Consider the following 144,179-nt stretch of genomic DNA (forward strand, 5'->3'; position numbering starts at 1 on the left):
TGGTTTAAATGTAGGGGTTTATAAAGATGGCGGGGGGGGAGGCAGAGGTTACAGAAAAAGTCATTGTATACACGTTAATAAACTTCTATTTGTTTTTCTTTTGTTAATCTGTCTTTTTATATTGAGGCCCCAGCTGAGAATTTACAAGGGTAGAGGAAAAATTATTTTTTCTGTCTCTGTAATGGGCACATGAAGAAATACCATGAAAAAGAAACTTACTAATTCATATATTTATGTATATATGTATGTGTGTATATATATATGTGTATATATGTATATATATGTATATATGTATATATATGTGTGTGTGTGTATATATATATATATATATATATATATATATATATATATATATACCAAGCCTTATCTCAAATCCCTAGAATAAGATAGGTTTGGAAAGCTAGAATTTTGGAGAACTTTCCAAAAGATAATATGGTACACATTATGTGTGCAGGGAAGCTTAAACTTCTCTTCTGAAGGTTTGATAATTGAGTCTGCTGAATAAACTGATAATAGACAGATTAACAGGAGAAAAGGCATACAAATGTATTAACATAAAAGTGCACAGGAGTCACAAAAAGTATGAAAACTCAAAGATAGTTCAGATGATTGAAGCTTAAATCCCCTCTTATAAACCAAAAATAAAATCCTAAGCCCCCTCATCTAACTAAACATGTAATCGCCTGGTGGATTCTTCCTGCCCATTACATGGACAAAATTCACTGAGATTGTGGTATTGCAGTAAAGAAATAGTTTAACTGACATGAGGCAGACCACACAGGAGAACTGCAGTTGTCACTCATATCAGCCTCCCTAAAGGCTCAGAGGTTAGTTTTTCAAAGATAGTTTGGTGGACAGGGGACTAATGAATGGGTGCTGCTGATTAGCTGGGGATGCAATCACAGGGGCATGGAAAATAGTCCTTGTGTGCTGGAGTGCCACTCTGGGTGAAGGGCCACAGGACCAGTTGAGTCCTGAGTCTGGGTGGGGTAGTGGTTGCCAGAATACAAAAGTCTAAAAAACATCTCAAAAGGCCAATTTAGTTTCTACAATAGTGATGCTATCTAAAGGAGCAATAAGTCACAAATCTTGTGACATCCAGCCATGTGACTCCTGAGCAGTAGTGGACTACAGAAAGTAGATCTTAGCAGAATTCAGTCCCCTTTCATGGTTAGCTTGACCTATAGCCAAGAATGGGTAAAAACAGCCAGCATGTGAGGCTAGAAGCAAGTTGGAATCAGCCATGCTAGATTTGTCTCACTGTCATAATCTTTGCAAATGCAGCTTTAATCAGACCCTCTCTAGTTCAGGGAGAACCCAGAGAAACCTGAAAAACTGAATTCCCAGCTATGATGGGAATGGAGGTCTGCTATGCCTCATCATACTGCCACCCTTTGCAGTTTAGGCACGACTGACCAGCATTAACATTAAAATCAAGATCATAAGACTGAGTGAACAGACTATGGCAAGAAGACACCAATTCCAACCTGACTGGTATAGCATGTCATGGCACATGACAGATAGCAGACCCTGAAGGAAATAAACAGATTTTACTTTATTTTTCTTTCACATATTTTGAAATGGCCCTGCAAAGCCATCTTTTGTGGGGGAAATTTGCATCTGTAGAGAATCTCCATTAATGGAGTCAGGCCTTCTCTTTCTAGGCTTTTCTTGGATCTAGGAGAGATTAACTGAGAGTCTGATACCTTTGAAGTCTGAAAAGAGACATTTCCCTTCTATTCTCTCTGAAGACTGTGATCTATGAAGCTTCATCTACATACCAAAAACCTTGGCCCTCACAACCCCCCTTATCTTTACTCAAGCATTTTTGTTTCTACTGACTTCAAGTCTTTAGACAAAACTTAACTCTTTCAACCAATTGCCAATCAGAAAATCTTTGAATTTACCTATGATCTGTAAGCATCCCCTCAACCCTGCCTTCAAGATATCCCACCCCTTTAGGCTGAACCAATGTGTACCTTCTATATATAGATTTATGATTTTACCTACAATTCCTGTCTCCCTAGAATGTATAAAACCAAATTGCAACCTGATAAGCTCAGTCACACTGTTGAAGGAGCTCTTGAGACGGTTCTCAGGCCATGGTCACTCATACTGGCTCAGAATAAGCCTCAACACTTTTCATGGGGGAAAGGGAAGTGGAAGATAATAGACAATTTTTGAGGAAGAATACATGATTTTTAGGGGAGGTGAATGGGCTTGAAGAACAGACAATAGCCTGGGAAAAAGTTTGTATGGGCTCCAAGTGTGGAGTCAGCTTCAATCTTCTTTCCTATGAGTTAGTCTCATCTGTTTGATGAAATTATGGGGGTGAAGGGTGGGGTGGGGCAAGACAATTTAATGCCTTCTGAAGGAAATTCTCTTAGTCAAATAAGGAACTCAGCATTTGCTGCTCCTCAGGTCCTCTCAGTTGGAAGTTCAAAGCAGTATATTTCAGGGTATCATTTTCTGAGCCCCAACATGTGATACCCTGCAGCAGAAAATAGGTAACACTCCCATAATCAATCATACTAATATTTCTGGTATATAACATAAAAATATGTACCCTAAGTGTGGTAAATAAAGACTTAAAAGTAGCCTCACATTAGTTCAGGTCAGGTTTAGAAGCCAAATGAACTACAAGTTATTTCGATTTTTCTGAGCTTTTGAATATGAAACAGCACATAGGGATTATGAACCTGTATTATCTTATCCCAACAATAAACACTAAGTCTGCCATTTTGCTGTTTCTTTGGCATTTCTTCAGTGTCATCAGCCATGAAAGAGGCTGTTCTCCTGTTAGACCCAGAAGATTTAGGAAGCAGTTAAACACAGACTCAAAAAACTATCTCATGGAAGTGTGATTCCCTTTATATATTGGAGAATACGCAATGCATATAAATTAGCCTGATGTATTCTTTTGTAGCAGGATGTGAACATTCACTCTTATTGTGGAAAAATAGTCATTTGGTTCTTCTTTTCTCTGAAGCGGTAGAAAGATGGAATGCAAATATTTCCTTCTCCAGGGAAAGTTTCAGGATGAAGTGAAGCAGTTATTTGGTTGGTAATGATTTTGGTAGGCTATCAGAAACTATTGAGAAAGGAGCAGGAATAGAGCCTGGGTAAGGCAAAAGGCAGAGGATATGGAATCTGCAGGACCTGAGGGAGAAAGAGTTGTGGGGATCTCCGGAGCAGAGGGCGCCTGCCTACTGTTCCAAGGCAGGACCCTGAGGATGTGGAGGATATAAGGAAATTGCTTGTGGTGCACCAGAAAGCAAGTCTAGACCTGAGACACTCTGTTTCCTGGAGAATAATAACAAACTCCCTGCAAGGCAAGGAACCATAAGAGAGACAGACCTGAACAAGCCCAGCAAATAAGGATAATGGGCATTTCAGAGTGAATTCGGTTTCATGGATAATTGAGAACCAAAACCCTTCAGCCCCCTCCCCTTTGTTCCAACTGTGTGAGACCTGGATGAATTATATAACCTCAGGAGTTAGTGGGGAAGGTTGTCTCAAAAATGAAGGGCTATATTTCCCACCAGCTCAGTAGGACAGGGGTTCAGAATCAAAATTAAAACAGATTTATTGTAAAATAAGACATCTGTGGCCCACCTGAGTTTGTAATCTGAGGTCAACAACCACTACAATTTAATTGGGATATTAAATGTTACTGTTTTATAGTATGTTTAATTATAATGGCAACTGATGGTCTTTAAAAACAAACTGTCAGGATGTCTTCCTGGCTTGTTTAATTCTGAGAAAAGATGCCAAAATGATGTACTGGTAGGTTCACCACACTCACACACACAGACACACAAGCACCACAAACAAACACACAGAAAACAACTCTAAATATGTAAATACATAAAGATTTAGGCATTGAAACTGAGCCTGTTTTTCTATTTTTAAAAATTCTATGTACTACAGTTATTTTATGATAGAAAAGAATTGGAATACAAATATTAATGTAAGTATCTATAAATTAAGATTATTAAAGGAAAGTGCTCCATAGATTTTAAGCCCTAGAGGAGTCGTAGAGACAATGTAGTCCCATTTTATAGAGGAGAGCAAGACTCATATAGTATAAAGTACCGGTGGTGGTTTTAAAATATTGCTCCCAAATTCTTTGTCACATCTCCCATTTAGAGGTGGGGAGCTACATCCCATTGCTTTGAATTTGGGTGACTTGCAACTGCTTGGCTCAATCGAGTATGGGAGAAGTGATCTTATATGATTTCCAAGGCTATGTCATAAATACCCATGTAGTTTCCGCAGGTTCTACACTCACCCTAGAGGAAGCCAGATGTCATATTAAAACTATTGTCTTAACACTGCCACTTGAAAAAGCCATGTGCCGGTGTCCTAGATGATAGCCCCAACTGAGAGCCCAGTCAACTACCAGTACTAACCACCAGAGTGAGGCATCTTGGATATCTAGCCTAGCTGAGCTATCAGACGATTTCAGTCCCAGTTGACATATGACTGCAATGGTAGAAGAAACTCCAAGTGAAAACTATCCAGCCTAAGCCTTTGCCAAATTTCTGACCCATAAAATTTAAGCAAAATAAAAAGATTACTTTAAGCCACTAAGTTTTGTAGTAATAATAACTAGAATATCCAAGGGTCATGGAGCTAAGAGACTTAGTAACAGGACTTGGGCTAGAACCCAACTTTCCCTTCTCACCTAGGGTATTCCTGTGGCCCAAGGTAATCAGATGAGACACTGGATCAAGACAAATATATATACTTGTTGTTAAATTCCATAATATTCTTTGAGTACCATGGATTGTTCCTACATTGTATCAGGGGCTGTTAAACACAGGGTGGCATTAAAAGAGGATACAATGGGTCGGGGGAAAAGTTGTCAATTTCACCTCATTCCCATATTCCTGGGAAGAAAAAATCATAACTGCTGGAAAAATGATAGACGTCCAAAAAGTATGTGCAAACATTTAGATAAAGAGTAATCTTTACGTGATGTTTTAATTATCATACAGTATAAACATTATCATTTTTTTCATTAAGATAGGAAATTATCATTGTTTTCATTAAGATAGGAAATGAAACCAAATAAAATTTGTGAAGCTGTCAGTCACCTTTGGGAAGGCCTCAAATGAACAAGGGAGAGTCTTGAGCTTGGTATCCTTTCATCTTGGAAGAATTCATAGCTGGGAATTGGCTAAAGCTTTGGAGTGGGTTGAATGATGGCTTCCAATGAGATCTGTCCATGCCTTAGTCTTCAGAACTTGTGAATATGACCTTATTTGGAAAAATGGATTTTACAGGTGTAATTAAGTTAGGAATCTTGAGATAATATCATCCTGGATTACCCAGGTGGGCTCTAAATCAGATGAAAAATGTTCTCATAAAAAATTTCAGAGAGAGTGAAGCCTGCAGACACCTTGATTTCAGGCTTCTAGCCTCCAGAACTATGAGATAATAAATTTCTGTTGGTTTAAGTCACCAAGTTTGGGGCAATGCATTACAGCAGCTCTAGGGATCTAATACAAGCTCCTTAAAAGAGAGTTGTAAGAGACCTGGAGGAACAAGGCTGTCCTCTTAGGGTAACAACAGTGACTACAGCACTACGACCACATAGGTAGATATGGGACAGCAGTCAAACTCATATTAGGAGTTTCTCTGCAAAAGTCAGATATTTTTTGCTGCCAGCTGTTTTATTCCAGAGACATTACCAACTAGAACATGCTGATCATATGCTGTTGGTTAGTATGTCTGTCTCCTCAGCTGATTTGTGAATTTCTAAAGACCAAGAGCCTTCATTTCTTTCTTCAACAAAACTTAATTGAAAGACTGTTATATTCTCCACTCTTTGCTAGGTGCTAAGATGCTGAGTAACACATAGTTATTGCTTTCAAGACGCCAGCCGACCTTGGGTGATATACCACATTGCGTTCAACTAATGTTTGATGGAGGAAATAAATATGGATAAATAAAATGGTTTAGAAGGGTAGACAGTTTTTTACTGACAGAGACCTGGGTTCAAGTTGTGTAAACTTGGATAATTTCCTTAACGGTAAAATGGAAAAAAGTAACACCTACCTTGTAGGGCTTCTAGGATGATTAGCATATATTTAAAATATAGGTCCCACATAAAGTACATATTTTCAAATGCCTGTAATGTTACTAATAAATGAGGAACTAATGTTCCAGCAAAGATTATACCTTGCATCCTTTCATTAATATTTTAGTACGTTTTCCATGTGTTTTTACTTATTTCATTTTTCTCCAGCTTTCTAAAGTAGGCAGGGCAGGGATGATTCTCACATGAAACAAAAGAACAAGACACTGAATCCATAAAAGAAGAGGATGGTAATGGAGCTAGACAACCCCCTAGATTTCCTGTCTCACAGGGCCCTGTATTTCCCACTACAGCCATGCCATTCACCTGGTTGAGAAAGCCCTTCAAGGAAAAAGGGTGGCCTGCTCACAATTACAGTTTAAACATGACTCATCTTCTTTAACAGTCAATTTTACCCAAAGATTTGGGGAACAATATATCCTTAAAATACTGTAACAACACAGCTTCATTTTAAAGAATGCAAAAACTGAATCATAATAATGAATACTTAGGTGCATCAGTCTCTGTTCTAAACATTTAAAAAACCAGTATTTCATTTAACTCTTACAACTTTCCCAAGTAGATCTTATCATTATCCTCATTCTACACATTAAGGAACCAGGAAATAAAAACAGTTAAAAGACGTACACAAAGTTACAGTTAGTGGCAGAGCTGGGATTTGAACCAAGGAGATTTGGCTCTAGAGGTTCCAATTTTAACCACTTTGTTATGAATGTTTAGATAATTTATTATGAATATTTCAATGGACCTAGGGTACCAGGGCCACAGTTATTTTATTCTATTGTCTATCATTGTGGGCACAGGGGAAGACAGAGGAGAATTTCAGAAGCACTGTGCTACACAGGCTGTTTACAGAAATGATTTTTAAGGATCAATTGTGTGTGTGTGTGTGTGTAGAGACAGAGAGCACAAGAGAGTAAGAGAGCAAGCATTTCACAGTGTGTGCAATTTTAGCTTAATTAGAATAGGAAGACTATTAACAAGTTATTTTTAAATGCACCAAAGATCAGGAGGCATATTAGAATTAAATTACACCATGTGAGGCTGATTGGCAGCCCATGTAATGTGGACAAATTCACAATCTTGTCTTTTATCAGCACAGTTTACAAAGTAGGCCTGAAAGGCATGGCCCCAAACCCACAGAGTGTGGAGCTATAGTTATTCAAGTAAAAAAAAAGAAACTAATTGGAAATGTGATAAGCAATGATTAGCTAACCTATTTCAGGAGGAAAACGAACAAAATGAGCAGATGCCAACTGTAGTGGCTTTAGTGAAAAAGGATAGATACACTTGTTTAAATGAAAAGTTCTCTGTCACTTGAAGACAGAATTTCCCTTAGGACCAGACCATTAGTGTGTCATTTGCATAGAGAGCTTAAAACAAAAACAGCCACCACAAACAGATAACTCCTGGGCACAAATATAGACTGCATTCAAAGGATGCTGACTGGTGCAAGGGACTGAGTCCGTGCTGAGGGCACTTGGAGACCAATTGCCATTTGGGAATGTTCCTGACCTTGCAGTAGCAAGAACTAAAATAACCCCAGCAAAACAGAGCGTGGAAGAAGGGAGAGGGGTTAGAAGACCTTAGCTCCTGTTTTGGCTGAAGCTCTTGGGTTGGAGCCCAGAGCCCATGTGCATTTGAGGAACAACTTTTCCTCCCTGGGTTCCCTCATGGGTAACTCCCTCCTCTCCAGTGCTGACTGCATCTGCCTCCTCCTTATTTTGGACTGTTGAATCGGACCCTTGAGCTCTCCAGAGGCTCCACGTTGTTACCCCCTAACTCCAGCTTTATCTTGTGTTCAAGGTGGGGGTTTGATCTCTGGAGTCCAACTGCTTCAGTTCAAATTCTCATGCTAATGATTGCGACCCTTAGCTAGACCTTGTTCTCTGCCTCAGTTTCCTCCTCTATAAGATGGAGGTAAGATACTTCACAGGGTTGTTGAGAGGATTTAAGCAGATAAAGAAGATAAAACAGAGAATAGTGCTTGGCGCTTACCAAGTACTCAATAAATGTTAGGAATTAATATGAATTTGCCTCCTTGGGTACAGCTCCCTAACTTCAATTATTCCTATTAACACCTCCTGTAGTTGTCATGAATAAGTATCGTCTACTTAATGTATTTTAATAATCAATTCAAGTTTTTAAACTCAGCCATATTTCAAGCAATATTATTTGTGAAAGCCCAGGCTGTGTTAATGATTTTTTTCTAATACATGTTAATGATCCACTAAAATAAAGGTGGATCTATTTTTATAAAGGTGGCACAATCTTAAATCATCTCAGTTACCAGTACACATTTCACACATTAGGAAACACAGTCTACACACATTCACTCATCTTCCAGTTGTTCTCTCAGCAAGCATCTAGACACTTACCATGTGAATGGAGAGGAAGTCAGGCAATAGAAATGGAAAAGCATCTTTTCTGCCTCCACTGAGCAGAGACGCAGAGAGAGATGAGAACAATGATCCAGTAGCAGAGCTTTTCTTCATGGGGTAGCCTTTTGGTCCTGCTTGGGCAGGTCAGTTCCCTCAGGAAACAGCAGGAAGTAAAGAACCAAGCATGTCAGGTGTTCCAAATTTCAGTTCCAAGACAACTTGGCCCTGCATCCAGATTCTACACGGTGAGACCCTGGGCTTCTTATCTGAGCTCTCTGACCATCTGTTTCCTTATCTGTTAAATGGGCATAATATGTACCTCACCGAGCTAGTGGAGGATTCAATCCGATGACATAGCGAGTACTTAGTGAATGAGCGTTCTCCTCCGATTATGTGTTCACACAGGACCCACATTTCCTGTCCTGCAGACCTGGGGAATGTACCCATTTTCCTCTGTTGTAAATGCTCTCTAGGTTTGTACCTAAAAATCTGCTTCTTTGCCTAAGCAGCCCTTGGCATACTAAACCAACTTAACGTTGGCCAGCATGTAGTGAAGACTTTCCAAAAAGTTCAAGACCCATCTTCAAAAGCCTAATGCGTCTTCTTACCACAATTTTATCTTGTATAGGATGAGGCTTGTAAAATCTCATTTCACACATGATGAAACTGAGGCATGGAGAGGTTAAGTAATTTGCCCAGGTCACAAAGCTGGCAAATGGAGGAGCAGGTAACCTCTACAATTAGTAACCGTTAAAATTGCTACTAATAAAGACAAGACTATAACTAAGCCCCACCGTAGGACCACATCATCTAGCTCAGTGATTCTCCACTGAGAGGGACTTTGTCTTTCAGGGGACATTTGGCAATGTCTGGAGAAATTTTTGGTTGTCACAGCTGTGGGGTGGGTGCTACTGGCATCTAGTGGGTGGAGGCCAGGGATGCTGCTAAACATCCCACAGTGCACAGGACGGCTTCCCTGCCTCCCAACACACGATTATCCAATGCAAAAATAAGTCAGCAGTGCTAGGTTGAAATACCCTGATGCAGGCACTATGACATTAACTATTTAGAACCCAGTTGATAACTAAGAAGAAGCTACAGAATCTCTCAGATTCCAAAACAGGTAGCATGAAGTTCAGGCAGAAAATCTCATGCACTTTGTCACAAGAAATGACCAGGAGACTATTTCCTAAGGCATATTCATCTCACCATTCATGTAAATCAATTAAAAGCACCAAATGGATATGGTATCTGGGTAGAAAAGGGAAGCATGGAATATCACAAGAGTCAAGAAGAGAGCCAACAGCTTGCTAGTATGAGGAATGGAGAAAATAGAAGAAGCAGTAGAAACATTGGCTGTGAAAATCCCCTGCAAGAAACAGCCATGTGGATAGAGGCAGCTCCTGAGACTGTGGGAAGAGATCTTCTGGGCATTCAGAGGGACATCATGCCAGGACACCAGCACGGCAGGCAGGCCATGAGCAGCATCTGCTTCATCTCATATTACTGAGCTTCTGTGACTTTTTTTTTTTTTTTAAGGAGTGTGAGACTGTCAGTTGCAGAAGACAGTATGAAAAAGTTGGAGATTAATTACTTGGTGACGTTTTCTGCATAAATTGCAAAATAACCAAATGAGGCAAATGGATTTAGCTACTAGGAATGGGAACAGGAGGCAGGATGCTCACCTGAGTATTTTGCTTTATTCAATCTAATAAACATTTTATTTATATAAAAGACAAACAATGCATAGAATGAAAATAAGTGCTTGAGACTTTTGATATAAAAAGAGTATATAGCATTCACATTCCTATTTTAATACATGAGTACAGCTGAAGTGTTCCATAAAAGAATAAAACTTTCCCTTTATGTATAGTAGTGAAAAAAGTCAGTATTTTTAGGAACTACAGAATGTTATTCCTTGGTCTTTTTTCTTGAATAAGAAAAAAAAACATAAACAAAACAAGCCACAGTATCCTCTGACACTACATTCCAGTTTATGCTGATAACCCAGAAGTGAGAATACTCTTGAATCTTGAATATCTCATGAATGGACCAGTATTCTAGAAACTCACCGCTAGAGGTCAATGAGCAACAGCTATTGGGATGGTATCAGCATGCCCTACGGTGCAAGTGGAATTTCTAGGCGCCTCTATGCTACTGCAGCCACACTGTCTTTAACTCTCAGCCCACCCACACTGAGGAGGGTGCCCAGAGGTTCTGCCTATTTCCAAACCTTTGCATGTATTCTAAAAATCTCAATAAAATGAGACCTTCCAACATCCAAACAGAGCTGATATTCTCACTACCAGTCCCTCTCTAATATTCCTATTTGGCTGAAAATAAGTAGCTTCAAAAAGTTTTAAAAAAGAGATTACTTGCAGCATTAACACTTCCTTGTTGATTGACAAGTTTCCTATGGAGTTTTAAAGCTCATACTTTGTTCTTGTCCTTGTGGACACAAATTTCCTAACTGCAAATGGGACTTTTGTGTCCCACATTCAAGTCCTCTCTAGTAATTTCTGCAAAGGTTGGGAAGGCTGGCATGATGGAGAGAATGGTAACCATGAGGAAAGCTTCTTGGAGTAAAGCACTCCTCTCTCCAATGCACTGGGTAAAACTATTAACATATAGGCAAAAGAAACTTGGGCTAACTGAGACCCTTAAAGGAGTTCCCCTTTAGTCCAACAAAAGGCCAACTTCAAATCTTAACACCAGATAAGGTAGTCAAAATCATATTATATACCCAGAGAATGACTGCTTGAATGGACATTTCTTACAAGGGACCTTGGTTAGGTGCAGATTTAATTCCTAGACTGGGGTCCAGGTAGGCAGTGGAAAGAGCTAATGTTTACAGTGAGAAGTGAGGCAGCTTTGTAAGTGTCTCCACACTTTCACATTTTGTGAACGTGGACTGGAGATAACTGAAAACCATCTGCTATCCTTACCTGGGGATCCAGATTTTCCTGCAAAATCTCCAAATATTTATAAAGTGGCTTCACTTTTTGGAACGCTGTGCTGACCAAACAAAACATATGTTTACAGTGCCTGAGGTCATAGTCCTGATAATGATAGTATTGTGTAGTTGAAATCCTCTTCATTAGGCCAAACTGTGCTTGAGCAATCAGGAGCCCAGAAAGATGGAACCCATTGGTGTTTGTATAGAAAACTAGAGAATCAAGTCAAGTGTAATGAAAAAGTAAACACGATAAAGCCTAGAGTGAGAATGTGCTCCTTTTTAGAAAAGGATGAAGGCTGGGAGCAGAGAATAGTAACAGAAGTGCAGGGGAAAGATGAAAAAAAGAACAATTTTTCGTTAGTAGATGGTGGGGCAATTGCATGGATGGGCACATCTGTTCTGATTTTTCTGCAACCCATGAAGGTAAAAAGTGGGGTTCAAAACATTCAAGGTATTAAAGATGGGGTAGAGTTTCTAAACTAGGTTGAGGGAGAGTTTCTAAACTAGCCGCCCAGATTTGGGGCTTGGAGCTTAAATGAAAAGTCCAGGAGAAATAAGGGCACACAGGAACCCCGGGAGCACTGGTCCCCAAACAGTGCCACTGTACTTAGTTCCATGGCCAGAAGAGAAGTGCTAGGCAGGGAATGATTATTTTGCAAAAGCAAGTGCAATGTGGTCATAGCTGGCTGTGAGACATGGAGCCTCTTTCCTCATGCAAAGTTCCCTGTTTTACAGTCAGAGAACCACTTCATGTGTGATTGTCAAATGCTAATGCTGTCATGGGTCCCTTCCTTCTCTGCTTGGTTCTGGAGTTCTCCAATAAAACCAATTTCCTGGGAATATTTGATCTTTTTCCTTGTCTCTTTTCAAGGTATGGCTATATATATAGAGATATAGACATATATAGATATATATATATAAAAAACATAGCTATTCATATTTATATACAGGCATTAATAAAGTGCAAATGTTATTGGCTATTGTAAAAATCAATCTCATTTCCTGAGGAAGTGCTAACACAGCTTATCCTATGACAATGTCAAAGGCATAGAATGCTCTATGTCACCCACTCCCTGCTGCTGTTGTTTCTGCTTATCCCCACAGCTTACAGGGAGGGGAGTGACCCCCTTGGTTTTCCAGGAAGCATCAGTTCAGGGGCAGCTTCCTGCTGCCTCTGTTCTTTGGTGAGAGGGGCAGCCTCTTTGGACATGGCCCAGCCTGCCCCAGAAGAGCTACTTGGTAGTGTTTAGGGAGCCGTCTTCAGGAATCTTCTCCTCCGAGCAGCTCCTCCCCGAGAGCCTGTCCAGATGCTCCAGCTCACTGAAGCGTTCTGCCACACACTGGGCTGTGAGACGGGCCTCTGGGTCGTGGTCCCAGCACTCAGTCAACGTCTCACACACCATCTGGATGCCCTGTAGCGGGAAAGAGATCCAAAGGGCACCATGAGTTGGTGGGCTCCGCGGAAGGCAAGGTGGCCTGCTGACCTTGTTGCTATAGTGAGTGCAAGCAGGGTCCAAAAGTGCCTGTGCATTTAACATGTGCTAACTGAGTGCCTGCTGCTGGAGGCCAGCCAGTTCCATGTGGAAAGGGTGGGGGGGGGGGTTGGGCTGGTGGCAGCTGTGCTCGAAACCTACCATACTTTTTGGCTCTGGTGCTATCTGATCACAATAGGTCCTGACAGCACAATGATCCTCTGCTGGGCTTCTGGGGTACACTAACACTCCCAACACCTGAAAATTCCCCATGTAGTGGCCCTTAATATCATTTTAACACCTTTCTATTTAGAGAAATTCTTGGTTCACAGCAAAATTGAGTGGAAAGTACGGCTAGTTTTCACAAAACCCCTTCCCCATATAGGCATAGCCTTCTCTACCTTGACATCATGCATCTATGTGGTACATTTGTTATAACTGATGAACTAACACTGACATATCATTATCAATCAAATTCATAGTTTACATTAGGGTTCACTCTTGGTGTTGCATATTCTAGGGGTTTTGACAAATGTATAATGACATGTATCTACCATTATAGTATCATGCAGAATAGTTTCTCTGCCCCTCAAATTCCCTGCATTCCACTTATTCATCCCTCCCTCCATTCCCCTAAATTTCTGGCAGCCACTGATTTTTTACTGTTTCTGTAGTTTTTGCCTTTTCCAGAGTGTCATACAGTTGGGTCATATACACTGTTCTATTTTAACAGGGCTGATTACCCCAGTCAGAATTGTATGCAGGCATTAGCATGGTTTCATTTTCTGTAGGCCACACATTTTGTAGAGTGATTCAGTAGCAGCTTCTACGAGCTGCCAAGGATGACCTCTGGGATGCTCCATTCCTCTCCAACAAAATTAGGCTGAACCCTGTGAAACAGCTGCCTTTGTGGGTCAGGCATGCTTAACTCTATGCCATTTCCTAGGGTTCACCCTAACCGAATCAAGCTCCCATCCAAGGAGACCATCCGGGAGATCCTGCCCAGGAAGGTGGCAAGAGTTTTCTCTCACTGGCTTAATTTTTATTTTGCATTGCAAATATTTTTGTTATCATTTCAAATCCTTTTTGGAAATAAAGCAGGCAGGAGTTAAGTAAATGGTCTGATAGGTGGAAATAGAGTGTGCTCCTCCCAATTATAAGATCAACATTGCTAATGGGGATTCCTCACACAGGTGGCTGGGAGGGGGATGGATCAATCTCGAAACTACCTGGGAGAGCTGGCACTTTTTCTACTTGTTTTCTAATACCAACAACTTTCCAAACACACCTAGGAGCCTATCTCTCCCTCCTCACCCGATGAGTTCATGATGTTAAATTAATTGCATAATTCACCTAATTGACAGTATTGACAGATGGCCCTGTTAAGAGTAGAGTGCTATTGTTGGTACACAAGTAACATTTATTTTATTCTGGCACTGTAATTACAAGCAGTAAATTAAATTAAATATTAAGCATTAACTTGAAATCAATAGGGCAACAAATCTCATTATGAGAAAAAAATGTATTATGCAGATTCTTTTCAGAATTTTATCATCATGAATAATGGCTTCATTACGAGAACTATACAGCAGAGGAGGCAACAGAGTTTCAAAGAAACATAACACTCCAGCACATTCTGATTTCAGAATTTATGCAAAACATTCTTACAGTTTTAGTGTCAAAGAGGATTTGCCCAAAACTCCAGAGAAGCCTGTGACCCACCACAGCCTGGTTCACCCCCGCCCCCTCCTCGGACTTTATTAAGGTCTGTCTGCTGAAGTGGCTCCGGGCCAGGACTGGCACAGACCAGGCTTCCTGCTCCATTTGTCTTCCCGATTGTGCCTGATTTGTTGTTTCTCTTTCTTATCTGAATTTGCCTTGCCCTTAGGGAAACCTACAACTTAGCCTCGGCCTTCATGGTTGAGGGAATTCATCCAAAAGAGGCAATAAAAGGTTTTAGTCAGTAGAAAGAACAGTTTTCTCAGTGAGATAGGGCCACACTGTTCTCTCTCATTCTTCACTAAGGGCTCTTTCCTGGGTGTGTCAGATATATAGCTGGTTCTGACTCACTCACAACCTATCGTTTTCTTTTTTCTCTGACCATTGCCCTCATCAAAGTGCCCCCAAACAAACAATTTGGATCAGCCTCTTTATGAGTCCAGAATGACTGCCCTGCTATGGACAGCCTTAGCTACCATTTCTTAACAAGAAAAAATAAGAGGCCATTAGGATGTTCCCAACAGACAGATTTCTCGTTCCTTCCTGGGCATTCTCCTCTTCTTTGCTTTCCTTAATTCCAGAGTGAGGAGTCGGTCTCCTCTTTCCCACGCGTGCTCACTCAGGCCTCTCCCAAGTCTGTAAGCACAGCCTGCAAACACCTGTACACGGCCTTCTGCATGCCACAGTCACTTCTCACTACAGCTGCCTGACAAACCCTGCTTGTTTTGCATCTGCTAAGTATTTCCTTATGGAGCTGAAGATTCCCAGAAGAAAACATTTGGAATCCAGAGGGAATGAAATGTAAACTCCTGATGTGAAGGCCCAGGAGTACGTAGCAGAGGCTGCAAACAAAATGTTTTAACCCAGGACCAAGGGGGCTTGGAAAATGTGACAAATGCCCTCCGAATGGCTATTTGTGAGCTCTCAGAGTACATATCAGCTGGTTGGAACCTATAATAATTGAGTTATCCACTGTATTGAAATTTTCTTTATAAACAAAATTTAACAGGGCCATAGAACACAATGGGACCTTCCCTCAGATTTAAGCTCAATATTCCAGAATTCTCTGCCACCTAAGAGGCAACTTGGTTGAATCTTACTGGCCTTTGTAAACACTCACTCCTTACCTGGTGGTTGAGCCAGAAGCTGGGAATTTCTGGTCGCCCTCGATCTCTCAACACGTTGTCCTTCATGCTTTCCACACAGGGGTGCTCCCGCACCTTGGAACCAAATGGAGGCTCATAATCTTTTACTTCTGTGAAGAAAGCCAGCAAACACAGGGTCACTGAGAATGGCATGTGCAGCCAAAGGAAATGAGCATGGTGAGATGCCTGGCTGGGAAGCATGAAGCACTAAGTAACAAATACATACGTAATTACTCTAAGAGCAAATTTTAATAATAATGGTTAAGATAAGAAGGAAGGAGTGGTTGGGGGAAGGGCTAGAGAAGTATTCAATAAATGATTGTTGAGTACTTAAAATGTGCTAGGTGTTATGCTGGCGGACACAGTGGACAACAAGATAGAGAGGGTCACGGAGCTTAGGTTTTAACACAGGCATTTTCTACAGGGTGATATTGCACCAAAAGGGTGAAACTGGTTCTTAGGAAGTGGAAAAATCTTATGTATTACAATGGTTTGTGAGCCTCCAAAGGTCCAGAGTATACAAAGAGATTTAAAATGTGGTACTAAATTTCATGTAGGTATTGAGGCATAAAAAGGAATGAAACTCTGGCACATGCTACAACATGGATGAACCTTGAAGACATTATGCTAAGTGAAATAAGCCAGACACAAAAGGACAAATATTCTATCATTCCACTTGTATGAAGTACCTTGAACAGGTATATTCAGAGACAGTATAATGCTGGTTGTCCAGGGGGCAACCTGGGAGGAAGGGGTATGAGAAGTTATCCTTTAAAGGGTAAAGAATTTCAGTTGAGCAAATTTCAGTACAGAAAAATGAATAATGGTGATGGTTGTAGAGCACTGTGAATGTACTTAATGCCAGTAAACTGTACACTCAAAAATGGTTAAGATGGTAAATTTTATATTATGTCTATTTTGTTACAGAAAAACATCATGGAGAGTAGTGTTTAGAAAAAAAGTTGTCTATAGGCCAGGTGCTGTGGCTCATGTGTGTAAATCCCAGCACTTTAGGAGGCTGAAGGAGGATTTCTTGAGTCCAGGAGTTTGAGACCAACCTGGACAACATAGTGAGATCCTCTATCTATACAAAATAAAAAACAAAACAAGCAAACAAAAAAAGTTGTTTAAAAAGTCTCCTTATGATATCACTGATTTTAAAAAAGGTTGAGAAGTGCTGTTTTAGTGGGAAGACAGAGGGGACAGATTAACAACATCAACAAAATTTTAAAAAGATAATTTTCCTCTGATGGTATATTCAATAAAGAAAATGAAAAAGGAGGAGGTAACCCTTCACCAGGGCTTCAGGCTTCAACTAAGGTCAAATTCTTTATAAAAACTTCCTTGAACATCCTTAGGGTCAATCTTGGTTAGATATCCTGGGCAGGGCTCTATTCTTGCATGTAACATATTTTATTTAATATATTCACCTGCTTATTTTTCTCACCTAACTGGACTGTGAGCATTTGGGTGCAAGTTGAGTCCCTTCCTCATTCTTGTATTCTCGGTGCCAATTGCAAGGGTCTCCCATGCCAACAGCTGTCAACAAATGCTTTGTTGGGTGAGTGAATGAATGAATGAATGAATGAATCTTAGATTCTCTCCAAAGTGGCAGTGCATAAACTCTGGCCGAACATTAAAACAAAACATCAATTTAAATGAGCAGATTAATATAGTGTAAACAGAGCACAGGACAGTTAAAAAGATAGAAAACATCCCAGTACTAAAACATGCCTGGGCTGAAAGGAGAGATTGGGCTGGATTCAACACTTTTCTCCAAAGTAAGTAGGATCTTTGGCCTTTAGCTTCAAAATAATCTTATTTAATGAGTAAAACTTTCAATAAATTTGCACTTCTAGGTAACGAATTGAAGAAGCTTTCATGGCAAGATGACATTTTGAAAAGGGATGGCTCGTTTTTGTTCTTTGTTCATTTGCTTTTTTCCCCTTTTCCAGAACTCTACTTGAATATTTATCTTTTTCAGCTTCACCCAAATAGTAGAGCTGCCAGGATATTTTCTTTTTTATAGTTTTAAATACAGGGGAATTTGGGATGAAGGCCTCCCATCACATTAAGACAAACCACAAACTATCCTCTTGTGTGTCATGCTTTTGCCTTAAAGGACCCAAGCATTTAATCCACACTGCTCTTGGGTGAGATCTGAATTGTGATTTGCATAGTATTTATACTCTTATTTTTTTCCTTCATTCCCTATCTTCAACCAGACTGTAAATGCCTAAGGCACAATGCAGTGACTGAATTTGGTGTCTTTCACATATCTGCTCAGTGCCTAAAACCGTGCCTTATATGTAGTAAGAATTTAATAAATATGAGTTGGGTTGAATTCAAGCAAAAGAGAAAACTGAGAATCAGATCTGGTTCCCAGTAAGTGTTTACTCTCACGTACTTCTTCTCTTCTATAAAATGAATATACTGAACTGAGCTACCTCCATGTTCCTCTTCAGATTTATCTTGTAATCCAATCTAATCAAATATGATGCCCCCTCGGTACCATACCTTGAGATATATGTACTACCATATAATAGTAAAGGATAGGATTTGTATGTGATATAAATTGTTCCTTAGATAAGGTACAGTCCACAGACCTTCCATCTTCAATTGTTTTGGGTTATGTCACAGTTGCAGTTGGTGCCTGCCAAGGTCCCCTTGACCAAGCTAGAGCCAGCAGCCTACAGCTGCCACAGGTGTTGACTCATAAGGGCTCACACCTTCACCCTTTTCTGGGGGATTGTCCAATGGGAGTTGCCTATCCTAGAGATTCCTGGACATGACCGCCTTACTCTCAGAGGCAGCGTATAGCCAATGACAAATTAATGTTGAAGTTTAACAGTCCAATTCTCTTGGCTCTTGGTGGGTAACTATGGTGCAATTCACACTCTCCAGAGCTTCCTGTGAGATCAAGCTGAGGTTAGACCTCTCTTGAAATACAAGTTCACTTAACTCCTTCCATGCCTCTTCCTGCTTCTCTTACTTCCTTCTCATGAGAGCTTATCCTCAATAAATCATTGCACAAAAGTGTGTCAGACTCCACTTCTAGTAAAGCTGGCCCAATACAGCCGCCAAGGAAGTGCTTTCTCCTCTCTCCCTAGGCCTTTGTCTCAGTGAATCTGCACAATCTGACTGTAGCTGCAAAGCTACCCTGGGGAAGCCTTGATGTAGCCCCTTCTTGTGAAGGTGAAATTACTAAACCAGGAAGAACATTCTGAATCTCACATTTTATTACCGTTACTCTGATGAAACTCCTTTGCCTTTCTAGAAAGCTTTCATGCTTTTTCCTTTCTACCAAGCATTTCAGAGAGTTCTTTCTCCTCTGACTATCAACAACAATCCCTATACTCATGGTCAGAAGTGACAGAGGAGGACATGACCAACATCAGAGGAGGGAAATGTTGGGATCAGAATAAACCCCAGCTGTCAATCTCATGGCTGATAGTCCTTGAGAACAAAGAAAAAGTCTTTGTCCTTGAGACTATAAACCCAGAGCCAATTCATTTCAAGTCCTAATCTTCCTAGTTACAAACACTACAGAATTTATTGTAATTTTTTTATAGGTACTCTGTGGATCAAAGCAAGTTTCCATGGGGAATGAGAGGAGATGGCACTGGGCATATTTTTACTTAAAGAAAAATTAATGAATGCTATTTTAGAAAGGAAGACAAAGGCAATAATCCCTTCCCAGAACAAAGAGACTTATAAATAGGTTACTTCCTACTTTTCCTAAAATCTTGGAACGTTGTGAGATTCCCTAATATTCTCAAGGGATACAAGGCCTGCTTCTCATCTTTGACTTATGGATAATTTCACAAGGAAGGGAGGTCATGGGTAGTCTGAAAGGTGCTGGCAAAACGACTGGCTCCTTGTGCCCCACTGGGAGAATTTATGGCTCTTCTGCCTCCCCCTAAGCTTAAAATAGACAAGTCTGGGGAGGGAGGATCATCATTTGACCCAAACTGTCATACTCTAATCCTTTAATATTAGTTTTTCAGATTAGGAGTACGGATGGGGATCTGCAGTGTGTGCATAATTTAGGCTGACCTTTCTTTAACTTCTGAAAAATGTCCTATTTATGTAACATAGATTTTCCAAAACAGCTAAATGCATATTTGCTTTTTTCTTTCTAATTATGGATTTTTGCAATTCTTCTTTCTTTACCCTTCTCTCTCATTTTGGACATCCTACTCCCAACCTCCATTTTTTTTTTCTCATGCCCTGCAATGTGGAGGAAGATGGTTTAATGTTTGGCAGTGTGTATACATGTGCCTCTCAGTTAACATCTTTGATATTCAATTGCAGTGGTCAGGCAACGTTGCTTGTTTTTCCTACTATGGCCATTAAGGCAATGCCATTCTCAGGGCCTCCATTAGGACTTGTAGGATGACCATGTAACATGGAGGCCATTCCCTCCTGGAGGGCATTTCTTAATTGCTCCTCAGTTCTAAGTGTCCCTCAGAATGCCTCGGATATCTGCTTTGACTCAGCAGAAGAAGGGAAGAGCGTGGCCAGAGATAGCCTGAACCCTGTGAGAGGAGGTTAGAAAGCAGAAAGCCCTCTGCCAGCCAAGTGGGTACCAATGGTCCTTCCTAGGATGAGACCTCATGTAACAGAACCCAGGCAGTCCTGGGGAACTGGACAGAGCTGGTGATTGGCAACAAGTTGATGGCCTGAGACCTTTGACATTCCAACCTTTTCCCCAGGGTTTCAGGCAGCTGGAGACTGGGATGTTTAATCCACTTTGGCAAAATCATTGGGTCCAAACTGTGTATCTTATTTATTTTTCATGACGGTGCTAAAAATATTTTTATTTTGGAAAATGCATGTGATTAAAACTATGAAATGATTAAACAAATATGTATAAAGAAATGCAAATCTCTCCCCAACTCCTAACCACTGTTTCTTTCACAAAAGTGGCTTAGGTGGAATAGTGAGATTAAAAGTGATTAAAATTTTTCCCTTATTACTTACAAATGAGCACTTCTCAATCAATTTTTTATAAAGCCCAGATGTTTTGCCCTCAATCCATTGGGAATAAAGGCTTTGGTAAAATACAATAGAAATGAATTACAAGAAAAATGAATCCCACTTGAGTGTTGTGGCAACATCAAACTGCTATTAAAGGTACAAAACACATCTTGGTTTCTGTCCTTATATTGCAAATCTGAAACAGAGAGTTTGAGGACCAGCACCTTCCAAAGACCACACTTGGAGCAACATTGCCCTAAATGCTTCCTAAGGAATGTGAGATGCATTTTGACACAGGAAAAAAGAACACAAGTTATTAAACATATTTTAAGGGTTTCAAATGAGTCAGACAAAGAATATTGAAAAAGTCTTCAGAGACGGGATCAAACATCCTCATTTCACAGTTGAGAAAACTGAGGCCCGAAGAGTACACTGGATTCCAGGAAGAGCATTTAGAATTGCGCACTGTATTACTGTTACTCTGAAGAAATTTGCCTTTGCCTTTTTAGGAAGCTTTCATGCTTGCTCATCTCTGCCAAGCATTGCAGAGATTTCTCCCCTAACCAGAGCAAATACGGCTGGGGCAGTCCCTGGTATGAACACGCCCTTCCCAAATGTGACAAGTGTGTCCCTCCCTGCCTTGATGGGGCCCTCCTCAGCATACAACCTTGAGAAGGGGAACCTTATGGGATCTGCTGGGTGGTTGTTATTTGTAATTTCTAAGCCAGCTATGCAAAAAAACAATTACAAAGAGCAGCCCTCTCCTTAGCTGGTATTATTTACCCACATTAAACCCAAACACTTGTTCTTTCTGGGTTTAGGGAAGTAGATGTGACTGGTGGTGGAGGTGAGGTAAGATGAGAATCTCATTTTAACTACAGGCATCAGATCAGGGCATAGTTGGCAACAGAATTAATGCAGTTCCTCTTTGCACATCTGATCAAATGATGCTTGACCTTGGGCCTCTCTCTTGTGAAGAACTGCATAGAAAGCAAGTTCAGGAGTGTGTGGGCTGAGTCCAGAGAAAATGTTACACCTGGCTAACCTATAATAAGAACCACCTTTAAAAAAAAAATTGGAATCGCCTCTAAGAAAAAAAGCGAAGGCTTAGAGAGTATGACTGAGTTTAGCACTTCAAAAGTGGAAGAGCTAACAATATGCATTGTAAGTATTATTTGTTGTTTTTGCCCTGACTCTTTTAAAAAGTAGATATGAGGACTTAGAAAAGAGATGTCAAGAGTTTGTGCCTCACTTCCTATATCCACAAAATAAGAATAGTCACATATTCCCCCTACAATTATTCAGTGTGATGCTGCAGGGCCAGCTGCACCACCACCTCCCAACTCCATTGCACTGGCTCTTCCGGTTAGGCTGGCCCAGCTCCAGGAGGAACAGGCAGGAGGGCTGGGGAGTGAACCCTTCCAGCTCGGCCTGGAGCAGCCCTCCAGCAAAGACTGATGGGAGTTGGAAAGATAAACACCCAGCCTCCTTTGAGTCAGGTGGTATGACACTGAGGTGTGTGTTCTGCCCGTAGTTATACTCCAGTTGCCCATGGTGGTAACTCACTTGATAAGATATCCTTTACTGGTTTCCCTCCCTTTCCTGACTCATTTCCTCATTCTCTTACTGGCATTTCCTGCAATCTCTTCCCAAATAAACTACTTGCACTCAAATTCTTGTTCCAGGGTCGGAGGCGCTCCACCCAAGACATATGCCGACACAGCAGAATTAGTTCATCAAACCAAGTCTTTGTCTCACCCTCAGACTGTTTCTGAAGCCAGACGGACGGGGCTGAACACCTCAGAATTTCCCTGAGTGCCTCAAACAGCATCTTTTCTAAAAAACCTCTTTATTTCACTGCTTGAGAACGACTTTCTCTTACTTCCATCTCCCTCCCGCCACCTCTCTCTGCAGTCTTTTCACTGATGGAAGCCACCCACAGCTGCCCGGCCCTCGCAGGTTCTTTTAATTTGTTTCAAAAGGCTCTTAAGAGAAAACTACGCTTGCCTGTCTCTTCCCAGTTCCGCAACACTCAGAGGGCAGGTCTCTGGGACAGCAATGGTATTCCTCGGAAAGTCAGCATCTGGTGCACAGCTGCTGTTTTGACTGTAGTCCCAATGTAACAGGGCAGCAAAGTTGCTGATGGTTTTCCCCAAAGCAGTACCCCTGAGTTTTCATATCTGCCTTCCAAACTGTGCTCCCTTGAAATCCAGGAAAATGAAGTGTTCCAATCCTGGTGTCTCCTCAGCCCTCTCTCCAACGCCTCCTTTTTTTCTCTCTCTTTCTTCCCCCACCCCCTTCCCTTTCTTTTTGGTTCATCTGCACTTTTTTTTTTTTTTTTTCCCATCTCACAAGGCTGCAGCAACTTGACAATACACTAAGGAGCCCTTCTTGGAGTTGTGTTGCTCCTCATTAAATACTTGTTCAGCTGGCTGCTACGTGTCAGCTTCTATTCAAAGGCCTAAATGCTAGGGATGTGGAAGTCAGTGTGCTTGTGGGCCAGTTTGGCTGGGGATGACGAGAGTATTTTGCCTGCTGTGTTCACCAAAGGGGACCCTGAACAGGACCGCCTTCACCCGCCTTCCACACAACACACAAACACTTGTATGAACACCAAACAGACTGAAAGCCTGGGACAGAGATTTCTTTGTAAAAGAGAACCCATCTCCAGTTCTGTCCTTGCTGAATGGCGATTTCATGAAGCTTTTTCTCCTTTTTCATAAAACAGTAACACACCAATCACCTCTTCCTGTCTTGTTCTTACTTCAAACAATTCTGAAAGATTTGTTTTCTTTTTTTTCTTTTGTATTCTTTCAGAGGATTAAAATGTCTGAAATGACAGCCTCTTTCATTATCTATCCCCCAAGTCTATTTTTCTTTCTAAAATCATCCCATCCACCCCACCCAACTCCAACATTATATTACATAATCTCTTTGTTCATTACCTGTCCCTAAAATACTGGCTCTTCACTAGACTTCCTGTCTCTCAAAGAAAGACACTGCTTTTTAAACTGCTGTATCCCTGGCATTTTAAATAATGCCTGGGACACAATAGGTACTCAATAAATACTTTTTGAGTGAATGAATGAATAAATATATCTTTAGGGAAATAAAGATAAAACAGTTATCTCAAATTTTAAGGCATCAATACTGTGACATGCTATACAAATTAACAGCCTTGGATTCTGTTAACAGGGATTCACCCAGAGAAGTGAGGACATCACTGAATGTTCCTCAAACATGTGATTGTCTCCTCAGCTTCTGCTGGAAGGGATCATATCAACTGCCAGGATGCACAGAGTAGCTCTGGCTATCCTATCCATACTGATCATAGCAATCATAGCTACTATTTTTTGGGGGGGGCAGGGGGGATAGAGTCTCGCTCTGTCGCCCAGGCTAGAGTGCAGTGGCGTGATCTCAGCTCACTGCAACCTCCGCCTCCCGGGTTCAAGCAATTCTCTGCCTCAGCCTCTTGAGTAGCTGCGATTACAGGCGCCCGCCACCATGCCTGGCTAATATTTGTATTTTTAGTAGAGATGGCATTTCACCATCTTGGCCAGGCTGGTCTTAAACTTCTGACCTCATGATCTGCCTTCCTAGGCATCCCAAAGTGCTGGGATTATAGGCGTGAGCCACCGTACCTGGCCATAGCTACTATTTTAAATACATTCTCCATTGGCCAGGCTACCAGTATACCAGGAATACTAAGGCCCGTGAGCTACAGAGTCAGACAACAGGGCTTTGATTCCTGGCTCCACAACTTTCGCACTTCCTGAGCCCTCAGTTCTCTTGTTGTAAAATGGGATTAATAACAGTACACGCCTCAAAGAGTTTTGGTAGATTAAATGAGTTGATGTCTGGAGCAAGTGCTTAAGAAGTGGTAATTATTCCTTTATGGCTTTCTTTATCTGGACCAAATGTACTTTCAATAAGAAGCCTTTCTCTCTGACACTCTCTTCACCTAACTGCAACACATCTCCCGAGGCCCCTGGTGGAATTTTGTGCTAAATGAAGCTGTACCACCTGGCTTTTGAAGAGCTCTATTATCATCTGTTTATGTTTTCTCACCTGATAAAAGTGAGGCTTCTCCAGTGTAGTGCTGTTCTTTCTCTGTTTTCCCTGTGCTCCCTTGCATTCAGGGGAGACTGGCTGATAAAGACTCAGAAGGACGTCCCAGAGTCTTCCTCTTCCTTTAAGAGCTGACCCAAGTCTCATTCCCCGACCCTAACACTGCACTCCCTGTAGCCAAACTGGGCATTCAGTCCTTTGAGCTCACTGCCTTCCCCTCCTAAGCATTTATCACAACTGAACCACACTTGCCTGTTAAAAACAGACTAGTTAAGTGTTCCAGTGCCAGTAAATAGCATGAGACAAAGCCTGGAGGTAAGACCTAAAAGACATTCATCATGATGAACTGATGAACACAGAATGAGAATGTGGCGTGGAGGTGAGCTTGGAGCCTTAATATCCATGTTTATGAGTCACTTAAAGGCAGGCTAGGTGGGACTTCACATTTTTCTGTGAAATCTTCTGTCCCTAATCCTTGTATCGTACTTCATTCAGTTAGATCTTCTGCTGCTTAGAACATTTTTCTTCAAGTAGTGAGTAGTGTAATGTTCACGTCCAAGAAAGTAAAACAAATAATCACCTCTGCAACAGCTCATTAACAATTGGTAACAGAGAGGTTAATGTTCCACAGCTTAAAAAAGTATCAATACAACTGGGGACTCTCTCAGTACAGAATGGGGTGCTATATCCATATTACCAATGGCAGTCATCCTAAGAAATCCAAGCAACCACACTTACTCTCCTTCAGTGGGTAGATCCACTATACTTGTCATGTAGATTAGCTGTTTTCACTGGAGACTTGGATCCCACCATCCTTCTGCACACAGTTGAGGTGGACCATACCTCTTTTTTTTTTTTTGAGACGGAGTCTTGCTCTGTCGCCCAGGCTGGAGTACAGTGGCATGATCTCAGCTCACTGCAAGCTCCGCCTCCCAGGTTCACGCCATTCTCCGGCCTCAGCCTCCTGAGTAGCTGGGACTACAGGTGCCCGCCACCACGCCCGGCTAATTTTTTGTATTTTTAGTAGAGAAAGGGTTTCACCGTGTTAGCAGTGATGGTCTCGATCTCCTGACCTCATGATCCGCCCACCTCGGCTTCCCAAAGTGTTGGGATTACAGGCGTGATTCACCGCGCCCAGCAGGACCATACCTCTTGAGTAGGCTTCTCTGCAGGTGCTTGGTAGCTGGCTCGATGGGTCAGATCATAAGCCTTTCATGTCACAGAAGTGGCCCTGATCCATGATCCCACAAGCACACAGACTCAGAGCCTACAGAGAAGATGACTCTGAAGATCTGGTTCCCTTTACTGTCCATCTATGATTCATCATACAAAGGTAAGCATATTCCACATTTCCTTTTTTGAAATAAGACTGCTGATTTAAAAAAAAATGGTAATTATATATGCTGTACTGCAAACTGCAGAAGTTCAAGCTTAAGGAAAGACCTTTTACATCCTTCCCTCTTCCTTATACCTTAAAATTAAAGTCTAACATCAAACAGGGGGATTCATTATTTATTTAATTTGTAAGGTAAGAAACATATCTGCATGTGTAAGTTTTTTAAAAAGAAGGGAGAAGAAAGAAACAACTGTTTCCTGTAGACTACAAGCTTCTTGAGGTCAAAACCTGTCCTTCCATCTGTGTTTCTACAAAAGCTACAGCAGGGACAACATCAAGATGCATGCAGTTGGAGGGAATCCATCTGTCTTCAGGCTTCCTGTACTTTCCAAAGGACCTTTTGAATGTAAAAGAAAAGCCTCTGAAACTAAGACTAGGCTGAAAATCTGTCTTTAAGGTTTTTGAGACATGCCAAAAAGAAACAAACAAAAACCATTAATGCTTTTAAAAGAAGCAGTCAAGGTGGGAGAAGGAGCTTACTACGTGAGTTCACACACCTAATCAAGCGAAGGGCTTTGTGTCAGGACGAACGTGAGGATGGATAAATAACTTCGGTGTCTGCAGCCTGAGCAAAGATGGGAGAAATTGGGCTGTGGGCTTAAGATCAAATGAAATGAGAACTGGGATGGCCTCTTTCCGGTTCCCCAGGGCTGTCTGTTCTTATCCTAAGGTTATGAAAGGTTTTTTGAGACTAGCTGAATAAAGCAGATCCTGTTCCTTCCTTGGGAAAACTTGTTTATACTGTAACTGTTTTTAGACCTCATAAAATTTGGTGAACTTCTTCCTCATTAGCTTAAATTCTTCCACACTCAGCAAACATCAACAGGCAAGGGTTTTAGTCAGTGATAACAATGAAAGCTGGGAGCTCACCTAGGGCCTTAATAAGCTGGCTGCACTGACAGAGGGAAAGACAGAGACACAATCTCCAGCTCATGTTTATAGAATAACAGGGTTGAAAGGATAGGGAATGATACTGAAATCTAGGTAAATTTATTCTGACAGTGACAACAGCATTGTCTCTCATACAACTCATACCCGGCTAAAGATTCATTTTGGAACTGTCAAAGCTTTCAAGCAGAAAATTATTCTCAGTGGCTGAAACTTGGTTAAACAAATTTCACTGTGCAAGGAAAAACAAAGTTAACTTTTGGAAGTGTTTTGGGGGAAGAAATCTCGGTCAAGAAACTAGAAAATAATAACTATGTCAGCTAGATAGGAAGTGCCATCCCCATGCGGGGTCTCAGGAAAACACGTGAGGTTCAGCAGGGTGCAGGATGGGAGGGGGTGACCCGGACCCACGCTGGAGAATTGGCTATGCATATTCTGAACAGGATGAAGACTCAGAGCCAGCAGTGGTGCCAATTGAATCTGCCTTGGGCAAAATGTTGGGTAGTTTGGACCGGTGACCCAAGCTGTGGCAACCTGAGCAACAAAATAAATAATGACAATACTGGATACTCATACAATAAAACAAATATCCAAAATCCCCTGCTGATATAAATACATAATTAGTAAACAAAGAACAGGGGATGGTGACAGAAGAGACAGATCTTTTTTAAAGTAGAATGCATATTAATAAATATAGAAGGAACAAGAAAAACAGAAGATCTTCCTTAAGTAAACATTATAGTAATAATTGTTATAGGCAGGAATTAGTCATAGATCATCAAATTAGTGGGTAAATGATGAATAAGAAAGTTCTACTACCTTTGCTAAACAGGTATTTAGTATCTTTAGAAACAGGTCAAAGGCATTGTATTACTTACAAATGGACAAAGAGCAGCAGGTCCCACTTTAACCAAAGGACCAAATTTAACATTAATAACCAGACACGTAGACATCTTATTTCCCCTGATATGATGCACTGAAGACAGGCACACTATCACTTCTGTGGTAATTTTGCCCAAAATATGTAATCTCAATCTAATCATGAGAAAACATTAGTGAAATCCAAAGTGAGAGACAGTCTAAATAACTGTTTTAAACTTTTTATAAGTGTCAAGGTCACAAAAGACAAAAATTGACTGAGGAACTGTCACAAGATCAAGGAGACTAAGGAGGCATGCACATTAGATGAATGCGGGATCCTAAACTAGATCCTGTTTCAGAAAAGAACATTACTGGGGACTTGGAAGTACAAACAGGTATATGGACTAATTAAGAACACTGAGTCCAGGTTAATTTGTTGTTCTTGATAGCCATACTATGGTTTAGGTTAGATATTAACAACACGCAAAGTTGAGTTAAGAGTATATAGAAACTCCACTATTTTTGCAACTATTTTGTAAGTCTAAAATTATCACAAAACAAAAAGTTAAAAATGGAATGGAGGCTGGGCGCAGTGGCTCATGCCTGTAATCCCAGCATTTTAGGAGGCTGAGGTGGGCAGATCATGAGGTCAAGAGTTCGATACCAGCCTGATCAACACAGTGAAACCCTGTCTCTACTAAAAATACAAAAATTAGCTGGGTATGGTGGTGCGTGTCTGTAATCCCAGCTACTCAGGAGGCTGAGCCAGGAGAACTGCTTGAACCCAGGAGGCGGAGGTTGCAGTCAGCCGAGATTGCACCATTGCACTCTAGCCCGGGTGACAGAGCGAGACTCTGTCTCAAAAAAAAAAAAAAGGGAGTTAGTTTGGCTTCATTTGGCAGCCAACCAGGATGAACTTGGGGCACAGATTTCTCAGGTGAGACCTAAGACCCTGTCTCACCTAAGAAATAAAGAAGAACATGAATAGAAACACACAGGGGACAGGAGACAGCAAAAGGCAGTTCTAGTTCAATGAGAGCTTGTGCTGGGCTGCTTTCAGTGGACAAGCATGCCAGAATTCTATTGCTTTATGTGTCATGCATCTGCCCTCCAAGGTATTGAGAACAGAGTCATGAAAGGGTGTAGTAATGTAGACCTCAACTGTTCTTGCCTCCTGGACAACAAGTGACAATACTTCCTAGAACAACAGCCTCACTCTGGCACCCCAGATGTTTGCTGCCCATTCTATCTGCAGTCTCAACGGTCAATAGTAGTAACAGCCTCTAACAGTGAAAAGGACTCAGCATATAACCTGCTGAGAAGACATAGCAGAGGGCATCTGGGAGGCTATGACAGTGTGTTCAGGAAAATATGATCCTAAAAGAAAAAAAAAACAGTAGGTGGCTGAACTTGGGGAGAAAAAGAGCAAGCCAGCTGGACACCTTGGGCTTTTCAGGAGAAAAGTTGGTCTCCTAATCAGTCTTGCAGGCTTAAGCAGTAAGAGGACGGCCTTCCTCAATAACCTCTTCACTAGAATTTTCAAAACCTAAACAAATATCTCAAACAATGATATTTTTTTCCCCAATAAAAGAATGGCATGTCCATAAAAGTAAATTTTGAATCAAATCTTTTTCCCAGACATAATTCTGAAAAACCTTAAAACACAAAGTAAAAGAAATAAGCTGCTTATCTGAATATTATCCACATGATCATTAGAGATAATTCTTATACATTTATTAGTATTCGTCTCTTGCCAGATATTTAAATAACTGTGAAGAGATGTGTCAAGAGAAGAGTAATTATACAAAGCTTTATAAAAGGAGATACAAAGCTTTATGCTCCAAATGTGGCTTTCAGTTTAAAAACCTAGGCTGTTTAGCATAACCCCAAATAGTTCTGGGATGGTTGTGTAATATCAGATCTCAACTAGCTCTAATAACTGCTTTGTAACCCCTGGAATAATGCTCGAAGCAACACATGATCTTATTTTGAAGACAAGTTTACCACTACAAAATGATGCTGGTCCATACATACCTCCCACTGCATTACAACGAGATGTCATTTCCCAGAGCACCAGAGCCATGGAGTAGACATCGGTCTGCTTGAAGGACTCAACATTCTCCAAATTCATCCTGGATTCTAGGACTTCTGGAGCCATGTATCTTGCAGTTCCCACCTATAGCAAAAACAGACAGTGAGGCCCATCGTTTAACTCCAGCTGCATTTTTATTTTCACAATATAGCTGATGGTGGCCCCTGACATGTGCAGAGGATTTTTTTAAAAAATCAAAGTGCTGTTTTAAAGAGTGAGAAATGCACAGAAAGGTACAGATAGATGGTTATTTTTTAAAATAGATGTTCTCTCCCTGAAAACCCTCTAAAGACTATAAACAAAGCACGCCAAAATAAGGAAGTGCCAAACCCCAGAGCTGCCTTATCTAACCCCATGACTTATATCATCACATTTTTCAATAACATCCTTACAGATAACCTGAGAGACAATATTTGTGATATTTTAAATGTTTATTTTTGCTTTCCAAAATTGAATTTTTTTTATTCCTGAAACTCCAAGACTTATGGTAAAAATAATAATTGCTATCAGTTTTGATCACTTCAGGACTGAGTCTTAATCTTTGTTGATCCCATGGCACATTCCAGTGTGCAAAGGATATAGTACAATTGCATAACATCTCTACTAAATTAAATTGTATAAAAGCATTTTCACAGTAAAAGACCAAATCTGGATCACTTTATAATTTCGACGTGTGGGCCATGTAGTTTTATTTTGACTTTGAGGCCTGTGCTAATCTCCATGACTGATAATATGCAAACGTGGGATCCATATGAAAAAGGAAAAAAATATTCCAGGGAATGGATCACTTAAATATTTAGTATTGTAGTATGTATAGACTGATTAAATAACAATAAAGTCCTACCTTCCCAAGGATCTAGGGAAGCCAAGTGAGTTGATATTATCATTCCAAGGAATGTTTCTTATTGGCATGTATTAGAAAAAATTTTTCTTCTCAAGAGGTCATTGCATGGCTCATTACTCTGGCACATTAGTCTGTCCATGTTTTGATGTTTACCTCAACACTGTGTGCGCTGCCATGGACACAGGGTTGACTGAGCAGTAACCGAATGCTTCAAAGTGTGTCCTGCCACCTGGCTAAAGAAGACAGTGCTGCTCTCCACGGACTCCACTGTGTGAAAACACTGGGCTCATCATTTATAAGGGATGTTGTGGTGATTTCTAATCACCTTCCAATAGTTTCTTAGCCAAAAACATTTCCATTTTAATCTGTGAGAGTGCTTCAAGAGTGGAAGTGCTCACTCAGTCGACAAGTACTTATTTTACTTTCAGTGTTCAAGGCATTGTGCTAGATATCTTGGGTGACCATGTGGATGTAGATTTGGACTTCAGGGAGATTGCCTTCCTCGATGCTATTAATACAAAGAATAATACAAAGAAACCAAAACAACTACAGCTAGTATAGAGTAGAAAGGACTGAGTACAACCATAAGAGAGGGAAAAAATAGAGGTAAAGTACTAACAGTGCTTGAAACAAAGAAAAAACATTTGCTGGAAGAGAAATGAGGATTGATCCAGGAGGAAAAAATGTGCTGAATTGGGAAGAATTTGAAGACGGGAGGAGAAATGCTGTCTATTAGCAAAAATGCTCAGGCAGGACAGAGCAGAGTATGCTCAAGGCAGACTCCATACTTTGGCTAGATTCCCTAGACCAGTGTCCAGAGTACAGGGCTGTTTGAGATAAGAGCCAGGAGATATGGATCAAGAGGCAGGGTGAAGCCAGGCTCAAGGTAAAGGGGATCTAGCACTAGCTCTAACTTACCTGCCCACTGTTAGCCAGGTCATCCACAGACAGAGTAGGGTCCAGACGCAGGGAAAGCCCAAAGTCACACAGGCAGCAGGTTAGGTCGTTCTTCACGAGGATATTGGAGCTCTTGAGGTCCCTGTGCACGATGGGCATCTTGGGCCTCCCACATGGAGTGTGATCACTGTGGAGGTGAGCAATCCCCCGGGCGAGGGAGCTGCCCAGCTTGCGCAGGTCCTCCCAGCTGATGACATGCCGTGTCAGGTACTCCTGTAGGTTGCCCTTGGCGTGGAAAGCGGTGATCAGCCAGTACTGTTTCCCCAACTCCGTCTTCCGCTCCTCAGCCGTCAGGAACTGGAGTATGTTCTCATGCTTCAGGTTGATGTCTGAGAAGATGTCCTTCTCTGTCTTCCAAGAGGCATACTCCTCATAGGGAAAGATCTTGACTGCCACTGTCTCAAACTGCTCTGAAGTGTTCTGCTTCAGCTTGGCCTTATAGACCTCAGCAAAGCGACCTTTCCCCACCAGCGTGTCCAGCTCAATGGGCAGCAGCTCTGTGTTGTGGTTGATGTTGTTGGCGCACGTGGAGCTGATGTCAGAGCGGTCGTCTTCCAGGATGATGGCACAGTGCTCACTGAACTCCATGAGCTTCCGCGTCTTGCCGGTTTCCCAGGATGAACTCAGCTTCTGCTGCCGGTTAACGCGGTAGCAGTAGAAGATGATGATGACAGATATGGCAACTCCCAGTGGTGGCAGGAGGCTGATGCCTGTCACTTGAAATATGACTAGCAACAAGTCAGGATTGCTGGTGTTATATTCTGATGGGGAAACAAAACAAGGAGAGAAGGAGTTGGATGTGGTAGGTAAGTACTGTCAGGAAGTGGGTTCATGCCTGAGCATCTATAGATTTTAGCATCTGCATAGTTTTTGTAGATACAATATTGTTAATTTTTATTTCAGGGATGCAAGTGTATGCTCGTTCAGTCTTCCCTGCCTCTGGCCATCTATTCGTCATCTCCTACTCTTCCTTCAAACTTCAGCTTAAATGTCACTCCTTAAGAGAGGCCTAGAAAAACTTGGAAAATTGTCTTATTTTATACATTTTCATAGCACCTTATACTTTTCCTAGGTAACAATTCAGTACAACTTAAACTAAATGAACTATGACTCTACCTCTTGATTTCACATCTATCTTTCCCTACTCTTGTCATCCCCCACGGACAGGGAACTCCATGCTGGAAGGGACCATGTCTTCTTCACTACTGTAAACTGCACTTAGCACACAGCAAGTCCTCAATATTGCCAAATAAAAAGACAAAGCATTTACTGAGTGTTATCTAAGCTCAGGACATTGGGAACATGGAAAAAAATGACACAGCTTCTGCCTTCAAAAAATCTGCATGTATGATATCTGGTAAAAACACAGAGCGTGCCACAGTTTCCACCAAAATCTTTGCTCTTTTTCAAACTCCAACTTGTTCTGCTCTGATCAGCATTCAAGCTACCCTGGGCCCATGGGTGACAGGGAGAGGAGTCCGTGGAAAGGATCTCTTTGGACGGTTATCTTACACCCACCCAACATTCCTCTTTTCAGTGTGCATATGAATTGTAGTTTCATGGAACTGAAATATTTAATAGCAACAATGGAAACATTGCCGAAAAGGTAAAACAAGTTAAAAATGGAAATGCTGCAGTTTTATGACTTGGAATTCTGAAGCAGTCCCCTGTGAGCTGACAAGGAGAGTCCTTAGCACCAGATATCTAACTATAATATCTTGTGCCTCAAACTTTGTTTCATGTGCTGGCCTTGTTGGCTCTGGTGAAATAGTTTTCCTCTTTGGAAGAAGGACATGAATAGAAACAGACAGTGGACAGGAGAGAGCAAAAGGCAGCTCTAGTTCAATGGGAGCTTGTGCTGGGCTGCTTTCATTGGGCAAACATGCAGAATTCTATTGCTTTATGTGTCATCCATCTGCCCTCCAAAGTACCCATTAATGAGCAGGCCTCATGCTCAGATCCTAGAATCATTCATTAAATATATCACTACTGAGTGTCTATGATGGGCATGGCACTGCCCTCAGAGAGTAGCCAGTAGAGGACTTAGGGCATATATACAAGTAAGCAATATATGGCGTCTGGGATAGGGGCTAAATGTACAATGTAATCTATATATTAGTGGAATGTGGAAAAGCTTAAAGAAACTTGGAAGGCACAGTAGCAAAAAACTGCCTTTAAGTTGGTCTCTGAAGAATGGGAAAAGTCAGTGACGAGTGGAAAGAGTGCTATGTTAAGGAGAAAGAATATATGATCTATCTAAGGAAGAGCAATTATCCCATACTGACCACTCTGCACCTGGGGAATAGAAAGGAAAAAAATGGGTAGGTGGTATGGACCCAAACTCCGTGTCAGAGAAGGATCTTTTGATTATTCATTTGTCAGTTTTCACCTACAGTAGGTGTTTGAAGAGAAAAAAAAAAAAGTGATGAGAATATAGTCCAGGTGGAATGAGGATATAACCAAATTCTCTCAAGGGGAACCCATTACCTAAATGGTACTGATAAAGGAGTTAAGAAGAAATTACTTGGGCAGATAGTAAGGGTATGGAAGTCCTCGGTAAGGCATTTCTTTTTAATGAAAAGCAGCCCCAAATCATTTTCTAACAAAGAGCAGCCTGTAAAGTTGAGCTTCAGACATAGACAGGCAAGCTGGGAGCTTGCACGGGTGAATGCCAGCAGGAACTAAGGACATGTTCAAGATGGCAGCTCCATCTTCCCTTCTCTTTGTCAGCCATGTGTACAATAAAGAACAGACAAGATGGTGCTGATCAACTGGAAAGTCCATTTGCATAATAAGATTAGGGTGGGGTGACCAGTCTTCCCCATGCACTGTGTAAACGTCATACCTGATTGAACAAATCTGTGAGCCCTATGTAAATCAGACACCGCCTCCTCAAACCGGACTATAAAATCCAGCACATTCACCACCGGCCCGTCGTTTCCGCTTGGAGACTCCTTTCTCTATAGAGAGAGTTGTTTCTCTTTCTCTTCTCTTCTGCCTATTAAACCTCCACTCCTAAACTCCTCGTGTGTGTTCATGTCCTAAATTTTCCTGAGTCACGATGATGAACCCCAGGTTATATACCCCAGTCTACATAGCTGCTTCAGCATCTGATACTTTTTTTTTTTTTTTCTCGAGATGGAGTCTTGCTCTGTCACCCAGGCAGGAGTGCAATGGCATAATCTCTGCTCACTGCAACCTCGCCTCCTGGGTTCAAGCGATTCTCCTGCCTCAGCCTCTATGCCCGGCTAACTATTTTTTTTTTTTTTTTTTGTATTTTTAGTAGAGATGGGGTTTCACCATGTTGGCCAGGCCGGTCGTGAACTCCTGACCTTGTGATCCGCCCACCTTGGCCTCCCAAAGTGCTGGGATTACAGGTGTGAGCCACTGCGCTTGGCCCAGCATCTGATACTTTCATCTAAGGAAACAGTGAGAAATGAAGCTAGTACATATCAATTTTTAAGGTTTATGTGTAATATGATTACTTGTTCTTAAGGTAAGTCTGAGTGGAAATGCCAACTTCCACTGACTATATATTCTAGATGAAAATCTTGGGTCTAGTAACCAGAGAAGTAACCCCAAGATGTCAGAATTCCAGCAAGCAAGAGGAAAAAAAATCACCATTTTTGGGAAAGATATATGAATGCATTTTAAAAGTATAGGGAAAAAGAAAATTTGGTGATTGACCCTTAAAAACATAAATTCTTACACTGGGAGGCTTGGATTGGGACAAAGAACAGGCAAGAGTAGGACAGAAATGGGGTGGGACAAAGCAATTACAAAATGATTGAATGCAAAAGAAGAAAAAGATGCTCTTGTGAAGATGTATGGACTGTCTCTGTTGTCCAGCAAACAAAATTAAGGGGGCAGATGAACACAACACAAATTCAAACACAACAGCCGATCCAGCAGTTGGCATTTCCACTTAGGCTTACCACTTCCACAATGCTCCCTGCCTGAAACTCCACCTCTATTACATGTGGTATCCAATGAATGTGTTTGCTTGAAGTACCCACTTGTCTCCATTCTCTGTGTCTGTAACTACATGGAATGTCTTATAATCACAAATCCACTTGATTATCTGATTGCTTCTCTCCTGACAAAGCAGGGTAGTGGCCAGGTCTGTTTTGATCATCATGATATACCCAGCACCTGGGGCAAAATGGGGCAATTTATGTTATTCAACAAACGTTTGTTTTAGAAGCTGAATGATTACTTATGTGGAATGATACTTCTCAAATTTTTTATATTTTACAGCAAGGTTTGACAAACTATGGCTCAAAAGTCCATGGCCTGCTTTTGTATAGTCCTGTGACCTAAGAATGATTTCCACCCCCATTTTTAAAGAGTTGTTTAAAAAACAATAAAACTAAGAGGTTCATGCAACAGAAATCTTATCTGGCCTAGAAAGCCTAAAATATTTACTATCTGGCCCTTCACAGAAAAACTTTGCTGACCCCTCTTCTTAGAGGTGTTATTTTAATAACCTCATTGGCAGAATCTGGAGAGACTTCACTTTGGCCAAATGTGAATATGTAGTCAATTTTTTTTCACATATGAGAAATACAATTTGAAAAAATTTAAATATTAACTGCATAATTACTTAGCTGTGTCCTTAATTCACTAAAACATCCAAATGAAATGTTGATTCATCATGGATAATTTTATTTTATAATTCCTAACTATCTATAAAAACAGTCGTATTTGCTAATTTCAATTCCTTTTTAGCCTAAAGGAAACACAAAAACAGAAATCCCCTTAAGTTTATGTGTGGCACTGACTGAAGAAGATTCTAGAAATCCCCAGTTCAATGTCAGAAACCAAAGTTTTACTTTCTCCTAAAATTTCCTGTTATTTCTTTAGAAAACTTACACTTAAAAAATTTGAGGGGGAGGAATTCTTGAATAACATCTGTCAATCTTGAAACTTCAAAGAGGTGGTGAAAAACTCTAACAATAGCAACCAGGGCTGGAAGGAAGCTTTGGGATGTGGCTTTATCTAAACAGGAGCCACCCACACCCTCTGGCAGTATTAACCCTTGGGTTGCTACTAGAAAACCCAACAGCCGTTGGTGTAGGTACAAGCCAGCATCTCCTTTAGTTGGAGACCAACAGGAAATGTTTCTTTTCATCAGCCGCCAGTTACAGAGAAACTCATAAACTGAACACTTACTAAGTTCCTGGCTGTGTGCTAAGGATTTTATAGAATATTTAAATTTAATTGATAGAAAAACCCTATGAGGTAGACACTGCTATTATTATAAACCCCATTTTACAGATAGGGAAGCTGAAGATCAGACGGTTTAAGTAATTTTCCAAGACGATAAATTTAGGCAACAGCAAAGCTGGTATTTACAATGAGCACTGCCTGATTGGAGAGACTTCTGATCTCAACCCCATACCTGATCTCTAAACTTCATATTGGTGAGAGCCAACTAAGAATGACAATGACCTTAGGCTGGGTGTGGTGGCTCACGCCTGAAATCTTAGCACTTTGGCGGGAGGATCACTTGAGCCTAGGAGTTTGAGACTTGCCTGGGCAACATAGTGAGACTGTCTCTACACAAACTGAAAAAAAAAAAAAAAAAAAAAAAATTAGCCAGGCACTGTGGTGCTTCCTGCAGTCCCAGCTATTAGGGTGGCTGAGACAGGAGGATTACTTTACTTGAGGTAGGAGTTCAAGGCTGCAGCACACTATGATCCTGCCACTGCATTCCAGCCTGGGTAACAGAGCAAGACCCTGTGTTTGGGCGGTTGGGGTTGGGGGATGGGGGTTGGAGGGGTGGGGAAGAATGACTTTATATAAGCTCCCAATTTGATAAAGTGTTTTTCTTTAGTGTAGCCTGGACTAAGTGATTTTACAGCCATCCACCCAGTGACATTGGCAATTCTTGTATAATGTGTCTAAAGGAGTATATTTTGGGTATGGGGATTATATTCCTTTGTTCTGAACTAAGAACCACAGTTTAGTAGTGTCTTTGTAAATATGCATCTTTTTCCTGCCAGGAAATAAAAAGTTTTCTGTGAAGGAGAACCCCCAAATCTTTTTCTTTTCTCAGAGCCTGTTCTCATGGCCTAGAACTTAGCAGAGCTCAAAACATAATTGTTGCACTATTGGGACCTTCCATGAATAGCAATAACATTGAACTAGATATAGCTCTGAAGGGCATTAAAAATAAGAGTGGAATTTATCCAAGGCTCATAAAAAAATGAGGCTATAATAGTAAACATTTTTAGCCTGGGTTTGATAAATAGAGTTCAGTGGGTCTGTGAATTTGAATGGGCAAAAACTGCATCTTTTTTATTTTCTTTAACCTTTAATTAAAAATTAATATTTCCTAGTATCAGCTGTACCTATGAGTTTGTTGTTGCAGACGTCTCAGCATGTGACTTACACTCATCATTTAGATATTTCAATTGTTAGATGTGCTGCTATTGTTATTTTTAAAAAATATTTGATCATTGTATTTCAATGTAATTGGTTTTCTTTGAAATACTCCATGTTCCATTTTATGCATTTAAAAAACATCACAGTGAGAAGGGGTCCACAGGCTTCCCTACTTCAAGAAGTCCATGGCAAAGACACACAAAAAGGGAAGCTCCCTTGGCAGAGTGAAGGCATTTGGGCTCTAGTCTCTTCTCCAGGACTTGCTAGAGTAGGGATTTTGAGATTGATGGGTTTCTCCAGGAAGTTGGTAACTAATGCCAATGGGAGATCTGCCTGGCTTGATTTGTTGTGCTGCACATGGACAACTGTGGATGCTGTCGGAGCTTCTGTGGAGTGGGAAGGGAGCTCCACAGTGGAGAATGAGGAGAAGCCCTCCTTTGAAATCTTGTAACAGTAAGAAAGATAACTCATATACAATGTGCTTTGTTGGGTTAGGCACTGGACAATTTATTTTGTAAACATGATCTACTTTATTTCTCCAAAAACCCTATGTACGAGTTAGATTCTCTTACCCCCGTTTTACAAAGGAGGATACTGAACCTTGGTTGTTTCTACAACATTTTTGTCTACTTAGTAAATAAGTATTCTTGTTAAGTAAAAGTTGTTCCTAGTAAGTACTCAATAAATGAATGCTGTCCTTTTAATGTTATAATTAACATGACTTGAGACAGGAAGTTCTTCCTTCCCCTCAGCTATCTCTCTTTAGCACAGTTTCCTTCTTTGGATCTCAGCCAGTTGCATATATACCCTTGCTTTTAGGTGAACATGCTGGCATGTGAACATCCTTGTGGTTAGAGTTTCACTGCCAACTTCACAAGAATCTCTCTTGGCATCTGAGGCTCATTAGTGTACTAATACACCAAGGTGTGCGAAAAACTGTCATCCATGTCCCTTTCTATTGCTCAGATAAATTAGTATCCCACTAAATTTTTGCCCTAAACTCCTTTACCGAGTGGAGGAATTGCCAGACTACGTCAAATATTAAAGTAGGAGCCTATCTCCCAAATTCAGCTATGTTGATTTGCTTTTTATCAAGATACATTAACTGATCCACATAGGATTTTATTTACCAAGTTGGCCTTAATTTAATGTTTTTATTTTTTTAACCAAGTGACTTTTATTTAAAATAGTGAATTAAGTTCCTTTTAGGAACTAGTGTCGGCATAACAAAGGACATAAAAGAGGCTGAGAGCAAAGTGTGTGTGTGCGCACGCGCGTGTGCATGTGTGTGCGCACATGCATACTCAAGTTATAAGACAAACTGTTTACTTTTCAATCACTCCAAAGGAAAGTATACCACAGGATTTCCCCTTGAGGTTTTCTGCCAGTTTGTATTTTTTTATGGCATATTAACATTTATCTTTGGAAGACAGAAAAAAAAAGAATTTGACATTTGTCTTTAAAAAAATATTTATGTAACAAGACTCTGACAATTGCAAATGGCTCCTTATTTGCAACTAAGTCTGGCCTCTATGAGTGACAGAAGTGACTGGAAATTTTCAGAATTATTAAATGGATCTCAGAGTTCATTGTTAAGGAGATAGCTTGGTGGTATGGAAAGAACAAAAGCTTTGAAGCCATTCGGATGATTAAAAAAAAATGGAGGGCAGACATGGTGGCTCACGCCTGTAATCCCAGCACTTTGTGAGGCTGAGGTGGGAGGATCACTTGAGCCCAGGAGCTTGACACCATTCTGGGCAATATACTGAGACCCTGTCTGTATAAGAAAAAAAAATTAGCTGGATGTGGTGGTGTGGGCATGTAATCTGAGCTACTTAAACGGCTGAGGCAGGAGGATCACGAGCCCAGAAGTTCAAGACTGCAGCGAGCTACAATGGTGCCACCGCATTTTAGCCTGGGCAACAGAACGAAACCGTCTCCCCCCGCCCCGCCCCCCCAAAAAAAAGTTAGCCCTCTCTTCTTCTTTCCTTTCTCCTAAGGGTATTTAAAATAATATACTTAGCCCAAGAGCATGGTATGGCCTTCAAAATTAGAGAAATTACTCTGATTTCTCTCTTGTGAAAAAGAATTCATTCCAAAATAAAACACAGATACAGAAAAGTGCATAAAACAAGTGTCTGGCTTAGTGAATTACTATAAGATCAACACTCTTGTAACCACTGGTCAGGTCAGAAAATATAATTTTGCTGGCCACCCCAGAAGTCTGTTCATGTTCCCCAACTCAATCGGAGATCCCTCCCTTCCTCTAAAAAGTAATCACTATTCCTGGCTTTTACAGTTATCATTTTCTTGAGCTTTTAAACTTGTTTTATCATCCAAGTATGCATCTGTAGTCGTCTTGCTACTAATATGACTGAATACAAATGGAAAACCTTGTTTTTCTGCAGAATTACTGTTTTAAAAAAACTTCCTACAATAAAAACACCAGAATCATTACAAAAATGTTTAATCTGAATTAATCAAATCATCAGACAAATCTACAAAGTGCCCTTATAAAGTAAATAAAATGGTCTGACCTATTCAAATCAAAGTCAATGTCATGAAAACCAAAAAAACACACTGTAGAGGCAAAACAATCAATTTTAATGTGTTGTCCTTGACTGGATTCTGAATTTAAACAACAGACCCATAACCTTGAAGAAATCTGAATATGGACCGTACTGCATATATATTTAGATGTATATATGTGAATGTATCTGTGTCTGAGTATCTGTATACACACACACACACACACACAGAAAGAGAGTGAAAGCTAAGCACTCACATATATGCTTCATACTGCAGAGTTCAAAGATCTTGCCATTATTTTCTGCACCTTTAAAAATTTTGTTGGCGTGTTACATAAAGAATAACTTGTCACCTCATTATTCTAAGTGTGCCCGCAGACCAGCAGCCATCAGCATCTCCTGGGAACTTAGTGGAAATGAAGAGTCTTAGCGCTGTCCTCAACTAACTGAATCAGAATCTGCATTTAAAAGTTCTCTCAGTGATTCATTTACACATTCAAGTTTCAGAGGTAAATTTTATTCTTGCTAAAGAGTTTAGCAAAAATAAAGTTAAGTTCTTTGGTACTCTGCCACAGAGATGCTTTCCTCCTACAGAAAATTTCTTAGTGGAATTGTTTGCAAAGCTCTGGTACAGTTGTATTCAGCACTAGCCAATGAGAAAATGGTCCATGATAATTTTCTAGTCAATTAACTGGTGGAGGAGTGTAGAATGAGATATGCTTCCCCAACCATCATCCTAGTAAAAAGCACACCAATTTAGGCAAACAATAAAAAGTGATTTCAATTAAACAACAAAAGGAGAGTAAGCTCACTAGCAATGAAGGATTTAATTTGACTTCCAGCTATTGACAGCACTTTTCGACATTCTGGATATATTTTGAGAGTATTTTTCCCCAAATGATGAAAGAAGTCTTCTCTCCAATCAATGTGGTTGTTTTATTCCAACTGCACATATTTCAGAACAAAGCTATTCTCCACCTCTCCTATCCCATGGTACAGTCTCCTTTGTATTATTTCCTTCTTATCTCTCTCCCAGATGGAAAAGCCTTGCATGTATTCTAATCCAGTATGATAACCTCTTTCTAGAATACCCATGAGAGGTAGAGGTAAAACCTCTGCTTGAATATGTTATGGTAGAAGGACACCATTCCTTTGTTTTCATTCCATAATCAAATCACAATATTTCTAACTGCAGATATATTAGGATAAAGTCTAAATATTGGGATATGTTTATTCTTTACATTAAGTCAAATGTAGCCTCTGTGTACTTCTATTATTGGTCCTTCTGCTGTTCTCTAAAGCAAAAAGCAACAAAATGAACCCATTTTCTATGGGATGAGAACTATTAAACTCCTGCTGGATATTAAACTCAGATCTCCTAAATCATTTCATTTTCAGGTTGAGCAGCCATGTTTTCTTCGGTTACTTTTCAAGAGATATATTTATGAGACTCTAAAGTCTGATATATTTATCAGAACCTAAAATCAGCCTGCCCAGCATATAGCACCCAATAAATGCCAGGACCTTTTTTCTAAGGATAAAGTGATCTATTCTCCGAAACCACGCTTGCTATTTAAGATTCTTCATCATGCGTTTTGATAGACACAGATATAATACTTGGAATATAATCTGTGTAGCAAAGATTACAGCAGGACTCTCACCTCCTCTTCCACCGAGTGGAGTTTAAGGCTCTTGATGGTTTGTTCTTTCTGTTTTGTTTTGATTCTTTCAGCCAGATCATCCTGATTTCAGAATGACATCTACCCATGAAGTTTTAGAAAATTGGTCATTTCAGGCCATTAAAACCCTGATTCAGCCTTTGCTCTTTTAGGCATCCCTTCCACTGTGCTTTTCACCCTTTATGTTCCTCCTTAGGATATAGATTCCTGCTACTTCTCTTGCTCTGACTGTAAAAGGAGGGCAACCAACATTAGGAGGGTGCCTACAAGGTATCAGGCTTTGTCCAGGAAATGATGACACATCTGTCCCTCCACAAAGAGAGTTTCACACCTGATATATGTTCTTTGGAGCAAGATTTTTTTTTTCATTTTCTTTTCTGTGTTATTACAGTCTTCTGACTACTAAATGCTTAGGTTTTGTTAGAATCCCCACACCTGCCCTGATTCTTTAATTTTCTGGCTGGCTGTCTGAATTATACCTTGTACTCTGTCTAGGGGCCCTCATGTTCTCAGGAAACCTGAAAGCAAGGTACATTTCTTAAGTTACTTCAGGATGCTCTCCAACAGGGAGACCAGACCGCTTTGGAAAAGCATATTCATTATTCACAATACCTGTTAGGTCACCAAAATACATCCTCTCTCTCTCTCTGGCTTTCCAGGTGAACCACAGGCTTCCGCAATTCCTTCCCACCTGAGTTTCTCACCTCCTAAAATCACGCATATAGCCTCCCTGGTCCCTGCCTTGTCTCTGCCAAGGCAGTGGCACCCAAACCTTGCCATCCAACCTTTTGGACACATTAAGGTTTAAAATGTGCTTTCCTTTAATGTATAATTTAATCAGTTTTAAAAGCTAAGATGCCTATTCCCAATGAGGCTGTTGACCTTGTTCTAAAGCAATTGCTTGTAAATTGTTGTAGAAAACAAAATAATATCCCCTCTTAAAGTGTCTTGTTATTCCTCCACAGACGGGGTAAAACAGGTGTTGGTTTTTCTCCTCCTCTAACCTTCGAAGGCATAATTTTGGCTCCTTCCTGTGGTAGCTGCCATTCTTTAATTGTTACCGTCCCTTTCCAGGTTACAGGGGGAACGTGATGAAAAATAGAAAAAGATTTGGCAGAACAAACTGTCTTGAGTCCAGTGGTTCCCAATGTGGGCTGCATATTAAAATATCTTGAAGAATTAAAAAATAACTCCTGATACCAGGCCCCAGACCAATTAAGTCAGAAACTGCAGGAGTAAGACCCAGTTAATGAGTAGTTTTTAAAGCTCCTCAGGTGTTTCCAATGTGCAGCCAAGCCTAAGCATGACTACATCAGCCTGGTGGAAGAAACAGGTATTTTGAATAGGATGGGGCCTGGAAAATGAAAGACATGGAAATAATTTTAATGACTAAATTTCAGATAAATTGTTCTTGACATTGGAACCAAGTATATCCTCTAATTAGGCAACAAAAGGCATATATATGTATATTTTTAAAAGTAGATAAGCAAATATAAATTATTTCTCTAAAAGTTAAAATTTTTTAAAAAAAGCATAATTTGTAATGGCAAAATTGATATTTTCCACAACAGGTAACATGCAGGAGCAATTTAGAATACAAAAAGACTTTCCAAAGGCAAGTCATCCAGATGTCCAAATGCTGGTGAATACAGCCTCTGGAGTATATGTGGGTGGAAATAAAAGTCAATTTCACAGTGGTTAGCCACCTCCCTGAGCCTTTTTTTTCCCCTGGTGGGACACTGAGACACTTGCAAAGCAGCAAAAGGTCTCAGTGGACCCTTCTTGCCATTACTTATGGGTGTGGAGTTTATGGAACACATGGAGGCCGCAATGGGAGAGACCTGAGGCTGCAGAGGAACCACCAGAACCTTGCTACAGCACCAGCAGTATGGGTCCGACTGCTTTCTTGGCCACTCATATCCAGTGGATGGAATTTGAGACAGCCTGTGTCCATACTGGATTCCACTCTGCTGATTCATACCAGAATGAGGTTCTAGAGTACAAATATTCACAACCAGAAACCACATCTGGCCTCAGTGCAGCTTTATTTTGCTACTTAGGAAAAAAAAAATCTTGAAAAGCGAGTTGCTTTTGCCTTAATTCAGTTCAAATACATTCTAAGCTTCCTTCAACTGAGTCACAGTGTCCTCTAGCATGCAAAATCTTTATTATTTCCTTGGTCAGACATAGGGCCATATTGACGAATTCCAAGTGTGCTTTCTGACCAAGGCTGGTTCACAACCAAAGGCTACTTCAGCTCTGAGTCATCACCTCAAATAACTGATTTCTCTTCTCAGGAATGAGACTAGCAGCTTTAATCCATAATTTTCTTCCTCTTCTAACAACTTTTCTCAACCATACTTCCACACTTATTTTTTCTTCTGCATTTAGACCAGAAAGTAAATCTGGTTTGTTTCTTTTGAAACAAAAATGCACAGCTGGAAAGCCAGCTATTTTGAGGCGTGAGTGCACAGTTTCAAGGCAGCATACCTAAAATCCCCCAGAGCTACCAAAACACCATTTACTCTTTTCATTTCTTACATGCAAAAACTAATCATTTCCCCAAGAAGCCAGCTCCCTGGTGTTGGAGCTGAACAAACACAAAATGAGATTCGGGAGAAAGAGGGCAGCATTTCTAAGACTTCCCTTACTCAGAAAGCAATGGAAGTCAACAAAATGCTCAAAGCATGTGATCAGTGCACAGAGTGGGTTTGCTGGATGGCGTAAAGCAACGACATTAAGGACACAATGGGTCCAGAGGGAACCAGCTGGCTGAGATGTTCTGCTAGCAAGTTAAACATAGACAGGAAACCGCGTGTCTGATACTGTAAAAAAATAATTTGTCTTCCTGCCAGAGTTAGGCTAGCAAACCAAAAAGGCTGTTTTCACTTAAAAGAAATGCTACAACAATGAGAGAGGAAGGAATGAAACTTTGTGGCTACAAGAAGTCCTCTTCTCTGCCCCTCTCTCAACGTCTCAGGTTAGAGGGCACACATCACCACACTAACTGCTAAAGCCTGCACATAGCTTGCGAGTCAGCAACGTGCACCACTGGGCGTACATCTTATGGTCTGCTTCCCTATTTAACCACATAGATTGAACTTTGAGTCAGAAGTGGTTTCTCAAGTCCTGGTTTCTAAGCTAGCAAGATATAATTGATTTATTTACTTACAGTCCTATCCCATTCCCAAAAACAACAACAACAACAACAAAAACACAGTGAAAGAAGATACAGTCAAGATAGGAGCTATAATTATGACAAATGGAATATAAATGTGAGAAAACAGCGTAAAAACTGGTAAGCAAGAGTGATATTAGTATACTAAATGTGTAGGTACATATTTGCTAGAAGCATGATTCAGATTTGACTCTAAGCTTTTCTGGTAGTTAGCATTTGAGAGAGAAACACAAAAACCATGAATAGCTCTATCAGGGGTTGGCCTGAGCCCTGTTTTTGTAAATGAAGTTGTACTGGAACACAGCCATGTCCAATCACTTACACACTGTCTGTGGCTGCTACCACAGAAGAGTTGAGTAGCTGTGACAGAGACTCTGCCCTGCAAAGCTGAAAATATTTACTATCTTGCCTTTTATCAAAGAAGTTTGCAGACCCCTGCTCGGTATGCTTCAAAGTATCCTTAAGATCAGAGGCAAACAGGTCCTCATGAGGAGAACACCTTTCTAAAACAGAGAGCCAAAATAAATGTCTCCTGGCTTCCTCATGAAGATAACAATACAATGCAGTGAACTGCATCCTCCACATTCTTTACAGTAAACATACCACTTTGATTCACAGGACTCCTTATAATGGGGAGCACCTCAATAAGACTCAGGTGGAGGAATTTGCAGGGAAGAGGAGAATACATGACGTTGGTACAAATCTCTTCACTCATCTGGCTAAAGCCAAAGATAAGAAATTTGAATCTAGTGGAACAGTAATAACTATTTACAGTCAAAATTCATTACATAAATAAATAAATAAATACATTTATCCTCAAAATAATCCTATTAAAAGTATTCATTATTTCTACTCCCATTTTTCAGAGAGGAAAACAAGTAGTTATCCCAAGAACCAAGAGCTTATACATGGCTGAGCTGGGATCTGAACATAGGTAATCAGCAGGGAAGCCATGCTCTCAGCCCTGCCCTCTGTTGTCTTCCCAACAGATGAGCATCTTACTGGCCATCGTTTATACACATCATTTCTCATGGACATGGAAACAATGTCAGCCTGAGGTTGTGCTTCTTGCCAAGGACATGCTGAGTGGTGGGTCTGGGCTGCTGTTTGGCAAACAGAACAGGTAGCCTCTTACGTAAGGTGTGCAGCCTCCCACGGGTTAAGACTGATAAAAAAGCAAACACACCACCACCATGGGAATGTGGAAGGGTAAGGATATTCCTTCTATAAGAGTCAAGATTATCTGGTTCTTCTATCATTCTCCTATGGACAAAAAGTGAGGAACAAACTATGAGATCTTGGAAAAATCCCAGCTCCTCTCTGGAGACCCACTTTTTTGTCATTAAAATGAGAAGTCTGGAGGAGCCAATTCACGGGTTTCACTTCATCATAAAAATGTAATGAGTCTATGAAACAAGACAACACACCTGAAAGTAGTTAGCACAGGTGCACACATTCAGAGCAGGCTGCAATCCAAGGCAGCGACCATCAATATGGTTGTTCTATGAGTTCCCTCAGCCTAGGCCATGGGCTTGCCACCAGCTTGCCTACATTTCAATTGGAAAAGGGGTGGGACTCTGGTCCTGCAAACAAACTACTGAAAGTCTAGGACTTGGGTCCAATGCTATCCCCTTTCCTACATGGCCCCAGTGCCTCTCATTTTCTAGAATAAGCAGTTCAGTTCTAAGTTAGCAGGAAAAGCAGGATGGCCAAGATCCAGTCATTTGGGAGCTGGAAGTGGTCCGGCAGCATGCCTCCATTCATTCTCCTTGGCTTACCATCTTGTTTTCCATGTACCCACCTTCAGCAGATAATCTTAGCAAACAACCCAGGAAGGAACTGATTCAGGCCAACTCTTCTTAGCACCACACTACTACTCTCCAGGGCTTTCCAAGGCCACCAAACATCTCCATAGATCCAATTGAAAACAGTATCTTGTACAACGCATCTTGAAAACATTCGCAAATGTCTTCTTGCTTTGGGAAATATTAAGGGACAGTCCCACAGATAAACTAATACAAATACAATAAACTAACATGAACATGATCACAGAAACAAAAGAAATTCTTACTTGAAAGGTGTCTGATTTTCTCCACATTAAGATCCACACCAGAACAACGTTTGTGGAGTATATTTAAAAAATAAACTATTGTCACTGCTGAAAAAGACCCACATGCCACTGGAGAGCTCTGTTACACGAGCTGACTGAGTAAAGTATATTTAGCTCATTTCCAAATGACCAGGCTTTAGACCAAATTTATTCCTCATGGGCCCATTAGCTCAGGGAGTTACTAGCATGAAGTTAATAAGACCTCCATCTCTGGTTCCATCCCTACCTGGTGAGTTCACACCAGTGCTTCTCACACTTCAGTGTGCAAACAAATCACTGAGGGCCTTGTTACAGGCAGATACTAATGCAATAGGCCCTGGAGGACCCAAGGTTGTGCAGTTCTAATAAGCTCCCTGGTGATCCTGCTGCTGCTGGTCTAGACACTTTCAGTAGCAATGGTTTATACCATTCAGAAGAGGTATGTGTCTTGTTGTAGAGTGTTCTCGTTAATCAGGGGAAGAAGGAGTAAGAAAGGACGCACCTACTGTGTGCCAACCACTGTGCTGGGCGCTCCCAAGCATCATCTCCTTAAATCCCACAACAACCCACAGGTACCATTTATCAGCACTACTTGGCCAATAATGGTGCAGTCATTCAAAGAGAAGGCTTTGTGGCCCAAAGCAAGCTTTCCATGGAAAAAATGAAGAGGGAATGAATCCCTTTGGCAAGTACAGAACTGCGATTACCCTAATCACTTATGTGAAAGGCACTTGTGAGTTGTTTCAGTTTTATTTAGCTGCTTCCTGCTGTGATTCTGAGTCAAAACAGGAACAACGTGCCTAATTTGTAATATTATCCAACAATGCCAGGGATGTGGTTAGCTTTGATTAGAAATTCTAGACTCAGCATGCTCCCCTTGCCTCTGTGAAGGCATGTGGAGAAAAAGAGAAACTGGATGAAACAGGGATTAAAGCAGAGTGAGCCCCTCCAAAACCTTGTGGTGTGATATGTAGGTATCCGAATGCTCAGTTTATGCACCACAGTCAGCAGTCAACTACAAAACCTCAGTGTTAGAACAGAACTATGGCTACACAGGCCTGGTTTCCTGCATTCAGACAAGCACAAGTCACCAGCCCTCTATAAAAAGCCCAACTACTGCTAACAGCTAAACAGACAGTGACATGTCAGGCAATGTTGCAAGCACTTTACATGCATTAATCTACTCAATCCTCACAACACCTCCCACCCGCTTTGTATTTCCATTTTACAGATGAAGAGACTGAAGCATGGAGATGTCAAGTCACTGGCCCAACATAGCAGAGCTAATAAGCTGTAGAATAAGCCTTAAATCCAGGAGATCTGGCTCATTCTTGGGTATTACACTAGACCGTTTGTCTCTTACCTAAACCAGCAGAAATCACTTCTTCGCTCAGTGTTCCGCAAATTAAATGTCTCACTGCACTTGGAAACCATTTATGAAATGAATAAAACTGAGTTGTTGTGTTTGATTCTTACAGGTTCAGTGAGAGATCAATAACCGTATCATGTCTTTGCAAAGTGGGGATGTCATTGGCAAGTAAACAGTGTGGCTATTTGCTCAGGATTCCTTCCTCTCCTACCTCCTGTGCTGCTGCCTTCAGTCCTGGTGCCCATCAGGTCTCGTCTGACTGACAGCTGTCACCAGGCCATCCATCATGACCAATCCAAACAACTTCTCTTCTAATTGGAATTTTATATGTTGGTTAACATATCAGAGTCTACAGGGATAGACTCTGATTTCCTTAGAATTCTACACAAAATGTTTTGGCAGGAGGGAATCTTCAGAGACTGGGAGGGAAGCATGAATGTGAGAGAAAAGTTGTGCAGTGCAGACCTCAGCCCCATTCGAGTTGCTTCTCGACTCCTGCCTGCCCTTGGTCACTGTAGGGAGGCAGGGGAACTGGCACTAGGCCCCACTGAGGGATTCCAGGGTTAAGGGTAGGTACCTGGTTCAAAGAAAAAAACAGCAAGGTTTCTTTAACTCTTTCATTCTAAAAACCATGATCTCAGTCCTCTGAGGAACGGGCATCTATGACACCAGTCTCTGATGTCAAGATGTTACCATGTTCCTCTGCCTCTACAGACAACCAAGCCTCGTTTACAACAACAACAAAAGGAACAAATGTTAAATCTCTGCACCATTTAGTCTAGATGTTTGAATCTGTCTAGCATTTGAATTTTTTATCATGTGCATATATTATCTGTTTGGAAACATATAGAGATATAAAGAGAAAGAAGGAAATAAAAAGGGGAAAAAAGGAAAGAATTAAAAAAGAAAGAAATGAAAACCTTCACAGGTTTTAGTGCCTTACATATCCCATTATAAATCCTAGCTTTGATACTCACTAGTTGTTTGATCATAGACAAAGTGTTATATTTCTCTAAGCCTGGTTTTCTCATGCATAAATAGGGATCCTAACAGTGCCTACTCGCATGGGGTGGCTATGAGATTAAATGAGGTCATGCTTGGAAAGGGCTGAGCTCCCTGCACAGTGACAGTATGTTTTCTCTGAATATTAACTATCACTAATAGTAGCACTAGAAATAAAGATCCATACTTAAAATCTTGTGGCTCAACTTTTTTTTCTTACATATTAAAAAAGGTAGATGTACATAATTATCATCCATTGTGTAGCTGCAGATCAGGAACTTGCCAGCAAGAGTACTGTACTACTAATAATACAGCCACAATGCACTTCATAGCTTTTGTGTTCACCACCTTGTTGGACTTGGAGTAGAGAAATCAACATTAAGAGTTTTTATTCTGGCCGGGTGCGGTGGCTCATGCCTGTAATCCCAGCACTTTGTGAGGCTGAGACAGGTGGATCATCTGAGGTCAAGAGTTTGAGACCAGCCTGACCAACATGGTGAAACCCCGTCTCTACTAAAAACACAAAAATTAGCCGGGTGTGGTGGCAGATGCCTGTAATCCCAGCTACTCGAGAGGCTGAGGCAGGAGAATTGCTTGAATCCAGGAGGCAGAGGTTGCAGTGAGCCGAGATTGTGCTGTTGCACTCCAGCCTGGGTGACAGAGTGAGACTCTGTCTCAAAAAAAAAAAAAAAAAAAAGTTTTCATTCCTCAATATAAAAAAGAGATGGTGGCAATAAGGGGAGAAATGGAATATAAAATGTTGCTCCTAATGTCTGCTGTTTTAGGTGGAAGAAATATCCCACCACACAGAAGAGAGATGCTTAAAAAGCAAACACCCCCTACCTCCTGGAGCATTTTAGAAGACTCTGAAATCACCCAGACATTTGAGTTGTCAGCTGTGAAAGGCTTCCTGTACTGTACAGTGAGAAATTGTCTTTATGCTTATTATCTCACTTCATAAGAAAGTCTAAGAATAAATAAGAGGAAAAATATGAGGGATGCCCATGATGATCACTTGAGTTGAAATACTCTGAAAATGGAAGTCATTAATATCTGAAAGGCTCATAGTAAAATATAAAACGTATGATATATTTTGACAAAGACATTCAATGATAAAATATAGATCCAACTTGCAGGCCATTTATCAACTTTTGTCCTTTTGGAGGAAATAAACTTGTCTACTGTAGACAAGCCAGTATACAGAAAGAGAGAAAAATTTCTTCAATGCTAGTAAACATGCCTGGGTATTCTACTATCAGAGATTAATTCCTTTGGCTTAGCCTAGGCCTTCTTTTAAAAGGTGAACTACTTGAAGAAAGCTGACCTGGTAAGTCAGAATATCAGGCGTTACCATGTTTCGTGTGATTAAACTATTTAGATTTCCCTCCTAACTCAAATCACATAAAGAACATGAGGCCAAGCACAGTGGTTCATGCCTGTAATTCTAGCACTTCGGGAGGCCAAGGAAGGTCATTCACCTGAGGTCAGGAGTTCGAGACCAGCCTGACCAACATGGTGAAACCCATCTCTACTAAAAATACAAAGATTAGCTGGATATGGTGGCACACTCCTGCAGTCCCACCTACTCAGGAGGCTGAGGCAGGAGGATCACTTGAACCTGGGAGGCAGAGGTTGCAGTGAGCCAAGATCGCGCCATTGCACTCCAGCCTGGGCGACAGAGTGAGACTCTGTCAGAAAAAAAAAAAAAAAAAAAAAAAAAAACAGAAAAGAAAAGGAGAGAAATGGACCATTTATAGGATGAGGATGAGAACACAGGAAGGAAGAGTAATCTGGAAAGCGTTGCCCTGACAAGATGTGCATGCCTGTCTTCAGTTCACTGAGAAGTTGGCCTGGGGGATGTTGGACAGGAAGATAGGGAGAATGGCAGTAGGTGAAGGACACAGGAAGAGAACAAGCTGGATCTGCAGTGCTACTGAGCACCAAACGCGAAACACGAGGACACATCCCTTCTCGCAAGTGGAATGCACATGGCTGCAGAGATAGGGTGTAGAGCCAGCATTTGTGTTTCAAAAAGATTTTTTAATTAAATCAGACCTATTGTTGACTAAACTAACCTTTACACTATCACGTTGGTAAAATTAAAAGACTTATCCATCCCCAGTGTTGGAGAAGGTACACAGAAATCCATATGCTTACATCCTTTTCAGGAGGAGAATAGTTTAGTAGTGCTTATTCAAATTTAAAATACACATATTTCTAATCTAGAAATTTCACTTCTGGCAATCTGCCTTGCAGAAATATTAGCACAAATGCATGAGATATTTTTACAAAGATATTCAATGTAGCATTAAGTGGAAAAACTGAAGACAATCCATCAACAGGGACATGATAAGATCCATCATGGGAGATAATATGAAATTTGAGACTAAATTAAAAGATGTACAGTATATCTATGTGTTCTATCTTGTTTAGAAGGAATTGTAAAAGTGGTTGGGCATAAAAAAGTATTGCAAAATAATATTTATAGTATGATCAAATAGTTGCACTGAAAGATGGATGAGTCGATGGAAGAATGGACAGATGGATGAAAGGAGGGAAAGAGAAAGGAAGAGAGGGAGAGATTGGGAGAGAGGACGGAGTGGGAGATAATATGAATGAATGATAGAGACGTGTGTGCATCTAATACATTGTCAATACAGATGATCTGTTGCATTGGGAGTGAGGGAAGGAGGGAAATGTACTTTCATGTTTAATTTTCACACACTGTTGGATTATTTGAAATTTTTGATGATGAGCATATACTACTTTTGTAATTAAAAACCACTGAATCCTCTTCTTATTAAAAATTGAGGGAATAGTGTATGCCTTCCTTTCAAGCTGAGTAAACGCTGAACTTCAAAGATGGAGGCTAGTATCTAATCTACTCTTCTCCTGGCTCTAGGGGTAAACTTTGGCTTATTATTTCCTCTCTGTATTTCAATGTTTCTCTCAAATGGGATCGATGACAAGTACCCTAAAGACAAATCCTGGGACTACGTACAAGAAACGACATCAGTTATAAAGAAAGTCCTCCTCCAAGATTAAACAACCCCATCCAAATCTTTAGAACAATGGTTACCAAATTTTAGCTGCACAGAATTACTGGGAGGGGTTGTTAAAATACAGATAGCTGGGATTCACCCTCTATGTTTCTGATTTAGTGGGGCCTGAGAATCTGCATTTATAACAGGTTCCCAGGTGATACTGATGCTGGCTGCTCAAGGGGCTGCATTTTGAGAACCACTGCTCTAGGTGAAAGAAACTATTTGTCAAAGACAAATAATAATGTTTACCCCAGTCAACCATATTTGATGAGAACCAGAACAAACTCTGCTACTCCCTAAGCCCCTCTTTCCACCAGCCGAATGGGCTCCTAATCCACTGTATGGAATCCACCACAGGAGGAATGTGCTCTGTGACACTGCAGACCAAGGATGCAAAAAATTGGCACAGATCTCAGGTCCCACACCCTTAAGAGAACAAAACTCACCTTCTGAGAAGATGATGTTGTCATTGCACTCATCAGAGCTACAGGAACACATGAAGAAAGTCTCACCAGGCTTTTTTTTTTCCTTCATAATGCACTTTGGAGAAGCAGCATCTTCCAGAATAAAGTCATGGTAGGGCAGCTTGGGGTCATGGCAAACTGTCTCTAGTGTTATGTTCTCATCATTCTTTCTCCTAGAGTGCAGAGATTCATTGGAAGCGAGGGGAGAGGGAGAGGGAGAGAGAGAGAGAGAATAAATGAATAATATGGCCTCCAGACAGAAAGGCAATCTGGAATACTCTTCCTTCATGAAGTTGTTCCTAACAATGGCAGCTGGTTCCTGTTCTCCAGCATTCGCAGGTTGTCCTATAGTCTCCTATGCTTTTCTACTTTTTTCTGTTTTTCCTTTGTTTATTCTTGGAACCCATTTCTGATTACAAACATCACCTGGAGCAGACAGCGTTCCATGGGGGCAGTCCTGGTGGAGAATTTTACATATTTAAGTCTTAATTAAATCATTAAAGGGGAAGACACGGAAAAAAAGAACATTCCTAGGTACTCAGGATAATTTTAAATCTTCCATCCTGAATGTAATGCAGACCTCACATCACACCCCTAGTTTAACTGGCAAAATCTGTCCTGTCTAGCTATACTGTTTTCAAAGAGCATGCCTGAGGAAATAGTCACAGTTCCTCTTTTTTTGTTTGCTGGGCCCCAGAGCATTGCGTGTAAAGGGTATACTCCTTGTCAACAGCTGGTTCTGCCGAGAAAAACGGGAAAAAACATCCCAGATAAAGAACTGCAGTCTTTCCCAAATTACAGAAAGGAGCAATTCAGAAAAAACAAACAAACAAAAAAAACAAATAAAAGAAATGGAAAAGGATGTCAGGGTGTTCTTCATTTACAGTTCAATGAAATATTTTATGCTGTCATAAACTAACTACTTTTACACTTAGTATCCCTTCATAGCACATATTTGAAGACTAATTTAGCCCAGGGCTCAGAGAATTTCTCACATAGCATTTTCCTTGGGCCCTAGGAAATGCTCAATTGGCTGTCAGTGTACATTAGATTTTTAAACAACATGATTAATGCCCACTATTATAATTGAACAAAAGAACACTTTGGCTCTCTTGGAAAAGGGCCATCACCTCTCTATCTACCTCCCTCTGCTCCCTCATGAACATACTATCTTAGATGACTGTCCAACAAGGTTAGTCTGACATCCTCCCTTTCACCTCTGTCCTTTTTAGATGCAAAATACCTGTGGTCTTGAATCACATTCTCTCTGTCTAGAGAGGGAGCAGAAGGAAGGGCTAATTTGGTCCAGTCAGTTTTGCTAGAGTAATCTTCTATGAAGATTCTGAGTGCACACATGAGCCAATGCATGCATGTACTCACTCACCAATTTTCCCCTAATCCTCCCTGCCCCATGCACAAAGGCTCACTGCTCACAGCAAGGAAAATGGAAGGCAGGCTAGAAGCAAGAAGCAGCTAAGACACAGCTTGCACCTATAAAAGATGTGGGGCCATCCCCATGAGAGAAAGAGCAACTTTGACCAATACCACCTTTTTAGTGCTTAAGTCAAGGACACTAAAGGACAATATGTTGACAAAGGGATAAGGGCAAGGGTATGGGTTAGGACAGCCCAGGCAGGAATGGTGCCAGTGTCAACATCCATGCAGCCCAGAGTTGACTCCAGTGGAGGTACATGTGTCTGCTTGTGAAGGGGCTCAAGGGTCCTTAAACTAGAATTCTGAATGACACAAGAGGAGCAAGGCTTTGCTAAGTTGGTCCCTGCTGTGACAGGAAGAGTGACAAGCAGAATAATTGGTTGAGGGTGGCTATCAGGACACCAAATGAAACTAAATGAAAGTTGGCATGATCATACAACAAATGATGTATATTTGGAAATCTACCCATCTTTAACCCCAAAGCTACTGGGCAGTCTTCAAATCAGTTGTAGTCATGGAACAAGGACAACTTCCTCCCTGCCCCCACAGTTTTGTATGTGTGTGTGTAGGTTGTTTCTGGTTTTGGTAATAAAATGAAGGTATGCTGTGCCCACAGAAAGGCATGGTCTCTCTTCCTTGTGACGCTTATAGAGGCCAAAGAAGGAACTGTGAGCCAGGAAAGAAAGCTGCTCTATAATTATTGGGCAGCTCTTCCAGAGCCTCTGGTTTTCTACCTCTTAGCTACTGAGAGAACTAAAATCACAGAGAGAAAACAACTGTAATACTTGAGACCTGGTAAAGACCTTAACTGCTTTCTCCACTCACTCCTGTAACAGCCAGGCACAGCTAACTTTTCAAACCCTTTTTGGATACAGCTGAGCATAGGAAAGGTAAATACGAAGAAGTAAATACGGACTTCTTTTTTTGTCCTGCAATATTTGTTCTGAGCCACTGAAGAGGTCGTCAATTTCCACTGAAAGAAGAACCAACATGATAAAATTAATTTTGGAGGCTGGGCGTGGTGGCTTATGCCTGTAATCTAAGCACTTTCGGAGGCCGAGGCAGGTGGATCACAAGGTCAGGAGTTCGAGACCAGCCTGGCCAACATAGTGAAACCCCATCTATACTAAAAATACAAAAACTTAGCCGGGTGATGGTGGTGTGCACCTGTAATCCCAGCTACTCGGGAAGCTGAAGCAGGAGAATTGCATGAACCCGTGAGGCAGAGGTTGCAGTGAGCCCAAATCACGCCACTGCACTCCAGCCTGGGCAACAGTGGGAGACTCCCTCTCAATTTAAAAATAATAATAATAATAATTTTGGTTATAAAATATTTCTATCCTTGGAGACAACTTAAGCATTTTATATGGAATGGGCACACAACTGACATTAGTTAAATGAATGAATGAATGAATGAATGAATGAAAAAACACTAAAACTGATTTAAAAAAACAACAACACTGAAATCTACAATCATAGTAGAGCCTTTCAGTTTCCACATTGGCTATTTTTACAATAGCCTCCTGTCTTAGTTTAGGTTTCCTGGAAACAGACCTTGAGGCTGTGAGAGTTCTGTGCAGAAGGTTTTTGGAGATGCATCTGTAAGGGACTAAAGGTAACAGTATTGCACAGAAGGAAAAAGCTAAACCATAATGCAGGTTGCAGCAAAGGCCTCGATGAATGCCTTGGAAACTCTGAAAATGGGATGGTCCTTCAAAGATGTCCCACATTATGGCAAAATAACCAGGAATTTGTTTCTCTGCATCAACTAGCCATGGGATGATGGCTACCCATGAAAGGTGTCCAACATGAATGAGGCAGCTCCCATCACTGGAGGGAAGGCTCAGCAGTGATCCTTCAACAGCCAACACTCCCAGGGAATGAGTGCCTCGGTCATGAAGGAGGATCAAGGAGGGCACTATAGTGTACCCTATATTCCCCCTTCTCATTATCAACACCCCTGGCTTCACAGGAGAATTTTCTTTGGCCAACACAGGTCAAAATGACGTTCACTGTATTTACCCTTTATAGCTGGGACACAGAAAACACAGGGAGGCCTCCTCTCTTCGACATGCTCACATTTTTTTGAGGCTAGCAAAGCCTCTATTCTAGAGAGACTTGATTCACATTCAATGATTCGGGCTTGTATTACTGGTCAGGAAAACAAAAATCTTAATTAAAAGAGCCTTTTTGGGTAGCAAAAGCAAGCGCTCACACCACCGTAGATATTTAAGAAACCACGGAAGGAAGCTTTGAGGCCATCTAGTCTGGTGTCTCAATCTTTCCTGCATTCTATTTGACATATGGTCATCCAGCCTCTCCTGAACTTCACTTGGTGCTTACAGAAAAGGAAGCCTGTTCTGCTGTTGGGAAACCATGATTGTGAAAATGTCTAAACTTATGCTGAGCACAAGTCTGCCTGCTTGCAAATGTTACGGATCCTCCCTCTACCCTTCAGAGTTATGCGGAATATGTTTATTATATTTTCTACCTGAGAGCCTTTCAATTTCGTCAGCAGAACCCACGATCTCTCTTCACTGTACTAACCATGTCTAATTGCCCAGGCCATTCCTCAGACAGCATGATTTCTAGGCCTCTAACCACACTGGTCCCTCTCCTCTGAACACGTTCTTTGTCCAAATCCTTTCTTTGAAAGCGTTACCTAGAAGTGGACATGGACAGGTATCACATCATATTGGCAAGTATGTCATGACAAATCTTTGCTGTTAACGTTCCTTCAGTTCTTAAGAAACCAGTTCATCCCCTGCTATGTACAGAAGTTTGTAAGGTTTCCAGATCTATCATCAAGGCTAGCTTTACATGGTCTAGGGGTCTCAAATGACTCATTCCCAAAAACGGGGGAGAGATATTTGGGTTTATATTCTTGTTTGTCAACTAGCCAGGAGCCACATAAGTTACTTTTTTTGAAATGGCCAATAAATTAAAAACATCAGAATAAGTCTGCAAAATGTCATATCTCATTAATGAATTTATGTACTTTTGTAAAATTACAACTCTTCTAAAGATCAAGGTTGTTTATTTCTTGTTCATGCTCACAATCTATAACCATGAATTAATCAAATGATTCATGAGTATCCACTGTGTATGTATAATTATTATTTGCGATGTGTGTATGAGTTGGAGGGAATGAGAGAGACAGAGAGAGAGGAGAAAATGTGATCTGATAAAAATATATAGTTCTGGTTGGGCACGGTGGCTCATGCCTGTAATCCCAGCACTTTGGGAGGCAGAGGCGAGTGGATCACCTGAGGTCGCGAGTTCGAGACCAGCCTGGCCAACATGGTGAAATCCTGTCTCTACTAAAAATACAAAACTTAGCCAGGTGTGGTAGCGGGCACCTGTAATCCCAGCTACTCGAAAGGCTGAGGCAAGAGAATTGCTTGAACCTGGGAGGTAGAGGTTGCGGTGAGCCAAGATTGTGCCATTGCACTCCAGCCTGGATGACAGAGCAAGACTCCATCTCAAAAAAAAAAAAAAAAAAAAAAAAAAAAGAAATATGTAGTTCTGAGCCGGGAGAAAGAAGTCATATCTAGCCCAACGGTTATACAAATGATATAACCAGGATTTCTGACTAAAAAAATAGGTTGTTTTTGTGTTTCTCCAAGTAGATTCCCCATTTTTGGCTGGTAGTTTTCTTTCCCAACAGCCAACCTTTCATCACCTCTTCTTCCAGACCTGAGATTGCCTCAGGAGAACAAAGCTCCTGGCCTCACTATGGGGTGCTGAGGAGGTGTCGGTTAAATGACTACTAAGTGGCAAATCCCTCTTCTTGATACAAGAAAGAGTTTCCAGATTTATTACATTAAAGATCATTTTATGATCTTTACGTTTATCATGATCATTTTATGATCATGATATGTCTATATACCCACATAAACGTACACATACATGCAGAGAACACCCCTAGAAACTACATTTAATAATCGAAAGAGAGATGGTCTAAAGGAAAGGGAAATGGAACAGGTGTTTACATTTAGGGGACAGAGATACACTGACTGTGTGTACTATGAGAATACATTATGTAAAAAGGGGAAAAGAAAGAATAACTTCTTAAAAGGCTCGCTTACCATACAGCCACACAGACTTCCTGTGGCTTCTCACAGATGGAGGTGATGCTGCAGTTGCTCATGCAGGATTTCTGGTTGTCACAGGTGGAAAATCTCACATCACAAAATTTACACAGTTGTGGAAACTTGACTGCACCATTGTTGTCAGTGACCATCATGTCATTATTAACTGAGGAGAGAGAAAGATATATTAAATGATTATCCAACTGCCAGGCAGCCTGCCAATGAATTCCTGAAGATGTTATGCAATTTCAAATGAACTTGATGTCATGAGAATGAATCTGAAGAAAGGCAAAATAATTCCTTCACATCAGATTAGAATTCTTTCATGTACGCAATTGGTAATAAAATCCATTGTACGGTGGTGAGGGGTGGTGAAGGGTTGGGGTGGTTGAGTAGCCATTTGCTTTTGTCAATGGTTGTCATAAGCCCCACTTTCTACAAAAATCTTATCATTCAATAAAGAAACCTAGATGGGCCCACGGCATAGTACGGAGTGCTGGGCCCATAAATAAAAGTACCCTTAAGGAAATTATAGTTTAGCTGGGTGAATAAGACAGGAAACAGACCAAGTCAGGGTGACCCAAAATAGAGGGCAGCACAGAGGATGTGGGAGCCAGGCGAGCATCACCGCCCAGCTGGGCAGGGAGGCTATAACCTCACAGAGTCATGAAGTGCCACACAAAAGGAGGAACTGTTGGTGGAGGCACAAGACTTTGCCGCCATTTTCCTGACCTACTCCTGAAAGAGCTATAAGGGTCTTCTTTCCAAGGGACTAGTTCTACTGACCTCTCTCTGTGTTTGAGGCAAATCAATTGATTAACCAACACTTACTTAGTGCCTCCTAGACACAATCCCAAGCATTGGTGAGGCATTGGAGTTATGATCGCAGCAAATAAAAGCTGAATCCACCTCAAGATCTGCCTTCTGTACCTCTCCCTTACCACCACCATCACCAACCTCCTGCCCCTTTCTGGAAAGAAGCCAAGTTCATTCCCTCCTCAGGCCTTTCACTTGCTATTACCTTTGTTGAGCTACCTGTCACTTTTCTGGTCCCTGATCAAATGCCACCTCTTCATCCTATAGCAACTCCGTTTTATTGTCTGTACAAACTATCTGCATCGCATACTTGCTAATAATCTATCCACAAAAATGTAAGCTCCATGAGACTTTCTCCACCTCATTTACCTACTATATCTCCAGTGCCAAGAAGAGAACCTGTCACATAGCGGGTATACAAAAATGTTTATTGCATAAATGAGTGAACACAGGATGAATATAAGGAGTCCATGTTTGGCCCTTGATGCCATGTAGGATAGGATACAGAACTTCTTCACTCAGATTAGAGAGGAGTGTGATTATAAATGTGATATTCATTCACATTTATTCAATAAAATATGGAAGACAGACTATTCTTTGCAAAATACATGCTGCAAACTAGGGGCAGTTTAAATAAAGGTGTAACACCCCATTCCCCATTTTCTTCCTCAATGAGATGGTGATGATGTTTAAGACATGAGTTTGGACAGTCAGTGAAGTATGACAAGGCTACTAGGCACTCAACCAGCAAACACGAATCAATACTTACATGCTAGACTAAGAAACATTAAGCACTTAGACCGCATGGGGTGCTGGAGGAGTTGCTGGGCCATAGAAAGTTGTGAGGTACTTTTCCAAGGCATAACCCTTAGAGAGGCCTAAGCAAAGCCTCATGTTCCCTCTGCTCTTGCCTAGAGAGGAACACTTTCAATGCCTTTCCACAGTCACTCTCTGTCCCGTGAATTTTAGGATTCTGTCATAGATACTTTGCCCTGCAACTGTCTTTGTAGCTTGGGCATAGCACCTGTTTCCTGGGTCTCTAAAAATATAAACATATATAAATTTAAGATTTGCTTTCTTGTGGTAACAGTAAATAGAGAAGAAAAAAATAAAGCCATTCATCCCTCTCGGGCCTCAAGTTCATTTCAGGAAGTTTATTTTTAGGTAACAAGCTATTTTGAAATTCTCAGTGTCTCCCAGACCAAGAGCTCTATGCTTAGCTAAAAATATAGGCAGAAATACTCTCTGAACTGTGTGAAATTTGGGAGAAACACAACAATGAATATGTATTTTTTTCTAACATGGTTATACTTGGATCAATTTTTGAAACAACTAATAACACTTTAGGTTTCTTTAACATTGTTAAAGCAAAAAAAAGTAAAACCAGGTTTTGTTTATTTCATACATATGTATTTTTTGTATAGAGTATGTTTTGGACAAGCATCTATTTGCTGATTAGGAAGGTTTGTTATTTGTAAATATAAAATCAAATTTCCATTACTTGAAATTCAGCCTTCCAACATTTTAGAATTTTAGCTTAGATTGGTGGTTATCAACTTGGAGAGCATGTTGAAATCCATCACCTGAGGAAATTTAAAAAATACTGAAGGGGTCCCACTCCCAGATAGTCTGAATTAATTTTTCTGGAAGGTAACTGAAGCATCAGGATTTTTAGAAGCTGCCCAGACGATTCTAATGTGGAACCAAGGTTGAGAACCCTGACCTATAATTAGTTGGAAAAAACACAATAAGCAGAAAACAAAACAGCAACCCCCCCACCCCCACCCCACCACCACAAACACATATACAGCTTATGCTGCTGAGGGGACAGCACCTGGATAAAGCTGGAATTATTTCCTTTGTGAAAAACATGCACCTAAGGAGAGGTGATTAGCTCTTTCACACCTCAGATAGAAATGCTTCTCTGTGCTGGCCAGTCCTTTTCTAGCAAAACCTTAGAAACATGAGAATAGTGACAGGAGTGAGCAGTGATAGATAAGACAGAAATGAGAACAGATGAGATGGGTGCTGGGAGCAGTGGTGGCCACAGATGTGTTGACAAATGCAAGTGGTTTAAGTCTGATGCTTGCAGAACACCATCAACAGAGAAGAGAAAAAAGGACCATTAGAAGGAAGAAAGGGAGAGAAAGGGAAGAAGGATGGAGGGAGAGAGAGAGGAAGGAAGGAAGGGAGGAAGGGAAAGAAGGACGGAGGGGGAGGGGAGAGAAAGAGAGAGAAAGAAGGTCCACCAATTTGCACGGCTCCAGGCGCACCACTGTAATGGGGCCCCTGGCGAGATACAATACATGTTACTTTATGGGTAGACCCAACAAGAGAAAGCCTTTCCACTGAATTTTGAAGAAACGCCACACAAGCAACTGTACTGCATACAGACACAGGCATATGGTAGGAAGGGCAGTGTACAATAAGAATTTGCACATGCTGAGCACCCACTGTATATGAGGAAAGTTGCCTAAGATATAGCATATTACTTTACAAGAATCCAGCCAGGGATGCCACACTTTTCTCCTTGTTATAGCAGAAGTTACCAAAAGCTACCACTGCTACAGCTTAACCAGAATTTTTTTTCAAAAGCCTGTATGCAGGACATGTTCACCACCAGCCAGCGACTCCCTATTAGTTGACCCTAGGAGGCTCCCCAGCTTAACAATTCCAGGTAGCCCTTGAGGTCATAAACATTCCAACCTTTGTTTTAAACTAGTATTCTTTTCCTCTATATGATATAGGTCCTCAGGTCCTTTTATGCATACCATATGTACTGATGGAATAGGTAGTTAAGTTCAGAGGGCAAAGCTACTCTAAACCTTTGCTGGGGTCACCTAAGTTTGATAAAAGCCTTACAAACATACTTTAGACTGGGGGAAAAGAAACAAATACAACATTTGTAGGTCATCTGAGAAGGTTCGCAGATTCTCTGAGGCCCATAAGATCCAGTTAAGGCATCCCAAGCCAACCCCAGAATCCTCAAGAGTCACTAATAACATGCTAAGTGGTATACTGCTGGTCAGAGTGGGATGAGGGCCAGTGGGAGGAAAGGGTAACAGTCATTTGCTGTATGGGACATTGCATCTGTGCACTCCAAACCACAGGAAAAGATGTTACCAGTCGCGACCTCAGATATCAAACAACATCTCCTTATGTTTAATAATGTTTAAAAAGCCAAAGGAATGGGAAGGAAAGTAAGTGCATACATGTGCATAGCTAGGAATAAAGATACTCCTCTAAACAATGACACAAAACCCACCTAATTAACCCTATAGCAAACCCTAATCCAACTTCAACATTACTTTTAATCCAGATTGTTAAATTAGTCTAAGTCTCTCTAGTTAAGATATTCTCATATTAAGGCAGTATACAGTCAGCCTTCTGTATCTGTGGGTTCCGCATCTGCAGTTTCAATCAACCGTGGATGGAAAATATTTTTTTTAAAAAATAGATGATTGTGGCTGTACTGAATATGTACAGACTTTTTTTCTTGTCATTATTCCGTAAGCAACACAGTATAACAACTATTTACATAGAATTTACATTGTATTATGTATAAGTAATCTAGAGATGATTTAAAGGATATGGGAGGATATGTGTAGGTTATATGTAAATATTACACAATTTTATATAAGGGAGTTAAACATCTGTAGATTTTGGTCTCTTTGAGGAGTCCTGGAACCAATCCCCCGTGGGTACCGAGAGATGACTGTATTTCGATTCCTATAGACTCTCTGTGAGCAGCTAACCATCTTTAGAGAATTTTCTACCCCTAATAGGCAAATTCGTTATTCATAAAGTTCTCCAGAAAGAAGTTCCAATAAGAATATCTGTCACCTAGAAAGCCATCCACTAAAGGAGGTGAACATGGGTAGCATCTCTCAGCATATGATAGTATCACATGGCCCATAATATTTCACTTCTCTTCAAATAAGCCCATGAGTAATATCAAAACCTTCACTCTAGGTCATACCACCTTCCCCATTTTATCTCACATTTTCCCCACACTCACTGCCTATAGACAGAGGTTCCAGGTCTTGAGAATATGAATCGACTGCTTAGCTGTGTCTATTTCTGGAACTGTACTATTGTCTTTGAGGGTCAAATGAGCAGCCTAATAAGATTTAGACTTATTTCAGATAAATATTAGAAATTCTGAATATGACCTTAGTCCAAATCTTTGAAATAGTGTCTATTATTAGCTGAACCATTAGGTAAAATCTCAAGGCTTAACAATAATCATAAACACTTGTCAGAAATGCATTCATGTATCATTGAATTCATGCATTCGTGTATCATTGAATTCATGTATCTACCTACTGTTGTTTTCTGGAATGTTTTTTGTGGGGGGAAACTTAGAAATTTATTTGTTCTACAAATACCTGTGGATGTCTTGATTAGTGTTATATATTCATAGTAAGACCACTGAAATTGACACAATTAAATAACATCTCAAAGAATAATCCATGGAAACTGGTGAATAGAATTTACTGTTTTAGAGTACTGCTTCTCAAATATTAATACACAAGTACTTTGGGAATATTTTTAACCTGCAGATGTAGCATAGTGGTACTGTGGGGTCTGGCAAGTCTGAGATTTATAGGGCAGACTGGCAGCCTGGGAACTCAGGCAGAAATCAATGCTGCAGTTTTGAGGCATTATTTTTTCTCTCGGAAACTTCAGCTTTTGCTCTTAAGGCTGTTCAATTGATTGGATGAGGCCCACTCACATTATAGAGAGTAATTTCTTTTACTTAAAGTCAAATGATTTTAGCTGTTAATCACATCTACAACATACCTTCACAGCAACAATGAGATTAGTGGGTACCAGAACCTAGCCAAGTACACACAAAGCTGACCTTACAGATAGGAAGGGAGCTGCTGCCCCGGGTGATGCCGTGCTGCCAGCCCACCATATGTTGAGTGAGAAGGCTGTGGAGAACCCAGTTTTTAATAATTGTTTCCCTTTCTCCAGTCATTTTGGAGTTAGTGAAACTAAATACCTATTCTTCACCTTTTTACAGGCATTTCTCATCTTCCAGTTCTTTCCATATGCTTTTCCCTTGAGCCTGACCTCTTAAATGATTGCAAACCCAGAGGCCCTGATCACCATATGGGCCCAGAATTGAAAGACATGTTCTCTGAAAGGAGGTTTTGAATTGCCTGCAGCATTTCCGAGTCAGATACTGAGGCAGCCATCTGGCAGAAAGCCGCTGTGGCCTGTGATGCTGGCAACAGCAGCTCCGACCCTTGAGACAAGGTGGGACAAGGCTATTGGCTAGTCACACACTTCCTCCCACCCAGAACAAAGAAGAAAGTCAAGCAATCTGAGAGGATTCCCTGTATAATTCTTCAGGAAAGACATCCCCAAGCCAATCAGATACCTTGGCCAACTACTACAACCAACCAACCAACCAACCAAACACCTTGTGATTAAACCAAAGATAGGAACATTTTAGGAATATTTCTTTTTGCTGAAAATCTATTGCACACTCTGATTGGAACTTCTAATACAATACCTTCTTTTTAGTTTCCAAAAATGTGTTTGAACCCTAATGCTTTATCTAATTATACCTTGAGAGAAGAGAGGTGTGGGGCTTTCCTTCAACTGACAGTCCACATGGTCTCTGGGGTACCAAGGTCAATACTAGAGAAACCATCATTTAGCTAACAGGGAGACTATAGCCTGTGCAGGAAGAAAACAGAGACAAGTGACCTGAAGGCATCAATTCTCCTTCTTATGCAAATATTTTTGTAGTAATAATACTTTAAAACCTTTCAGAGATGACAAAGTGAATACTCTAAAATCTCTGTGAAATGAGAACGCCTTATAATTCTTGCTTTTAAATAGTAAGTACTCAACAAGTGCCAGAAGAATTAATGCCATTTAAAATCATTATCAATGCTTATTGGAAACAAATAATATATCATATGAGCTCTCTATATTGTGTTAAAAAAACACTGCTTTAAATATTACTTCCTGACAGTGCCACCAGAGAATAAGCTCTAAAAATGAAGCATGTCAACCTCATTGCTAACAAGAGAAATGCAGATTAAAAATGCATACCATATTTCACCTAACTCATATTGAAAAAGATCAATAAGTCAGATAACACAATGAGCTGGGTAAAGTATGGGGAAACAAACATTCTCATAATGCTGGGGTGTAAACAGGTATAACATCTCAGGAGTACATGTTATTGATATCAATCAACACTGCAAACGCAAGTAGCCTTTTGCCTAGCACTTTCACTTCTAAAAATTTATGATATTCATTGATAAATTTGCTGCAGTGTTGTTTGTGAGGACAAACAGGTTTTTTTTTTTTTTTAACCACCCATCAAGAGAAGACTAGTAAAATAAATTAGACAAATCCAAACAAGGAATACAACGCAATGACTAAAAAGCAGGGGCAGCTCATGTGGCTATCTTTATAAGTGTTGAAGCCCAGGCTACAGCATTCAAGAAAAAAACCAAGGTAGAAACCAATGTATAGAGTTCCTTGGGCTGGGTGTCTTCTATCGCCCTTAGAGATCAGTTCTCCACCCTTGGTCACCAGACTGTCTGCCCCAGGAGGCTCATCTTTATGGACTACATCAACCAGCTCTCTTGCCCTCAAGCTTCCATTAAGTTTGGCCAATGGGGAGACCCAGCGGTATCTAAGGGAAGCAATGAGGAGCACATTTAGGGTATCTGTGCTCTGGCTCCCTCTGTGGAATTTTTTCCAGCTGGCTGAGTCCCTCACTTGGAGGTCACAGGTTCTCTTGAGGAGGTCACTTCCAAGATTTACTTCTTCCCTCTCCTTGCCCCTTTGGGCCTAGCAAGTCAACATAGCAATTACTAGTCCCAAGTATCTGCACTATGGTTTCTCTCATTTTGTGGTGGTTTCCCCTGACTCTATCCATACCTTTGTAAGTACTTCTTTTACTAAACTCTCCTTAAATCTCCCTAATTTGAGGGTGCCATCTGCTTGCAACTGGAACCCTGGTTGACACACCACCATTTCTGTTTCGTTGTTATTGCTTTTATTGCTTTTTTTTTTTTTTTTTTTTGAGACAGAGTCTTGCTCTGTCACCCAGGCTGGAGTACAGTGGCGCCATCTCGGCTCACTATAAGCTCTGTCTCCCAGGTTCATGCCATTCTCCTGCCTCAGCCTCCCGAGCAGCTGGGACTACAGGCGCCCGCCACCACGCCTGGCTAATTTTTTGTATTTTTAGTACAGACGGGGTTTCACCGTGTTAGCCAGGATGGTCTTGATCTCCTGACCTCGTGATCCACCTGCCTCGGCCTCCCAAAGTGCTGGGATTACAGGCTTGAGCCACCGTGCCCGGCCTGTTATTGCTTTTTAAAGGGAATACACACACACACACAAGTGCACACACACAAGTGCACACACACATGCATGCTTATATATGTAGACTGTCTCTGGGAGTAGATGCAAGAACATGAGAATCAAACATTATCTGGCCCTGTAAAAGGAAAATAAATAGGTAGAAAACTGAGGTTGAGAAGCAATTTTTTATTTCATACCCTTCTGTTACTTTTGAATTTTCTATTATTTTTCTGTACTTAAAAAATGTTTTCATTATAAATAAGCAAATGCAAGGCAGATTCTGTCATGGCAGATGCATGCAGCTTTCATTCAAGTGACAGCCCCACATAGCCTCTGGGCACCGGGATCAGAAGTGGAGAAACCATACCTAATAGGGAGACTGCCATGTGGGCAGAAAGTAAAGAGATAAGCTCGAAAGCATCAATTTTCCTTTTCATGCACATGTTTTTGTAATACTAATATTGCTTTTAAAACCTTTCAAGAACGACATAATCAATACTCTAAAATCTCTTGAAAGAGCAGGAAATAATTCTAGTAAAATACCTAGTAAGGGCCGGGTGCGGTGGCTTACGCCTGTAATCCCAGCACTATACACACACACACACACATATATATATATTTTCACACTGAAACTACCTACCATCTGGCCAACAATTAAAGATATCAAATATCTGGGATATTCTCCACACAACAAGAGATCTAAAACAAACACCAGGTTGGTCCCTACACTCCTGTGGCTTATATTCTAGTTTGAGAGGCAAAATTAACAACTGCAGTTACTTCCCTTTAAATGCAAACATGAGGTCAGAAACGGAGACAGAGCTGATACGGGAAGTGTGTGTGTCAGTGTGTGTGTTTATGCATTTATGTGTTTGATTTCCCCATTTGGACTTGTTCAACTGAGGGAATTTAGCTTTGTAGGTTTGAGTTTCACTAGCATTTTGGCTCATGAATTTAGTAGTTTGCTATGATTGCTTTAAGAAAACTGCATAAACATAAATTTGTATTTACCAAACAATTAAATTAACGGATTAAGGAATGATTACTTGTGTCTCAAAGGAATTCATCCAATGAGGTACTTTAAATTGAAATCTTGGCTGTACCTTTAAACTCAAATTTTTTTAAATGTAATTTACAAGGAAGTTTTTTTAGTCTTCTACGGAATGAAACAAGCTGTAGCTGAATGGAAAAATAATTTGCTTTCTCCAGCGAGAAACATAAAATAACTGAGCTGGAATTTCAATGGCATCCTTTCCTATTTAACACTTACCAGCCCCGATGACCCCAAATAAATCCTAAAAATGCATACTTGGTTTTCTTGCTTTCTTGTTATCATTGAAGAATGAAGTACAATTTGAGTCCCCCCAACAGTTGCTGAATTTTCATTTATTTTTCTGTTGTTTGTTTTTGTTTTTGTTTTTGTTTTTAGTGTGGCAGGGGACCTCTCTGAGATACAGGCCACATAACAGCAGACAAAACCTAAACATTTAAAATGACTCTTGCAGGTGGAAATATCTACACATTGTTGCCAAAGGCAGTATTTCAGAATTCTAGCACTTGTGCCATATTCAAAAAGCTGAAACAATTGTAGCTTTCTCAATCATGCTCTTTCAGCTCTAATAGGACTCAGTGAATAAAATAAATTTCTGAAAGCTGGGGAGAAGCAAGCAGTTCATAGTAAATACTGTCATCAATACATGAAATTCTTAAGTTTTTCATTGATAAAGGTCACTTTAACAGTGCCTTTATCTGGCAAAGACTGACTGCAGGGACTATGAGATGAGTCAAAAACCAGAATGTAGGGTTTGGGGCTGAGAAAAAGAGGAAGCCAGCTGAAAAAGTTAAGCCATTATGCAAATGGTATATTAGATCAAGTCAAAGAGTAGAATGGAGCACTATTTCATGAACTGTCAAAATAATAACTTTATGCCTCTGCTGAGAAGTGCTTTAAAGTTGGTACTTTACTTAAAGTGATAGCAACTGAGAAAACAATTCTCCCTCAGTTGACAGGACTTGGAGTGCTGTAGCAACAAGGAAATAATTTATTATTGAAAATAAAAGATGATTAAATAACTCTCTTGGTGATAGTCAAAACAACATTGGTAAATGGCACAGACTGATAGAGGCAAGATAATGATACAGGACTGATGGAGTTTTATAACATTCCAATTCAACTAAAGTAATTTGTTACTTACCAGTAAAATTAGTCAACATAAACGAAAATGTGCTGCTTTCTGAGAGCCCTCATATTTAAACCCTTGAGGGAAGGGAGGACGGGATAAGACATGGTCCTTTCCTCAAGATCTTTAAGTTCTTCTAGGGAATTTTTAAAAATGCACGAAATGATTTTCATCAAAAGAGGTTTGGAAATAAGGAAGGTCTAAATGAAGATGTGCTTTTTAATTAAGTTATTCATTTAGGATTTAAACAATTCTTTATCTCAAAGTACTGAGGCAGCTTAATGGAAAATGCAGAAACTAACACAAAATCTGGTAAGAACAGATTTTTAAAAGATAGTGACTATTAGAGAATCTGAAAAATCAGCCCCTGAAATGAGCCATTTGCCTCAACTAAGCATGGAATTTGGTCCGAATATCAATTTTCTCTGAGAGCAGAATTTTCACTGATAAATTTCTCTGTGGAGGGTTTTGCTTCATTTTTTCAAAATATGCTGCAGGGTTCTTGTGCATGCCTGGTACCTGAAAGGTTTTTCAATTACAGTTTTATTAAACATGTGAAAATATTGGTCAAAACAGATGATTCCCATATTTTCTCTGGAAAAGGGCCAGAGTACTACCATATTTGGGAAAGGCATCCCTTTAAAAAGTAATATAACGTGGTCCAAGGCGCTTGGTTTCTAACAACCAAACAACTTGGGCACAGATGGAGAAGCTAAAGCAGAAATTGCTACAGTGGGTACAAGAGCTGGATACAGAGAAGAGATGTGTTCTGTTTGGCCTGAACTCTTTTCTTTTTAAAATATAAACCAAGTTTTAAAATTCAGAGATTTCACATGCAAAGCTGGTTTTCTAATTCCACTTAAAGAAATAAAAAAGACTTGGCAACAGTGGGCCCACACCATCCCAAGACAACAGTCAGCTGACTGTGAGCTGTGATGCTCCTCTTGAGAAAGTCTCTGTGTCCTCAAATTTGCCTCCTCCCTGACACTCCTTCATGTCACCTACTCCCCCGCCAGGCCCCTGTGGCCACCTGAATGTTTACAATTAACGATTATTTCACCTGCCCATTCAATTCTCTCTTCTAATATTAGGGTTTAACTAGAATGTAAAAAGTCATGATTTAACTCTCTAATATGAATATTTTTAACATGCATGTAATTCTCCAATGTGGATAATCACATTTCAGTTCAAGGCCAGAGGACATCTACTTTAGAAATCAGATCCATGTGATATTAATAATTATTATTACCATGATCATGATTTATTGAATGCAGACCAAATGCTTAGTCCAGTACTAAGTACTATGATGACTATTTCATTTACTTATCGCAACCACCATGCAATTTTGTCATTAACATTTTATAGATGGAGAAATTAAAGGTCAAAGAGATGAAATAACTTATATCATATCAATGAGAGAAAGCAAATAAAAGACAAAGCCAATGGTGACACATAAGCCCTCATCCTTCCTGATACTCCAGTGAAATAGATATTCCATCAAAAAGTTTAAGAGTAGAACTTTACGCACATTCCGGTACAAGGCAAAGACACAGGTGTGACTACTAGGAGTTGAAGAAAGTATACAAGGGGTGGGGAAGCAGTAAGTTTCTTAGACAAAAGCTTTGGTTCTTTGTAATTACTTCACTTATTTTAGGAGATATATATAATAAGGTCAGTTTGGTGAAGCCCAAGAGTTTTAAGGTAAAAACTTGAGTGTGAATTCAGGCTCTTACATGTATTAGCTGTGGGCCACTTAACTTCTTGAAACCTCCATTTCCTGATTTATGAAATGGCCCCATGTAGGATCATGATGAAGAGCAAACATGCTTGAAGTACATGTGAAAATCCTCTAGACAGTAAAAAATGCCACACAAGCATTCACTTCTTAGAAAGGTAACATTCCAGGCCATGCTCTCTCACACCAAAGAAAATTGCAGGAAACAAATGACAAGATAAGTATGAGTTTGGTAAATCTATTCCTACTCATCAATAGAATTGTAGCAGTTTGATGACTTCTAAAAAACCTTTCAGGAAATTTGAATGAATAGACAAATTGAAATATAATGATTTTTTGTTTCCACTGTGCCCTGATGCTTTCAAATATACAACGGAATCAATCATCGTTACAATAAAGTTGCCAAGAGTGTTTAGGATCTAGAACCAAATAATCTGGTTTTGAAATATTGTTCATAACCAGCGTAGGTCTGGCAAATAGGCAGTAACTTGAGAATCCAGTTCAATTTTCAAATCTTCCGCTGACTCCTGCACATTTATCAGGCGAGAGCTGATCTGCTTTGGCTTTGAGACACTTAGTGTGTTATTTCGCAACATGCTAATAAAATTAGTAAGTTTGACATGCAGAGACGGGAAGGCAATGATGTGTCTTAAGATTGTGGAATTCTAAAATATTGAAATAAAATCATGTTTGGCTTACTTTTCAAGGAAATAAAACTGGTGTACTTTCATTCACAGCTGATGAAAGAATTACAGAAGAATATGGGCAACAACAATTGTATTAGATTTTTAAGTACCTAGTTAAAAAGTGTTCTGGGCCATCCAGATATATGGAAAGCAATATTCCTTAATCTTCTCTCCTTGAGCTCATTTGCTCAAGTAAAAGTTAATTATAAAACATTGCTATACGACTTCTACTGGAGGAGAGTTCACCATGCTGGGAATGGCAGCAGGTTGCAGTGGAGAAGGCTCTGAATCGACCATGAGCTGGCTTTGAGTTCAAGGGCAATTACCCAACCACTCTCTGTGCCTGTTCTCCAACCAGTCAAACAAATGGGTTGGACATGATGAACTTAAAGGTCCCTTTCATTTTGAAAAATGACACAAAAAGGACAGAAAGACACATTCAGATTCACTTTGGTTTCTAAGATAACACCAAACACTTTGAAACTTCCCCCTTCATGTTTTTCAAGCAGAGGAAGTAAAAAAAAAAAGAAATAAGTTTCAAGTATTGTTAAGGCTTCTAGAAAGGACAACAAAGGGCAGGAAATTTGAAACAAAATCTGAGAATCTGCCCTTAAACTGGGCAATTTTGCTTGTTTTCTCACAGTGCAGTTAGATGAAAAAGTGTAAGGTTGATCTTCGCCTTTCCTGGGCATTACTCATTGCTGTCATGACCTTGATGCTATTTGCAGTAAACAGCATAAAGGTCTCTCTTGTGGTGAGTAGCTGCAACTTTTCTGATGCTACCTCCTGTGATTAAAATATCTACTCCCGGCCCGGCACGGTGGCTCACGCCTGTAATCCCAGCACTTTGGGAGGCCGAGGCGGGTGAATCACGAGGTCAAGAAATCGAGACCATCCTGGCCAACATGGTGAAACCCTGTCTCTACTAAAAATACAAAAATTAGCCAGGGCATGATGGCACATGCCTGTAGTCCCAGCTACTCAGGAGGCTGAGGCAGGAGAATCGCTTGAACCCAGGAGACAGAGGTTGCAAAGAGCCGAGATTGTGCCACTACACTCCAGCCTCACAACACGACAGAGCAAGACTCTGTATTAAGAAAAAAAAAAAAAAAAAAAAGTCTACTCCCTTCCAAGTCCTACCAATCCCACTAAGGTTGGTAACTTAGTCTGTTTGGCTGCCATAACAAAATATGTGAGACTGGGTAATTATAAAGGACAGAAATTTTTCACAGTTCTAGAGGCTGACAAGTCCAACATCAAGGCACTGGCAGTTCTGATGTCTCGTGAGAGCCCTCTCTCCTGCTTCCAAGATGGCGCCTTGTTGCTGTGTCCTCTAGAGAGGATCAGTACTGTGTCATCACATAGCAGAAAATTGAAGGGCAAAAGGACCCAGGCTGGTTACCTCCAGACCTTTTATGTGGGACTAATCCACTCATGACTTAATCACTTCTCCCAAATCTCCATCTCCTGATACCACCACAATGGGGATTAAGTTTCAACATAAATTTTGGAGGGGAGACATCAGCTACAGTAGTTGGTGAGAAAAAAGGACAGTGTTTACATAATGACAATTGTCAATGGGCTGTGGAAAAGTCAAGATAGATTCCAGCAGTGATTTTAAGATGGAAAATGAGAACCATGCACACAGTCTTCAAGGTGCAATCTTCCAACATAGTTCTGGAACACAGCTGGCTCCTTCCATCCATGGGGAATGACCACATTTGTGTGCTGAAATAACATTTAGTACTAGAGATAAAAGTGGAATAAGTGATCTAAACTTTGAAATGTTTTGAATGACCTTTGGCTAGGAAGTCAAATTATAATGCTATTTCTTAAGACAACTCTTTATGAAAGTTCTAGTATGTACCTAACTTTGGCACCTTAAATTTGCCCCACACTGAATCTTATCTATTAAACCTATCTCATTCTGGGGTGAGAACCCAGATGTGTAAAATCGTATGGCCAGAGGTGACTGAGAAGTGCATTTTGACTATGTTTCATAGTCTTTTATCCATCTTAGCATAATCTTTTTACCAGCACCAGTGGAGTTGTGAACTGGCTCAATTTCTTGTGATGTCCAGTGTAAAAATGTATGCCTATAAATGTAACTCTTAGAAAGAGAAGCAAAAATGAGAAACTATGGGGGAGGAGGGGAGGAAATGACACGCACAGTCTGTTTTTAGGACACTGTACTTGCTGTTCCCTCCAACTAGAATGCGCTTAACCCAGAGATCTGCCTTCTTCATCCCGATTTCATACCAATTACTGCTCAAATATCACTTTATCAAAGATGCCATTCTTGACAACCGCTTCTAAAATTACAAGCATCTACCATTGTTCTCAGACCCTTGCGCTGTACTTATCTGCTGACATGTTTATAGAATCTTGTTTATTAGCTTGATCACATGGACTTTAATTCACTCTGTATTCCCCAAATCTCAAACATTGGCTGGCACACGGTGGTTGGTACTCTATAAACACTTGGTGATAGCTTTCCTATCCCTAAGTCCTCCAAAGCCAAGTTTCATACCTCATCCTTAAGTTCCAAAGGAAACCTTCTTATCTGCAGAAAATTAATGCATATTTGCTGTTGCTAGATAAAGAATAAGGATATAGTCACAGAGAAAAAAGGACATGTTGAAGCCAGGTACGGAGGGTATAAACAGTTGGTGAAGAGTTTAAGCTCAAGGCTTAGCCTGTCTAAATTAGCAATAAAAGGAAGTCAGTTATGAAGTCAAAGAGTGTTCTTCTTTCCCCCCTGGGAGGAGCTGGTTCATGAAAGTGGAGGTCCAGAGCCAAGAGAACTCTCCCAAGACACACTGTTCAAAAGTCAAGGGCATAATCTAGAGCTACACAGTAGCCATGAGGACACACGGATTTATAAATTTAAATTAACTAAAGTTAAACGAAATCATACATTCAGTTTCAAGTCAGATCAGCCATTTTCAAGTGCTTAATAGCCACATATGGCCAGGAATAGACAGGATACTTTCATCGTTGCAGAAAGTCCCATAGGACAACACTGATCTAAAGAAATTCAAAAGGACCTGCGTTCCTCAGCTTCCGAGGAGATCTGAAAACGAAGGCCCAGAGGGAACAGGGAGGAGAAGCAGGGCAGAGCTTGAAAAGTAATCGCATTGGAAAGGGCCCTGACTGCTGGCTTGGATGCCTTGTGTAATTAAAGTTCTATCCCAACTTCTTAAGGAATGAGTCTGGTATTAAATGACTGGCTGTCTGTAGTGTCACTGCTGAGGTAGGGAGAGAAGACAATTAGGGACAAGGAGTAGTGTTCCATGGAAAACACGTTAGCTATGAGTGGCAGCAGCAAAAGGTCTCAGAAGTGAGAGAAATGGACCCAACTAGGTTTGCAACAAGCTGAAACCTGTAAAGGCTCAAGTCAGCTGGCACAACCTCTCAAAATGCAAATCCCTGAGCCCAAGATAAAAGTAAGGCTCGTCTGACTCCTAAGGTATCAAGTGATTCTTATTAAGCCCCATTTCAATGACTGAAACCTAATGCAGAGCCCAGGCACACAGATTAAGTTTCCAGTCAAAGCCCACACAAGCCTAAAGAAAGGAAATTAACATTTTAGAAAAAAAAAAAAAAAAAAAAAAAAAAAAACCACTGGATTTTTCAAAGGCTTTTTTTTTTGAAGGGTTTAAGTCACAGCATGCCAAATAAAGGTGAGTTTCTAGGAGAATACAGCACAGAGGTGACCAAGGTGGGTGAAATTTATTCACAGGGGAAAATCCAAATGCCTTCAGGGAAACCACTTTTGCAGGTTTCTTCTGATAAATACTGAACCCAATTAAAAGCATCCCTTCAGGGCAAGTTTTCTCCTAGGAGACTTCTACCTGCCGCTTTAACTTCCCTTTCCCCAGAATTTCCAGGAGAAGTTTAACGGCTTATAATCCCTACCACTCCATGCTCATAGACTTTAAGCATATTTTTCTCCCACAGGGCAGTACTATTTTTATAATCCTTTTAAGATTAAAACTAAAAACACAGATGATAAAAAAAAAAAAAAGGCCTGGCTGCATCCGCCTACAATAAAGTATTATAATTACAGTGCACTACTAAAGAGTATTTCCACAAACATTAGACTATCTGGTTTCCAGGACAAAGAAACAGCCTATAATTCCAAAGCACAGGAATGGAAAGGTACAAGTAATTTAATCTGTCCCACTGTGATTATAGGTGCTAAGAAATTACCTGAATGTACCTCTTTGGGACTTGAGAAGAATGGGAAATTTAATGATGCTACATAACTGCCCTATTCATTATGATACCCAAGAGCCACCTGTGGCTATTTAAATTCAAGTTAATTGAAATAAAAATATATCTGTATTTGAAATTCAATTCCTTATTTGCACCTGCCACATTTCAAGCCACATGTACCATCTAAGATGGTCTTAGACCCACTGTTCAATAGAACTTTCTGCAAAGGTGAAAATATCTTATACCTGTGCTGTCCTTAAAGCTTAACACAGCCCAGGGATAAGATATTTTCATCTCTGCAGAAAGTTCTATTGAACAGTGGATCTGAGACCATCTTAGAGAGATAATTACATAATTCTTCCCAATTTCATAATAGAGATTATGAAGTAACAGCCTCCAAAATACAGGGTGTTTAGGCTACTGGCTACCTTCTACACTCAGGTGAACTCTTTGTAGTGGTTTACACATGTGTACCAATTGCCCTCATCTCCCCAGTTTCAAGTACATTAAAATGGCATTAGATGTAATAAAATGCATGCCACTGAAACTCAGCTCAATTGAAACTTCAGTTTCTTCAGAATTCCAAAGGATGGTGCATCTCTTTGTGAAACCTGAAGTGGGGACTTGTCAGGAAAACGTCTATGAGTGAGGCCTAGGAAAAAGAAGGCATTTTCCGAAATTAATAAATTTATTTCCTTGTTTTTTGTCACACCTTATTCCAGAGGTGTCCCTAGGCTACTGTGTGTGGAACAAGGTCTGGACAGAACCTAATGATAAATTGGGGGATACTGAAAGTCCTGGCACTCTAAGAGCTTCCCCATACATCTTTAGATTTTTTTTCCCATATGGGAAAAAAAGAAAGGGATTTCCTATCTTCCCATCACAAACTCCTGGCTTTGCAGTGGTTTTATTACGTCATTCCCCTACTTACAATCTGCCAGTGACTCAGAGAATTTAGCCCAAACTGGCACTTAAGGCTCCCATAATCTGATTACCTTTCTGCTGAATAACTCCTTTTATCAGAAACCTTTTGACCTGATAACTGCTGGCTTTCCTACCACCAAAATTTCTACCTCGCTACCAGATCTATCAGGTGGATTTTAAGGTCAAGAAGAGCATCCCCAAGGCAGCCTGCCCAGGCCCTGGAAGGAGTTCAGTGCCTTCACTGTTGGCTGTGAGGTTTACGTGATGGAGGGAAGAGACTCCAAGAATGGTGTCTGAAAGGATGCCTGGTGTCTGATGCTGCCCCTAAGGAGTTGTCCAAGGTGGTTCAAATACTGCCTGCTTTGGCCATGGCTGACAGAGCTGAAGAACTGCCTCTACATGGTGGGTGGACACACCCCCCAGGCAGGCACTTGCTGGCTTCCCTCTGTTTCCTTGAAGGAAGTGGAGTAGCATGGCCCTGGGGCTAACAAGTGAACAATAGTGCCTGCCTTGAATCATACCCAGCCTTTCAAACCCAGGTGAAGTGTTTTCTCTTTTGGAAAATCATCCATTCCCCCCACTACCAGCCCCACCAAGAGTGCTCTGCCTCCTCCGGTTTTGGTTTTTAACCATCTTTATTGTGAGGTATCCTTTTAGATAGGCCTGTATTTGCTCTGTTCTGCAGATGAGTTTCCAAAACCTTCTAAAACCTTGCTCATATTTGTTATGCTGGATTTAAAGTCAACAGATGGGAGTTTTGAACCCAGTAAATGGCATTTCTTTGCTGTGGGAAATCAAGTACTTTGACCTCTCTGGTGAAATCTTCATTTGTAACCTCACTGGGTTAGACTAGATTAGTGTTTCTCAACATGGTTCCACATCGGAATCATCTGGGGATCTTTTAAAACAATAATGATGCCAAAGTCCTACCCCAGGGCAATGAGTCAGAACTTCTAGGTGCTTGGCTCAGGCTTTGGAATTCTTTTAGAAGTTCGCAGGTGATCCTAACGTGCAGCCAGGGTTAGAAAAATAAACTGAGTTCAGGAAGGGGCTTATCCTACATGGACTGGAGAACTCAATAGGAAAAAATGTAGTAGTTAGAGACGGGGCATGGCAGTACTGGACAGAGGCAGTCAGACCCATAGGTGATGCTTCTCATCTTTGCCTTGAGCTGTAACTAGAAAAACTGCAAACTGCATTATAACCAGAACATTATTATATACGTATACATGTACAATCAAGCCCAACCCAATTAATTTTCTCATATGACTCAAACTCTAATACCATTTGGAGATGAGGCAGGAATCATAAACATAATTGGCTGCAGGGCATTTAGTTGCCATTGTATAAATTCTTCTTGAAAAATAATTTTAGATTAATTTTTAAGTGTGGATTTTACAAGTTCCTATCTTTTTAAAGGGTGGGAATCCTTTGCCAATTCCCAAGGGGACACTGAGCTTAAAGGAAGATAATGTCTGAAAGATCTGAGAACCGAGTTTCCTGAGAAAGCTGTATTTCTAAAGTTTTGACCCTACAAGGCAACATTAAAAGTAAGTTCAAGGAAACAAATGTGAGAAAGCATATCTCCCTTTAGATAACCTAGCAAAGAAGTTAAGAAGGGAAATAGTTCCTTAGATCAGAATTAACAGTTGTGGATAGCCTTCCCTTCAGAAAATTGCAACGCTCAACAGACATTACACAAACAATATATCCCCGCAACTTAATTTCTCTTCCTAGGATCTTTAATATTTTTCTTTTTTTATTCCATTAAACAAATATATATTGAGCATCACCTATCCACCAGCTCTGAAGAAACACTATTTTTAATATGTTCAAAATTTAAGTCTTTTCTTGATACAATAACATCTGCCTTAACAGGAATCAGTATGTAAAAATTACAGTTTTTAAAGAATTATATAAAAGGTATTATTCCAGAAGACTTGCTATGGAATCCCTTTTAAAAAGGGCGTTCAGAAAAAGGTAACACTGAAATTTATTACAGTTTGAAGAAAATCACTCCAATTATAAATCCATGAACCCAGTCATTGTTTAAGGAAGCTCATCTTTGCTGGAAAATCCCCACTGAGAACAAAGCATCACAATGATCCACACAGTCCTAACCAAGCCCACTGGAAAAATCACCCTGAAGAAGACTGGTGAAAAAGAGAAAGAAGTCCATACCACAGTGTGAGAGCTAATTTAATGTGTTCTTCAACAAAAATTAAATAAAACAACATGACTCGATTTTTCTTTTATGTTGCAATGAAAATAACATTTATATAAAGCTAGTAGTAGAAAAGCAGAAGTATAGCTTAGCTTTCTATGATGGCAAGTGAAACAGTTTCTGCTAATCAAAGTGATTCTTTTTTTTTTTTTCCTTTGAGACGGAGTCTTGCTCTGTCGCCAGGCTGGAGTTCAGTGGCACGATCTCAGCTCACTGCAACCTCCGCCTCCCGGGTTCAAGTGATTCCCCTGCCTCAGCCTCCCGAATAGCTGGGACTAGAGGCACGTGCCACCACGCCCAGCTAATTTTTGTATTTTTAGTAGAGATGGGTTTTTACCATGTTGGCCAGGATGGTCTCAATCTCTTAACCTTGGGATCTGCCCTCCTTGGCCTCCCAAAGAGCTGGGATTAGAGGTGTGAGCCACCGTGCCTGGCCATCAAAGTGATTCTTAGCCATTTTCTTTGAAAATGTCAGTAATACAGGTAGGCTCTGTTGCTCTTCAATGTATACCTTCTTTTATATAAAAGCAATTTGACTAAATATTAGATGTCTGTGTGAGTCGTTTTCTGCTACTCAAAACAGTTCTTGTTCTGTTCTTCTTTACATTTTGTTTGTTTGTTTGTTTGTTTTTGGAGATGGAATCTTGGTCTGTTGCCCAGGCTGGAGTGCAATGGCATGATCTCGGCTCACTGCAACCTCCACCTCCTGGGTTCAAGCGATTCTCCTGCCTCAGCCTCCCGAGTAGCTGTGATTACAGGCGCCTGCCACCATGCCCAGCTAATTTTTGTATTTTTTAGTAGAGATAGGGTTTCACCATGTTGGTCAGGCCGGTCTTGAACTCTTGACCTCAGGTGATCCACCCGCCTTGGCCTCACAAAGTGCTGGGATTACAGGCATGAGCCACAGCACCCAACCTCTTCTCTGCATGTTTATTCAGACATTCATGTTTAAGAATTTCTGAGAAAGGAAGCCAAAGATAATAATACCTGACCTCTATGCCTACATGATGAAGAAGTGCACATCCTATGTAAAGATGCCCGTATTCCTGATTAGGTTAAGCAACTTGAAGTTCTAGTGAAGGGCAAAACTACAGGACTGTAGGAACTGGCATAGCCTTTTATACATGGCAGCATTTGTCTACTGACAATGGTGACACAACCTCCAAGAGGGCAGACCACATGGTGTATAAAAGAGAAGCTGTCCCCATAAGAAAAGGGGAAAAGTAAAATGACTCATTACATAGTTTGAAATCTCTTATGATGGGTGGACAAAACCCTCAAAGAAGAAATTCTCCAGTCTTAAATAGGGCTTTTAATGTTCGAGGAAAGAACAAGTCTCCTGATGACTACACTGCCATCGCCTCTTTGACAATTTAGCTATGAAAATACGAAAATATGAGAAGACTATAGATTTTTTTCTTAGATTTACTTCCAAATTAAGCAGTGAGGGAGCACAATGACTAAAAATAGAAAAATGATGAAAAGATTAATTAATGATACTTTACTATGTCTCAGTGGATGGGCAGTCCTATTACAGCTGGGGCAGATGATTTCATCTTTCTGGGCCTCCATTTCCACATCTGTAAAACAGGATAATTATATCCATCTCAGAGAGCTGTTTTTAAAATTAGAGATGACATGAAAGTGAAACTGTTTTGAAAATAATGTAGCTTTCTATTACTGTTAGATTATTAAAAGATTATTATAACTAGACATAGTCAATATGTTTTCTTCAAAGTTATCAGACTAGACATTTTTCCCTCTGGTGCTCTTTCACCCATGTGTCTCAATCATACTAAAATTATTCAAATCACTTCTTTTTTCTGTTTTCCTGGTACTAGTTTCTCTTTTTCTTTTTCTTTTTTTTTTTTTTTTTTTTTTTTGAGACGAAGTCTTGCTCTGTCGCCCAGGCTAGAGTGCAATAGTGCGATATCGGATCACTGCAACCACTGTCTCCTGAGTTCAAGTGATTCTCCTGGCTCAGACTCCTGAGTAGCTGGGATTATAGGTATGTGCCACCACTCCCAGCTAATTTTTGTATTTTTAGTAAAGACAGGGTTTCACCATGTTGGTCAGGCTGGTCTCAAACTCCTGACCTCGTGATCCGCTTGCCTCAGCCTCCCAAAGTGCTGGGATTACAGGCCTGAGCCATTGCACTGGCTGGTACTAGTTTTCTATCTGCCTGAAGAAGTACGCAAATGACTATTTTCATGACTTTTTTTTTGCCTTTAATATTATTTAACAGCTATTTTAACAATGAAAGACATTTTACATATTCCCAAAAGGTATGCACCAAAAGAAGGGTGTGGGCAGAAATGTTCACAAAATCAGGACCTTTCATTGCATCTTGGTGACTACCAATAAAGTACACAGAAACCCATAGTGAACTGAGGTCTAAGCGGCTATCAACCAACACAGTCTTGAACTGCTGAGTCTGATCACTTCATTTTCTTAAAACTTCAGGACAGTTCAATTTAGAGAGCATAAGAGTGAAGTTAGCCTCCCTGGTCATCTTAAGCAACATGGGAAGATAATTTAAGAAAAGTGACACCATATCAGTCACTTTCCCAAGCTTTTCAGGGGCTCACTCCAAAGACTTTCTTGATGATAAATTTTATTAAAGTGCTGATCATAATCAAAACAGTACATCGTATCAGAGGTCAAGCATTGTTTTTCACTTCCCTTCCCAGAACTTATTAAAGATGTACCTCTGAAGAAAGACATAAGGAAGAACAAAATTCTTTTGACTGACAGAAAATGGCTTACACAGACATGTAATACTTAGTCAAGTTGCTTATATATATGAAATAAGTTATACCTTGGGAGTAACAAAGCCAATAGGCTTGGCTTATAGGGGGCTAACTACAGCTGCAGCAGTTATTCAAGAAGTTAACATATTCTCTCCTGTCCCCTGAAGACACCACAGGCATCTCAGTAATAAACTGATAACAACCAATACTCAGAGTTTGTGAAAATGCTTTGTAAAGTGCTGAATAAATGTAAGCGATTATCTACTTACCACGAAAGTCCTCATCAACATCATCATTAAAATCTTGAAAGATAAGTGCTTTTCAGTAGTTTTGAGAGTGAACCAATGACATGCTAAATTAAAAGCATTATATTTCAACCATTTCCAATAAGTGCCACAAAATATTAAGACTTAAGAATATTAAAATTCTGGTCAGGTGCAGTGGCTCATGCCTGTAATCCCAGCACTTTGGGAGGCTGAGGAGGGTGGATCGCCTGAGGTCAGAAGTTCGAGAGCAGCATGGCCAACATGGCGAAACCCTGTCTCTACTAAAAATACAAAAATTAGCCAGGTGTGGTAGTGGGCACCTACAATCCCAGCTACTTGGGAGGCTGAGGCAGGAGAATCACTTGAACCCAGGAGGCAGAGGTTGCAGTGAGCTGAGATCATGCCATTGTACTCCAGCTGGGTGCCAAGAGCAAAATTCTGTCTCAAAAAAAAAGAATATTAAAATTCTTATTTCATCTCCTTTTTCTCTATAGATAGAGCAGGTAGGGCACTGCCAGTCCAAATCTATGTTATGTTATGATGTCAGTGGTAGCTCCAGAATTCCCATAGAGGAGGGGCTACATGGGTGATGATCTGACTGAAAGGGAGGCAGGCAACACATCTGGAAGCTGTGCTTGCACAAGAGAACACTACTTGTGGTACCTAGACTGCATGTTTATTCAGGATGGATGGGGACTATGGCGGAGGAGAAGGCTGAAAGCCAAATTCAAGACCATCCTTAGAAACCCACTCCTATTAAGCACCCACGTAAGAAAGGCCTCATATTTAAGTCTCCTTAGCATGTGTCATTTTAACAGGGCTTTCCAAAAAGTACAACCAGGGGTCAACCTTTGCAATATGGGATTATTTACCCTCAGGTAGGTAGAAGAGTATCTTCAGGCACTCTTCATTGCACCAAGACCCCTTCAGCCATCCCTATTCCAGCAATCCTAATGACTGAGATCATCTATGATTCATAAAGAGGAAAGGCAGGAGTAGCAAAAAATTGTCCTGCGTCAGATGGTGTGATTTACTTTATGACTTTGTCTGGTCTCTATAGTCATAATGCATTGAGCCTTCTGCAAAAGATTCACACATGAGAGAATAAATGAATCAAAGGCAGAGCCAGCGATGGATGGAAAATCAACCTTAACACCCACACACCACAGCTCCCCAAAATTCACAGAAACTAAAGACTTCAGACAGAGCTAGTCTCCACTGTAAAGAACAATTTACAAAGCAGATCATATGAGATTTTCCATAAGCCTATGGTTCTGTCAAACAATGCTACAGGTGGCTTTGAGCCATTGACATTTACATTTCGTGGTGAAAAGCCATCTAGGAGAAAAAAAAATAGCACTCCCAGCCTTGGATCTTAAAGCAAGTTTCCTCGGCCTTTAAAAGCAATGAATTCCAAACAGCAACAAACACAACACATAAACAGAATTAGTGAGATCTGTGCTAAGAGCTACGGCAAAATCAGACAGAAGTTTCTCCCTCAAAGAGTTTTCATTCTAGTAAAAGAGTTTTGTTTTGTTTTGTTTGTTTTGAGACGGAGTCTCGCTTTGTCGCCCAGGCTGCAGTACAGTGGCGCGATCTCGGCTCACTGCAAGCTCCGCCTCCCGGGTTCACGCCATTCTCCTGCCTCAGCCTCCCGAGTAGCTGGGACTACAGGCACCCGCCACCACACCCGGCTAATTTTTTGTACTTTTAGTGGAGACAGGGTTTCACCGTGTTAGCCAGGATGGTCTCGATCTCCTGACTTCGTGATCCGCCCACCTCGGCCTCCCAGAGAGCTGGGATTACAGGCATAAGCCACCGCGCCCGGCTAGTAAAAGAGTTTAAAACACACAGAGACAGCACAGGTAGCTTGGCAAACAAGGTCATATGAATGAGGATGCAAGGCTTGTTAGAGAGGCTATGGGCAGGAGAAAGAATCACAGTGGGATGGATAATCAAGGAAGGCCCAACAGAAAAAGTAACATTTAGACCAGGCATTATTTCAAAGGGTGGAGCTGTTGTAGGGCACAAATAGAGAATGGTAAAACTTGGGGGAGGTGGTGGAGAATGGTCACAAGCTAGGAAATTTGTAAGCAAAAAGGATGTGTGAGGCAGCTGGGTTCAAGTGGAACCAGGGCATGAGGGATGCGAAGGGTGGAATAGATGATGGACAAGAGGTTTGGCTTCATCTGTGCACGTAGTCATCAAACTGGTCCTGTGTCCCATCAGCACAAGGCACTCTCTTAGGAGCCAAGGGACACTGAGGCAGCCCCCATGCTCAAATAGAAAGGGAAGGCCATGTGATGATCTAGGAGTCATAAAATCCATGGAAGGCTTTCTAACAGGGGCCAGCTATTCAAAATGCCATCCGAGGGGAGATTTAACTGATGGCAATGCCTGTGTTATTGACAGAGAAAGAACAAAGGGTAATCCATAAGCAGAGACCAATTAGGTGATTTTTACAGATGACAAAAATAAGAGTTCAGGTTTGTGTTATGGTAGCATAATTCAAGGGCAAAAATAAAACCAAATGGTTATACGTTTTGCGTAACTTTTCTGATGAATAACTTAAGATTTGATGCAACAGGAAGCACCATGAGATATGAGTTGCAATGGAAAGTTTTTGTTTTTTTTTCTTGCCAAGTATAGTTCAGATGTCAAAGGCAAAGAGAAAAAAGTCAGAAAATAAATTTATTTGGAAACATCAGAAACTGCTTGTAAGGACTGGTTATTGTGGCTACTGTTAATTAAGAGCATTAATAACTGACAGGGACCCATAATTCTGGAAGACAAAAGTAACTAAGTCACAAAAAGCTGCCTCATGATATTAAAATAAAGGAGCAAATCAATGAAAAAGCCTACAGTGGCACTCTCAGAACAGTCTAAAACAAATGTTGAGCAATTCAAGAAAAATTTATTGGGTCTTCACTGAGCATCAGACAAATAAGTTCCTCAAGACAAAAGAGGATTAAAAAATGTTGAAGAGTAAAACCACTTCCTGAAAACCTGTCATTGAATCATTAATTTATTGGGTACCTACTTTGTATAGAGCAGAGTGCTACCTATTTTAAGAAATGCTGAGGTATAATAGCTCCAGAATGAATTAAGGCCTACATATGTCAAGGCAATCTGTGAGTAAATGCCTAATGAGGTAAACATGATTAATGCAGTGAGTTCAGTATAGAAATGGGTCCTTGGGGCCGGATGCGATGGCTCATGCCTGTAATCCCAGCACTCTGGGAGGCCGAGGCAGGCAGATCACGAGGTCAGGAGTTTGAGACCAGCCTGACCAACATGGTGAAACCGCGTCTCTACTAAAAATACAACAACAACAAAAAAATTAGCCAAGTGTGTTGGCACACACCTGTAATCCCAGCTACTCAGGAGGCTGAAGCAGGAGAATCGCTTGAACCCAGGAGGCAGAGGTTGCAGTGAGCCGAGATTGCGCCACTGTACACCAGCCTGGGCAACAGAGCAAGACTCCATCTCAAAAAAAAAAAGAAAGAAAAAAGAAATGGGTCCTTGGGTTCTACAGTTCACCATGATCAAGGGATGGACAAACAGTGGATAAAAGACTCATGAAGGATGACTGGGGAAACAGACTGGTTAAAAACTGACTCATTTAGTTGACTTGCTACCAGTGCCTTCTGTCTTCTGCTAGCTTTAGTTAAAACGGCTTAGGAAGAGTCAAAAGACTCTCATAAAACTAAGTCAACTCTTCCCTGAATTCTCCTCTTCTTTATTGACAGAAACAAGCCTGATGTGATCCACTAAAACCACTGCAGATCATTTGGCTACTCTTTGGAACATGCTTTAATGCTATTACAGCAGTGTTTTTCAAACTGCTATGTGTACAGGAATCACCTGGGGACCTTGTGAAAGTGTACATTCTGTTGCAGTAGGTCTGGGGAGAGGACCCACAATCCTCATTTCCAATAAATTCTCAGTGATGCCAGACCTCCTGTGAGCGGCAAGGTATTAGAACATCTTCAGTTGCTGTTATCAGAAGATGATAGGAAACCATCATTTTCGGGGTCAGAATGCTGGAGCTCAAGCTTTGGGCCTTGATGCATTTAATAACTCATAAAATGTAATATTCAGGAAGGAATGAGGCTCCTAAAGAAGTGAGAAAGTGGAATGAACAAAGGCCTAAGAGAATAGAAATGTATTCTAACAATATAAATTATAAAAATAAAAGTAAGAGTGCCCGGGGGGATTGAGATTGTTAGATTATTTTATAATGATATAACTTAAGGGATCCCAAAATAATGAATATAAAATGTTATTATTAGATTTTTTTCCTTTTTACATACTTGAAGGACAAATTATATCATATTGTCTTTTGTTCTTCCCCAATACTATGAGCTTTAGACAATGAGACGCAAATCTGATATGTAGTAACAAGGTAGTCACTCACAGCAAAAGTTGAGAGATTCCTAGTCCATGCTAACAAGTGTCTGCAAACTCTACAGAAATGCAATTATAGGTTGCAGCAGCTACTCCCCTGCCTAAAACAGCAGTCTGAAAACTGCCAATCTGTTGCAAATTCTGTCTTTTCTGAGAATATTTTAAGAAAAGTGGTAGAGAAATATTTGAAAGGCAACAGAACACTAATTATATCTAGACAAGTTTCCTTTTTTCCCCCCAAAAAAATATGAAAGTTCCTTTAGGCTTTACTTCTCCTAGGCATAGCAAAGCATTTCATAATTTTCTACCTTAGGAAAAATTTTCACAGACATTTTAACCAATTCAGAGGAAGGGGAGAATTAAAATACCATAATTAACCAAAAAGAAATAAGATTACCACCAAAACCAAGTAAGCCTTTTATTTAGCAAGAAGGAGTGAGCTCTAGCTGAAGTAAACACGCTATTTAGTCAGGATGTATGCTCAGACACCTGTAGTAGGAAATTTTCAAAATAGCTATGGTTTTTTTTCTTTTCTTTTTTTAATAGTAGTCATCTCCAATGAACACCAGTGGAAGTTTGTGGTATTTCTCAGTTCTGACCTGTCATGACTTTTGTTAGTTTTCTATTTTGATTAGCTAAAGATTTTCTAACTCAACTTCAGTGATTTATTCTACTAACAAAATAGTAGAGGGATAACAAAGAATGAAATGTTTCGGAAGAGAAAATACTGGAAATCTTATTTAGTCCAATTCTTGTCACTGTATAGAAGGAAAATGAGCCCCAATGGGAAGAAAGACAGCCTGGTCACCCAGACACCTTGATTCCTGGTACAACATACCTTAGTCTTTACCAGCTGTCTCCTAGGTAGAGTCTTTCTAATCTCAAACTAAGGGTCAGAGCTAGGTTATCTTTCATCCAAGATGAAGGTTTGTGATAATTACATCTTTGCAACTTCTTTTCTACTTGGCATGGGGCTCTAAAGTAGGAAAATGATGAAGGGTTTAGCCAAACCTGGAGGAAAAATATTTTGGTTTTGTGAAATAACAATGCAGATTTCAGTCTCTGTTTGCAATGGGGGGAGGGAGGAATAGGCATTATTTAACATTTATTTTCTAAAGCAACAAACAAATCCTACCATTAGTCAAAGACTCAGGTCTTTGGAATCTGAAGCTTGTAAATTTCAGGGGCACTCTTTAAGAAGAAGAATACAAAATGAAGAATAAAGTGAATACAAAATGAACAATAAAGTGAATATTTATTTAGAATTAAAACGGTATACAGGCCGGGTGCAGTGGCTTACACCTGTAATCCTAACACTTTGGGAGGCAGAGGTGGACAGGTTCCTCTGAGCCCCAGAGTTCAAAACCAGACTGGGTACATAGTAAGACACCATCTCTACAAAAATTAAAAAAAAAAAAAAAAAAAAACTGGCTGGTCATGGTGGTGCATGCCTTTAGTCCGAGCTACTCTAGAGGACTGCTTGAACCTAGGAATCCAAGGCTGCAATGAGTTATGATCATGCAACTACTTTCCAGACTGAGTGACAGAATGATATCTCATCTCTGGAAAAAAAAAATTTTAAATAGTATCATACAAACAACAAATTTTTAAAAGGTATAAATACTACTAATATGAAGTGTTTAAAAAACAAATATTTTATTAACTGATTGCCATACCTCTGAAATACTTTTCCTATATTTTTTGGTTGCATACTCTTTGATCATCTCTTCCAATAACATTTTGCAATATTCTCTATTGAGAGAATAGAAAAATGATTCAGTCTTCCCTTTAGAACTGTAGATCAGAATTTGTAATTTATTCTTGAATAATTTGGAAAAGTTCCTTTCAGCTTCATAATTCATTACAGGTAATGTCATATAAATTTTTTGGATTGACTCCAAATTTGGAAAACTTTTATCAGGTTTCTTTTATATGTGAGCTGTAAGATTCAGGGCACTGCAAGATTTCGTAGTGTTTGACTTGATGACACTTGTTAACCACATTGCCAGGGCCTCTCCTAGAGCCGGGAGATGGACCTATACCAGGGTATAGGTAGCCTTGAAGGTTAAGTTCAAGCACTTCACAGTAAATCCACCTGAGCCTGGCATTTATATCCTCAACATATTTGATGCATCTGTGAAGTCTCCCAGTCCTTTCAAATAAAGTGCCTGTTTTACTCAGAATACCTAAACTTCCTGATGGCATAATTGTTCCATGATTCAGCCAAGACTGTATCACTTGAGGTATATACTTCATTTTCCCATTGAGGTCACAAGACAGGCATGATGTTTGACTACCTGGTGTATAAACCAAGTGTTATTTTATTACACTAAGGAAATTCAATGGGATAATACATGAAGAATGCTAAAACACTAGAAAAATGTTGGATATTATTATTTCTCTTAACCTCTAGTCTTCCAACACCCATGCTATAATGGACAAGTAGTTTATGTCAATTAAGGCAGACTAGTCTCAGTACAGTATAACAATTAGGAGTCTAGATCCCCAAACCAGACCATCTTGGTTCCAACCCCAGCCTAATCATTTTCTAACTAGGTGGACTTAGGCAAATTTATTAACTCTGGAGGATTTATAATAAGCATAATATAACCTACCTTCTAAAGTTGTTTTGAGGGTTAATACACTTGAAGTATTCAGCATGATCCAGGCAGTAGCAAGACCTCAATAAGTGGTAGCTACTATTATTATTGGGAAATTAGTCCATGAAATCTCTTGAGAAAAGCTACAGGGGGCATAAGCCCAATTCCATTTCCCTATGTAGAAAAGTTTGCAGGATTTGGGCATGACAGGTAGTCATCCACAAAGCAGCAGTGTTATTGCCCCATAGGAAATGAAGACTTTGTAATGATTTATACTTTAATAAAGAGCTGCTGCAGCATATACTGAAAATATGCACCCAACCCATATCTTCTTTCAAAGGCATTCATGTTAGTTCAACCAAATCTCTAGTTCTCTAAAATGAAGTTTTGACAATCTTATATCTTCTAAAGCACGAGGAAGCCTTTTTCCTTGTTTTCTTTAAAGAGGCTTGAGAAGAACCAAGCCTTTTTTTGGTTCAAACAAAATATTTACAATAGGAGGAAAAAACATTCAGATAAACTACGCCTTGCCCTCCTGGTGGTCTCTCAAAACACAGAAGAAATGCAACTAGGGCACTAGGAAATCTAAAAAAAAAAAAAAAAAAAAAGAAAAAAAAGTATAGAGCTAAAGTTCACTTCAGAACAATGCAAACTAAGAAAAACTACATTTCCCAAAGGAAATAGAGCACTATGTCTACAAAGTAACTCATCTTTTTCTTTAATGTTCAATGCTGTCTATTCCAGGGAAAAAATGATACAATTAACCAAAACTAATTTCTACCCAACATCTCTGCAAAGGAATGTTGCTGCTGCAGATCCACCCCCAACATGGGAAGGCCCAAGGCAAGTGAGCAAATAGAGGCCCATGTACCATAAGTCAAAACATTTAAAGTTACCAATCAAGCTAGCAAACTGCTCAATAAAGTAGGTTTTATCCTTCTACCTAGACTGACAAATATATCTTTTCAATGTCTTGGAAGACCAGGTACAACTTTAGAACTCCTACAATGTTCATAGTCCTTCCTCAGAAATGGGTAGTTTAAAGAGAGACATCATCCTGAGCCCTGGTAATCAATTTGCCTTCCTCCCCCCTGCCTGCTCCATCCTACATCGAGGGGCCTTGTGATATGTGGACACCCAAGGTCGCTCTCTGTCTCTCTCTCTCTTTCTCCCTCTCTCTCTCTCTCTCTCTCACACACACACACACACACACACAGCTATCCCTTAAACAACCCTCGTGCAGAGATTGCACAACCAGTAGCAATGACAGCCTTCAGGAAGATGGCTTCAAGGATCCATGCAAACTGCAGATACCAGTTCAGGGCCTTCTGGGCAGTGAATGTGGGTTCCCACATAACCAAATCACAGTCTAAAAATGAAAAGAGAGTAAGACTGTAAGGCCCAAAAGTCACCTCACCCCATAGGCATGGCTCTGACCAGAGAAGAATGACAGCAGATTACCATCTAAGGCCCAGGACAGAGGCCAGTTGTGTTCATATACTAGGCCTATATTTTAGTTATAGAGCTGAAAAAAATTGGAGGAAAATATTCCCTCAGAAAAGAGGAAAAAAAAAAAAAAAGAGCTGTATGTCTTGACCTTTCCCAGATAGAATCTCCCCAGTCATAGGTACGGGCCCTGAAGCTAAATCTCATCTAATAATGATAGCTTCAAACCTATAAACAAAACACAGATGCTAGGGAACCCTTAAGAGTCTAAGCAGGAGGCCATAAGTAGACTAAATTGACTACACCCAAGAGGATAGTTGCTACTTGTTGGGTGCTAAGACCTAAAAAGCTGACTGTGGCAAGTAAAAGGCAGAAGTAATCCTGATGTAATGGGTGAGGAAGAGAATCTTAACCTCCTATAAGTTTTCAAATTGTCCCCTTCAAAAGTCAAACTGTCCCCTTCTTCTTTGTTATGTTGGATAAAGTCGGCTCTTCTCGCCCTCATCAGCAGTTGTACACAATTGATTGTACACAAATGATTGTCCTACACACTTGAAATTTGGGGTTTATAATACACATCTTTGCAAATGGGGTATGTCCAACTGCTATAAGTGGCCAAACCACAGGTCACCCACCATGAGTCCTACCACTAAGACACCATTGTCAAACTGTGGGCTGTAGAGTTTCCTTATGCAAAGAAACTCTGCCTTATCTTGATTTTCTGTGGTACAAATGTAGTCAGGAAGGAGGCAGATAATGCAAGCAAAGCAAATCAATTAAATCAGGAGCACTGAACTGATTACATTAGATGGTAAGCTTCCCCTCTCTCAAATCTGATATCCATTCACCCCTCTTCAGTCTCCCTCCCAACACACGCATACACACACACAGACCACACGAAAGAACCTAGCAGCATGCAAGCACAAGAAGCTTGGGCCACACACACATACATGCACCCAGGCAAAACTCCAGAGAGACCCTGAGCAGGATCCATCTTTCCATCCGTAAAATAAAGATAATAAAACTTATCTTGGAGATTTCCTCCTAGGATTAAATTAGATACATAATGTCAAGTGGCTGTCTCAGGGTAGGTTCTCAAATGTTAATTCTCTTTCTCTTCCTTCTCCCTGAGATGAGACAATTTGCCTGTCCAGCATTCCAAACCCTTTTGGCATGCCAAGCAAAGAAGCATGAGTCATTATCTTGCCTCAGTCACAAGCAACAAGTACCTGTGGAGCAAAATATTATCAGGAAAGCAGAGAGTGCAAAATCAGTGGTGAGCATTCTTGCTGCGAATGCATATCTGTTCTACTGAAAATCATAACTTAGATCTGCTGAAGTTGTACATAAGGACCTGGAGAGTAGAAGCTAACAAGGTAACAGAGTTATGCTTTTATGTGGAACTTGGCCAAATAATGCCATGCTGTAGCCGGGAAGTATGTTTCCCCTGCACCCTATTTAAAACTGCTTTGGTGGTTTGCAACAGACCTAAATAATATCCACTCTACTCTAGAGTAGGCAGTGGTGGCTACAAGACCACACTTCCCTTCAACCAACGCTGCTTCACCCTTATAAATCAAAACATAAAACCCGATGAAAAAAGAAACTTAAAAACTAAATTTAGATTTTAGCACTTCATTCGTAATAAAATTCGCTTTCCGACAGCCTTCTATGAAAAAAAAAAAAAAGAGGAATCAGTATCTACTGGATAATTCCTCTGGTGACTTTATTTAAAGTTTTGCAGTGGCTCTCAAGGCCCTACACTGATTCAAAATTTACGGCTAAAGGAATTGCATGAAAACTTCTAGCAGCTTTCCATCATGTTTGTCAGAAGTTGAAACATCTTTTTCCATATTTCATGAGAATACAAGAACCAATTCCATACTTCAAAAACAGTCAAATTACTTATTGTGATCAGAACTAAAACTATTTTAACTGAAAGTAAAGATTTTACTATTCGGACCAAACACCTAATAAACAGTGGCTGCTTAGTTAAATGCTCTACCTCACTTGCACTACATACAGTAGGATGAAGTGGAGGCTCAGCTCAGCACTTCCTGGGTGCTAAATGATGTGTCAGGCACTGCCAGAGACCCCGGAGATAGAAAACTGAATAAGATTGAGAGGATTAAAGGTCTAATGGGCAAGAGAGTTATGTAAAGATATGACTTTGGCTTGGTATCGTTACCAGCTAAGTGAGAGGTCTGTATCTCATAGGAGACATTTACCTCAAACTGGGGCATTCAAAGCAGGTTTCCTCAGGAAGATGACACTTGAACCATGTCTTAAAAGATGAGTGAAAATTAGCCAGGTAGCAGGAGTTCCAGACATCTTGAACAAAGGAACAGCTGCCTAAATTGCTCACATTGTGTGTATGTGTAGTGACACAAATAGACTGGGAAAATGTGGGCTGTGGTGGGATGTGAAGCAGCAGAGTCAAATGGGAACCAGGTCAGAGGCCCCTGGTAAGCCCAATTAAGGAGTTAATAGTAATAACAGAAGCTGATATTTATTGAGTATTTACTATGTTGCAGGCACCATGTTAAATACTTTAAAACAATATTTTATTTAATCCTCACCATAACTCCATAATCCTCATTTTACAAATGAGACCAGGGATGACTAGTAGGTAAAGTAACTACAACAGGCTACACAGCCAGTAAATGGGAAGTGGGTTTGGAACCCAGGACGGCCTGATTCCAAAGTTTATACCCTACACTCTTCTACCACCAGCCTACCCTCAAAGAGAACACTAAATAAACGCATTGGGTCCATCATGCTGGCTATGGAATGGAGAATGCAATTAAAGGCTGCCCAACTGGGGCTCTGTGACAAGGCAGGGATAGGAAAGTGAGAACAAATTGATTCAAAAATACATTCAATGGGACCTAGAAGGAAACATTCAACATGCACATCCTCCTAGTGCATACAACAACAAAATAAAATGAGGCTTTTGAAAATGAGATGTAGAAAATAAAACACCAGTATTCCATAATGCTTTCAAATATAAAGAGTTAAAACATATATCCTTTTCTTTACTTATAACATGCTCCCAGCTGTTAAATTCAATGGCAAAGACCAGGTCTGTCTTATTCATCTGAGATGGTATCCCAGGTCTGAGCATCCTGCCTCGCAAGAGATACTCAATAAATATGGTTGAAAAGGTAGAAGAAAAAAATGCCCAGTTTTTGCAATGATATCGATGAGGTGCCTTATTGATCCAGAGTTAAAAACTAACCTTACTGAAAAAATCAAAAAGTCATGTTCATAACTGAGTAGAAAACATGTAGTAGTTACGTTGACTACACAGACAACAGTCATCATTAGGGAATGCTACATTGAAAATAAGGCAATGAGTTCAAAATGTGATTAGTATTTTGTATAAATCATAACTCATTAAAAGTAAGATGTTGAGTGGCCTAAAGGTGAAAATGTGTTTTTATGAGGGGGAAAAAAAGGCGCAAGTAGACCGAAGATCAGATTTGGGGCCTAATGATGTCTAGTCTCTTACCCTGACAAAATAAGCAGGTTATTAAAGTGATTTGAAGAACCTGTATCACTATGACACTTTTACAAATTCTTTGTCCTCAATAAGAATCTACTTTTAGGAACCTGAAAAGCATATTTTTCAGACCTGAAGAGTTATTGTACACTTTACAGTTTTCCCCAAAAGAGTCATTTCTTAATTTTCATCATTTAGGAAGAGTGAATCTACTAAGTCAAAAACAAAGAAAAAAAAACTTTCTATTTCTTAGTGAAATTTGTTCTTATATTTAAATCCTTTGCATACTACTAAACAGAAGTACAGAAGCTACTAAACAGAAGACAGATTTTTGGGCCTTTTTAGGTGACGTAAAAGGAGCTTGTTGTTTATTAAACAATCTCATTACCTGATATATTATCTTGCATTAAGATATTTTGAAAAAATGTTTTCAGTTTACCAATTACGTTAGAGAAATTCTGAAACTATTTACTTACATGAAAAATTAAAATGTAGGTAGAATTAGGTTTCTCGTCTTCAATATATCTGTCTTCAACCTTTGGCCAACTTTGAAAATTTAATTTGAATCAAATGAATACAAATTCAAAATGATTCATTAATTCAACCATTTTGAAACTTCAGTTCTATAAAAATATGAAATCTGTGGGCCTTGTAAAACTGTCTAAATACCCAAATAAAAAGCCACCACGCTTTTAAGCTAACTGTTTAAAAGTGTGTATATTGATGAAATGAAAGTGACTCGTGAACTATTGGGTCTGGAATTTGCAAATCATAAATCTTATCCTTGTAAACAGAACCTAACTAACAACATCAGGGCCTGCTAATTTCCTTCTTTTATAATCTGGAACAAAAGTTTTAATGATTTTTAACATCCACAGAAAATTAAGGGTGCCATTTTAAATATTTATTAGCAAAATATAAGTTAGGTTTTAAGAGTCTGGAGGAAAATGAGAGACAATTGAACACTCTGGTACTGCAATGCAGGAAAAACGCCAAGAACGAAACACTAAGATTTTATTAAAACCATAGGACTCAAATGTGTGTTAAGACTTTTTGTTTGCAATAGTGCCTCTTCCTAATTTGATTAAAAACTTCCATCTCCATGCCACCTTCAATGTACGCCATAATTTTTAAAAAGTTCCCAATCCACTTCAAATACTCTAAAATTTACAACTGACCATGATGCTCATTTTTTCTAGACAAACCTAAAGGTAAATCTGCCCATGTCCCTGGATAAATAAAATGAGTGCCTCCGGGTGATGTGGACTGTCAACTCCTCTACATTTCATCCAAAGTCTACATGGGTCATCTCCAAGTCACCAGAAGAGCTAGGGGAAAGGAGGGGAGGGGCACGACACGTAAGATGTTAAACATGAAGATGATGTAAAATTACCCAGATTCAACCTCGCCATTTTACAGTTGAGGAAACTAAGGCCCAGAAAAAGCTCTATGACTTGCCCAAATACTCAGTTACCCAGACCACAGCTGCAGATACTGTTATTTGGATCATAGCTGCAAAAAGTCTAACTTTTGGCTGGGCACGGTGGCTCACGCCTGTAATCCCAGCACTTTGGGAGGCCAAGGTGGGCGGATCACAAGGTCAAGAGATCGAGACCATCCTGGCCAATATGGTGAAACCCCGTCTCTACTAAAAATACAAAAATTAGCTGGGCGTGGTGGCACGCACCTGTAATCCCAGCTACTCGGGAGGCTAAGGCAGGAGAATCGCTTGAACCCAGAGGCAAAGTTGCGGTGAGCCGAGATCGCGCCACTGCACTCCATCCTGGTGACAGAGCGAGACTCTGTCTCAAAAAAAAAAAAAAAAAAAAAAAAAAAAAAAAAAAAATCTAACTTTTGAAGTCTCAGGGGTTTTACACTTTCCATAACAAATAGTTAAGAATCCCCATTCCTGCATGCATATATATATATATATATATATTTTTTTATTTTTTCCTTAAAAACTTTCAGAGACAGCGATCAGGTGGGTAGCCTAGTTAGGATTTTAACCCTTGGGTTTCCAACAAACGATAATTGCATAGAATCATCAACTCTCTGAAGACAGGACTGTCTTGTTCCAGGCAAAATCTACAGCCTCTAGCACCTAGTAGGCATTCAGTAAGGGATTCTCGGTTTCACCTGAGCATCTCCACTCCCTACCTATCCATGCCAAGGCGTCAGTGGAGCCAGCTAACTTTCTTTTGGAAATCGATTATTTTCTTGAAACTTGCATCCAAAAACTCCGGGCCAAGAAGCCGGCCTGAGGGAAAGCGTGGCCGTGTCCAGGAGTTAAGGACTGAGGAGCTGGCCTTTTGAACGGGTGGCTCAGAAAGAGCTGGGTGGGCACGCGGCATCGCCACGGGCGGAGTGGCCCAGGTGCGCTGGCTGCTTTGGCAGCTCAGGCTGCCGCTCCGGGGCCGCTGCTCCCCGGCCGCCTTCAGATAACCAACTTCTCAAACTTCCCTTTCCGGGGGTGGGGGCTCGCCTCGAACGCGGCCAACACAACGCCTTTCCTGCTCGCACAAAGGAGACCAAACGTGCCCCGCGCCCCTTGCAACTGAACTTTCCTTCTCTTTTTCAAGAAAAACTCACACATCCCTGAAGCTACGGGAGTCGGGCTGCGTGAGTGCCGCGGGGGAAACTTTCCTCGTTTCCGCCCGGGCGCCGGGTTGCCGGGCCCGACTGTCAAGCGCAGCGGAGAGGCGGGGACCCCAGGAAGACCCCCGGCGCCCTGCCGAGCCCGGGCTGGGGACCACTCACCCGACTTCTGAACGTGCGGTGGGATCGTGCTGGCGATACGCGTCCACAGGACGATGTGCAGCGGCCACAGGCCCCTGAGCAGCCCCCGACCCATGGCAGACCCCGCTGCTCGTCATAGACCGAGCCCCGAGCGCAGCGGACGGCGCCTTCCCAGACCCCTGGCTGCGCCTCCGCGCCGCGCCCTCTCCGGACCCCGCGCCGGGCCGGCCGCGCAGATGTGCGGGCCAGATGTGGCGCCCGCTCGCCAGCCAGGAGGGGGCCTGGAGGCCGGCGAGGCGCGGGGAGGCCCCCGGCGGCCGAGGGAAGCTGCACAGGAGTCCGGCTCCTGTCCCGAGCGGGTGCACGCGCGGGGGTGTCGTCGCTCCGTGCGCGCGAGTGACTCACTCAACTTCAACTCAGCGCTGTGGGGGAAACAGGAAACTCCTCGCCAACAGCTGGGCAGGACCTCTCTCCGCCCGAGAGCCTTCTCCCTCTCCTCGACGTCCAGCCCCTAGCTCTCTCGTAGCTGCCAATCATGTTTCCTAGACCAGCCCCTCCGAGCGCTTTGGCCGACTTTCAGCTGCCCCTCACCGCCCACCCACACCACTCAGGAGTTCCTCGCTCCAAGTATTTACTCAAGAATGACTAAGTGCACGCAGTTCACAAAGTAACAACAGAAAACGTCCACGTTTTCCCTGGTAGATCACAACATCTGCCGCCTCCCCTCAGCTTTCTTCAGATTGCTGCTAGGTGCTTTAGAGATGCGTTTTCAAATTACAAGTTGAGATCCAGGAGTGAATACTCAAATCTATTGAGTCGCGAGCACATTTCTTTCCCAAATAAAATAGTAACGGTAAATTTTACTTCATTAAATTTGTGCTTCAGTTGTGTCTGTATGCATGTATGTATGTGCATACACTGTCAAGTTGTAAAATGTTTTTCTTTAGGTCGAAGTCTAGAGGTTTTTCTCAAGTTTTAATGTACATATTGATCAACTGGGAATCTTATTAAAAAATGCAGAGTCTAATTCAGTAGGTCTAGGAGGCAGGCTGGGATTCTGCATTTCTAATGAGTACCTGGATAGAGCCTCCCATTTTGCACCGCCTCTTCCCGGGACTGAGTCAGTGAGTAATTGTAAATGATCACCTATCACAAAGTGATAATGGTGGGAAATGTAATTTTCAGAATGTATAGAGTATAGCAGAAACTCTAAAATTAAAAGTGGCTTGGGAGTCACCTGAATGCTTGTGCTTTTATTCCCTTAATGCAGGTGAAGAAAGAGAATACTTAGCCTCTCACGTGCAAACGGGGTAACATGGGAGCAGAACAGTATAAACTTTCAAATTTCCTTTCTTGCTAGGGCAACCAGATTTGCCCAAGACATTCCTGGTGTACATGTTTTGTAGTTTAAATATTAAGAGAACCTCCTTTCTCTTTCAGATGTGTCCTGATTGCATAATAAACTATGTGATCAACCTACTTCCCACTCTCAAAGATATGATTCTGTACAGCCCTCTGGTCAGTAGATCTTCCAGCAATTCATTTAATGAATTCCTTTACCCGAGAGGAAGATTGCAGAGGCAAGGGTTTGTGCCAGTGTCTCCAGGGAATAAAGATAAATAGCCCTCCCCCAAACCCAACTCCCAAATCTTTCCTGTCATTCTAAGAGTTCATTTGCTTCATCCTGGAATTTTAACTCATGCTCCACCTAGCACCCAAGCTGCCTCTGGATGTTTTGCCACTTCCCAGTACTCATGTTTAAGATGGAGAAAATGCAGTGAAATCAGGAGGGCTAGGCATCTTCTTTCCCACCAATTAATTGCCTTGCCAAAGCTGGAGTGACTTTGTCAATGGAGGAAGATTGAGTTCCAAATCTTCTCCCTATTCCCTCTTCTGCCACCAGCCCATGCCACTGCCATGGCTTGTGCAGGAGTCTCCCACCAGTCACCCTCAGCCACGGCCATTCTGGGCTCTTTCACTCAGTTTCTCAAACGAGAGCTGAATTCAGCTTTTCAAAATACAAAACTGGTTATACCAACCCTCTGATTAAAATCATTTAATGGCTTCCCACTGCTCTTGAGATAAAGAGAAGATAAAAACCAGATCCTTGAACGTGTCTTCAAGCCTCCACCTCTCCCGTAAACTTTCATTTGGCTTCTCCTTGCTTGCTGAAAGCCTTCTCCGAATTTCGTGAATGTGCCTCTGTAATCCTCCTACCCTTTATGCATAGAGCCTTCCCCAGTATGGACTTCCTTCCTCTGATCTTTTTTTCTTCACCCAGCCAACTCCTGGTCTTCGTGGATTGAATCATAACTTCTTTGATGGGCAAGCTTTCCCTCACCTCCATGAGTAGATCTTGTATTATAGGTTCTCTTGGCACCACATGCTTTTCTTTTAACAGCTGTAACTTTATAATTATTTGTGTCATTCTTTAATTTATATTTCTATCCTCCACTCAACTCCAAATTTCTTGAGGGCAGGTATTATGTATCTTTCCCTCCACTTACTATTGTGTCCCTAAGCATCAAACACATAAGCGATGTTTAATAAATATTCGTTGGATGAATGAATCAATCAGGCAATAAAGATTTAGAAGAAAATTGTACTTGATTTTTCTAGTTGCTTCATAACTCTGGAGAAAACATTGTTACCGAATATTTGAGATATAAACAGACTACATTTTAGCCGAGAATGATGTCACCACTACTTCCTTTTCTTAAGAATGGAGAAGTATGTGGGTTTCTTTCTTCTTTTTTTTTTTTCCTACATTTGCCCAAGTTCCTCCAGACAGCATATATGTACTTTCTTTCTCCTGAAAACACAATGTGGCAAATAAATGTCCAATAGATTCCAAAGGCTTTGTTTTCCTTAATTATCACAGAGACAGATGTTTTACATTGTTGGAGGCTAGATATTTAAATCTATGGTGGAATGTTTAACTGGTGGTCTTTGTCATCATACATCATTAATGTTGATTTTAATTTTGTTTGCCCTTAACATTTCTGATTTAATCTCCAGTCTCCTGTGAAATTGAGAAGAATCAGAATTCAGCATTGCGAAGTGCAAGCTAGCCTTTTGAAAATCATCATAATAAAAATAATACATATGTAAACTCATGCATATTGCAATTTGATAATTTTAAAAATTCATCAGGCTGAGTGCAGTGGTCCACACCTGTAATCCCAGCACTTTGGGAGGCCTAGATGGGAGGATTACTTGAGCCCAGGAGTTCGAGACCAGCCTAAGCAACATAGTGAGACTTCATCTTTACTAAAAAAAAAAAAAAAAAAAAGCCAGGCATGTTGGCATGTATCTATAGTGCCAACTACTCAGGAGGCTGAGGTGGGAGGAACACTTGAGCCCAGGAGACCAAGGCTGCAGTGAGCCGTGATTGTGCCACTGCACTTCAGCCTAGAAGACAGAATGAGACCCTATCTCAAAAACAAAAAATAAATTAAAAAAAAGAAAAAAAAATTGTCATGATGCCCTTCCTTTTGAAATTCTTATTGAAAGGGATGTCTGATACCCTTAATCAAGACAACATTTTCACACATAGTTGTATATTTGGCTTAGTATAATATTTTGTGTATTCACATAGGCAGTTAATATATACATGTAAAAAACTGGGCCATTTGCAAATGGGAACAAAAAAATAATAGCCCGACTCAGGGTTTAAAAAACAAGGAAGGTAATTTTTAAGCCCTTAATGAGTTGAAAAACAATAAATATCAACTTGAACAGAAATTTTAAAAGCTGACAATCTATTTTACCAGTTTTTTAAACTCTGCACGCACACACAAACACACACAATTGAACTGAATCAAATTGTGGTTTATTTAAACCTTGCATTTCTCAGTTGTGATGAGAGAAGAACTTCCTACTTCCCTGAGCTTTGTGACATGCAGCTGTTGAGGTTACTGTCAGCTACAGCAGTTAACAGGGAGATTCCTCTCCTTATAAATTAACCAGCCTCATTCTCAGCTCTTATCTCTTGACCAATTTTCCTTTTATCGTGAAGCAAACCAATAAGCACTGAGACTGTAGTTAATGTGTGAGGGTCATCCACCCTTTGTGGGTCATCCGTGATGCTACCTCCTCCAGGAAATATTTTGTGATGCTTCACCTACTGTGATCATTCCTCTCCCAGGGATAACCCAGGGAACATTTCATTTATTTAGCCTTTTTTTAACAAAAAATGTTTGCCCCATTCTAACATGGAGTACATTATTGTTATTTATTTGCTTTTTAGAATTCTACCCTAATGATTGTAAAGTCCTTGAAAGCACAAAATATTCCTTTTCCAATGTAGAACCACACTCTGTGCTCTACAGATAATCAGTATTCAGTGTGTGTTTCTTGTCTTCAATAGAGAGAAAAATAAGAATATCAGTTTTCCTAATCCATTCTCTTGTTTGCAGTTCTTCACAGATATTAATAGAACCTGCAATTATGCCACATGTTTACAGAAAGCATCAATAGTATGTTTTGAAAAAAATAACTTTTTGAAAATTACAAGGGTAATATGTGTTAATTATAGGTAGGAAATATAGGTTTTTTTTTTAAAGGCAGACGTTAAAAGAATTCTTAACCCTATTATCCAAAGATAATCCTTGTTAAATTTTGGAGCATGTCCTTGCAGTACTATTCTAATCTTCCTTTTACAAATGAAGAATTTGAGGATTAAAGAGATTAAGTATTTGGCAAAGGTCACATAGCTAGTAAAAGACAGAGCCCAGATTTGAACTTAGTCCTGTCTAGTTCCAGACTTGTTCTACACTCTAGAACAAATTGATCAGGTGGTTGATCTTCGCCACATGACCAGTGAAGGATTTCATGAAATGCCACTCCAAAATATGCTGCTTTGGTATACTGATTATTTTCAGTTGAAGGCACTTAAAGACCAGCAAATGCAGGGAGGAAGAGAGACATGTGGAACAGATGTGAACCAACCTCCTGACTGAATCTAAGCCAGACCTCCATCAGCCAATCTCAAGCCTACCTCTAGCCAATCCATAGGAGTCTGAGTAAGAATAAGTAAATGCTGTTTAAGGAAAAATTTGGGTTGGTTTGTTATCCAGAATTTTTGAGGCAATAGCTAAGAGATATAAGGGATGTGAAGGGTGAGGAATCACGGAAAAGCAAGGTTAAATAATTTGCAGGTGGTAAAACTACAAAGGGGTTCTTATAGACAAAAACTATCATGAGGTTTGTTATGGGGGCTGAAGATAAGGAAGGCAGTAGGACTCCAATTTAGACTTTTAGGGTCATCTACAAATTAAATTGTACATACAGTTAAAGAATATGGGCCGGGCATGCTGGCTCATGCCTGTAATTCCAACACTTTGGGAGGCCGAGGCAGGCAGATCATGAGGTCAGGATTTCGAGACCAGCTGACCAAAATTGTGAAACGCTGTCTCTACTAAAAATATGAAAATTAGCTGAGCGTGGTGGCACACACCTGTAATCCCAGCTACTCGGGAGGATAAGGCAGGAGAATCGCTTGAACACGGCAGGTGGAGCTTGCAGTGAGCCAAGATCGCGCCATTGCACTCTAGCCTGGGCGAAAGAGTGAGACTCTGTCTCAAAAAAAAAAAAGAAAAAAAAATTTAAAAAAGAAAATGACCAACACCATTCCTTGTTTACTTAAAATCTACTCTCTCTCCCATCTTGCCATTAGTTCACTAATTTTGTTTAGGATTTGGATGCAGCTCCTCTTAAGGAAAAGGCCCATCCTTGTCTAAGGGTGGGTATGTGATCCAGGTCTGGTCAAAGCACTGCAAGAAAAAATCTGATGGGGGCTTGTGGGAAATTTTTTTTCTACCTGATAAGAAAGAAGTGCCCAAGGAAAAGGACTCACCTGTTTCCTAGCTTTGAACGTAATTGGAAGAGGATAAAACAGTTGGAAATACTCCAATCACCTTTCAATGATGAGAGGAAGGTCAAAAGTATCAGAGTAGAACCACTGAATCATTATCGGCAACTACCTCAATGTAGACATTATTTGAGTATGGTGGATAGTCTGTAAAGATGGCCACCATCGCCTCCTTTTTTCACTGTACTCACACATTATTCTGCACAATAATAGGCGGGATGGAGTCTATTTTCCCTTTCCTTGAATCTGCACTAGCTTTGTAACTTCCTTTTACCAGAATATAGTGGGAGTGACATTGACCATTAGTGCCAATTCTGGGACTGGCCTCAAAAAGAGACTTCCTCTCTCTCAGAAACCAGTTTTGCCAGATGCAGTGGAGTGCACCTATAGTCCCAGCTATTAGAGAGACTAGGGAGTCCCAGCTATTAGGGAGCTATTAAGCAGGAAGATTGCTTGAGCACAGAAACTTGAGTCCAGTCTCAGCAACATAGTGAGACCCTGTCTCTAAAAAAAAAGAATAGAATCAGAATAGAATCAGGGCTGGGTGCAGTGGCTCACGCCTGTAATCCCAACACTTTGGGAGGCCAAGCAGGCTGATCACAAGGTCAGGAGACCAAGACCATCCTGGCTAACACAGTAAAACCCCGTCTGTACTAAAAACTACAAAAAATTAGCTGGGCATGGTAGCACACATCTACAGTCCCAGCTACTCAGGAGGCTGAGGCAGGAGAATCATTTGAACCCAGGAGGCAGAGGTTGCAGTGAGCCAAGATGGTACCACTGCACTCCAGCCTGGACAAGAGTGAGACGCCGTCAAAAAAATAAATAAATAAAATAAAAAGAATCAGTTACCACATAAGAAGTTTGAATACCCAGAGTCCATCATGCCTCATGGAAGCCCAAGCTAGCCATTTGAGAGGCCGCATGGAGAAAGAAATGCCCAGCCAGCTACCCTCTATTCTAGCCCTCCTACCTGATGCACCAGAAATGTGAGTGAAGAAGCCATCTTGGATTTTCTAGCCCCAGCAAATACCAGGAGGAGTAGAGCCAGCAAGATGATCCCCATTTTTCAGAACTATGAGAAATAATTGATATTGCATAAACTGTTGGTTCCAGCCCAAATCATTTCTAATACAGAGAAATCCACTGATTAAATTGAAAAAGGAAGACATTTCAGTTACTATAAGCTGTTAACCTGTGTACCAAATACATAGTCACATCAACTATGAACTGAGAATTGCGTGGTTTCTTTAGTTATCTTTGAATTGTGCAATTATACACATTTCTATATTGTATATGTTTAAAGTGATTCCATGTGACAAACCCATAAATGTAAAACATATTGTGATTTTTATTTTAGCATTTGTTTATTTTTACACACTAATAAGGACTCTCAACACCCAAAAGTGGCCCAGCATAACTTGAGCTTGAGAGGCCCTGTGTTTCATTTCAGAATGAGGATAATAAAAAGGCATTGAAGGAAATTTTGATCATGGGAGGGAGATGATAATGGATAATCAGATAAGATTTTTCAGTCAGTGATTAGAAAGTCTGGATAATGCATCCAAGGACATAAGACTGTCAGGAAAACAAGTAAGAAATAACCAAAGTCTAAACCAAAGTCATGACTGTGAGAATAGGGGGAAGTCAATAGATTAAAAAGATAATACAGAGTTCAGTCTGGTAGGAATTGGTATCTGAGTTGACATAGAGTGACATAAAGAGATATTCTAGCAGGAGACAGCTCTCAAAGCAACCTACACTTAACATAATAATTCTAGACAACATGTATTGTTTGGCACATTTATCTCTACATGCCATACAACATTCAGAGTGTATGAATAAATGACGTTGGTCCTCGCAACAATCCTGTGAGGTAGATAGCATCATAAATAGTCATTTTATAGGTGGGGAAACTGAACCAGAGAGAGGTTAAGAGATGGCAGAGTCAGAATTCTGGCTCAATACGACTGGCTGCAGAGCCCAGGCTCTAAGCCACTCTGTCATCTGCTGCCATGACACCAGCCACCTCTCAGTCTCTCCAACTAGGCTGTGATGTCTTTAGCATTTTTAGCTTCTTGCGCCTGATCCATATTTTTTGCTCAATGAATGCTAGTGAATAAGAGGATGGTTCAATGAATAAACTCTATAATTTGTAATATTTAAAAATTGGGACTTAGAAAGTTGTGAATTTAGGAAATAAAAACTGCATTGCCCACAATGCCTGACCACAAAATGAGGTTCATAATGCTCATCACAGAATTTAAACACCTGCACAGAACTTCCTCTTAAAATGATGAAAAATGGTTTGTAAAAGTGAAAATGGTACAAACAAATGAAGACAGATTTCACTTCCAGAGAGAGACTTTATATCCTTTATAGTTACATTAATAAATTTCATCCTGGTAAAACATTCATCTCAAATTCTTAATTTTTTAAGAAGGAAAATTACAGTAAACAGTTTTAAATCTTTTTGTCAAACTCAGTATGTGCTTCCTTAAAAATAATGACACTCCTATTTGGACATTATATTCCAAGTGCCACAATCACTTCGTTTAATAGTTATTAAACAAACTATACACAAACCTTGGAAGCTAGACACTTCATCAAACATAATTAATTTCTTTAATTACAACAAATTGTTTTAATTATTCATTTCTCAAAAGTACAAAGCCCCTTACCAATATAGGTTAATTGACTTAAAAATATTTACCTTAAGGTGGATTTATTTAGTTGCTATCAGAAAAAAGATGATAATAGCAATTTTAAGAGTTATGTTTAATGGGCATGTACTTCAAATTCATGGCATTACACATCTGAAAACGTATACAATGTATATGCATTAATTATATTCAATAAATACTTGATATTTACTGAAAAAATTTTGTACCTTAATCAAAAATAAATATTTCAAGCATATTGTAGCATTTGGAAAGGTCTTCTCAAAAGGCTGTACCCCTGGCAAGCTTCTGGAATTGCTGCAGCCAATCCTCTTCTTCTTTCAACTCCAGAAGCTTTGTTAATTCGCATAATGGAGGTGAGAAATACATTTTCATTTTGGCCATTATTTGTGCTCAAAATATAAAGACTGGCTTACAGGATTGTACAGGTATGCCTCCTGTGACATGTATAGGGCATAAAATCTTACATCCTTTCCAGTAGAGCCGTAGCCCTAAGTATCCAGTCCTGTCTCAAGCCATTTTTGTAATATTCTGACATTTGATCTCAGACTAACTGTATCCTACTGCTCAAAAGTTTTCACATTTTTCTAAAGTGGTGATTTCCTGCAAAATACTGTCACAGCATGCTGAAGGATCAAGAGCAAAGTCTTCACTTAATTTACAGAAGAGGTCCATGCGGGTTTGCTAATAAAAATTTGTACATGTTGAGGAATTCAATCTGAGATTTATTTTTATTGTTAAGTGTTACCTGGGTAGCAAGGATGTGGGGAGACCTTGAGTTCTTATCCATTTCTAACTCCTCCCATCTACCAAACCTAACTAAATATTTGTCAATGACAAATTGACTTTGGTCAATTCACAACAGCTCTCTAAATGCAGAAACTTTAGATTAATGGCTAAGGAAGATTGCAAAGAATACTTGGTAACAAAACACTTATGCTTTGGTGTATCAGAGGTTAGGAATGCACAGTATGATATGTGCTCTTGCATAATCATTTGCGCAAGTCTCCAGAGGATATTAATTATTAACCCACAGAATCATTTGAACACTCTGTGCCACTTTTGCCTTCAGGCATTTCAAAGGGTTGCCTCCTTCCTGAACCTGACAATAGACTCATTGGTTATTGTTTAGAATTGCCATGGTAAATGCTTGTCTCCAAGTTATAAAAAACTGAACCGTCTGTTTCTCACTTAGTCATTCCTCACATAAAGGCTCTCAGAATGCTACCAGTTCTTTAGAATTCCAGAAAAAAATAGTTCAGAGAGGTTGCCTTTGATATTTATCATTATCATTTTGCCACCACGTGTAAAACAAACCCCTAAAAGACAGTTAAAACACTGAACTATTTTTGAAACACTTAGTGTTTTATTTGACTAATTTTATAGGTAACTTTTATTATGCTCTACTTTTCTTCTCCTCAGCCATCTGCTCTAATGAAACATATTTTTTCTCTATGGGGAGTACCCATGTTCCCTAGGACATTTTTCTCTAAGTAGAGAAAACTAGATCATGGTTTTACCATAGAATTGTTATACGTTTTCATACCAATCCTTTACATAAATATCTTACAAAAGGTAACAATTACGTACATGAAATTCTACTCCTGGATGAAGTATATAATCTCTAGCTAGACCTAGAAAATAATATTGGTATAGTGTTTTCCAATTCACAAAGAGTCTCTGTATATATGATCTTCTTCACTACATGTAAAAACTATATGATGTGAAATTATTAATATATAATTATTGTTTATGTTATTATCAACACTTTACAGATGAAGACATTGATATTCAAAGACATTAGTGACTTATCCAAGGCCACCTAGCTAGTAAATGCTAAAATACAAATTGATTATCTGACTGCTCTTTCCCGTAGCCCTCATAGCCTTCTTAACCTTTCTTTTCTGTTGTCCTATATGTCAAACTTTATGCTAGTCTTTTACCTCTGTCCCAAGCTCAGAGTACACTGGTGTACTTAAGTCCATTTGCAAAGTCCAAGCAATATCATTTGCTTCCTATCCAGAAAGGATCCAGAAGTGCTCTGGAGCCAGAGTGCCCTGAGGGCATTGCTATAGCACATCCAGCATGATGATCATCGGTTAACAGATGATAATCTACACATACAGAGGAGCCCGGCAGAGCTGCCTGCACAGATGAGTCATCCCTATGGTGAGTGGGGATGAAGATGGGCATCTTCTAGTAAAACCACTGCTCTTGGCACTCCATAATGCCCCTATGGTTGTCCTTTACTCATTCAAGTCCTCAGAGCCTCTTCGTTCTGAGAGCCACACTTGAACCAGCAAACTCCCTTTCAGAATGTGATTCTCTGCTCTGTTCTTATAAATGTGGCTTCTCTCTTCCTTACATACAAGCCTACAATATGCTTTTTTCCAAAACAGGAGATCCTGACCTAGAATTCATGGAATTAACTCAAATGAAGTGCAAACTGTTGTATGTATCTACATAAGTATGTTTTTCTTTTCTTTTCTTTCTTTCTTTTTTTTTTTTTTTTAGACAGAGTCTCACCCTGTTGCCTAGGCTGGGGTGCATTGGTACAATCTCAGCTCACTGCAACCTCTGCTTCCTGGGTTCAAGCGATTCTCCTGCCTCGGCCTCCCAAGTAGCTGGGATTACAGGCACCCACCACCACACCTGGCTAATTTTTGTATTTTTAGTAGAGAAGGGGTTTCAACATGTTGGCCAGGCTGGTCTCGAACTCTTGACCTCAGATGATCCACCCGCCTCGGCCTCCCAAAGTGCTGGGATTACAGGCGTGAGCCACCATGCCCAGCCATAAATGTGTTTTTCAAAAGAGAAGATTTTAGCTTTTATCATATTCTCAAAGGGGCCTGTGGAAAAAAAATTACTAATAATATTTAGAATGAGTGATAGATCTAGAAACCAAACTCAGGCCATTTCACTCTAAAGTGCCTATTACTCACTTCTTTCCTGATTTTTCACTTTCTAATTGGGTGACCCTGAACAATTTATTCAACATTCCTGAGTCCAATTTATTTTTGATAGTCATGCCAGACTTTCATTTCCACGAATATGGCATAGGCACGTTTTTCCTATTCCTATTGATAAGTACGATAAAAGCCCCAGACATTATGTATTAGGCAAATGTAAGAAGACTATAAAAGGAGAAAATACAAAGACAAGCCAGTTCAGGATGCCTAGACCTAGTGAAATCACATGACAGTAATTGTCGTGGGCTTCCTTTTTGCTTCATGTATCTCAGACATGAAGCTGCAGAAGCCAGAAACCTATAAATACCAATAGACAAGAGAAAAGAAAATTTAAGCTCCAACAAAAGCTTCTTCTCTCTAGCCAAACATTAGGAAAAAGGCAACCTAACAAGACAGAAACATTTTACACAATAACTTCTCCAACAAAATACCACATGAAATACTGTGGCCCCACACCTATCTATACCAGTAAAAGATGAACTCGGAGCCTAGATTTCCACCCTCGTGAGTCTGTAATGAGGAACCCTAACACTTCTACTAGGATAGCTTCAAAGAAGACCAAGTCAGAAGGAAGGAGTTTCATCCCTGCTGTCCAGTAATGATATCCCCACTCTGCTCCCCTCTGCTTTCATGGTGGCAATGGAGACCACATGAGCAGCTTGGACCACATCCAGCAGTAGCAAGATGTCTCTATCCTTCCTCACTGTGGTGGTATCAGAAGAGACCGATTGGAAATTTAGGACATTAACTATTGCCTAGAGTAATGAGGACACTACCACATCAGTGGAGACCACTTGGGGAGCTGGAAATCCAACCTGTACCCAGCAATAATGAGATGCTTCCCTCCCCACTGCCTCTACCACACAGGTGTCTCTGGAGGTAAAGGAGGGAACCCAGACCTCTTCTGGCAGTAACAAGGTGGTAACGACTAGCAGTAACAAGGTGGTGCCTACCATCTCACTGAAGCAGTGTCAAAATATTAAAACAAATGGTTTGTAATAAGATCGTAAATCATGTAACATGGTGCAAAAATGTCCAGGTTTCGATAGAATATGATTCATCATGCCATGAACCAGGAATATCTCAAGCTTAATGAAAAAAAAGACAGTCAATAAATTCCAACACTGAGAAAACAGAAATGTTAAAATTACCTGCTAAAAATTTTAAAACACCTATGATAAAAATGTTTGAACAAGCAATTAGGACCAATGCCAGAAACAAAATTACAAAGTCTCAACCAAGAAATAGAAAATCTCAGCAAAGAAATAGAAAGTATAAAAAAGAAACACATGGAGATTTACAATGAAAAATATAATAACTGAAATAAGAATCTCAGCTGATGGAATAAAAAACAGATTGAAGAGGAATGAGGAAAGAATAAAGGGACTGGAAGATAGCACAATAGAAATTGTCCAATCTGAGCAAAAAAGAGAAATAGGCAGGAAAAAAAAGAGCATAGCCTTAGGGATCTGTGAGACTATAACAATGTATCTAGTGTTTATGATATCAGAGTCTGGAAAGGAGAGAAAGAGGGAAACTGAAAACATACTTGAAGAAATAATGGCTGAAAACTCCCCAATTTTGGGAAAGACATAAATCTATAGATTCAAGAGGATGAACAAAGCCTGAAAATAATAAGGCTAAATCAATTGATGTCAAGATACATGATAATTACAATTTTGAAAGCTAATGACAGAAAAAATGTTGAAGCAGCCTGAGTAAAACATCTTACTTATAGATGAAAAATAAGGATGATAGCAAATTTATCTTCCAAGCTATGAAGGTAAAATTGAAGTGGCATAATATGTTCAGGCACTGAAAGAAAAAAAAACTGCAAACTCAGAATCCTATATTTAATAAAATATATCCTTTAGAAAAAAAGAAAATCAAGTCATTCACAGATGAAGTAAAATTAAGAGAATTTGTTGCCTAAAGACCTATCCTAAAAGATGTTTTTTAAACAGGAAGAGAATGATAAAAGAATCTTGGAAATCAGAAAGGGGAAAAGTACAATACAAACAGTAAAAATATGAGTGAACACAATAAATTTTCCTTCTCTTTTTGAGTTTTCTAAATCATGTTTTATTATATAACACCATCTGATGTGGCTCTAAATCTATAGAGGAAATATTTAAGATAATTATTATAAATGGAGGAGGGTTAAAGATGAAAAGACAGGTGATAGCTCAGCATATCGTTCAAATTTATAAAATAGTGGCACCAGTACACTGCAATAAGTTATGTATATATCCATTAAAACCACAAATAAGCTGTACAAAGAAATGCACTCAAAATGCTATAGGCCAAGCAAAATAGAATTTTTGGAAAAAAATGTTTGAGTAAGGGAGAAAAATGTAAATGGAGAAACAAGAACCAGAAAAAATAAATAGGAAAACAAAAGTAGACTTAAGTACTAACTTATCAATAATCACATTGAATATAAATAGTCTAAATATACTAATTTAAAAACAGATATTGGAAAGAGTGGGTTAAAAATGACCATACTACATGCTGTCTACAATAAACCTACTTCAGATATAATGATATGGGCAGGTTGAAGCTAAAATTATAGAAATGCATTTATCATGCAAATATTAATTAAAGAAAAGTAGGAGTGGCTATACCAATAGTTGATAAAGTAGATTTCAGAGCAAAGAAAATTACCAAAGGCAAAGAGAGACATTAAATAACAATATACCATCAATTCACCAAGAAGACATAGCACCCCTAAATGTATATGCACCAAACAACAGATCTGCAAAATATGTTAACCAAAATGGATAGAACCATAGGTCAATAATTATAGTTAGAGACTTTAACACATCTCTCTCACTAACTGATTGGAAAGCTAGATAAAAATCAGCAAGGATAGAGAAGAATAAAATAATGCCATTGACTGACAGGAACGAATAGACATTTATAGAATACTTCCCCAAATAACAGCAGGATATAGATTCTTTTGAAGTGCCCTCAGAACCTATTCCAAGATAGACTATCCTGGGCTATGAGACAAACCTCAACAAATTTAAAAGATCTAAAATCATACAAAGTATATTTTGAGGCTATAATAGAGTCAAAGAGATATCAGTAACAAAATGATAATAGAGAAATCTTCAGACACTTGGAAACCAAATGACATACTTCTGAATTTTATTAGATCAAAGAAGAAGTCTAAAAGGAAATCAAATAATACATTAAACTGAAGAAAAGTAAAAATACAACATGTTAAAATTGTGAGATACAGTTAAAGCAGTGCTGAGAGGAAAACTTATAGTACTAAATACATAAATTAGAAAAAAGGAAAATTCTCCAATAAATAATGTAAGCTTCCAGCTCAAGAACCTTGAAAAACAGAAACCAAATAAATACAGAGCAAGCAGAATAAATGAAGCAATAAAGATAAGAACAGAAATCAATAAAATTGAAAATAGAAAACTATAGAAAAAAATTAGTAAAACAGAGAACAGTTTATTGGAAAAGGTGGATAAAATTGACAAAACTCTGGCAAGCTTGACAAAGAAAAATGGAGTGAAAACACAAATTACCAATATCAGGATGAAATGGGGATGCCACGCGCAGACTCTGCAGACATCAAAGGATTTTGGAACACTATGGACAACTCTACCCATATAATTTGACAATTTAGATAGTAGGGGTAAGTTCCTTGAAAAGCATAAACTACCCCAATCCACTAACCATAAAATAGATAATGCGAATAGATCTCTATTAAGCAAATTGAATTTGTAATTTTAAAACTCCAAAAAAGGGTCTGGCGCAGTGGCTCACGCCTGTAATCCCAGCACTTTGGGAGGCCGAGGTGGGCAGATCACAAGGTCAGGAGATTGAGACCATCCTGGCTAACATGATGAAACCCCGTCTCTACTAAAAATACAAAAAGTTAGCCAGGTGCGGTGACCGACGCCTGTAGTCCCAGCTACTCGGGAGGCTGAGGCAGGAGAATGGTGTGAACCCGGGAGGCGGAGCTTGCAGTGAGCTGAGATGGCGCCACTGCACTCCAGCCTGGGCAACAGAGCGAGACTCCGTCTCAAAAAAAAAAAAAAAAAAACCTCCAAAAAAGGAATTTTCAGTCCCAGATGGTTTCACTGAAGGATTCTACCAAGCATTTAAAGAATTAACACCAATTCTATGCACTCCATTCTGGAAAATAGAAACGGAGGGAGCACTTTCCAGTTCATTTACTGAAGCTGGTATTGTCCTAATACAAAAACCAGACAAAGACAGTACAAAATATTAAAGATTAATACACTTATGAATATAGATGCAAAAATGCTTAATGCAATATTAGCAAATATCATTCAACAACATAGTAAATGAGTGAAATACCATGACCAAATAGGGTTTATTGTATGAACACAAAATGGCTCAATATCATAAATCAATCAATGTAATCCATCAAATCAACAGGCTACAAAATGAAAATTATATAATTACATCAATTCACATAGAAAAAGCGTTTGACAAAAGTAAATATCCACTTCTGATTTTTAAAAAACTCTCAAAAATAGTAATGTAGGAGAACTTAACTTTATAAAGAGCATCCATAAAAAACTTGTAAAAACAAGGAAGAGTGTTCACTCTCACATTCTTATTCAACATAGTATTAGATTTTTAGCCAGTGCAAAAAGGCAAAAATAAATAAATAAATAAATAAATTGCATACAGATCAGAAAGGAAAAGTGAAAACTGTTCTAATTTGTTATTGACAAGCTACAAAATAAAAACAACTTCAAGAAATAATAGGTGAGTTCAGCAAGGTCACAAGCTACAAGATAACAAATATCAAATGTATCCCTGTATTTTCTAACAATGAACATGTAGGCACTAAAAGTAAAAATACAATACTCTTTACATAGCTCAAAAATGAAATGAAATACTGGGGCGTAAATTGAACAACATATAGAACTTGCAAGCTAAAAACCAGACAACACTGGTGAAAGAAATTAAGAAAGATCATGAATGGAGAGATGTATCATGTCCACAGATTGTAATACTCAAAATAGTAAAGATGTCAATTCTTAAAAGATACCAATTCTTAAAGATGTCAATTTAAGAATTGACATCTTTAGTGTGTTTCCTATCAAAATATCAGCAATATTTTTGTAGACATAAAATATTAACAGAAAATGTATTCCAAAATTTATACGGAAAGGCAAAGAAAATAGCTAAAACAATTTTGAAAGAAAATAATAGAGATAAAGAAATCAGTCTTCAAGCTACAGTAATCAAGACCAGAAATAAAGCCCAGAAATAGACTCACATAAATATGCCCAAATAATTTTTTACTAACACAGAAAAGCGATTTAATTGAGGAAAGATAGCCTTTTCAACAAATGATGCTGGACCATTTGGACTTTGGATTTCCATATGCAAAAAAACCCCACACACACATACACACACACACACACACACACACACACACACACACACACACAAACCCTCAAATTAACTCGTATTTTATACAAAAATTAACTCAAAATGAATTACAGACTTAATGTAGAAAGTACAGCTATTAGAGTTTTATAAAAATAGGAGGATAAATCTTTGGAATCTGGCTTTAGGCAAAGAGTTTATAGTCTTGAGAAGAAAGGCACATTCATAATAGAAAAAATTAATAAATTAGATTTCATAATTTAAAAGTTTGCTCGTGAAGACCTTGTTAAGAAGAAAAAAAAAGACAAGCTACAGAATGCGAGAAAACATTTGCAAACCACATATGTGATACAGGACTAGTATCTATAATATAAAAAGAACTCTCAAAACTCAGTAGTACAAAGCAAACAATGAAACTAAAACATGGGCCAAAAAAGCGAGGGTACATTTCACCAAAGAATACATACAAATGGCAAACAATCACATAAAAAGATGTTCAACATCATTAGTCTTTAATGAATTGCAAATTATAACCACAATGAAATATCACTAAATACCTACAAGTATGGGTAAAATAAAACATAATAGCATTGTCTTTCTGTACTTAGGTTTTTTCACTTAGTACAGTGTCTTCCAATTTCATTCATGTTGTTACATATAACGGGATTTTCTTCTTTTTAAACCCTGAATAATATTTCATTGTGCATAGAAATATGTGTCTGTCTGTGTGTGTGTGTGTTTGTGTGTGTGTGTTTATCCATTCATCCATTCATCTGTCAATGGACATTTAGGTTGATGTCATATTTTTTTCTACTGTGAATAATGCTGTAATGAACATAGGAGTGAAAACATCTTTTTGGAATACTGATTTCATCTTTCCTTTGGATATATACCCAAAAGTGGGACTGTTGGATCTTACAGTAAATCTCACTTCTATGTAAAATCTGAAAAAGTTGGACTCATAGAAGCAGAGAGTACAATGGTGGTTGCCAGGGGCTGAAAGTGGGGGAAATGGAGAAATATTGGTCAAAGGCACAATGTTTCAGTTATGCAAGATAAATAATTCTAGAGATCTAATATATAGCATGGTGTTTATAAGAAATAATAATGTATTGTATATTGAAATTTGCTAAGAGACTAGATCTTAAATGTTCTCACCACACCCACACACACACAAATGGAATTATGTAGGGTAATGAATGTGTTCATTAGCTTGGTAGTGGTACCTATATCAAAACATCACGTTGCATACTTTAAACGTACACAATTTTTATTTGTCAGTTATGCCTCAATAAATCTGAAAAAAGGGCCGGGCGCGGTGGCTCACGCCTGTAATTCCAGCACTTTGGAAGGCTGAGGCGGGCGGATCACGAGGTCAGGAGATCGAGACCATCCTGGCTAACACGGTGAAACCCCATCTCTACTAAAAATATAAAAAAAATTAGCCGGGCGTGGTGGCGGGCGCCTGTAGTCCCAGCTACTCGGGAGGCTGAGGCAGGAGAATGGCGTGAACCCCAGGGGGCAGAGCCTGCAGTGAGCCGAGATGGCGCCACTGCCCTCCAACCTGGGCTACAGCGAGACTCCGTCACAAAATAAATAAATAAATAAAAATAAATAAATCTGAAAAAAGTAATGATAACATCAAATTCTAGTGAGGATAAAGAGAAACGGATTCACTCAGACATCATTGGTGGGAACGTAAAACAATACAGCCATTTTAGAAAACAGTTTGGCAGTTTTAACAATAATTACACATGCAATTTTCATGTAACCTAACAATTTCACTCCTGGGTATGTATTCCAGAAAAATGAAGATGTGTGTTCCCACAAAAAAATGAACAAGAATGTTTATAGCAGATAATTTCTAATAGCCTCAAACTGGAAATAACACAGAAGTCATTCAACTAGTGAATGATTAAACAAACTGTGATACATCTATGCCAAGGGAATAGTACTTAGCAGTAAAAGAAAATGAACTACACTAATACATGCAGCAGCCTGGATACATATCGAGATAAATATTCCAATGAAATAAAGTTGATGGTAAAAACTTACATGCTATATGTTTCTATTTATAATACTCTTGAAATTACAAAAATATGAAAATGGAGAACAGATTAGTGGTTGCCAAGGGTTAAGGAGGGGGCAAGGCAGTAGGGAGTAGGTGTGACTATGAAGAGGCAACATGAGGAAGCTGGTGGTGACAGACATGTTCTGTATCTTGACTGTCTCAATATCAATATCTTGGCACTGCATGATATGGCACTGCATTTTTGCAGTGTTATCACTGAGGGAAAACTCAATTGGGGTATATGGACTCTCTCTGCATTATTTCTTATAACTATATGTGAATCTACAATTATCTCAAAATAAAAGTTTAATTTAAAAATTGTGTCTGTCAATGTTTTCTTGAAAATCAAATGTGACCATATCTATGAAAACTCTTTATAACTTGTAAAGCACAGATACATGTTAAGTTACATATATATGCACATATATATAACATAAAAGTTTTTTGTATATATGTATATATAACATTAAGCTTTTTCTTTATAGGTTTTTGAAACTGGTATTTCATTAGTCAATTGCACTCAATGCATTTTCAAGCATTTGGTTGCCAGGTTCTCCAATGTCCATGGAAAGAGAAATAGTTAATGAGGGTGCAGGCCTGATTCTAATTATAATGAGAGATAGATAAAAACACTCCTGGGTTAACACACACAATGTGGCCTTTGTGCTTGAGGATGTTGCTGCCAAAAAGATAATTAACTATCAGTGATGCAACAGTGAATGGATTCCAAAATTGGCCTCAAAAGTGATGGCTGGAGATCACTGGCCAACTATTGCAAAGATTACATAAGAGAATGCTTATAAATGATTAAACTTAGTCCCAACTATATAGTAGGTATACAACAAGTATTCGTTGACCAAATGAATGCCAAACTACTAAATAAGTGGTAGCAGTTTGCACTGCAATTAAATCTGCACTAGAATGTCCTGCAGACACCTCAAATTTATCATGTTCCTCCCAGAACTGGCACCTCTGCCTCAGTAATCAAACCAGACACTTCTCTGGCATTCATTTTTTAACAAATGACACCAGCATCTACCGACATTAGTTCCATCATGCCAGCAAGCTTGAGGTTGTTCTAGACTCCTCTTCCATACCCAAACTGGAAATTGAGTACTTAGCATCTCCTTAATTGTCCACCTTCCCCATCCTCACTAACTCTGGCTTCCTTCCTTTGTCATTTCTCAACTGGGAAATTTCACATTGCCTCTGTCTTCAATGGTCAGAGTGACTTATCTTGCGGAAAGCTGCCCTGATCAGATCAAATCAAATATTTTTATGATAACATTAATAACCATTTATTGAGCTCTTACATTACTATACACTATGCTAAGCTCCTTTCATACACTAACCGTGAGGGTGGTTTAGAAGGTATTTTGATTGCCTTCCCAAGTGAATCTAACCCATTCCCACTCCTTAACCTCACAAATTTTCCTTCCTGGATTTCCTTCCACAGTTTGTTCAAGTGTTTTTTCACTGTATATCCACATATCCCAGGAAAAGAGCCTCTTCCCTGAACATTTCAGAGGATAAATATTAATTAGTTTGGGCCAATCGTGCCATTTTACTAGCTTTGACATCTAGAGGTAAAGACATGGCAATTCTGGCCAAATAAGAGGAAGTTTGCTGATAGTGGGTAAATAGGAGAAGAGTGGATTCTGACAGAATTTTGTTGCTTTTAACAAGAGGTGCATAACTTTCTTTATTTTTCTGTTCAAAAATATATTTGATTACTTACAACAGTTATAGATTTACAGAAAAATGGAAAGACAGTACAAAGAGTTCCCATATACCTCCCACCCACTGTCCCCTATAATTAACATCTTAACTTTCCCTTTGAGGTCTATTGACATGGTTGTATGAGGAGATGGTTGGATCCCCTGTAGCCATCTAGCAAACATGAAGGTAACACTGAGGGCGAACACCAACATAGCGCAAGGAATGTGTTTACGGCCTCACAACTACAGTATAGTACAGCTTGAATTCAAGCCCTATGTAATTCCAAGATTATGTTTTGATTATGCGATTCTTATCACACAATATTGCATTTATTCATCATTTCACTATCTCCTCTCCTAGACTGTAATTTCCTTATAGGTAAATTTTATACAGTCTAATGTGATTTCTTCCAGTACAAGAACCATATATTTTCATATGACTGGACATAATATTAGCGCAAGTAAACAGTATGCTTTAGAAATACTGTTTTATCTCCCTTAGCAGGGGACATTCTGGTTGTCCCTCATGGATTTGTTTCACTCTTTACCCCAAATAACAGACATAAGGTTTGTACGAGATTGACTACACCCCTAGCTCTAGCAATCACAATGGGCCCAAGTCAGTCAAGATAATTCCATCCTTTTTTCTGACATTTTTAGTTTGAAGATCATAATATGATGAAGGATGATACAATCAATGTGAATTTTTAATTAATGGTTGGGGTGAAAGTAATCTCCTCCACCTGGAAGTGAAGAAGATCTGGAGCCCTAGAAATCACTGGCAGCTTCCTTCTTGCCATTCCTACATGAGGGAAGCCAGCTTAAGTATGACGAAAACACACAGAGGAAGTAAAGCTAAGAGAATTGCAGGAAAATGAGACCTGATGACATTGTGGACCTTTGGATCAAACTTAAAACCTGCCCTAATTCTGAACTTTTCAACTTCATGAGTCAATACATTTCCTTATATTAATCAATCTGAATAGGGCTTTCTATAACATGCATATAAAGAGTCCTTACTGATACAATCTTAATTACTTTTTAAATTAAAATCTATTTTAGATAAAATATCATACTGCAAATAATGTAAATTTAGACTCCGGTCTGTATTATCTAGCAATAATAATAGCATTTATTATATACTTTCCTTTTTAGTTATATCCTTGAAGCATTAAAATTGTATATCTAATATTACATTGCTTGGTATAAACCATTTAAGAATTTTAGAAAGTGGTCAAATGTGAATATTAACTTAAAAAAAAAGAAAATTTTGTCTATGTATAATTAATTTGTTTCTAGGTGTCAGTCAAATCATGATTTGAGTATAAATACATATCTGTCATATTAAAAAGAAACAAGACCAATGTTTCATTACATCTAAGCTTGGGACTCTGAAATCATGACACTCCTATTCATTGTGTAAACTTAAATCATATAGCCCTTGGAGCACAGTTGCCTTCAATGAAGTATTTTGTGAAATGATCTATGTGTGTATATTATATATATGTATATATATATTTATGATTATGGGATTTATGTTTTCTTTATGAAGACACAAGTCTGAGCTTTTAAGATCTTGACATTACATTTGTTGAATGAATAAATATGGCAAAGATTTTTGGTAAGATTTCATAAGGAGTTCAAAAAGGCCTCAAAGTCAACCTGTTATATGGGGAATCTGCTTTTAGAAAAATTTATTTATTGGAGATGAAAAAGTGGAGATGTAACTTAAATATTCTGGTTCAAAAATTGAAATCCATATGCCATATATCAAGTTAACAGGCAAAGAATAGAGAGAAAAGTGCAAAAACTCATTCTTTGACTATGATGTTGAAAGTGAGTTCAATAGCCATGAGACTGCTATTGAAGTGAGCATCACAATGCTTTGAAACAAATGGACTCTTCTATTTGTCTTCATAAAAACTTGTCTTGATTCTTAAGAGAGTTTTACAACCTTTTACAATCATAACTTAACCATCAGGCAGTAATATGACTACTTGGTCTTGTTCATAAGTTGTAGTTTAATGCTGCCTATCTACTTTTATCGCTCTGATTCTTCCGCTGGAATTTGCCCTTTTGATAAAGAATTAATGTTTGAACAAGTCTTCAAAAGGAATGGTGGGGCAAAAAGAGAGGAAGGGGAGTGGTAGGAAATGAGAATAGAGTGGTAGCTAAGTCTGATAATAAAGAAGTTTATTCTGTCAAGAAAGCTCTAGTGTGCCTCTGAAGGAACCTAAGCAAAGGAGAGCTCCTTGGTTTTTAGGTTTAATTATTCCCTTAGTGGAGCTTGGTGCAGTCCTAAAAGAGATTTCTCTTCCTCCCTAAACTTCTCCTTATTCCCATGCGGACTAGTTTACTCACTCTTTCCTGTATCCAGTCCTTAGCACCAATCATGGGTGCTCCATGCTTTCTCACAGGCCAGGGATCTCCAAAGATTTTTGATTGTATGCCTGTATCAGTTTTAAAAAAGTGAAAATACAAAAATTTTTCTCTCATATAAAATGAGAGGTTTATGGATAATATAGTGGCTCCATGTTGTCATAAGCTCCTTGTATCTTTCTCTCCCCATATCTCTCATGTGACTTCTACCTTCAAAGTGAGAAGATGACAATCGGACCCAAGAAAGGAAAAAAGGAAGGATCCTATTTCTGTGTTCTCCCATTTTAAGGAGACTTCCCAGAGGTTCCATCCAACAACTTCTAATTGTTCAGAATCTAATCACTTGACCATAACACAGTTGTAAAGAAGACTGGGGAATATAATATTTTAGCTGGGCACACTACCACACCCAGCAAATATCACAGAAGAAGAGAATGCTGTTTCTGCCATTTGCTTTTGCTTCAGAATCTTGTTTTTTTCTATTAGTCGTCAAAGCAGCCACAATTCTTTGCTAAAATATCCTTAAGAATATATTATTTCCTCTATGCACATCTTTCCTTTTAACAGTCTCCAAAATGTATTGCTTCAGGCATTGCTGCATCACGAAGGAAATTTAACGAATAACATAAGCTGAGATGAGTTAACACATCTATATTTTTATTCAGCTGGTAAATCACCTTCCTACATGGTGTGATGTGCTGTAACAATCGTCTCTTTTGTATCTCCAGCAATATATTCTATGTATTTTTGAGTAAGTTTACAGACAAATGCTTTCTAATTTGTTGCTACATTGTATCTTGATGTTATTTCAGCCATTTTTAATATGCCATGAAAAAACCATTTATAATTATTGCATGTCATTTTGTAAAGTATTCAATTGAGCATATTATGATTTAACCTTCACTAGATTTCTTGGATGTTTTGCTTTTAGTTATCTAGTTAATCATGATGTCTTCATACTAATATTACCTATAAATTCAAGCTGCTTCTCTTTAGGGAATTTTAGTATCTTGCTGCAGACCTGGACTTCATGTTATGGACATGACACAGACCTGTGCCTTAAACTATTCATATCAGTTCTGTTTAATAGCCATTTAATGTAAACTATGGTTGTAATTTAAAAATTTCTAGCAGCCACATTAAGAAGTATAAAAAGAAACATAAGATTAATTTTAATAATATACAACCTAATATATCCAAAACATTAAAATTTCAAAACAAAATCTTTAAATAATTTAGAGACATTTTAATTTTCTTGTACTGTCTTTGATTTTCATTTTATATTTTACATTTACAGTACATGTTAATTCAGACAAGTTACATTTGAAGTACTCAATATCTACCTGTGATGAATGGCAATGGTATTGGTCAGCACAGGCCCAGATCTTACCACATCTATCTATATCCTGAAGATGGGGACATGGGTCTTGTGACTCAAGATCAGTTCCTAAAATTCCATATCCCAAATAACCCCTTTAGGGATTAAGTTGTTTCTTCATTGTAACGTGTGATAGCGGCAATGATATTTGGTCATTTGACTCAACTCCTCCCCCTCCATTGCTCTCAGTGGTCTTACAGTTTCATTAGTGGATATGACCTGGCTTGACTTCCTAGAATTCCTAAGGTGTATATGCAAATACTACCTCACAGAAACACATACTTTGCATACCTTCAATAATATTTAACTCAGAAACACCTTTTGTCCTTCACTGAGTACAACATTCCTTTGTTCTGTCTTATACTAAACGTCAACTCCTGTCCTTTATACCTAGCTCATGCTATGTACCTTTTCTAACTCAGATTTCCCAATCAAAGACCATTAGCTTCTATATTATTCCTTAGGAAACTTCAGGCTACAAGTAACAGAAAAACCTTATACATACTGTCTTCAAACACAATAAATTGTACTAGTGCACACAGCTGGAAGAACACAGACAGGGCAGGTATCATGTATGACTGAATAATGGTTTCAGGCACTGTCTTAGGTTGGGGTTCCCAAGAAGTAGAATCTGGGACGGGGATTTGGGTCTATGTAGTTTGCGGAGGAAAAACCCTCGGGAGAAAAGAAGTGAGGAAAATAGGATGGGGCAGATGAGGAGCGAAGCAGAGATGTGATTTCAGCTGGAGTTGGCTTCTGCCTAATCCCACAGGGAACTCCAGGCAGGAATTACACCACAAAGTCAGTCCCACCTTGAAGCCGGAAGGTGGTCTTCTGTACCCCTATGGCGGTCAGTCATTCGCTGAGGGTTATTTCAGGGATGAAAGAGGTGCATAACTTCCAGCAGAGGGGAATCCGGCTTCTCATCTGAAGGGAGAAATTCTTAGGAGGAAAGGACAGCTATTAGCAGTGGCATGCTTTAGCTGATTAGGAGATCAGGGCAAGGCACCCGCAGCATCCCATACAGCTGCTTTTTTTTGTGGTTCTCTTGGACATGTCCTCCTCTGGGTATGGATTTTATCTTCAGTATTTCCCCTCTCCCCTGGAAAACCTGCTTTTCTTATGCAGATCCTGGGGGAGTCAGAGTGTTAAATTTCCTATGAGTTCGCCAGACGCAGTCGCTCACTCCTCTAATCCCAGCACTTTGGGAGGCTAAGGCGGGCAGATCACATGTGGCCAGGAGTTAGAGGCCAGCCTGGCCAACATGGCGAAATGCCATCTCTACTAAAAATACAAAAATTAGCTGAGCGTAGTGGCACCCACCTGTAATCCTAGCTACTCGGGAGGCTGAGACAGGAGAATCCCCTGAACCCGGGAGGCGGAAGTTGCAGTGAGCTGAGATCCACCACCGCACTCCAGCCTGGGTGACTCTTCTCGAAAAAAGAAAACAAAAATTCCTACGAGTCTCTCAAAAGAGTTAGGAAAACCTTCTCAGAAGGCCCCAACAAACTTCCTCTTGCTTCTTGGCCAAAATGTGGTCATATCATCATTCCTGAAGCTTTCTTTAATAAGGAGGATGGGATTAAATGTTGACCCATCAGTTTCACACCTTGGTATAAGATCAGCTCCCACCAAGGGAGAAGTGGAATATGGTGTCAGCCTCAAGGTACACAACTCACAGCGAGAGAAAGTCTGAGAAACTAATTGCGATGAGATATAAACAATCGTTAATGGTTTCCAGGAAGGCTGTCTGTTAGGAATTTTTATCTCTTATAATGCAAAAAGGAGAGGATTTAGCCAAAGAATATTTTCACAGAATCTATTGTCACATAGAACAAATGTGAGTTGTTACCTCTTTATTTTTCTAACAACTTAGTAAAAAGAAACATAAAAAGAAGTTGCATTATATATAAGTATACACACACATGTATGAGCAAGTTTTATAGTTGATGAACTGAAATTGTCAGTGGTTACCAGATCTTCTTAATATAAGAAACTGTATACTTATATATCTGTGTGTATTTTTATTTTCCATTCACTCTATAAAGTGAAGCAGACTGCATCATGAATTAGAAATCCTGTTGTTTTGTTGTTGTTGTTGTTTTTGGTGGTGGTATTTTTAATACAGGATCTCATTCTGTTGCCTAGGCTGGATTGCAGTAGCAGGATCATAGCTCACTGTAACCTCAAACTCCTGGGTTCAAGCAATCCTCCCACCTTAGCCTCCTAAGTAGCTAGGACTACAGGTGTGTGCTGCCAGGCCTGGCTAAGTTTTTAAAAATGTTTTCTCACTATGTTGCCCAGACCAGTCTCGAACTCTTGGCCTCAAGCAGTTCTCCTGCCTTGGCCTCCCAAAGTGTTGGACATACAGGCAAGAGTCACCACACCCTGCCACAGAAATCCTGGGTTTTGTCCTCAGCTGCACCACTTACTAGCTGTTGTGATTCTAGTAAACTAATTTAACCTCTCTGAATTTCACTTCGTTTATTCACAAAATAAGGAAAAAGATTTATCCTGCTTAGAGAAGGGTATTGTGACACAATGAGTTGATGAATGTCAAAGTGCCTTACAAAGTATATGTCCACGTATTTTATGATTTATTTATTACAGTATTATTACAATGGGGAATTGATTTATGGCAATATGATCTATAACATTTCTGGAACTCCAATAATATTCCAGGTATTGGGCCTGATGCTTTCAAATATACTATCTATGTGCCTTCTTGAATCTCAGGGCTAGACATGCACTGACCCAGAGAGTATGGTAAAAATGATGTCATGTGATTTTCAAGGCTAGGTTATTAAAAACTGTTCAGCTTCCACCTTCTTTGCTGAAACACTCATTGTAGGCATTCTGAGCTCTATATAAGAAGTCTGACCACCCTGATGTCTCCATGATGGAGAGGCCTAGAGGAGAAATCACAGAAAGAAGCCCTGAGACTACATTGAGAGAGATGCCAATGAGCTTTAGCCATGAGTCACTCTGGCCCAGGTATCAGACCTGAAAGTAAAGAAGTCTCCAGAGAATTCTAGCCTCCAGCCATTCAACTCAATCTCAGCTATTTGAGTCTTCCAAGCTGAGGTTCCGGACATTGTGGAGTATTATAGTCAAGCCATGTTGGCTATGTCATCTGAACCCTTGACACAAAAAATTCATGAGCATAACATACTCATTGTTACACCAAGTTCTGGAGTGGTTTGTTATGCAATAATAAATAATCAAAACAGTTTATCAGTAAAGTGTTTTGATTAGTAAACCACAAAACTCTGCATCATCTCTGTCAACTGAAGAATGATGACGTTCATAAATTTGGAAAGGAGAGCATTTTTTCTCATAAAGGGCTGCAATCTGCAGGCTGGCCATCTTACAGGGAAGCCTCACTTCTGGCAAAAGATGAGAGCAATCACTTTGAGGGAGGGGTAAAGGTAAATTCTGCTGAGCATAGTGGCAGAATTTACACAGTCAATAAGCTACAGGAGGAGTCATGAATATTTCATGAAAGCAGAAACAAGGGCATGCACAACTGAGCTTCATGCCTCTTCATGGGTAGCATGTTCAAAAAACGGCAGCCTTAGCATGATCCGCAGGCCAGGGTGTGGTGGGGTTGGCCCTCTGACATCAAAAGGTGAAGCAGAGGACACGAACACCATCACTGTCCATCCTCTGTGAGCCAGCCAAAACCAGTCTGGAGATGGTGGTCAGTTTTTAGGAAGGGATGCATTGTGAAACTGGTGAGCTGTCATGTTGAAACCACAAAGAGGGAGGGGGAGTCAAGTTGCAGCCTCAGATGACTAGTAAAGGCAATAAAGGAATGAATCCTTTATTGCTAGTTTTCCAGAGTTTGTTTCTGCTTACTTCTTAGGAAAGAATTGTGGTTAAAGTTTAACAAGGAAGGGGCACACTGAGGCGTATCCAACCTCTGGTCATGTTATAGCCAGGAACACAGTTTTGAATTCTTGAGTTGCCTTGGCCAAAAGGGAGTCTGTATAGTGGGTTGGGGGTGGGGGATCTTATTTTTATTTCTCATCTCAATTTTTATAGATGGAAACTGGGAGTGAGAGAGCTTAAGTAACTTTTAGTCTTACTATTGATAATGGTAGATCCAGGATAGTAACTCAGGTCTGCCTTAAGGGAGAATCTATGTTTTTCTAACCACAGTGGGACTGACCTCTGGGGTACATGCATGGTCAGCCTGCTGAGTCCACAGGATGAAGAGGCAGAAGGAGAAACATATTTTTGCTTTGGTGTGTGGAGTTGCCTTGGCCAAGAGGGAGTCAGTTCAGTGGGTTGGGGGATGGGGGATCTTATTTTTATTTCTTATCTCAATTTTTATAGATGGAAACTGAGAGTGAGAGAGCTTAAGTAACTTTTAGTCTTACTATTGATAATGGTAGATACAGGATAGTAACTAATGTCTGCCTTAAGGCAGAATCTATGTTCTTCTAACCACAGTGAGACCAACCTCTGGGGGACATGCTTGGCCAGCCTGCTGAGTCCACAGGATGAAGAGGCAGAAGGAGAAATGTGTTTTTGCTTTGGTGTATGTTTGTCTCCAGGATGTCTGCTGGATGATAATCCAAGGAGCCCTCTGAATTTGTTATTATCTGCTTCAGACATCTTAATTAAATGCTTTAGAGGCCTCTACCGTACAATCAAAACTCTAAGCACTCTTCTCCCTATGAAAAAAAAAGTAAACTAAAATTCCTGTCCACTGTTAAGATTCCAGCTATTGATTTCTGCTCATTTTTAACTTACTTTCTCTCTGAGAGTGCAAGTCCCCCAACAAGAGAAGAATAAATAAGAGCAAGTCAGTGCCACCTGGGTGAAAGAGGAGGAGGGGGTTAAAACACCCTGATAAGGGTCTGAGTTGATGGTTCAATAGGAGAAGGGTTAAGAGACTTGAAGTTAAAACTTGTTTGAACTTGCAAGACCCTTTTTTGAAACTCCAGAAAGCCTTTCATTTCACAGTGAAACTTGCTCCACATACACTCTCACAGTAAGAATAAGAAAAATAAAATTTAAGAGAGAGAAAACAAGAAAGCAAAAGAATGTCAAATATTGACTATTTCATTAACTTTTTTTAACAGAAAAAGAATTTTCTCCCTCAATTTTATTAAATAAAGGGACTGGCCCAGAGATCCCATGTGATATATCTGAGGTGGCAGATAACTTATGGAGGCAGCGCCTGGAGAAGAAGCCTCAATTCTGTCTCTTGCTTTCACACTATATTGTCCATATTTATTTTTATCCCATGCAATTGCTACGAGTAATATCTGTGTAGCATAAGATCTGGCCACTTGTTTCTGTGAGGCTATATTTAGAATAAGAGCAGCCAACAGATTATTAGAGAAAGTGAGAAGTGGAGAAAGAGGGAATGCAGTCTGTTCGAAAGGTGAGACATATATATCATCTTAGCAGGTATAACTATCAAGTACCTAAATAATCTATGCAGGACTTCCATTAGGTGATTTATATATTTAATCTTCACAAAAAGTCTCTGAGGCCAGTCTTCTTATCTCTATATTTATATGAAGCATTGACTTTTAAAGAGGTTATGTTACCTTGGAAGTGGATAAGATGAATACCAGTTCATCTTACCCCAGTCTATGTTTATTCCACTCAGCCAGTATTTCTCATGATATATACAACGTGATTTTAGTAGACATGATATATTCCAATATTTATGTGCTTATTTTAGTGTGCATTAAAAAATGTAATAGGCACATAAAACCTTAATATTCATGGATATTCTTTCTTACAACAGGGATAAGATATGTATTTAAGTTTTTTTTTTTTTAAATAGAAATAGCTAGAGCAAAAATATTTACTAAATAATCATATACAAAAAAATGAAGTGGCATGCAGTGATTAATGTTTGGGGAACTAGACTATTCTGGGTTGTCTTCATTTCATTGATTGGTTATTTGAGAATTTTGAAAGAATTTGTTCAGATTTACTGATAAAACACAAGTTAAGTTTTGATTTTACAGTGATATCAATAATATTAGATTAGAATATGCTCTTAAAGAAAAGGTACCATTCCTTTTAAATGTATCTGTTTAATTTAGTAGGAATGTAAATTTCATGTATTCATGATCACAAATGAAAGCATCATCCTTTTATTCATGCATTTATTCATGTATTCAATGAAATTTATTGAGTACCTGAAATGTAGTAGAAATTAATTACACACATCCCATATTTTGTAGGGGCTCATGTCTCCTAAGAAAGTCAGTCATCTAAACATTTATTCATGACATAGTTATTTGTGGACAAAGTGCTATGGGATCAACCAAGGAGAGAATTACTCTCTACCTCTCTTGGAATGGGATCTCTGGGAAAACAACACAGTGCAAAGAATTTTATTGTAGATAATAAGTTGGCACTAAATTCAGTCCAGATCCAGGACAGTTGAAAACCTGAGACTTGCATCTGACAAATCATGGGATTGTAGTTTGGGGTTAAGATAGTGCTTAACATTATAAAAGATCTAGCATAATTTATAACCAGAGCTGATTGTATCTTACTTAACAGCACACTTCTTTATAAGATAAAATTATTTTCAATATTAACCCTGAGGTAAAAGAAATAACAATAAAACTGGCCAGAAAGGAAATACAGTGTAATAGATTAATATTTTTAGGTATTTTAATGAATTCTTTGAACAAAGGGGAATATGTATACCATTATACTGGTCACTTATACTAATGAAAAATTACATTAGTTTGGTTTTAAGGCTTAACTTCTGTCATTGTTGATGACTTCATCAAAATTAATCTTCTTCATCATATTCCTGCAGAAAAAATAGTCTAGCTAGGGTTTTTAACCTATTTCATTCACAGTTAATCAAATAATACATTTTATTAATTTTCATTTCAGAAAATTTCCTTAACATGAAGCAAAATATACAAAGTAGTTATGTAAAGTCTTAAACATAAGGATAAATTTGTCAGAGATGATAAAAATTCCATTTTATAATAAATTTCAGAAAATGCACCTACCCATATATTTGTTTCTTGTTCAACAGTGTAATTGATTCTAAAGACTCTAAATGTTTCTGCTCTTGAATTGTAAACAGAAATTAAAACACCATAGAATGACATATTAAAGTCACCTAAATTATGTTTCTTGTCTTTGCAATCACTGGGCTATCATTGTTTATTTCAAAGCTACTGCTTAAACACAGGAATATGGAGCGCAGTAGGAGTCAGAACTTTACCCTGAAGCAAGCTCAAAGGATTTCAAAGTGTTACAGACTTCCTCTCAAAGTGAATTTATATAGCTGAGTCTAGGTATTCTGGGTCAAGCTGTCTAACCAAGGATTCTCTCAATTTTCATGTAGAATATAACATTTATTAATGTAGAAATTATAAAATATGCTAACTTGCTACTTACATACTGCGTTGGTTCGAATGTGTTCCTCCCAAAATTATGTGTTGGAAACTTAATCCCCAATGCAACAGTATTAGGAGGTAGGGCCTAATGAGAGGTGATTAGGCCGTGAGGGTAGAGTGAATGGATTAAAACCTGTATTATTACAAGAGTGCATTTATTATCATATAAGGGCATTCATTATAAAAGTGAGAATTTGGACCCCTTTTACTCTTTCTCTCACCCTCTCTTTGCCCTTCTGCTATGGAATGACATAGCAAGAAGGTCCTTGCAAGATACTGGCCCCTTGGTCTTGGATTTTCCAGCCTACAGAACCATGAGCCAATAAATTTTTGTTCATTATACATTACCCAGTCTGTGGTATTCTATTATAGCATCACAAAATGGACAAAGAAAGTTGGTACTAGTGAAGTGTGTGGTGTTGCCATATCAAATACATGAAAATGTGGAAACCTCTTTGGAATTGGTAATGGGCAGCGGTTGAAAGAATTTGGAAGAACAGGCAAGAAAATCCCCGTATTGCCATAAACAGATCATTAAGAGTGATTCTGGTGAGGTTTCAGGAGAGAACTGTAGTAAAAGTATGAAACTTTTTAGACATTACTTTAGGATTCAAATGATTTTTCAATCTGGCCCTGTGGTAGAAAATGAAAGAACATTTTCAGAAGGGGAAACCAAGGGTATAGCCAAGAGACCATTTGATAAGGAGATTAGTATAGATAGAATGAAGTCAGAGGCTAGTCATGAGACACTGGAAGAATGACCCTGAAGCCGCTTTGGAGATTAATGGTACTGCCTTTTCTGCCTCTTATGTCACAGGCACCAAGTTTAATTTCCAATATAATAGTGTTGAAATGTGGGTCCTAATAAGGAGTGATTAGGCCATAATGGGAAAGTAAGTAGCTTAATACCATTACGGCAAAAGTGAGTTCGTTATTGTGGGAATGGGTTTGTTATAGAAGGAAGAGTTTGGTACCCTTTTACTCTCTCTCTCTCGGCCTCTCTTTGCCCTTTTGCCATGGGACAATATAACATGAAGGCTTTTGCAAGATGCCAGCCCATTGATCTCGGACTGCCCAGCCTTCAAAACTGTGATCCAATATGTTTCTGTTCAATATAAATTACCCGGTCTGTGATGTCCTTTTCAGCGCACAAAAAATGACGCGCACACACACACACACACTCACACGCACTCACACACGGATATATATGGTTAAAATTCAACTATAACCACAGCAATTGTTTAGCGCTTAAACCAACAACATATTTTAATTTTTTGCAGAGGAACATCTTTATGTCACTGACATTATTCAGATTTGCTAGTGTATAGTATTTTTTAAATTATTGTTTTAAAACATTTTTATGGGTACATAGTAGGTATATATATATTTATGGGGTACATGAGATGTTTTGATACAGGCATGCAATGTGAAATAACAACATCATGGAGAATGGAGTATCCATCTTCTCAAGCATTTATTCTTTGAGTTACAAACAATCCACTACCTTCTTTAAGTTACTTTCAAATATACAATTATATTATTATTGATTATAGACACCCTATTGCGCTTTCAAATGGTATGTCTTATTCATTCTATCTTTTGATATCCATTAACCATCACCACCTCCCCCTCAACCCCCTACTATACTTCCCAGCCTCTGGTAACCATTCTTCTACTCTCTACGTCCATGAGTTCAATTGATTTTATTTTTAGATCCCACCAGTAAGAGAGCACATGTGATGTTTGTCTTTCTGTGCCTGGCTTATTTCACTTAACATAATGATCTCCAGTTCCATTCATGTTGTTGTAATGAGAAAATCTCATTATTTTTATGGCTGATCTCCAGTTCCATTCATGTTGTTGTAATGAGAAAATCTCATTATTTTTATGGCTGAATAGTACTCCATCATGTATATGTACATTTTCTTTATCCATTCATCTATTGAGGGACATTTAGGTTTCTTCCCAATCTTAGCTATTATAAAGAGGCTGCAACAAACATAAGAGTGCAGATATCTCTTTGATATACTGACTTCCTTTCTTTTGGGTATATACCCAGCAGTGGGATTGCTGGATCATATAGTAGCTCTATTTTTTGTTTTTTGAGAAACTTCCAAACTGTTCTCCATAGTGGTTGCACTAATTCACATTCCCACTAACGGTGTACAAGGGTTCCCTTTCCTCCACATCCTCACCAGTGTTTGTTATTGCCTGTGTTTTGGATGTAAGCCATTTTCACTATGTGCGTATGTAACTGGAGTGGGATAGTATCTCATTGTAGTTTTGATTTGCATTTGTCTGATGACCAAGGATGTTGAGCACCTTTTCATAGGCCTGTTTGCTATTTGTATGTCTTCTTATGAGAAATGTCTGTTTAAATATTTTGCCTATTTTTTGATCGATTATTAGATTTTTTTCTATAGAGTTATTTGAGCTTCTTATATATTCTAGTTATTGACTCCTTGTCAGAGGGGTGATTTGCAAATATTTTCTCCCATTTTGTGGGTTATCTCTTCACTTTGTTGATTGTATCATTTTCTCTGAAAAAGCTTTTTAACTTGATGTGATCTCATTTGTCTAATTTTGCTTTTATTGCTTGTGCTTGTGGGATATTGTTCAAAAAATCTTTGCCCATTATCAGGACCAATCTACAGGACCATTGTCCTGGAGATTTTCCCCAAAGTTTGCTTGTAGTAGTTTCATAATTTGAAGTATTACATTTAAGTATTTAACCCATTTGATTTGATTTTTGTATATGGCAAGAGATAGAAATCTAGTTTCATTCTGTTTTCATATGGCTATCCAGTTTTCCCAGCACCATTTGTTGAAGAGACTGTCTTTTCCTCAGTCTATGTTCTTGGCACCTTTGTCAAAAATGAGTTCACTGTAGGTGTGTGGATTTGTCTCTGGTTCTCTATTTTAATCCATTGGTCTATGCATCTGTTTTTATGCCAGTACTATGCTGTTTTTGTTAGTATAGCTCTATAGTATAGTTTGAAGTCAGGTAATGTGATTCCTCCAGTTTTGTTCTTTTTGCTTAGGATAGCTTTGGCTATCCTGGGTCTTTCGTAATCCATTTATACATTTTAGAATTGTTTTTTCTATTTCTGTGAAGAATGTCATTGATATTTTGATAGGGATTGCATCGAATCTGTCGATTGCTTTGGGTGGTATGGACAAGTTAACAGTATTGATTCTTCCAATCCATAAACATAGAATATATTTCCATTTTTTGGTATCCTCTTCAAGTTCCTTCATCAGCGTTTTATAGTTTTCATTATAGAGATTTCACTTATTTGGTTAATTCCTATGTATTAAATTTTATGTGTGGTTATTGTAAATGAAATTATTTTTTAAATTTCTTTTCTACATTGTTCACTGTTGCCATATAGAAATGCTATTCATTTCTGTATGTTAATTTTGTATCTTACAACTTTACTGAATTCACTTATCAATTCTAATAGTTTTCTTGTGGAGTCTTTAGGTTTTTTCAAATATAGGATCATATAATCTGCAAATAAGGATAATTTGATTTCTTCCTTTCCAATTTGGATGCCTTTTACATCTTTCTATCATCTGATTACTCTAGCTAGGACTTCCAGTACTATGTTGAATAACAGTAATGACAGTGGGAGTCTTTGTCATGTTCCAGATCTTAGAGGAAAGACTTTCAGTTTTTCCTCATTCAGTATGATACTAGCTGTGGGTCTGTTGTATATAGCTTTTATTATGTTGAGGTATGTTTCTTCTATCCAGTTTTTTAGGGTTTTTTTTTTTTCATGAAGGGATGTTAAATTTTTTCAAATGTTTTTTTCAGCATCACTTGAAATGATCATACGGTTTTTATCTTTCGTTCTGTTGATATGATGTATCACATTGATTGATTTGCATATGTTGAATTATCTTGCCTCCCAGGGATAAATCCCACTTGGTCACGATGAATGATCTTTCTAATGTATTGTCGAAATTGGTTTGCTAGTATTTTGTTGAGGATTTTTGTGTCAACATTCAACAGCGATATTGGCTTGTAGTTTTCTTTTTGTGATGTGTCTTTGTCTGATTTTGGTATTGGGGTAATACTGGCCTCATAGAATGAGTTTGGAAGTATTCTCTCATCCTCTGTTTTTCAGAATAGTTTGAGTAGGATTGCTATTTATTCTTTTTTAAATGTTTGGAAGAATTTAGTAGTGAAGCCATCAAGTTTTGGGCTTTCTTTACTAGAAGACTTTTTATTATAGCTTTGATCTTGTTACTTATTATTGATCTGTTCATGTTTCAGATTTCTTCCAGGTTCAATCTTGGTAGGTTGTGTGTATCTAGGAATTTGTCACTTTCTTATAGATTTTACAATGTATTGGCATATAGTTGCTCATAGTATCTACTAATGGTCTTTTGCGTTTTTGCAGTATCAGTTACAATGTCTCCTTTTTCATTTCTGATTTTATTTATTTGGGTCTTCTCCTTTTTTTTTCTTAGTCTGGCTAAAAGTTTGTCAATTTTGTTTAACTCTTCGAAAGAAAACCTTTTTGTTTCATTGATATTTTGTATTGTTTCTTTCATTTCAATTTCATTTATTTCTATTTTGATTTTTATTATTTCTTTTCTTCTAGAATTTTGGTTTTGGATTGCTCTTGCTTTTCTAGTTCTTTAAGACGGATTGTTAAATTGTTTATTTAAAATTTTTATTCTGTTTTGATGTAGGCACTTATAACTGTAAACTTCCTTCATAGTATTGCTTTTGCTTTATCCCATAGGTTTTGATGTGTTGTGTTTCCATTATCATTTGTTTTAAGAAATTTTCACTTTCCTTCTTAATTTCTTTATTGACCCACTGGTCATTCGGGAACATATTGTCTAGTTTCCATGTATTTGTATAGTTTCTTAAGTTCCTCTTGTTAGAAATTTCTAGTTTTATTTCAATGTGGTAAGAGAAGATGCTTGATATGATTTCAATTTTTTGAATGTTTTATTACTTGTTTTGTGACCTAACATATGGTCTATCATTGAGAATAACCCATATGCTGAGGATAAAAAATATATATCCTGCAGCTCTTAAATGAAATGTTCTGTAAGTATCTATTAGATCCATTGGTCCATAGTGCAGGTTGAGTCTGATGTTTGTTTGTTGATTTTCTTTTGGGAACATCTGTCAAATGCTGAAAGTAGGGTGAACACTCCAGTTATTATTGTACTGGGGTCTATCTCTCACTTTAGCTCTAATAATATATGCTTTATATAGCTGATGCTCCCATGTTGGGTGCATATATATTAAAATTGGTATATCTTCTTGATGAATTGACCCCTTTATCATAAAACAGTGACCTTCTTTGTCTGTTTTTATACTTCTTGTCTTGAAATTTATTTTGCCTGATGTAAGTATAGTGACTCCTGCTCTTGTTTGGTTTTCATTGGCATAGAATATCTTTTCCATCTTTTTATTTTCAGTCTCTTTGTGTCTTTATAAGTGAAGCATGTTTCTTATAGATAGAAGATAAATGGGTCTTGCCTTTTCATTCATTCAGCCAGTCTTATCTTCTGCTTGGAGAGTTTAGTCCATTTTCTTTCAATGTGATTATTAATAAGTAGGTACTTACTCTTGCCATTTTGTTATTTGTTTTTCCGTTGTTTTGTAGTCTTTTCTTCTTCTTCTTTTTTTTTTTAATTCCTGTCTTCCTCTAATGAAGATGATTTTCTCTGGGGATATGATTTAGTTTCTTGCTTTTTATTTTTTGTGTGTCCATTGTATTTTTTGGTTTGCTATTACCAGGAGGCTTGCAAATACTATCTTACAACTTGTTATTTTAACCTGATAACAACTTAACCATCTTAACATAAACAAACCAACAGGCAAAAAGAAAACTAATAATGACTGACATTAATTTCATCTTCCCATTTCTTAACTTTGGTATCGTTTGGTTTTTGTTGATGCCATTGATATCTTATTGTACTTACTATGCCTTGAAAAGTTGTTGTAGTTATTATTTTGATTGGTTCATCATTTAGTCTTCCTACTTAGGATAAGAGTAGTTTACATACCACAGTTACAGTGTTATAATATTCTGTGTTTTTCTGTGTACTTACTATTGCCAGTATGTTTTCTAGCTTCAGGTGATTATTTATTGCTCATTAATGCCCTTTTCTTCCTTACTGAAGTATTCTCTTTAATTCTTGTAGGACAGGTCTGGTATTAATGAAATCCCTTAGCTTTTGTTTGCTTGGGAAAGTCATAATTTCTCCTTCATGATTAAAGAATATTTTCACTGTGTATACTATTTTAGGGTAAAAGTTTTTTCAGCACTTCAAATATGTCATGCCACTCTCTCTTATTCTATAAGGTTTCCACTGCAAAGTCTGCTTCCAGACATATTGAAGCTCTATTGTATGCTATTTGTTTCTTTTCTCATGCCGCTGTTAGGATCCTTTCTTTATCCTTGACTTTTGGGAGTTAGATTATTAAATGCCTTGAGGTAGTCTTCTTTGAGTGAAATCTGCTTGGTTTCCTATAACCTTCTTGTAGTTGAATATTCATATCTTTCCCTGGGTTTGGGAAGTTCTCTGTTACTATGTCTTTGAATAAACTTTCTACTGCTATCTCTTTCTCTACCTCCTGTTAAAAGACAATAACTCTTAGATTTGCCTTTTTGAGCCTATTTTCTAGATCCTGTAGGTGGGTGTCATTATTTTTATTCTTTTTTCTTTTGTCTCCTCTGTGTATTTTCAAATAGCCTGTCTTTAAGCTCACTAATTATTTTTTCTGCTTGCTCCATTCTGCTGTTAAAGAACTCTGATGTATTTTTGAGTATACGAATTGCATTTCAGAGCTCTGGAATTTCTGCTTGATTCTTTTAAATTATTTCAATCTCTTTGTTAAATTTATCTGATAGGATTCTGAATTCCTTTTCTGCATTATCTTGAATTTCTTTGAGTTTCCTCAACACAACTATTTTAAATTCCCTTTCTGAAAGGTCACATATCTCTGTTTCTCTAGGATTGGTCCCTGGTATGTTATTTAGTTCATCTGATGAGGTCATGTTTTTCTGGATGACGTTGATGCTAGTAGATGTTCTCTGGTGTTGGTGCATTGAAGAGTTACATGTTTATTGTAGTCTTCACTGTCTGGGTTTATTTGTAGCCATCCCTTCTTGGGAAGGATTTCCAGATATTTGAAAGGACTTGAGTGTTGTGACCTAAGCTGTTTGTGTTTTGGGGGGCACCCCAAGCCAAATACCACTGTGGTTCTTGCAGACTTGTAGAGCTATCACCTTGATGGTCTTGGACAAGATCTGGGGGGAATTCTCTGCATTACCAGGCAGAGACTCTTGGTCTCATTCCTTAGTTTCTCTCAAGCATACGAAGTCTCTCTTTCTCTGTTCTGAGCCATTGAAAGCTGGGAGTGTCCTTTCCTGCTGTGGCAGACTGGTCTCAAGATGTAAAACAAATTTCTGCTCACTCTTCTCTCTCTTCTCCTGTAGTAGAAGAAAGGGGTTTCTTTGGGAGCCATGAAACTTGCAGCCTGGGGCTAGAGGAGGGGTGATGCCAGTTCTCTCTTGACTGCCCAGTTGGTGGTGTCTCAGTATGTCACATGCCTCTCCAGTCCCCTCTCTTTGGGCCTAGTTCAGCCCTAGTAGTCGCCTATGAGTTGCAATCCTTTTATAACTGAGACTACCTTTCACGTTTACTTCAAGACTGAGAGCACTTTGGCCCTCAGTGGTGAGGTTTTTGGTCACTCAAGTTCAGACTGCTGGGATCCGCAATTCCTCTCTGGCCTGGGCTGGTTTAAATGCTCCCTCTATGGGTGGGTGTCAGCTGAGTTTGATCTGGTTTTTCTTTCTGCTCTAACAGGACAGCACTGAGTTCACTATCTCACCATTGCTGTGTTCTCCCTCCCTCAGTGCCCAGAGATGCTCTTTATATCACACTGCTGCTGTGGGGGATAGGGGAGGGGTGGCCTTGGTGATTCAGGACTCTTTTTTCTATTTCTTCAGTGCTTCTTCCAGTGATATAAAGTTTAAACCAGGTACTATGAGTGCTCATCTAATTTTTGGTTCTTATGAAAGTGTTTTTCTATGAAGATAAGTTGTTAACTTGGTGTTAATGCCTGAGGTGGGGGGGAGCAATCAGGGGAGCTCTCTATTCCATCTTGGTCTGCCTCCCCACTAATGCATAGTGTTAATAAAGTAGACTGACTTTTAGTTAGTTTTATCATTGCTTTACCATTTGCTATATGCACTATGTCTGTCTTACTGACTACATGTGAGGCTGACAACTTTGGCAGCCCCAGCCTTGGAATGCCACTCTTCTTGGAAAATCTGAGTTAGAGGGTAGAGCTAAATCATCTCTAATCAGGAACTGGGAAATAGGCTTTATCTTTATCTTAAGGTTAATATTATTGTTAATAATAGTAACAGTAAATCTCAAATCCTGGTATTGATACTGAATCAGGCCCATTCTACTTATTGTTCAGTGTGCCAGTCACTAACATGACAAGTTTTGTAGCAAATAAAGGATTTATTCACCGGGAAGCTAAGTAAGGAGATAAGAGAACAGATCTCAAATCCACTGCCCAAAGACGAGTTTTAAGGATGTTTATTACATAGAGGAGCAAAGTGGCCCAAGGCATGGAGAAAGGTGATTGGAGGTAAAGAAAAATTATCTGCACTAGTGTGGTCAAGCTTTATCGGTCTTCACAGGACTCATGTTCACACAATGGTTGGTTAGCATGATTGGAAGATGGAGTTAGTTGCCCTCTGAAGTCAAAAGGTCACCTATTAAACATTCATACAGGCCAGTTGAAGGGTCAATGGTCTCAGCTGATTTGAACTGGACAAGAACTGACCCCAAGTCCCTGAAAAACAAGCAACTGTTACCATGGTGACCCATACATTGGAGATGTTATCTATAAGGAAGCTAGTGGGAGTTTAGATATATATTGTTTAACTATGTGACTTTTAGCTATATGAGTTTCGAAATCAACTAAAAGCAAGTGACTAAAAACAAATGAGGCAAGTTAAGTTTGGCGGGCCTAATCAGGTTAGCCCTCGGTTTCAATATGAAACTCTTAAGTTCATTGTGAGAAAGCAGAAGCGTATCCAGGTAAGGAATTCTGTCCACATTTCCTGCCCTCTGAGATTCTCTCTCACTTGTGTCTGGAATTCTACCACATCATCTTTTCAGCAGAAAGGAGTTTGACTTACTGTGTTACAATTTCCTTCACCCACTGAGGGATCAGCTGATTCAAATGTAGGCTTGCAACTTTAGTCAAGGCTTTTCTTTCTTACAACTGCATCTCCTCATATGAAAAAGTGCAGATGTTAGACTACATCAGAAGACACAAACATCCCTACGGAGGCCAGGAGGTACTAATTGCGAGTGAAGATGGCAAAGACTCAGCAAAAGAGAGGAGTGGAGACTGTAAAAACCAGACAGCCCACATTCTGTCCCAAACAGGTAGCACCTGCTCCATATTCACCAATCAATGCCACTTACAGGTTTGGTATTGCCAGATATTTTTACTTCTCCCGAAAGATCAATTACCTTCTTTTTTTAATGTTCAATCTTACACTTTCGAATGTTGGAAATGAATTTTTGAAAATTAAAACCTGCATGAGACAAACACATATCTACAGGCCAGTTTATGGTCTCTGAATTTTGTGAGATTTCTAATTCTTGGGTTTCCTTAGTGATTCCATCATGCTAGAAAAGAGGAGCTTGACTTTATTCCTTGGGGAGAGCATCCAAAAAATGGTTTCTGATCTGATGCCAAGCTCACAGCTTGACCTTTTATAAACCATTGTTGGTTTGGTCCAAATCTGTTTAATCCACCCAGCTTGCACCCACTAGGCTGGGAGAAAAGAAGGATTATCTTTTGTCAATGGTTTCCATTCTACATCATGACTTTGAGGTCCATTTGGGATTGGCTTTTTCTATTAGGATATAAATACAAATGGAAATGAAAATGAAACAAATGAAAATTCCCAATCTGAACATACAAAATTGAAGTACAGAATCTCTACATGTTAATGAGCCTCTTTTATTTTTATGGTGAAAGAGTGAATTAAGGTAAAAACTATCTTTACTGCTTTTTCTTTACATACTTTTTTTTTTTTTGGTGCTAACTTTTGGTGTTAATTGGTTTGATAAGTTAGGGATACATTTTTTGTTTTGTTTTGTTTTACTTGCAATGCACTGCAGCTCACTGCCCATTTCAATTTTTATTTTTTCCTTATTACCTTGATATTTTCCTAAAATACACAAAGTATAAGGAATTTTAAAGATTGATAGAGATTAAAAGTAATTGGAATTAAAAGGAGGAAAGAAAGGCAGGGGACCAGAAGAAGGCAAAGACTGGGGAAAGGAAGCCTGAACAGAATTATCATTGTCAGTCATTAATCAAAGCTGCTGCTCTTGATTGTCATGTTGAGTCTAGTGGACTTTCCTCAGTGACAGAAATCCATGCTCGCATTCTTTTGTTTAATGCTTCCATTGTAATGGGAGAGGGTACTTATTCAAATATAATACCATTTCCAGAAGAATTATGAAAACATACTGAAAGTCAATGTATGAGAATTCTCTCAGTCCCAATTTTCCATGTAATGAAGGGCATTTTTGAAGCATAACTCATACATTTGCGTTGTTTGTTATGATCAATTAAAGTGGAGAACACAATTATAAATTAAACCTTTTCAGAAAAGGACTAAAATGATCTTATAAACAGGCTTTTTAGTATGAGAGGATAAGCTTTACCTCTGAATTGAAAATCAATACCATATAAGAACTAATGCAAGAGAGTTTAATTAATCTACAGTTTATTCTCAACTACTGTGAGAAACAAAAAGAAACTATCATTTACTTAGGATCTGTCTGTTTAATTTCTAGAACAATTGCATTAATGGAGAGAGTAATTATTAGTGCAAAGGAATGCATTTGAATGCTTTGCAATTACAAGAACAATGTTGAAAGTCTCCATGCTTGAAATTTAATCTGTTTCATAGAGCTGTGATCTAATAAAAGAGTACCTGAATTTCAGCCATTTACAAAACACTTGTATTTGTCTGTGCTTGCCTGTTTTTATTAAATGCCTGGGGAAAAATAACCATATCAGGCATTTGAAACAATTATTCTAAAATATTGCCTCATTGATGAAAGGCATAAAACATTTCTGGCAAGGGCTAAGAAGTGAATTATACATAACATTTTCAATGAATATTTTACCCTTTACATAGACACAAGCAACGAAAAACCGGAAATGTAATTTCAGAATCTCTAAGAGAATTTCAAAGCCAAATGTCAAACACAAGAATTTAGAGGAAAATAAGAATAAAAAATATATAATTAAAAACAACCAACCATCTTTATATCTTAATCTTTGTACACATCCCTAATTATTTAAAGAGGTGTCTTTTTAGGGCAGTATGGGTTATGAGGAACCTTGAAATCTTTTTTGTTTTTGTTTTGTTTTTTTTGAGACGGAGTCTCTCTCTGTGGCCCAGGCTGGAGTGGAGTGGCGCGATCTCGGCTCACTGCAAGCTCCGCCTCCTGGGTTCATGCCATTCTCCTACCTCAGCCTCCTGAGTAGCTAGGACTACAGGCGCCCGCCATCATGCCTGGCTAATATTTGTGTATTTTTTTTTTAGTAGAGATGGGGTTTCACCGTGTTAGCCAGGATGGTCTCGGTCTCCTGACCTCGTGATCCACCCACCTCGGCCTCCCAAAGTGCTGGGATTATAGGCATGAGCCACTGCGCCTGGCCGAACCTTGCAATCTTACTTGAAATATAGAAACTTGGGCCCTACCAAAAATCTAGGCATCAGAATACCTAATTTATGGGCCTGGTTAAGGATCTAGGAAACTGAATTTTAGATTTTAGGAGATTCTGATGCAAACGACACTTTGGGAAACCCTACGCTACAGCTATAACAAATTACTCATGTTTATTAGATATTTCACTAGCAACTAAATGCTTTTTTAAACCCGGGATGGAAAGAAAACAGAGCTGTTCTGAGAAAGACAGATTGTCAGTCTCAAGACTGGCCTACTTGGCCTGCCCTTCAACCTCAAGAGGTAATCCATCCCTGTGGACTATTGACAACCAGTACTCCTCTGTCCTCAAAACTTGATTAAACAATAGCTTTTGTATCTCCTCTTGGGAAGAACTAAAAAGTTAACATGAACATTCTTGTGAGAATTTCACTAACATTTTGGGGGGATGTGGTTTCTAATCAAAACTAACATATAACAGGCCAGCCCCAAGACAGTCTAACCAGATGTTCAAGGTTACCTTGATTCTGATTAATTATTTCCCTGGCAAACCCAATTTTAACTGTTTTATATCACCAGTGTTTTTGTTTGAATGATTGTGTGAGAAAGCAATATTTGGCTGCCTAACAACCATTTCCATCCTTATTTGGGCTTTTTTTGTTTACCACTAAAAGATGGAAAAAGGACGAAAAAGCCAGTGCTGACCTTCTTGGCTTCCCTTGTAGCCAAGAGCAGCCATGCAACCCAATTTTGAACAAACGTAAGTAAGAGGCAGTCTTCTGGAGCCAGTATAAAAAAATGATTTTTTGGTGATAAAAGCAGCAGGGTACCTGAAGAGAGCTTTCTTGACAATTTGGCTGCCCTCTGCTTTTTGCCCTTGGAAACAGTCACACGAAGTTATGTCAGAAATGGTGGGGGCTGCCTCGTCATCCCAAGGAAGGGCCAGGAGAATGACAGAGACACGTGTTGTCTACCCTACCATGGTGCAGCTGATGACTGAGTGCCAGAAGGGTCTACCTCCAACTGTCTTGTTATATAAAAATTAATATCCTTGAATTGTAGGCCTCCTTAGTTGTATTTTTATTTCTTTTACCTAAGAGCATTCTAACTAATGTTGTTTATAACAAACATTTTTCTTCTTCACTGGGTCACCTTCTCTAAGTGAAATATTTTCCCAGGAACTTTTTGAAGTAATGTAATATTAAAACTTGAAAGCATTTCTAACTGGGTGACTAATGGTGTCATGTGTATACACATACACACACACACACACACACACACACATACACATTTCTAGTTCAGATTCAAGATCAGAATATCCAGAGGTAAATTCTGTAACTTGCACAAGCACTCAAAACTATCTTGTTAGTCATCATTTAAAACATTGATTAATAGATATACCTTGCTTTCCTCCAAAATGTGTTGAGAAAAACTTAACTATTCACAAATTACAGACACATTACATAGAAAGACTTAGAGCAAAATCAAAAGGGAAGCAAGAGCTGAGTCATGATACAGAGCCTAGGTAAAGAGAAATGGAAAAAAAAAAGCATAATCTGAGATGCTATATGGTGGGGCCATATATTTATTTTTAAACCAAGTACCAGTAGTTATTTGAAGTAAACCAATTGTTCGGAACAATTGTAACTATTCCTGATCCAAATGTCAGGAAGGAATTTTTCCCTGAGAATTCTTATAAATAGAGTATTGTGTAGTGTAGTCAGGCTCTGTAGCATGGTATCCTGGGACCTTTGCCTCCATCACACCAGAGTGCCTGGTCCTTTGTGAAGTTGTTTTTTGGGTTTTTTTCTTTTTTTTTTTTTGAGACAGGGTCTCACTCTGTCACCTAGGCTGGAGTGCAGTAGTACGATTATAGCTCACTGCAGTCTGGAACTCCTAAGCTCAAGTGATCCTCCCACCTTAGCCTCTCGAGTAGCTGGTACCACAGCTGCACGCCATTATGCCTGGCTAATTTTTTTTTGCAGGAATCGTGTCTCGCTATGTTGCCCTGGCTGGTTTCAAAGTTCTGGCCTCAAGCGATCCTTCCATCTCAACCTCCAAAGCAGTGGGATTATAGGCATGAGCCACCACAGCTTCACCCATGAAGCTTATTGCACAGTCCAAAGTAAAGCAAAGAAAAACAAAGAGTCAACCTAAACAGACTTCTTAAAAAGGATTCGTGGGGCACACTAGGACAACTTTGCTTGGGTTGAGTAAATGGAAACTAACTTCTTAAAAGAGTGTGTTGTAATTACAATGTAAGTGTTAAGAACACAGATTCTGAAGCCAGATTGCCTGGCTTTGAATCTCACCCTTGCTGCCTATTATCTGAGTGACTGTGGACATGTTACATAATCCTCTGTACCTCAGTTTCCTTATATGAATTATAATACTACTTAGTTATGAAGTTTTGTGAGGAGCAAATGTGCTACTTAAAACAGTGCCAGGGACATAATAAGAATTATGTTAGTGATTGCCATTATTCTATTTAGAGGTAGCTCTACCATGAGCTTTGAACTAAACCATGTTATATATCATTCTGGGTTCTAGTCATCAGTTCCCCATAAAAGTTAGTCTAATATTTAGTGGCTTTGAAAAGCAAGCATTTTATCTCATGATTGTGTAGGTAAAAAATTTGGCAGGCCTCCTATGGACAATTTTTCTGCTGCTCAAAGCACTGACTAGGGTCACTCAGTGGTACTTATCTGGTGGCTGGTCTGGTCTGAAGTCTGGGCTCAGCTAACACTGTAAAAGAAAGTGCCTACATATGACCTGTCCAGCCTGGCAGCCTCAGTGCAATTAGACTCCTCGTATAGTGGCTCAAGTTTCTTAGAGTTGATATTCCAAGAGACCCAGGTGGAAGTAGCAAAGTGTTTTCAGACCTGGTCTTAGAAGTTCCAGAATGTAGCTTCTACTGCATTCTATTGTTCAAGCAAGACATAAAGGTCAATGCAGATTCAAAGGGGAAAGAATTAAACTCCACATCCCAATGGAAAAAGAATAAAGAACTTGCAACCAGCTTTAATCTACCATATAAAGAATATACCTTTCTGGTCCAATCTGAGACATAGGTCACTACATCATTGTATGTGACCATATTCCTTCTTCAGTGACATAGTGTTGCTAGATGAAGCTCTTCAATATAAGGATGCACACAGTTTAAATTCTTTTAGAAGAAAATTGTATTTGAAGACTTTTGATCACAAAAAACACTGTACTACTAATCATTTAATATTTTCTTAGTATCAATAAAACCTATTTTTTACCGTGAAACACAGGATTTCTTTTTAAGATCAGCAATCTCTATTTTCTCTTCTGAGAATTGGGCCACAAGAAAATTCAAGCCCTCCAAACTTGACAATTCTGTACTTAGGCAGAATTACTTACTTATCAGAAGCTGTTTGATGATTCCAGTCATCACAGTTCAGTATCCAAACTGTAAGATTAATTAGCATGTTGACTTTCAGGCTTTGTATATCAACTGAAATGTGAATAACCTGTATTAGAGACCGATAATAAAATATTAACGTTGAAACCTACTGCAAAAATGCTTATGACTGGAAGGAACTATGAGACAGGCAGAAAATTTGGATTTAAGCTATTCAATAAAG

The 144,179-nt window shown here is 39.4% G+C and overlaps 1 protein-coding gene across 3 annotated transcripts; it reads right to left on the reverse strand.

Moving 5' to 3' along the window:
* Nucleotides 1–10,165: 10,165 nt before the first annotated feature.
* Nucleotides 10,166–97,462, reverse strand: TGFBR2 (transforming growth factor beta receptor 2). 3 transcript variants are annotated; one of them, XM_002813978.6, is made up of 8 exons: nt 96,977–97,436; nt 80,754–80,828; nt 59,125–59,293; nt 53,585–53,775; nt 31,824–32,623; nt 30,004–30,145; nt 15,759–15,886; nt 10,166–12,852 (listed from the first exon to the last, which is right to left on the reverse strand). In XM_002813978.6, exons 1-8 carry the CDS (start codon nt 97,068–97,070, stop codon nt 12,673–12,675), a joined length of 1,779 nt encoding a protein of 592 aa, XP_002814024.1. In that variant the 5' UTR covers nt 97,071–97,436; the 3' UTR covers nt 10,166–12,672. The 3 variants fall into 3 exon arrangements, with proteins under 3 accessions (XP_002814024.1, XP_054408417.1, XP_003776346.1); XM_054552442.2 differs by lacking the exon at nt 80,754–80,828 and having other exon boundaries at nt 97,361–97,462; XM_003776298.5 differs by lacking the exon at nt 80,754–80,828 and having other exon boundaries at nt 96,977–97,456.
* Between the last annotated feature and the right edge of the window lie 46,717 nt (nt 97,463–144,179).

Source organism: Pongo abelii, chromosome 2 (assembly GCF_028885655.2).
Source record: "Pongo abelii isolate AG06213 chromosome 2, NHGRI_mPonAbe1-v2.0_pri, whole genome shotgun sequence".
NCBI lineage: Eukaryota > Metazoa > Chordata > Mammalia > Primates > Hominidae > Pongo > Pongo abelii.

Bases quoted from the DNA above. Each gene is read 5' to 3' on its own strand.
- TGFBR2 (XM_002813978.6), bottom strand. From the start codon at position 97,070: ATGGGTCGGGGGCTGCTCAGGGGCCTGTGGCCGCTGCACATCGTCCTG. The intron at 30,146-31,823 runs GTAAGTTAGAGC...TTTTTGCTATAG, and splicing joins ACCTGGCTAACAGTGGGCAG to GTGGGAACTGCAAGATACAT. The intron at 12,853-15,758 runs GTAAGGAGTGAG...TTCCCGCTACAG, and splicing joins GCTTCTGGCTCAACCACCAG to GGCATCCAGATGGTGTGTGA.